The sequence below is a fragment of the Sciurus carolinensis genome, chromosome X (assembly GCF_902686445.1).
Source record: "Sciurus carolinensis chromosome X, mSciCar1.2, whole genome shotgun sequence".
NCBI lineage: Eukaryota > Metazoa > Chordata > Mammalia > Rodentia > Sciuridae > Sciurus > Sciurus carolinensis.
Genome location: NC_062232.1, coordinates 98,901,233 through 99,045,411, shown reverse-complemented (window position 1 = coordinate 99,045,411; position 144,179 = coordinate 98,901,233). Strand labels below are relative to the sequence as shown.

At 39.1% G+C, this 144,179-nt stretch overlaps 2 protein-coding genes across 2 annotated transcripts; both read right to left on the bottom strand.

Annotated features, from left to right (window-relative positions):
- Positions 1–52,953: 52,953 nt before the first annotated feature.
- Positions 52,954–56,089, bottom strand: Zcchc12 (zinc finger CCHC-type containing 12). Its single transcript, XM_047536484.1, has 4 exons — positions 55,889–56,089; positions 55,490–55,545; positions 55,212–55,327; positions 52,954–54,780 (listed from the first exon to the last, which is right to left on the bottom strand). The coding sequence occupies exon 4, from the start codon at positions 54,670–54,672 to the stop codon at positions 53,464–53,466; it is 1,209 nt and encodes a 402-aa protein (XP_047392440.1). The 5' UTR covers positions 54,673–54,780; positions 55,212–55,327; positions 55,490–55,545; positions 55,889–56,089; the 3' UTR covers positions 52,954–53,463.
- Positions 56,090–80,715: 24,626 nt separating this feature from the next.
- On the bottom strand, positions 80,716–142,965 carry Il13ra1 (interleukin 13 receptor subunit alpha 1). Its single transcript, XM_047536605.1, has 11 exons — positions 142,623–142,965; positions 133,536–133,675; positions 128,362–128,500; positions 125,885–126,005; positions 116,897–117,084; positions 114,473–114,624; positions 108,847–108,894; positions 108,442–108,574; positions 105,310–105,406; positions 103,748–103,832; positions 80,716–83,267 (listed from the first exon to the last, which is right to left on the bottom strand). The coding sequence occupies exons 1-11, from the start codon at positions 142,699–142,701 to the stop codon at positions 83,175–83,177; spliced, it is 1,275 nt and encodes a 424-aa protein (XP_047392561.1). The 5' UTR covers positions 142,702–142,965; the 3' UTR covers positions 80,716–83,174.
- Positions 142,966–144,179: the final 1,214 nt, after the last annotated feature.

Genomic DNA, 144,179 nt, shown 5'->3' with positions numbered 1-144,179 from the left:
TAAAATACTATAGTTTAGTTTTACCTTTCTAAAACATTTGAAGTCTCTTTCACTTAGTAACCAATATACTTATAAAAATTACATTGAAAACAATAAAAAATTTCACTGAACTATAATAGCCTACAAATTAAGTAAACAAATGCTCAAAATTGCTCACTTTTTAAAACAATGCTTTATAGATACATGAAAACATTTATTTACATTATTTTCCCCAGGCATAACAGTCAATAAATTATTCTACCTAAAATTTAGCATGTTGGCCGGGTGCAGTGGTACATGTCTGAAATCCCAGTTATTCCAGAAGCTGAGGAAGGAGGAACATAAGCTTGAGGCCAGCTTTAGCAACCCAGTGAGACCCTGACTCAAAAAAAATTTTTTTAAAGGGCTGGGGGGGTATATCTTAGTCATAACGTACTGGGTTTAAGCCCAGTACCACACACACACACACACACACACACACACACACACACATACACACACACAAAACTTAGCATGTCACTTTATTATGGTTATGTATGTTGGGTTCAGTTTTGAAACAATGCCTCCAATATCAGTGTTTTAGTCAGCTTTTTCATTGTTGTGCCCCCAAAACTGACAAGAACAATGTAGAGGAGAAAAGTATATTTGGGGCTCACATTTTCACAGGTCTCAGTCCATAGACAGCCAGCTCCAATGTTCTGGGCCTGAGGTGAGGCAGAACATCATGGGGGAAGGACATGGCAGAGGAAAGCATCTCAGGACATGGCACAAGGAAGAAGAGAGAGGGTTCTGCTCACCAGGGACAAAATATAAAACCATGCCCAAAGGTATGACCCCAGTGACCTATCTCCTCCAGCGACACTCTACCTGCCTAGAGTTGCCAGTTAATCCATATCAGTGGGAAAATCCACTAAAGATTAGGTCATTTTACCTCTGAAAATTCTTCCATTGTCTCACACATGAGCTTTTGGGGAACACCTCATGCACAGTAACCAGCATAATTTTAACACTTGCCATTCAAACTTAAATGTCAGTTATTTTCAGTCTATTGGATAGGGTGGAATTGTTTGTTGCAAACTACAAAATCCACTCTGACTGGTTTAAGCAGAAAGGAAATTTATTTAACACTATTAGACAGTCCACAGATCTCTAGAGACCCATAAGGCCAGGCAAGAGTCCAGAAGCAAGACACAAGCATAATGTGGATGCTGCTCTGGCAGAAAACACCACTACCATTACTCTGGAGATGACATCAACTCCCCATGATCCCTGCCTTCCACTTGGAATTTCTAATATGCTGGTGTCTCCCTTCAAACAGCTTTCCCTAAAGCCCCTGACAGAGCAAATACTGAACTGGACAGATTAAAGCTGCTCCATGTGGTCCTTCTGTTGCTTGCTGGTTTCTGCTGTGCAGAATGTTGACATGTCATGTTGGATATCTGAAATCATAGAAAAGTTTCCTGTGTATTCTAGTTTTATTTCCTATTCAAATCTTCAGTAGAATAACAGTTTATCAATTTTAAGTAATCAAATAAAATTGTTAATTACCCACTTCATCTATCAGCAAATATTTGTTGAATGCCTACTCTGAAGTTGACCTCATACAATGTGCTAGGGATTTCATTGTGAACAAGATAGACAAAGGTCTTTTCTAATGAGTTTATAATCTAGTCAGTGTAGACCTACAACATAAATACAAACAAATAGTCATGATTTCAGATGAAGAGAAGGGCAGGATTACCTTAGACAGGGCAGTCAGAGGTGGTCTCCATGAGGAGCTAACCGTGGAAGTGAAACTTAAAGGAGAAGGATCCAAGCATTTGAAGAGCGAGAGGAAGAACAGTCCTGGAAGAAGGAATATCATGCGAGGAGGAAACACATCTGCGTATTGGGTCTGGGACTGGAGCATGATTAGTAAACAGGAGGATAAAATGCTTCAATTTTATTCCAAGTGCATTGAGAAGCCATGAGAGTGACATAATCTGGTATACATTTTGAAGGTTCACCCTGGGTAGTAGGGAAGACAAACAGAAACATCTAGGAGACAACTGGTCCAAATGAAAGATAATGATGATTAGGACAGTTGAGAAAATGTGAGATGGTCCCATTTGCTATATGCTTCTCCATCAGAATCAATAGAGGGAAAGTGGAAAATCAAGGATAACACCTCAATCTCAGCTTCAGCAACAGAGTAAATGATGCTATTAACTGAGATGGAGAGGATTCAAGTTCAAATTTGGACATGTTGAAGTGTTGATGTCTATGGGGATTGGACATGATAAGTAAACAATGAAATGAGTCTTGAACCCACAGGAGAGGTCAGTCTTGGGTTACTCCATGATAAGCACTCAGAAGGAATATGTGAAATGTTAAACCACGATTTTGAAGAAAGGGTTAACACCAAAAGTCTGGCTACTCAGTCCTTGCACAGACTAGGTTCTTCTGAAATTATGATTTATCCTAGGCCTCCCTTTGAAATACAAAGACTTTTGAATGTTCCATATGTCACCAATTGATATATTGATGATATTTTATATGTCCAGAGCAATGGCATATGCTGTACCAACTTCTGAGAACCTCCCAGGTATTCATGGAATACCTGGTCGAGATTTGGGATCCTGAGTTTCATTCTGCAAAATCCTCAGACTGTGAAACTTGGGTAGACTTTACTGAGAGTGATATTTCAAGGTGTCCCTGTAGTTTACTTAATTGCTCCTATGCTGGATGGGGAAGGACTTCAAGGCCTGTGCTGGAACAATGCATCTATTTTTCCTGCTGCCTTTGCTCTGTAGCCTTTGCTGTAATTAACCTTAGCTGTGAGTAAAATCTGCTATTGCGTCCTGTATTTCTAAATGAATCACTCAACTTGGGGTGGTTGTGGGATTCCCCCAAAACAGTTGTTGCCCTGCAGGAGCTTAACTTAGCTGAAGAGGAGAAAGGAACACACATGAAGCAAGAATGACTCAAGAAGAACAATAAGCAGGGACTAAATCTTTATTCATCTTTGTATCCCCAAAAGAGGTTAGGATAACTAGTGGTCCTCAAAAAAAGTTTTCTAAACTTAACAGTAGAGATGGAGCTTGCTAGAGGGATAGGATTTTGAAAAAGAGGAGAAAAAGAGCATGCCAACTAGAGGAAACAACTTGATGTAGGCCCAAAAGCAAGAACAGGCAGGGATTGTTTGTAGAAAGCTGTCCTCTTAGTCTCCCTGCTCCACAATGCCTGGCTCATTTGCCAAACAGTGGGCTTTTAATAAAGTCTGCCACTCATCTGGTATCCTCGTCCAAGTTTGCCACCACACCCTTTTCAGTATCTTCCCTGCTTTTTCTGGGCAGCGCTACTGATGAGAAGTGATGGGAGAATATATTCCCTCTGCTCTCACCCAAATCATCTGCAAAAGAGTAAACTGAGATGTTTGGTCTTGAATCTCACTGCATTATGCTTGCTTACCTCGGCTGCTCTCCCTGTGATTAAAATTCCAAATGGGACTACAATAACTCTTAATCCTGAGTCCCATATGTCAGTTCCAAAATAAAAATTCCTAGAAGCTATGCACCTCTATCATTACTATCTTTCCCTATTCCCAGGGCAGCTTTCAAAAGAATTCGATGAATAACTATTTCACCAAAGGAAAGGATCAGGTAAAGGGAGACATAGAGGAAAAGAAAATGGACCAAAATATTTCAGTCTGTATGAACAGGAAAGAGAATGAAAAGTTTAGCACTTAGACCTTAGAGATCATCTAGTGCGACCTTGCCCCCCTCCACCTCTCTGGCAGATGAGTGAGAGGTTTCTCCAAGATTACACAGCAAGGGACAGCTGATCCTGGACCTGAACCCAGGTGTTCTGACTCCCAGTCCAGTGCTCCACCACATTTTAGTGCCCTATTTAGTAATTCTATAGCAGTAAGAATCAATCACTGCCATAGAAGGTAGATATAGTAAATTTCCCAATTAGCAGCCATTCCTTGGAGAAGCATGTTAAGGGCCAGAAGAGGGAAGGGCAGAGAAAAGCTGAGCCAAAGCATTACAATCGCAAGGGCTAAGTGAGACGTGTTTCTGACTGCTTTATGAGCTCTGCAGCCTCACTGCTTCTTTGCTTGGAGCCAAGTCAGTCATACTGGGTGTCATGGCATGGGGGTGGGGGGCATCAGTGAGAGAAGTGAATAAAGCAGACCTTCTTTCTGGCAGAGATGCGTGGCCAGACTATTAATTGGCAAGCACAAGAGGAAGGTAATTACAGATGCATGTGACGGCAGCAGAAAGCTCTGGCCCAACCAGCATTGCCCTATGCCCAGCGCCTGCCAGTTCACAGCAGCCGGTCAGAAAGCTCATGACCATGTGAACAGAAAAGTCTGCAAGAATGGAATCTGAACACCAGCCTCTGTGTCCTGCCCAGGCTTCTGACTCAGAGGTGCTGACAAATGGGCTAGGCTAGTTCATCTATCAGCACAGTGAACGTGAACTCAGGCAACAACCTGGCAGGGTCTTGCCTGAGGATTGAAGTCCCTTCCTGCTTGTGGTCCCCAACCCTGAGCTATACTCCCACAGCTTGGGCTTCCATGGAGGATCACAGATGGCTCAGAAGCCAATGGAAGAAATGTGAGGGAAAACCCATAGGTGACTGAGGGAGCCTCTGAGGAAGTCTGACATGTGACAGTTCCAATGGTACCAAATTAGGGAATGAATGACTTCTGCACTCAAATCACATATTTTTGTACCAGGGATTGAACCCAGGGGTGTTTAACCACTGAGCCATATCCCCATCCCTTTTACTGTTTTTTTTTTTTTAATTTTATTTTGAGACAGGGTCTCACTAAGTTGCTGAGGCTGACTTTGAACTCGTGATCGTCCTGCCTCAGCCTCCCCAGTTGTTGGGATTACAGATTATATGCATGCAGCACTGTGTCCAGCTCAAATCACATTCTTACACAATATCTTATCACTCTCACAAAACTAATTCATTCTAATTCTTATAATAAAAAAGCATTATATTGCCATTACAGTAAACAGTCATAATTCTGGTTTAGATGCATAATGATAGAGTTAGAAATACCTGTATTTGGATAGATAAGGAATTCTTATCCTTTAAACACTAAAATTTTAAAATAATATTTTGATGAAATGTGAAATATGCATATTTATATTACTTGCTTCCCAGATTTCCTGACTCAAACCTTTATCCAGCTAACTTAAGCCAATCACAATTATGTCCTTTATTATGTTATACTTTTCTGTTTTTATGCCTCTTCCCTGGATAACAGGCCTTCAATGGCAACTTTTCCTATCAGTTTGACTGAGTTTCTTCCCTCCGACTCCCACTATAGTATCTCTTCCTGTTGCTTCTAATCTGTACAGCTAGAAACTAGATTACAAAACTCTTTAGAGCCTTGTTATAAACAAGACAATAGCAAAGATCTGAAGAAAAAGTTTGTAGCTTTAGCGCTATTTCCGTATATCTGAGGGAGTTTCTGATTGTTTCTTCCTTCCGTGATTGGATAAGTTTTCAGAGAGCAGAAGGTGTCAGAAGCCTAGCCTAGGGATAAGGGATATGGTACTTAGTATCTGCTTGAGATACAGCCATTCCTCCAGCTCCCTTCCCCATTTGACTCCCTGACTCAGATGGCTCTTTGTAACAGAAAATTGGGAAGAACAATTAAGAATAAACATTTGGCCAGGCCAGATACTTCTTTCAGAAAACGAAGCAAGTTCTAACAAAGCAGGGGTGACACTGACTTGGAGAATTTTCTATAACCTTCCACAGATGAGTATCTATGTGCTGCTCCCAGTGGAACTATAAGTGTTGAAGAAAATTTTTAAAAATATTTTAATTGTAGATGGACACAATACCTTTATTTTATTGATTTATTTTTATGTGCTGCTGAGGATGGAATCCAGTGCCTCACACGTGCTAGGCAAGCCCTCTACCACTGAGCCACAACCCCAGCCCAGTGTTGAAGAAATTTAAAAGGAGATTTTTTGAACTTAGGCAGACACTGAGGGAAACCCAATGACATAAAAAATGTACTAAGTAGAAGCTACATTTGGTGAATTTTGAAGCTTCATCATTATAGCAATATTTGAGATCTCTGAGGTCTTCCTTAAAAACCTTTGGGGAGCTGGGCACTGTGGTGCATGCCTGTAATCCCAGCGGCTCGGGAGACAGGAGGATCACGAGTTCAAAGCCAGCCTCAGGAATGGCAAGGCACTAAGCAACTCAGTGAGACCCCGTCTCTAAATAAAATATGAAATAGGGCTGGGGATGTGGCTCAGTGGTGAAGTGCCACTGAGTTCAATCCCCAGTACCCCCACCAAAAAAAAAACCTTTGGGGAAAGCAATGCATAGCAGTGATCACAATGTACTCCATGGTTTTATACTTTAGAAGCCACTTTCAAAGTCACTGCCTCATATTTCATAGACTATAGAGAAGGCCATTCTATGCATCCCCATCCTTAGCCATCAGTTGCTACAGTAAAAAGCAACATTGAGCCAGTATGGGGGCACATGCCTGTAATCCCAGTGACTCTGGAGGCTGAGACAGGAAGATCATGAGTTTGAAGCCAGTCTCAGCAATGGAAGGCGCTAAGCAACTCAGTGAGACCCTGTCTCTAAATAAAATACAAAACAGGGCTGGGGATGTTGCTCAGTGGTTGAGTGCCCCTGAGTTCAATCCCTGGTACTCCCCAGTCAAAAAAGAAGCAACACTTGAGCCCAGGTGCCCATCAACAGATGAATGGATAAAGAAAGTGTGGTATATATATACACAATGAAATATTACTCAGCCATAAAGAATAATGACTATGACATTTGCTGGTAAATGGATAGAATGGGAGAAGATCAGACCAAGCAAAATAAGTCAGATGCAGAAAGTCAAGGGTGAATGTTTTCTCTCATATGTGGAATATACAGAGAGAGGCAGATAAAAGGAATAAAGAGATCTCACAAAAATAGAAGGGAGACCAATAGAGTAGAGGGTGTGGATCCAGAGGGAGGAAGGAAGAGAGGGCATGGGGAAGTACTAGGGAATGAAATCTGCCAAATTATGCTATGTCCATGTACAAATAAACTACAATGAATCCCACCTAGATACATAATTATAATGCACTAATTCAAATAATAATAATAAAATAATAATAGAAGGGAATTCCATAGAACAGAGCAAGAGGATCAGTGAGGAAGGAGGAGGAGAGGGAAAGGAAAGATACTGGGGAATTAGGTTGATGAAATTATATTATGTGCATGTACAAATATGGCATAATGAATCCCTGTACTATGTACAATTAAATGCAACAATAAAATAAATAATAAAAAGAAGCAACACTTGAACATCCCTATGCTTCTATTGTCAGTAACATTCTTGGCAACAAATGCCCACTATGTCCACATCCTCTGTATATTCTACTAGGAGAGCTGAGCCAGACCTCAAATGCCCACCATGTCCACATCCTCTGTAGATTCTACTAGGAGAGCTGAGCCAGACCTCAAATGCCCACCTATGTACAGGATATAAAAGGGGGGTTGCCTGTACTCAAAGGTCCCTGACTTCAAGGGATCACTAATTACAGAGATCTCTGCCTCTGCCAGACCATTCACCCACATACAATACACAACAGTCTGCATCTGCCTGTAAGTTCATTTTTAGCCCAGGAAGGAGGTAATAATGCAGAATTGACAGGTTATCATCTTATTATCTTGGACATCAAAAAAATCAGCAGAATGATGATTATGTAAAAGTTATTTTTTTATCTAAATCTTGATTTATCCTCATTTTCACATGTATTTATTTGACAGATAAAACTGTAGGTATACATTGTGTACAACACAGTGTTTTGAAGTGTATATATATTGTGTCCATTTTTTAAATAGGAAGGGTGAAACTGGTCCCTATCAGATATTTGGAGATGATAAGTGAAAAAGAATGGAATATTTTAGTTTTCAAGGTGAATTGCTAACTGACTCAAAGTTAGCAAAGTTTTGCTAAATAATTAGAGAAATGCAAATTAAAACTACATTGAGATTTCATCTCACTCCAGTCAGAATGGCAATTATCAAGAATACAAGCAACAATAAATGTTGGTGAGGATGTGGGGAAAAAAGTACACTCATACATTGCTGGTGGGGTTGCAAGTTGTTTCAACCACTCTGGAAAGCAGTATGGAGAGTCCTTAGAAAACTTAGAATGGAACCACCATTTGACCCAGTTATCCTACTCCTTGGTATATATATACCCAAAGGATTAAAATCAGCAAACTACAGTGATGCAGCCATATCAATATTTATAACAGCTCAACTCAATAGCTAAGCTATAGAACCAACCTAGTTGCCCTTCAACAATGAATGGATAAAGAAAATGTGGTATATATACCACAATGGAATATCACTCTGCCATAAAGAAGAATGAAACTATGGCATGTGCTGGTAAATGGAAGGAATTGGAGATGATCATGCTAAGTGAAATAAGTCAATCCCAAAACACTAAAAGCTGAATGTTCTCTCTGATATGCAGATGATAACACACAACAAGGGGGAAGGGGAAGTGTAGAAGTTCATTGGATTAGACAAGGAGAATGAAGAGAAGGGAGAGGGATGGGAATGGGAAAGATAGCAGAATAAATCGGACATAACTTTCCTATGCTCATATATGTGTAACTGTACATTATGTACAACCAGATGAATGGGATCCTAATTAGAATAAGTTATGCTCCATGTATGTATAATATGTCTAAATATACTCTACTGTCATGTATATCTAAAAAGAACAAATCAAGTTTGCTAAAAATCATACCCACTATTTCTAATCAAAAACAAGGAAAGGATGTTGAGGAAGGAAAGGAAACTTAGCAAGGAAAGTGGCCATCAATAGTACAGATATGAAACAGGGAGACACAACTAAGTTCATCTCTATCAAAACTAACTCAATTTCTTGTGGGCCCAGGCTCAACCCATTTTATAGTTTAGAATAGTTAGAAGAGGAAATTTCTTCACTCACTGTTCTAAAATGTGTAAAGTTAAGCTTCTGGATCTGTCTCAGTAAGCCAGCAAGCCCAGCATAAGAGAGGAGGTACAACACTTTAAACCCTGAAACAAAAGGGCTGGGGACAACTTTGGCTTGGCACTCTTCCCAGAAGAGGAAAAACTTCTTACCTATTTTTACTATAACCAGTTGAAAGCTCTACCTTTCAGAGTATCTACTTACTGAGATGAGAGAGGCCCCATGACTGCTTGTTGCAAATGACTAAACTATGTCTTTAAAAACATTTCTTTCAAAAGCAGGTCACATTACCAGTGCAGGTTTGAAAACTTATATACACACAGAAATATTTTTCTTGGGATAGGGACTGGATGGAAATTTCAAAGTTTTCAACCCCTGAGGAAACCAGCGTGGAAGCCTGGCTAGTGGTTAGGGGGCCATCTGAGGGCCTTGGCCTGGGCCCTGTATACAAGCTTGCCCCTTACTCCACAGCTGGAAGCCAGTTCTGTGAGGAGGAAAGAGTCAGAGAAGCTCTTACATCTCTGACCCAGAAGGCCTCTTCTGAGCATTGCCCAACGCTCCTGTTATACAACATGCAAAATAAATAATCAACCTTAAAAGTCAGGCAGCCAAAGCTGTACTCAAATAATAAGCCCTTTTACAAGCTGCTTATCATCTGCCAAAATCAGCTACAGAGGAACACCAGGAACTCTAAATTCTATTGTTCTCATTAACTACTTGGGGGAACTATACAAGCTTCAATGGCTTTATTGGTTTTCTGAGAGACAGAAGACATAAAGTTTTTCCTCTGCCCACACCCTGTCCTTGAGCTCAATAATTTAAATATAGCTCTAGTTCCACCATCTCTGAGAGCCCCTATTAAAAGCATGAACTAGAAAAGGGCTCTGGCCTTTTCTTGGAAAACATGCCATTCTCTACTTCCCTCCTGCCTGATTGTTGGGGTAAGGATAGGGAGAATCTAAATGTCAACCTTTTCAAAAAACTTATTGGGAGGAAGGGAGTGGGCAGGCCAGAGACATTTGAAATGGAGTCTTCTGCCTGTGAGGCTTCTCTGGTTAACTACTAAAGGAATGAGGAGCTTTGCCCAAAGAAAACTATTTGAAACCATGTTTGCTACACTTGGGAAGGTCTGATAGTGGGATGTTAGTGGAGAACAGCTTCTCTGGGTTTTAAAACACAGGATGAGGCCTCTTGTTAAGTGGTTTTGTTAAAGAAATCTGATGGGATAAATGTATTATAAAATTTCTCATAAACCACAAAAGGGATTTTTGTATTTCCTCAATATTAATATCCCAGTGATGCCAACCCATAGATGTGAAGCTTAGAAATTCCCTCCTGTATAAAACCTGACTACTCTCTCCAGTAAAATCAGTCCCTTTCTCTTCTAAATGCTATACATACCAACTTATTCACACTTGTTTAGTTCACTAGCATACAGGTTTTCTGAGAACAGAGACTAAGCACATTCATCTCTGCATGCCTATTGCTTTAGCACAGTCCTGGGAACATCATAGGTGTTCATTAAGTCATTTAATTAATGATAAGATGGATAATAATTATTGTTAACATTTGAGGGCTCAGTAACTCTGTGCTGAACTTCCTAAATCTGTCCTAATTTTCCAGGTGAGGAAACTGAGGCACTGAGAAGTTAAATATCATGCCTACTCTCATCCAACTAATAAATTGTAAAACAACTATGCAATGTAGACAATCATTCTTAACCATTAGGGAGTAATATGCATGCATGAATGAATGATCTCATAAAAGGCTATACACATATGAAACTGTTAAACACAGATTTAAGTTGGTTTGGTTTAGAAACCTGGTTTAGTCTCAAAGAAATTGAGTAAGCACCTAGTACTCCATGCCAAGCCCAGTGCTAAGCATTAGTGCTACAAGGTAAAAATATGATCTTATTCCTCAAGAAGAAGATAGACAAATAATTAAAGCTTACTGAGCAAATACTCTGCTGGGCACTATTCTAAATATTTGCATGTATTAATTTCTATCATCTTTACACAACCTCCATTACAAACCCCTTCGATGTTGTTATTATTATTAAACTGAAAAGAGACATGAGAAACCAAGGTACAGGGAGGTTAGGAAACTTGCAAGAGCCACCATTTGAACACAGAAGCTATATTACTTAGCTTTCTATCACTATGACAAAATACCTGAGATGATCAACTTAAAAGGAGGAAAGATTTATTTTGGCTCACAGTTTCAGAGGTTTCAGCCCATTATCAATTGACCCCACTGCCTTGGGCTTGTGGCAGGGCAGTACATCATGGCAGGAAGCACAGGATGGAGAAGGCTGCTCAACTAATGGAGGCAAGCAAAGAAAGAATGGGTCAAGGTCTCAATTTCACCTTCAAGGGCATGTTCTCTTCCTTGAGCTAACTTCCTGCAACCAAGCCCCATCTCCTAAAGTTTCTACCTCCTTCAGCATATGAGCCTTTGGGAGACATTTAAGATCTGAACCATAACAGCAGCCTAACATCAGAACCCATGGTCTTATCCATGATACTGAACTGCCTCTACAGTTCTCATCCACACACAACTCTAACACAATATGATATTTGCTCAAAAAGATATAAAAAGGAAAAACATACTATGGAAATGCAGAGAAGAAATGATTTATTTCATCTGAAAGGGGACTTAAAAGATGTTTCTACAGAGCAGGTGACACATGAGCTGGGCCTTCGAGACATGGGAATAGGAAAAAATTCATACAAAAACACTACATGAAAATCAGGAAAAAGTATGTATTTTCAAAGCCATCACTACTAACATATAAAGCTAAAAAATCTAATCTAGAGCTATGTTCTCTTCTATTGCCGAGGCCACTTCTTACCAAGTAACAGAAACAATTTAGCAGAACTAGGGCCTGAGTTTTTATGCCAGTTTTCCAACTTGCTTCAAACTCTAGCTGGGATTTAATCATCCTCACAGTGTCTGTACAAATTTCTTCTCCATTTTCCACACAACAGATAAAGTTTCTAGAAAGAGTATCTTCTTTAATATAATTGAGGCCAGAGCCTTAAATGTTGGCAAAGGAGTTAGAATCACCTTGTGGATGAAGGTTACAGCTTCACCTCACTACTCCAATTTCTTAGCACATGAAGATACTCTCTCTTGCTAAGTGCAGAGGTTCTGAGTTCAGATTTATTCAAGGGTATCCATGGGTTTCCTTAGGGTCCATTCTACTCAAGCTTGTTGATAATATCTTCTCATGTGTCATCCAGTTTCCAAGTTTTGGTTCTTTGTCCCCTACCCCAAGAACTGTATGCGAATAAGGAAAAGCAAACTCCAACCCCCCCATGAGGACTCCTGGTACAAACTTGTGATTCCCTCTCCCATTCTAAAGGTCCCTCTTCACCCCACATACCTATCACTTAAATTACTGCCTTATTTCTTTGCTTCTATTTACAGCAACATTCTTCAAAAGACTTGTCTATACTCCCTGTCCACAATTTATCTCCTCCCTTTTCCTCTTGAAACATTCCAATCAAACTTTTGCCCAATAAACAGCTTTTACCAAGATAACTGATGACCTCTATGCTGCAAATTTTATCAAAAATTCTTAGCCCTCATATTGTTTGGCTAACCAGAAGTTTGGGAGGATTGCTTTGTTTTGTTTGCAGTGCTGAGGATGGAACCCAAGGCCTCTCACATGATAGACAAGTGCTTTACCAAGGAACTACACTCCCACCGCAGAAGTATTCTTTACAGTTGATCATTTCCTCCTCATTGAAGCACCTTCTTCATTTGGCTTCATTTGGCTTCTCAGTTTCTTTCACTTGTTCTTGTCTTCCTACCTCTAAATGTTGGAGTGTCCCAGGATTTGTTCCTTGGTCTCCCTACTCTTATCTAACTACTGTCATTCCCCTGAGTTCATGCATATAATACTTTAAATACTGTCTAGATACCTATGACTCAGAAAGTTTGATCTCCAGCCCAGGCCACTCCTCTAAATGCCAGGCTTATATATCCCATGACTTATTCAACATCTCCACTTAGATGTCTAAAGATGGCATCATCTTGGACAGAGATACTGTGTTATACAACTTCAAGGGGCACCAGTCACATTTTCATCAATGTGACATGGTGTACAATATAGTGATTTTCTTGATTTTCCTCACATCCCATTTCTGATCTGTTCATACATCCAGTTGACTTATACCTTCAAAACAAATCCCAAAATCCAACAATTTTGTTCAAGTCTGGCCCAAGCCAGTATTTACTTTCTACCAAACAATCCTAAAATACAAGTCAGATCACATCACTCCTTTATTCAAAGTTCCCCAATGCTTTCCATCTCACTCCAAGTAAAATTAAGAAGTTCTTAACTGGCATGCAAGGTCCTGTATTTTTTTCTCTTTTACATTTATCTCTATTTGTTTTGTTCATATATCTTACTTATTGACCATTATCCAAAAATGAATGTCAGCGTCATGATTTCAGGAAGTTATCCTGTTTTATTCACAGATAAAGCCATGGCATCTACAGAAACACCTGTCACAGGGCTGGGGTTGTGACTCAGTGGTAGAGTACTTGCCTAGCATGTGTGAAGCACTGGGTTCAATTCTCAGCACTGCATAAAAATAAGTAAATAAAATAAAGGTTCATCAACAACTAATAAAAATATTTAAAAAAAAACAAAAATACCTGACACGAAGTATGCACTCAATAGATAGATAGAGAGACAGACAGACAGATATAGATATATAGATATATTTGGAGATGAAATGAATGGAGTAGATTGGGAGGGGGGAAATCTTGACACACAGACCAGAAGCATACATAAAACAATATAAATGAAATGGCATTTGAATAGCTAGCTAATGCTGAGACCAAGTCAAGCCACAGGAGATGATCAGTTCCTACTTCCTACTCTTTTGTTTTCCCTTTTCTTTCACATCCTCTCTGAGGAAGTATCCTTTACTTCCTACAGTAATAGATCTATAGGTAGTAAAGAGCTCCCCCTGGTGGAAGCAACTCCACCACAGCAATAGAACACAAAATAGGCAGTTGCTTAAAGTTATAAAGGAGACCACTGGAGACAAAGGAAGTGACCACAGTATTTCATAGGAAAAGTCCCCAGTAAAAAACAAGAAAAGCAAAGATTTTATTTGAAGCACAGAGGGGATTTATAAACTTTTTTTACTGTTGAACCTCTTTGGCATGTGATAACAGAAAAAAAATAAGTCATTGAAAGTTGAACTTGTGTGCCTACCCTCAAAGAATTTAAAATCTGGTAGAAAATATAAGTCATGAATACAAATAAGTTCAAAGCAGTAAGTATGACTGCTAATGAATGAATGTAGGCCAAATAAACTAAGAGGTATAACTTACCCAGGAAGAAGGGATTACTTTAGGATGAGTAAATCCAGGAAGGTGTCTTAGAATGGGGTGGTTCTTGAGCTGAGCCTTAAAAGACAGACCACATTTTGATAAGATACTATTCTAGATAAAGACTTAAATGTACGAAAGGGCATAGCACGTGGAAAACTAAGGAGACCAATGGGTTTTTGTAAAGGTCACAATTTGATTGACAACACAGAACTCAATACCCTCCTTGAAAAGAGCAGAGAGGGATTAGCAAGAGAAGGATCTATGGCAAAAGTAAATTCAGGAGGAAACCAAAGAAAGCCCTTTCCCTTGGATGAGAAAACACTATTAAAAATGTGAGGGGAAAAAAGTTAAAGAAAATAAAAGCCCCGTTATAAACTGTCTAGCTTATATATAATAGAGGATTCTGAACCCACAAGATCTAATGGCAACGATTACAGGCATGTAGGATCTACTCTGTTCCATGTTTTATCAGAAAGTAATGTACAGAGAATCAGCCTTCAAATAATGTTTTCCCTTCCATTCCTTCCTATGCAATGCCCTTCCCATGGAAGTGTCAAAATGCATCCTGAATCCATCTACCCCTCTCCAACTCCACTACCATCATCTGTCTAGGTCAAGCCACCATCATCTACCCCTGGTGCAGTGCAAGTCTCCTGACTAGTCTCCCAGCTTATACTCATATACTTATATTCTATATACAATATTGCACAGAGAAATCAGATCAACTAGTTATGCTTAGTGGAGAGGTAAATAATTTGCATTTTCTTTTTAATTTTTCATTTTTGAAATAATTACAGACTCACCAGAAAAGTTGCAAAAACAGTACAAAACTTCTCATACATGCTTCATCCAGATTCCCCAAATGCTAACATCTTCCATAAGCACAGTATGGCATTGTAAGTCAAGAAATTAACATTCAAGCTATATTATAACCTAGTCACATACTATTTTCTCCAATCACCCCACCAATGTCCTTTTTCTGGCCCAGGATGTCACAGTAGACTCTTTTAATCTAGACTCTTTTAATCAGTTCCTCAGTCTGTCTGTCTTTCTTTTTTCATTGCCATAGCATTTAAAAATATTCTTAGATGCTGATAGACCTTTATTTTATTCACTTATTTATATGTGGTGCTAAGGATTGAACCCAGTGCCTCACACATGCTAGGCAAGCGCTCGATCACTGAGCCACAACCCCAGCCCCATCACTGCCATAACATTTTTGAAAAATATTGACCAATTTGAATTTTGGGTCTATCTGATGGTTCCTCATGACTAAATTCAGATTATGTGTTCTGGTAAGAACACTGTTGATATGTGATGGGGTGTCTGCAGTGCATCTTATCAAAAGACATATGATATCAGTTTGTTCCATTACTAGTGATGTTTACTTTGATCACTTGATTAAGGTGGTATCTGCTAGCTTTCTCCAGAGTTACTATTTTGCCCTTTGTAATTAATATGCATTATGTGGGGGAGATACTCTAACTATATAAATATTTATTTCTTAACATACTTTTGTCCATTAATTTTAGCATCTGTTGATGATTTTCTTTTGGCACTGGGAATTGAACCCAGGGGTGCTTAACCACTGGACAAAATTTTTTTAAATTTTATTTTGAGACAGGATCTCAATAAGTGCTTAGGGCCCACTAAGTTGCTGAGGCTGACTTTGAACTTGTGATCCTACTGCCTTGGCCTCCCAAGCTGCTGGCATCACAGGCATGTACCACCATGCCCAGCCATTGATGATTGGTGCCTGAAACAATTATTGCTATGGTAATTGCCAAATAATAAACTTTTATTTCCATTATTTTTCTACATTAATTGGGATTCTCCCATAGAAACCTGCTTTCCCTTCTTCCTCATTTATTTATTCAGCTATATTTTTATATTAGTATAGACTCATGGATTCTTACTTTATTCTGTGGGTTACAATTCATTACTATTATTTATTTTGTTGTTTAAATTGTTCCATATTTCACCATCAGAAACCCTTTCAAGTTGACTTCTGTCTTTTTGATATGTCTTCGTTATGCCTTGAACACCTTCTTTCCAGCAGAAGAAGATAAATCAAGTTCATATTATATTCGCCCTGCCCCAGTCCTGGAATCAACCATTTCTCCAAGGAGCCCCGGTTCCTTTTATTTAGGAAATATCTAGGGGAGGTAGCTCAGTGGTCAAGTGGTCAGTGCCTAGCAAGCACGAGGTCCAGGGCTCAATCCCAATAATGCAAAAAAAATAATAATGTATCTGGCATACAGTTAGCAGCCATGAGGCCCTGGGTTCAAACACCATCACTATAAATAAAATAAAATTAATTAAAAATTAATTAATGTTTAAACTATTAAAACCAAAGATCTGAGTACTAGGTATGCTCATCAGTATTGGGATATCCTTGCTTCTAGGTTTTCTCCACAGTTAGGAAATATATATGTATATACAGAATGGATATTTCTATTTCTATATCTATTTCCATGGGAATGTGGGAGGGAGTGGTGTATGTGCACACATAAAACAATGCATTCATACTGATAACTCTGATGACACAGATTCATGTCTAGTCTTCTGTCTTTTCTTACTTGTAACTCCTTCCTCTAACAAAGTAAAATCTGGCTCTAATTATTTGAAATATATTTACTTATTCACTAAATATTAGGATATATGCAGATTCAGATTTGCTAACTCATACCCCCATGGGAAACAACCCTGCTAATTATAGTAGATAATTAGTCCAGAGTCTAGAGATATGGAAATACACACCTACATTTGTTTATATACATATATTTACTAACTCTGTCTGCTGAGAAAGCCTGGAAGCAAGATTGTCCCAATACTAATTGCAATAGGTAATTTGTCTTTAATTCTGAAGTGCAGTTCCTAGAACAGCACCATTAGTATTACTTGGGAACATGTTAGAAGTGCAAATTCTGGATCCTCAACCCAGTCCTATGGAATCAGAAATTCTGGGAGCAGGAACCAGAAATCTGAGTTCTAACAAGCCCTCTATGTGACTCTTTTGCATGCCTTGGTTTAAGTATCACTATCTAATAGTTTATAGACAGAACATTGTTTACCAAAATTACTTAGTATATTAGTCTAGTCTTATTAGTATATATAAGTCTATTTGTTATCTGGCTGCCATAACAAAATACCACACATATTGGCTTAATAGCAGAAATTTTCCAGGAGTGATGGAGCACACCTGTAATCCCAGCAGTTAGGGATGCTGAGGCAGGAAGATCACAAGTTCAAAGCCAGCCTCAGAAATTTAGGGAGGGCCTCAGCAACTTAGTGAGACCCTGTCTCAATATAAAAAATAAAAAGTGCTGGGGATGTGGCTCAATGGTTAAGTGTCCCTGGGTTCAATCCCTGGTACCAAAAACAAAACAAAACAAAAACAAACAAAAAAAAAACAAACAAAAAAACAGAAATTTATTTCTCACTGTTAGGACAGGCCCAAAATGGCTGTAGTTGGGCTCCCTCACCAGGGGGCTATGTTATGTTTTATGTTATGCTATTAGTAGGTAGCCAAGGCCATGAATTGGCTCTCTTATGGTTAGCATGTAGTCAAAGTCAGAAACACTCTGATTCTGTGTACATGCTTGAGGTCATAAACGTTTGCTTGTGAGTACGTACCCACTGATATAACCTGTTGGGAGTATGCCTTCTTTGTTTGGCCTGCATATAAAAGGGGCCTATGGAAAAGATTCAGGGATAAATGGGTGCAAGAATAAAACTGACTGGGGGCTAAAGCTGAAACTGGAGGATGGAGGTTGTTGTCACCTCTGAATAAATTATGTATACTATCCTAACTGCATCTTATATCTTCTTCCATCTGCCAAGGCCTAAACTTTGTTTCCTGGTCTGAGTCCCCACACAACAGTTGATGTAGCCAGCAGGATCTTCCACAGGTGAAAGATGTCTCAACCCTAGTGGAAGGGAGAGACCTATGGCCACCAAGCAGCATGTAGCATCGGTGGCCAAGGTCCTATTAACATGGACTCCTGTGTAGAGTTGGGATGTGGCGAATGGGTTCCCTGTGAACATAGAGAAGTCTGATTGTCCTATGGGGAACATGAACCTAGTAGAGCAAACTGTGAATTGAGCCAAAGAGCCCAGGTGTCAGCCTGCAGCCAAGGATAGAGATGAAAATAGCAATGCAGATGAGATGATGAAACTGCCTGAGGAGCTATGTGCACAGCCACTGGGGCCGTGGGATGAATGTTACTTTCAGCTTTGAGCAAAAACTGATGCAGCTTTACCATGAATTGCCAAGATGAGGGAGTTGCAAGATGGGCCTTGAGCATCAGAGTATGGTCGCTAGAGGAGGACTTCCATATCTTAAAAATACACCCCGGCCTCCCCCATAGTGCTGATGGCATCCCAGGAGGAGGAGGAGGAAGACTATCACTTGCAAGCCCTGCCAGTGGTAATGCCAAAAAAAAAAAGAGGAAAAGTAAAAAGAAACAGTAACAGTAACAACTGATGGCTCCAATGGGCAACTGCTGGCAGGGCTGGCCTAGGAAACCAAGTTCACCATGGGCTGCCAGTAATGCAGAGCTGGTGATTTGGGAAAATAATTTGGACAGAAGCCAAGAGAGCCCTGGCTGCTTTGTTGTTATGCCTGTGAGATTTAAGGATGCTGGGAGCCAACAGGAGCAAAATACCCCATGTGCTACGTGTTACTGATCCTCCACAACCATGTGACGTAGATGTGCCAAGAGCCAGAAGGAGCCAAGAGAGCCCAAGTAGGCTAGGAGCTGACAGGGACAAGAGACCTCAGGAGGTGCCAGACACAAGTCCATACCTTGAAGGTAAAGCACCTATACTGTTCAGTGTTTGACACACTGATGACTCCAGCCATGACCAACTATCTGTATGGATGACAGTGGCTGTGGAGTCAGAAACGAACACTGGTTTAGTACCAGTACGAAACAAAATAGCCATTGAGCTGAGTCAAATGGTGATAGCAGATGAAGCATCCCCACAGTCACACACACTGACACTTGTGCTGTGTACTGGGGATGAGTTCTGTGGAAAGAGCTCTGGGAAGCTAGGCCACCAGGAACAAGTGACTATAGGGCATGATTCTGGCCATGGCCCCCTGACTAGCCCAGGGAATGATGAAGCAGATGCTTTGGCTAGGGTGCCTCCCACCAATTTGGCAGATTGGCTGCATCGCTGTCCACAGCATGCAGGTATGAAAACTATGTGAAATGTAGTCAAACAAGGAAGTCTGCCTTTAACATAGAATGCCCTGATAGGGGCCTAAATCAGAAGGGACCAGTTTGCCTTAATGGTGGTGGATGCAACTACAGGCTTGTTTGCCTGGCCCAGTGGTCAAGCAAATCAGTATACTATGATTCACATCCTGACAGTATCAATGACCTTGTAAAGCTGGCCCATCACAATAGGGAGTGACCATGGTACTCATTTTACAGATCAGAATGTGCAGTGATGGGCAACTCTGTTACAGATTCAATGGAAGCTGCACATCGGATACCAACCACAGACTGCAGGCATGAGAGAGGGATATAATGATCTGCTCAAGCAAGGACTTAGGACTGCAGTCAACCCACCTTCCATGAAGTAGTGGGCACAGTGCCTGCAGGTAGTTGTGAGAGCTCTGAATGAACATCCCCAGTGAGGGGGACCAGCTCCTGTGGAAGCTCTGCTGAATCGCACGGCAGCACCAATACAGGTCCAAGTGACAATAAAGGACAGTGTACTTAAACCTGGGTTTGAGAAACAAAGGACTGTTCTTTTACCTGCTCCTACTGGATTAAATAGATGTAATGTGGAGTGGACATGGCCCTAGACAATAAAGGCCCCCCACTTTCTTTGGGAAGCCCTGTTGGTCCCATGAAGAAAAGGTTTGGAGTGTGATCTCGTTGTAACTAGTCAATAGACCCCCTGGGTACATGTAACTTGGCCAGGTCCCACAGATGGAACGCAGATTTTATTTTATTTATTTTTATTTATTTATTTATTTATTTATTTATTTATTTATTTATTATTATTGTAAACAAATGGGATACATGTTGTTTCTCTGTTTGTACATGGAGTAAAGGTGTACCATTTGTGTAATCATAAATTTACATAGGGTAATGTTGTTTGATTCATTCTGTTATTTTTTCCCTTCCCCCCCACCCCTCTCACCCCTCTTTTCCCTCTATACAGTCCTTCCTTCCTCCATTCTTGCCCCCCTCCCTAACCCTAACTCTAACCCTAACACTAACCCCTCCCACCCCCCATTATGTGTCATCATCCACTTATTAGCGATATCATTCGGAACACAGATTTTAAAGAGCACGTTTGTTATTTCCCTTTGGCCAATTTTGGCCCAGTTCTGGTGCACACTAGGCCTGCTGAAGTTCAGGACCAAGCTATACAAGTGTGGTATCATCACCCAGGTGGACACTGTTTACCCAGAACTCAAAGCTGGCATGCATTTTCCCAGAAGGATGTGATTTACTGGTACTAATGCCTGTAACTGCTTTGTGCTTTCATCAGTAGGTGTGTCCTCACCAAAACCATTGTGAACTGGGCACACATCTACACCAGAGTAGCAAATGCTTCTGCCTGCTAGGTACACACTGAAGTGCCTGCCTGTGAGTTCTGCTACTAGACTACCCTGGTGAATCCAGTCTATGTCCCTGGGCAATTGGACATGGCTGGGAAAGACTTCTATCACTACCTCAACATAGGATGACACTGACATGGCTGTTAGTAATCATAAATTATGAGGCTTGTCTTTTGGTTGTATGTTGCAGCTTGTATTGTTATTGTGGTCCATGGATGCAGGGCCCTGCCCTCCTTGCTAAGGGATCATTGTGGAAGATTTCAGATGTGTAGATTTTATGATGAGGAATCCTAAAGGGATGGATCATTGGGACAGGCCCCAAATGGCTGTAGCTGGTCTGCCTCACTGAGACTTCTAGAGGGCTATATTATGTTTTAGGTTATGTTTTAGTATGCAGCCACAGCAATGAATTGGTCCTCTTATGGTCAGTGTGTAGTCAAGCTCAGAAACACTGATTCAGTGTACGTGCTCAAGGTCATAAACATTTGCTCATGAGCATGTGCCCACTGATATAACCTGCTGGGAATGTGCCTTCTTTGTTCAGCCTGCATATAAAAGGGGTCTATGGAAAAGACATAGGGGCTAAATGGGAGCAAAATGGAACTGGCTAGGGGCTGAAACTGGAGGCTGTTGCCCCCTCTGAATAAAATAAATCATGTCTACTACCCTAACAGCGTCTTGCATCTTCTTCTACCTGCCAAACCACAAACTTTGTTTGCTGTGTCTTAGCCCCCTGCATGACACAGTTCTGGAGACTAGAGGTCTAAAGATCAAGATGTGAGCAAAGCTGCTTTCTGGTGAGGCCTCTCTCCTGGGCTTGTAGATGGCTACCTTCTTGCTGTATTCTCACAAGGTCTCTTCTGTGTGTGTGTACTCCTCCTGTCTCCTCCTCTTCTTGTAAACACCCACCCTTATGACCTCATTTAACCTTAATTACCTCCTTAAAGGTGCTCTCTCCAAATACACTCACGCTGGGGATTAAGGCTTCAAGGAATTTTTAGGAAATGCAATTTAGTCCATAACACTCAGTTATTTTCTGCTGCTCTTTCATTGCAGTTGTTATTCTTGTTCATTACAGTTAAGTGACTTTGCTTCTGTTTGTGTTCCCTTGTCCACATTGTTAGTAGATGAAACATAAACATGATTCTAAAAATCAGTAATACATATATATATTTTTTAAAGTCCCTTTTCACACCCTTACTATTTCCCCTGTTACCATCCATCTCAGTACTAATCTCATCGTTTTTTTATTTATCTCTACACATAGTGTTCCTGTAAATAATTATCACAAAGTTAATGGCTTAAAACACTGTAGATGTATTATACTGCAATACTGAAGGTCAGAGGTTTGAAATGGGTCTTGCAGGTCCAAAGTCAAGGTGTCAGCAAGGCTATATTCCCTCTGGAGGCTCTGGGGAAGAATGTTTCCTTACCTCTCCCACCCTCTAAGGGCCACCTATATTCCTTAGTTTATGTTCCCTTCTTCTACCTTCTAGGCATCTTCCATCCAGCATGCATCTCCAAATCTCTCTCTAGCTGTGAACCCTGCTTCCATTATCCCATCCCCTTCCTCTCACTTTGGCTCTTCTGACGCCTCCCTAAGAAACTTTGTAATTATATTGTGCTCACCCAGATAATTCAGGATAATTTCCCTGCCTCAAGATCCTTAACTTAATCACATCTGCAAAATTCATTTTTGTCATATAAGGTAACAGATTAAAAAGTTCTGGGAAATTAGGACATGAACATATCGGGGGGGGTCTCATTCTATCTACCAGATTTTTTATTGAATTGAATTTTTTTAAAAAAAAAGAGGGACAGATAATGTCAGATCATGTCACTTTCCTTAAAACTGTCAAATGCCATCCCTCTGTTACTACAATGAGTCCAACTTGTTTACCCTTCCAGCTTCCCCTGTCACCTTCTGTTCCTTGACATACCAGATCTTTTATAACTTTGGGGCCTTTGCACTTACTACTCTTTGTCTAGAATATTTTTCCTCAGATCTTTTCATGTTTGGCTCATTCCTCTACTCTCACCTTAATTCTCATCTCTTCAAAGAAGCTCACGCACTAGTTATAAAACAGTTTTCCTCAATTAGTCTAATTCAGTCTATTTGTTTTATCATTTATCACAATCTATAACATATTCTTGTATACAAGTTTACCTGTTTATTGACCTCTTTTTTCCACTAGAATAAAAACTCCATGAAGGCAGAGATTGTATATATCCTGCTGTGTCTGTAGCATAGTGTCTGCCATCCAAAAGGTATTTAATGAGTGTTGACAGAAACCAGGCACAGTGTAATCCCAGCAACTCTGGAGGCTGTGGCAAGAGGATCACAAGTTCAAGGTCAGCCTCAGCAATTTAGTAAGACCCTAAGCAACTTAGGAAGACCATGTCTCAAAATAAAATAAAAAAGGACTGGGTATATAGTTCAGTGGTAAAGCACCCCCAGGCTCAATCCCCATACCAGACCAAAACAAAAAAGAAAGGATAGTAACTGTTGACAAAACAAATGAATGAGGAGCTACGGGTGTAGCTCAGTGGTACAGCATGTGCTTAGAATGCACAAGACCCTGGGAGGAAGAGAGATAATGAATGATGCTCTAGTTTGGGTGAGAAACGTAAGAAAAGTGTATTTCCAATATAAAAAGGACAAACAAGGGACTGTGGCTGTGGTTCGATGGTAGAGCACTTGCCTAGCATGTGTGAGGCACTGGGTTCGATTCTCAGCACTATATAAATATAAATAAATATAATAAGGGTATTAAAAAATTTAAAAAGGACAAACAAAACCACTGCACATTACTTTTGGTCCTGCTGAGACAGATTTTCACAATTCCCAACATAATTCAACTTCCTACATATCAGTCATTCACTCAATCGACAATTGTTTACTGAATAGCTAGCTAATATAGTCTTATTTAATTCTTACCAAAACACTATGAGGGGGGCTGGGGTTGTGGCTCAGTGGTAGAGTTCCCACCTGGCATGCATGAGGCCCTGGGTTTGATCCTTAGCACCACATAAAAATAAAATAAAGGTACTGTGTCCACCTACAACTAAAAAATACATAAAAAATGTTGAGATAGTTTAAAAAAACACTATGAGGACTACTATTATTATCATTCCCATTTTATAGATGAGAAAACTGAGGTTCAGAGAAATTACATGGCCAATGATACACAGCTAGTAAGCTACTATATGCTAGGCTTAGGGAGACATACCAAGGAACAAATGGATATGGCCCTTGCTTCTCCAGTGGAAAGAAAGAACAAATCCAAGACTTACCAGGCATCATGTTCAGTGTTATGACAGAGGGTCTGCAAGGGGTGCATACAGTGAAATCAGGATAAGGAATCAGAGGCGGCTTCTGACAGGAGGTGGCACTTGAACTAAATCAGAAGCATAAACACATCTTAGATGAATAGAACATCAACTAGCTAGCTATTGATAAGGCTCACCAGGCAGCATTTACCTTAATGATTTTTTTCTGATTTGTCAGGGTCTGGCCTTCACCTCAGCTTTGCAGGATAACAAATACAATCTGGATTCACCTGAAATTAAGAGTACTGACACGTGCTAATACAGCTCAAGAAAGAATGAGGGTTACAAATCAGAACACTAATTTTTAAAATAGAATCATGAATGGTCATTCTCTCCCCACAGAAATGCCTACTGAGACAATTTTCTGCTGAGCCTAGAACAAGGTTCTGCAAACCTTTTCTTTACGGGACCAGACAGTAAATATTTTAGGCTTTGTGGGTTATATACAGTCTTTGACACAACTATTAAACTCTGCCATTGTAGGGAAAACACAATACTAGACAATACACAAACAAGTAAGTGTGGCTGTGTCCCACTAAAACTCAATTTACAAAATTAGATGGTGGGCCAGATTTGGTCCACAGGCTGTAGTTTGCGGACCCTTGGCCTAGAATAAGAGGAATAGTTACATGATTCAAATGGTTAACTGCACCAGGTTTTGGTGGCCTGATACATTGACGCAACAGATACATTTATCTCCAGCTAAATTAGATCAGTCCGTTCTCAAGAAAGGGCCTCTTTCCGGAACAGTGCTCAGATGGACACTTTCAAGGACTGCCTCTAAGGTCCTTCTACTTAACTGCTGGCCATCCTACAAAATCCCACCCCATTCGAAAGCCTTGGGTACAAGAAAGATCTCCTTAAGTAAAATACCAAGGAACTGCCTGCAGCATCAGTTAACATTCTGCAACTGTTTCAGAGAGCTCCTTGATCTTTATTGGCAGTATAATTATTATATGCATTCCCCAGAAAAATTGAGACTTGACAATATGAATACTTATAAGAGGCAAACATGTAAACTCCCATGAAGACAGATTATTTTTTAAATTACAAATTATCTTTTTTTCTTACAATAAGCAGTACCTGCTCATTGTAGAAAATTAGAAAACAAGAAAGTCAACTGAAATATTGGAGTTTCACCACACAGAAATCACCACCACCCACAGCTTAGTATATACCCTTAAACCCAGGGGCTCTCTACCACCAATCTACATCCTTAGCCCTTCTGATTTTTTTTTTAATTTTGAGACACAATCTAAGTTGCTAAGGCTGCCTCCAACTTGTGAGTTTCCTGCCTTAGCCTCCTGAGTTGCTGGGATTACAGATGTGCACCACCGCACCTGGCCCAGATCTTTTTCTAAGAATATATAATACTCATATGCATTTTCTCCCAAAATGAGATAATATTTTACAACTACCTCCAAGTTAATGACCTTTACTTAAATTTTAAGTAAATTTTCATCTCATCTAATACCCATCCATACTCAAATTTCCCTCATTTTCTCAAAAATGTTCTTTCTATAAAGTTAGCTTTTTCAAATCAGGATCAAATCTTAGACCACATGTTGCATGTAAAGTGTCTTTTCATTTAGACTACTATTCTTTTTCAGGACAGGAATTTTGTTTCCTGCTGTATTCCCAAAGACTGTTAACAGTCATTGGCACATAATAGTACCTCAAGAAATATTTATATAATTACTCAAAAAATTTTAGGCGATAGCATCTAGTGTTTATTTCACTGGCATATCACCCTTTCTCTCCACTTTATAATGAAAATAAAAACCAGAAAACTGAAATGACTTCCCAAGGTCACACAGTAAGAATGTGTCAATTTCTTTCTGTAATTTTGTTCTGTTAAACCAGGAGTTGGCAAACACTTCTGTAAAGACCAGATAGTTAGTATTTTAGGATTTATGGACCAAGAAACAAAATTGAGGACATTACTAGGTGTTTATATAATGATAAAAATAAATGCCACAAATTTTTTTATTAATAGAATTTAAAACAACAATAATTAACGATAAGGTTTTGTAATACAGGTTTATTAATGAAAGGAATGTAACAGAAGAATAATATTTCACTTACTGATGTTGAAAGCTAGTGTTGCCTATTAGCAAAACTATTGTAAATGTTCAATGTTCATCTGAATAAAAAAAATCCATTCTTAGCCCACAGGTCACAGATTGCCAATCCCTGTACTATATTATGCTGCTTGTTTGTGACTTTGCTTTTGTTTTAAGGATTTGAATGAATCCAGGTGTGGTAGCACACACCTGCAATCCTAGTGACTCAGGAGGCCAAGGCAGGAGGATACAAGTTTGAGGCCAGCCTCAGCAGCTTAGTGAGACCCTGTCTTAAAATAAAAATATTTTAAAGGGCTGGGAATATTTAGCAATAGAGCACCCCTGGGTTCAATCCCCAGTACCATCACCCACCTCCCAAAAAAGTATGAATGAAAATAAAAATCATCTTAATTGACAGTTGCATTTGGGTGCTGGTATATTGAAGCTACATATTAAGGTACCAATGAGGAAAACAACTCCTCAGCCACTCCTTTAAAATGTGTATATTGTCTTACTTCAGTTAATGCCTAACTGCCAAGCATACCTGTCTTCTTTTCACTTAGATTGACAGAGGGTAGGTGCATTGTGACAGTGACTTTCATAATTAAACAATTGTTAATATTTATCAACTTAAAAATCAATGCATGTGAGGATGGTGATTGGCCTATTTCAGGGTTGGGTTTTTTTCTCTCAAATAAAAATATGATCTTTAAAGATCTAGAGGTAAATAACCAAAAAAGCTAAAAGAATAGAAAGTGGTTGCTTCTGGGGCACAGAAAATAGGGAGGAAATCAAGAGATTCCTTTAAATAAAAATCTTGTAGAAGTATTTCACTTTTTAAAACTATGTACATGTATAATATTGATAAAAAAATAAATGAAAGAAAAACAGGCCCACTAAAACTCCTTCTAGAATAGGCTTCTTTAATATTTTTCTCCATTCCAGTATCTCCCGCTCAACTCCATCAGAGGACTTAACACACTCCACTCTAATGATCTGTTTCTGTCTCTCTGAAAGAAGCAAAAGCTCCAAATTTTTATATTAAAAAGGCATTCATTACGGTGAAGTGAAATTAGATAAACCAAATACAACCAACAACCCCTCACTCTGGGCAAATTAACATCACAATGATATACAATTTTTAAAAAAGTATTGGTGAGGTTGGGACAATATAGGACCCTTGACACATTTACCAGTGGGAAAACAAAATGGTGCCACCACTTTGGAAAATAATCTGGAAGTTCTTTAAAAAGTTAAACATATGGTTACCCTATGATCCAGTAATTCCACTCCTAGGATATCTTAAAACATATTTTTACACAAAAACTTGTACAGAAATATTCACAGGATTATCCATAATAACTGAAAAATGAAAACAACTCAAACTTCTAACAACTGATTAACAAAAAAACAAAATGTGGTACATCCATTATAATGGAATACTATTCAGCCAGAAAAAGGAATGGAGTACAATGAACCTTGCAAACATCAAGTTGAAAGAACCCAGTCAGAAAAGACCACATATTGTATTATTTCATATGAAATATCCAGAAAAGGCAACTATATAGAAACAAAAGGCAAATTAGTGGTTGTTTAGGGTTAAAAGTGAGAGAAAAGATTAACTGAAAATAGGCCTAAGGAAATGGAGTGGGGGGCAGTAGTAGAAACCCCCTAAAACTGGATTGTGGTTATGGATCACAACTCCAAAGAGTTACTAAAAATAAATAACTGTATGCTTTTATGGTATGTAAAACATAAGGCTGGAAAAAAAGCCCTCAACTTATGACATTATTTTCTTTCTGAATTACCTTTTTCACTCAGAGAGGTGACCCCTACAAAGACTGTGATGAATGAAGTTTGAGGGTTTTTTGTTTGTTTGGTGAGGTTTGTGGTTGTGACCCCAGAATCATCAAACGTTTGCATCTCTGAGACTTTCAGTTGTCTTGAGCTTCCATCTGAGATCTCTGGATACTCCTGGCCTGCCAGTTTAAGTCTTTGAGTGCATAAAGTCCCTTACTCCCAGCAAAAAACTAAATGGCACATCTGGGAAACTTCTGATTGGCTTGGGGGGTAGGGGGGAAACTCGGTCGGTGCCTACTGGGCAAGGATGCCCTGGCAGGTCAGCCAAGACCTACAAAATCCACCTGCCCTGTCACCCCAGCCCCCGGCTCCCGTGGATCCTCCAGGGAAAGCCCATCTCTCCAAGGGCCATGGAAGGCGCCAACGGACGTAAGGGCGCCTCTCTGAGTTAGGGAAAAGGTGTGGCAAAGTCACTCCTTCGTTGTCTCGCGGGAACGGCAAAATACGCCACGCGTCAGGATGAAGTGGCTCCTCCGGGGCCTCCTGGTGCCAGGGAAACTCACACAGTCGCACCGCGACTTGACTCGCTTTCGCCCCTGCAGCCCCAACCCCCGGTCCCCACAGCCACGAGGGCCCACGGAGGAGGAAGGAAAGCAGCCCAAGCAGGCAGGGCCGCGCCTCACCACTTCCATCCTTGCAGTTGTCCGGGTCTTCCCGGGCGGACCCCCGCGCCCCCCACACTGCGCGAGGCCATCGCCCCGCCTTCCACGCGCCATCGCCCCGCCTTCCACGCGCCATCGCCCCGCCTTCCACGCGCCATCGCCCCGCCTTCCACGCGCCATTGCCCCGCCTTCCATGCGCCATTGCTCCGTAGCGCCCCCTGGTGACCGAAAGCGGGCAAAGCTGGCAGCGCAGAAGCGAGCGGAGCGCGAGCAGGGAGCGCCCCTAAGCGGACAGGGAGCGCGACCTATATCTCTGCAACGGAAATGGTCAGAAGGCTGGCAGGATGGCATGGAGGCTGGTACCGCGAGGCCCAGGGAAGCCGCCCCAAGCCTGACCTGGAGGCACAATGCGTCCATCCTTTCCTCCACGATAGATCTCAGCCCACTTATGCAAAAAAACAAACAAACAAACAAAAATAACCCACTATGGTAGAGATTGGGGATGTTTTGTTTAAGGGTTTTGTTATTGTCGATGTTTCTGAAAATGTGTATTTCCAGCTGAGGTAATGTAAGCTAATTATTACTTCTCTGAGCCTCAATCTATAAAATATAGATATTAATAGTGCCTACTTCACAAGGTGATTATGGGGATTAAGTAAAATAACCAAAGGGTTTAACAGGCTGATCAAAGCTAAACGTCTGATTTGTTTCTCAGGGCTCAGCAAGCACTTAAGAATAGGGGTCCTTCTTCCTCAGGATTCAGGAAAATGAAAGTATTTTGACACCATAAAATACATACCTACATCTATGTATATGAGAATTATAACCATCTCTCCCCACATTCAGCCTAGACACTGAGAAACAAAACTACACCTTAGCACAATAGCTAAACTATGGAACCAACCTAGATGCCCTTCAACAGATGAATGGAAAAAGAAAATGTACATATACACAATGGAATATTACTCACCTTAAAGAAGAATGAAATTAGGCATTTGCAGGTAAATGGATGGAACTAGAGAATATCATGCTAAGTGAAATAAGCCAAACTCCAAAAACCAGAGGCCGGATGTTTTCTCTGATACACAAATGCTGATCCACAGTGTGGGGTGAGTAGGGAAGAATGAAGGAGCTTTGGATTGTGCAGAGGGAAGGGAAGGGAGGGGTGGGGCAGGGGGGATGGGAAGGATGGTAAAATGAAACAGACATTACCTTATATACATGTATGATTACACTACTGGTGTGACTCAGCACTACATACAGCCGGAGGAATGAGAAGTTGTGCTCCATTCATATACAATGTGTCAAAATGCATTCTACTGTCATGTATAACCAATTAGAACAAATTTAAGAATAGAAAACAATTTTAAAAACCACACCTTAGGATTCACATATACAGGACTTTGCTAGTCCACTGTCTTCATTTTCATTACTATTTTTCAGGACTTCACTGTGCAGGTAAATAGTTCCTTCATTTACAGGACCCCCCTCCCAAGCACATCAACTTTTCAATGAAAAAGCATCAAGAACTTGTAGCCTAAATTTCTTTGAGTGCCTCTTCTTAAAATCCTCCCCTGGCTCCTTCTACCAATCCAAGACTGTCAATATCATGCCTTAGGAAATCCTTGCTTTAAAAGACCCACCACCTTAAACTAAACTTCCATTTCTCAATAAATTCTTTCCCTTCCTCCCTGAAGCACTCTCAAGACTTTCTGAGGTAGTGTTCTCCCTTACTGAGATCAGCAACAAACTCAGCTGTGTCATAGCAACAGGTGCATTGAAGAGACTCAGGAGCCAGCACCTGACAGTTCTGAAAGCCCCACAGAAATCCAGTAGAGGCGTAGACTTCATTCCCTAGCATGGCTCGAGACCATCAATTTGGAAATGACGTGCTCCTCTCAAACCTCTTGAACCTCCTGCGCGAGGCTCTCTGCCACAATGGTTGGGTACATAGGTTTCACATTGGTGGGAGCTCTGATCTCTTTCCTTGAGTTCCCACTTGCTAAGGATAATAATGGACCTGCAGCCCACACATCATCTATAAGAAGCCATTCATAATTCCCCGGATTATAGGGCTCTCCTCTGTTTCAGTTGTCCCCTGGCTCACCCTTTCCATGTGTCTCACCATACTTGTTTCATTCTCAATGTACTATGGCACCTAACAGCAAGTCTAGTAGGGTAAGGGTCCCCTGTATTGTAACTATGTGGCTGGTGCCCAGGTGATTTTTTTAAATTTATTTTTAATGTAAACAAATGGGATACATGTCGTTTCTGTTTGTACATGGAGTAACAGCATACCATTTGCATAATCATACATTTACATAGAGTAATGATGTTTGATTCATTCTGTTATTTTTTCGTTCCCCCCACCCCTCCCACCTCTCTTTTCCCTCTACACAGTCCCTCCTTCCTCCATTTTTGCTCCCCTCCCACCCCCCACTATGTGTCATCATCCGCTTATCAGTGAGATCATTCGTCTTTTGGTTTTTTGAGATTGGCTTATCTCACTTAGCATGATATTCTCCAATTTCATCCATTTGCCTGCAAATGCCATAATTTTATTATTCTTTATAGCTGAGTAATATTCCATTGTTTCTTTATCCATTCATCAATTGAAGGGCATCTAGGTTGGTTCCACAGTCTGGCTATTGTGAATTGAACAGCTATGAACATTGATGTGGCTGTATCTCTGTAGTATGCTGATTTTAAGTCCTTTGGGTATAGGCCGAGGAGTGGGATAGCTGGGTCAAATGGTGGTTCCATTCCACGCTTTCTAAGGAACCTCCACACTGCTTTCCAGAGTGGCGGCACTAATTTGCAGCCCCACCAGCAATGTATGAGTGTACCTTTTTCCCCACATCCTCTCCAACACCTATTGTTGCTTGCATTCTTGATAATCACCATTCTAATTGGGGTGAGATGGAATCTTAGTGTAGTTTTGATTTGCATTTCTCTTATTACTAAAGATGGTGAACATTTTTTCATATGTTCGTTGATTGCTTGTAGATCTTCTTCTGTGAAGTGTCTGTTCACATCCTTAGCCCATTTGTTGATTGGATCATTTGTATTCTTGGTGTAGAGTTTTTTGAGTTCTTTATATATTCTGGAAATGAGTGCTGTATCTGAAGTATGAATGGCAAAGATATTCTCCCACTCTGTAGGCTCTCTCTTCACATTGCTGAGAGAAATCTATTTAGTTTGAATCTATCCCAGTTATTGAGTCTTGCTTTTATTTCTTGTGCTATGGGAGTCCTGTTAAGGAAGTCTGATCCTAAGCCAACAAGTTGAAGATTTGGACCTACTTTTTCTTCTATAAGATGCAGGGTCTCTGGTCTGATTTCAAGGTCCTTAATCCATTGTGAGTTGATTTTTGTGCAGGGTGAGAGATAGGGGTTTAGTTTCATTCTGTTGCATATGGTTTTCCAGTTTTCCCAGCACCATTTGTTGAAGAGGCTATCTTTTCTCCATTGCATATTTTTGACCCCTTTGTCTAGTATGAGAAAATTGTATTTATTTGGGTTTGTGTCCGTGTCCTCTATTCTGTACCAATGATCTACCTGTCTATTTTGGTGCCAATACCATGCTGTTTTTGTTACTATTGATTTGTAGTATAGTTGAAGTTCTGGTATTGCGATACCCCCTGTTTCATTCTTCCTCCTAAGGATTGCTTTAGCTATTCTGGGTTTCTTATTCTTCCAGATGAATTTCATGATTGCTTGCTCTATTTCTGTAAGGTACATCATTGGGATTTTAATTGGAATTGCATTGAATCTGTATAGCACTTTTGGTACTATGGCCATTTTGACAATATTAATTCTGCCTATCCAAGAACATGGGATATCTTTCCATCTTCTAAGGTCTTCCTCAATTTCTTTCTTCAATGTTTTGTAGTTTTCATTGTAGTGATCTTTTACCTCTTTGGTTAGATTGATTCCCAAGTATTTTATTTTTTTTGAGGCTATTGCAAATGGGGTTGTTTTCCTCATTTCCCTTTCAGCTGTTTCATCACTTGCATATAAAAATGCTTTAGATTTATGCGTGTTGATTTTATAACCTGTTATTTTGCTGAATTCATTGATGAGGTCTAGAAGTTTTCTGGAGGAGGTTTTTGGATCCTCTAAATATATAATCATGTCATCCACAAATAGTGACACCTTAAGTTCCTCTTTTCCTATTCGTATCCCTTTAATTTCTTGGGTCTGCCTAATTGCTCTGGCTAGAGTTTCAAGGACAATGTTGAATAGTAGTGGTGAAAGAGGACATCCCTGTCTCGTTCCTGTTTTTAAAGGGAATGGTTTCAGTTTTTCTCCATTAAGAATGATGTTGGCCATGGGCTTAGCATAAATAGCCTTTACAATGTTCAGGTATATTCCTACTATCCCTATTTTTTCTAGTGTTTTGAGCATGATGGGGTGTTGTATTTTGTAGAACGCTTTTTCTGCATCAATTGAAATAATCATATGATTCTTATCCTTGAGTCTATTTACATGATGGATTATGTTTATTGATTTACGAATGTTGAACCATCCTCGTATTCCAGGGATGAACCTCACTTGATTGTGGTGCACAATTTTCTTAATATGTTTTTGGATATGGTTTGCTAATATTTTGTTAAGGATCTTTGCATCTATATTCATCAAGGATAATGGTCTAAAATTTTCTTTCCTTGATGTGTCTTTTCCTGGTTTGGGTATGAGGGTGATATTAGCTTCATAGAATGAGTTCGGTAGGGTACCCTCCTTTTCTATTTCCTGGAATACTTTGAGAAGTATTGGAATGAGTTCTTCTTTGAAGGTCTTGTAGAACTCGGCTGAGAATCCATCTGATCCTAGGCTTTTCTTGGATGGTAGATTTTTAATGGCTTCTTCTATTTCATTGCTTGATATTGATCTGTTTAAATTGTGTATGAACTCCTGGTTCAGTTTGGGAGGAGCATATGTCTCTAGAAATTTGTCAATGTCTTCAGTAGTTTCTATTTTGTTGGAAAACAGATTTTCAAAGTAGCTTCTCATTATGTTCTGTATCTCAGTGGTGTCTGTCGTGATATTTCCTTTTGCATCATGTATTTTAGTAATTTGAGTCCTCTCTCCTTCTCTTTGTAGTGTGGCTAAGGGTTTGTCTATTTTGTTTACTTTTTCAAAGAAACAACTTTTTGTTTTGTCAATTTTTTGAATAGTTTATTTTGTTTCAATTTCATTGATTTCAGCTCTGATTTTAATTATTTCCTGTCTTCTACTTTTGCTGTTATTCTGTTCTTCTTTTTCTAGGGTTTTGAGCTGTAATGTTAGGTCATTTAATTGTTGACTTTTCATTCTTTTCTGGAATGCACTCCATGCAATGAATTTTCCTCTTAGTACCGCATTCATAGTGTCCCAGATATTTTGATATGTTGTATCGTTGTTCTCATTGACCTCTAAAAATTTTTTTATCTCCTCCCTGATGTTTTTTGTTATCCATGTTTCATTCAATAGCATATTATTTAGTCTCCAGGTGTTGGAGTAATTTCTCTTTTTTATTTTGTCATTGATTTCTACTCTCAATCCATTATGATCTGATAGAACACAAGGCAGTATCTCTATTTTTTTGCATTTCCTAAGGGCTCCTTTGTGGCATAACATATGGTCTATTTTCGAGAAGGTTCCATGTGCTGCTGAGAAGAAAGTGAAACTGTTCATTGATGGATGGAATATTCTATATATGTCTATTAAGTCTAGTTATTTTTTTTAATTTTAAACAAATGGGATACATGTTGTTTCTCTGTTTGTACATGGCGTAAAGGCATACCATTTGTGTAATCATAAATTTACATAGGGTAATGTTGTTTGATTCATTCTGTTATTTTTTCCCTTCCCCCCGACGCCTCCCACCCCTCTTTTCCCTCTATACGGTCCTTCCTTCCTCCATTCTTGCCCCCCTCCCTAACCCTAACTCTAACCCTAACACTAACCCCTCCCACCCCCCATTATGTGTCATCATCCACTTATTAGCGATATCATTTGTCCTTTGGTTATTTGAGATTGGCTTATCTCACTTAGCATGATATTCTCCAATTTCATCCATTTGCCTGCAAATGCCATAATTTTATCATTCTTTATGGCTGAGTAATATTCCATTGTATATATATATACCACAGTTTCTTTATCCATTCATCAATTGAAGGGCATCTAGGTTGGTTCCACAATCTGGCTATTGTGAACTGAGCAGCTATGAACATTGATGTGGCTGTGTCTCTGTAATATGCTGATTTTAAGTCCTTTGGGTATAGGCCAAGGAGTGGGATAGCTGGGTCAAATGATGGTTCCATTCCAAGTTTTCTAAGGAATCTCCACACTGCTTTCCAGAGTGGCTGTACTAATTTGCAGCCCCACCAGCAATATATGAGTGTACATTTCTCCCCACATCCTCGCCAACACCTGTTGTTGCTTGTATTCTTGATAATCGCCATTCTAATTGGGGTGAAATGGAATCTTAGGGTGCTTTTGATTTGCATTTCTCTTATTACTAGAGATGTTGAACATTTTTCCATATGTTTGTTGATTGCTTGTAGATCTTCTTCTGTGAAGTGTCTATTCATTTCTTTAGCCCATTTGTCGATTGGATTATTTGCATTCTTGCTGTAGAGTTTTTTGAGTTCTTTATACATTCTGGAGATTAGTGCTTCATCTGAAGTATGATTGACAAAGATTTTCTCCCACTCTGTAGGCTCTTTCTTTGCATTGCTGATAGTTTCCTTTGCTGAGAGAAAGCTTTTTAGTTTGAATCTATCCCAGTTATTGATTCTTGCTTTTATTTCTTGTGCTATGGGAGTCCTGTTGAGGAAGTCTGGTCCTAAGCTGACATGTTGAAGCTCTGGACCTACTTTTTCTTCTATAAGATGCAAGGTCTCTGGTCTGATTCCGAGGTCCTTAATCCATTTTGAGTTTAGTTTCGTGCATGGTGAGAGATATGGGTTTAGTTTCATTCTGTTGCATATGGATTTCCAATTCTCCCAGCACCATTTGTTGAAGAGGCTATCTTTTCTCCATTGCATATTTTTGGCCCCTTTGTCTAGTATCAGAAAATTGTATTTATTTGGGTTTGTGTCCGTGTCCTCTATTCTGTACCATTGATCCACCTTTCTATTTTGTTACCAATACCATGCCGTTTTTGTTACTATTGCTTTGTAGTAGAGTTGAAGATCTGGTATTGCGATACCCCCAGCTTCACTCTTTCTGCCAAGGATTGCTTTAGCTATTCTGGGATTTTTATTCTTCCAGATGAATTTCATAAGTTCTTCCTCTATTTCTGTTAAAGTACATCATTGGGATTTTAATTGGAATTGCATTGAATCTGTATAGCACTTTTGGTAGTATGGCCATTTTGACAATATTAATTCTTCCTATCCAAGAACATGGGAGATCTTTCCATCTTCTAAGGTTTTCTTTAATTTCTTTCTTTAGTGTTCTGTAGTTCCCATTGTAGAGGTCTTTCACCTCTTGTGTTAGATTGATTCCCAAGTATTTATTTTTTTCAAAGCTATTGTGAATGGGGTAGATTTCCTAATTTCTTTTTCTGAAGATTCATCACTTATGTATAAAATGCCTTAGATTTATGTGCATTGATCTTATATCCCGCTACTTTACTGAATTCACTTATGAGATCTAAAAGTTTTCTGGTGGAATTTCCTGGTTCCTCTAAGTATATAATCATATCATCAGCAAATAGGGATAGTTTGAGTTCTTCTTTTCCTATTCGTATCCCTTTAATTTCTTTGGTCTGTCTAATTGCTCTGGCTAGAGTTGCAAGGACGATATTGAAAAGAAGTGGTGAAAGAGGGCATCCCTGCCTTGTTCCAGTTTTTAGGGGCAATGCTTTCAGTTTTTCACCATTTTGAATGATATTAGCCATGGGCTTAGCATAGATGGCCTTTACAATGTTAAGGAATGTTCCCACTATCCCTATTTTTTCTAGTGTTTTGAGCATGAAGGGATGCTGTATTTTATCAAATGCTTTTTCTGCATCTATTGAAATAATCATGTGATTCTTGACTTTAAGTCTATTGATATGGTGAATGACATTTATTGATTTCCTGATGTTGAACCAACCTTGCATCCCTGGGATGAAACCCACTTGATCATGGTGCACTATCTCTTTAATATGTTTTTGAATGCGATTTGCTAAAATTTTGTTGAGAATTTTTGCATTGATATTCATTAAGGATATTGGTCTGAAATTTTCTTTCCTCGATGTGTCTCTGTCTGGTTTAGGTATCAGGGTAATATTGGCTTCATAGAACGAGTTTGTGAGGGTTCTCTCCTCTTCTATTTTCTGGAATACTTTGAGAAGTATTGGAATGAGCTCTTCTTTAAAGATTTTGTAGTACTCTGCTGAGAACCCATCTGGTCCTGGACTTTTCTTTGTTGGTAGACTTTTGATGACTTCTTCTATTTCATTACTTGAAATTGGTCAATTTAAATTGTATATGTCCTCCTCGTTCAGTTTAGGTAATTCATATGTCTCTAGAAACCTGTTGATGTCTTCGAAATTTTCTATTTTGTTGGAGTATAGATTTTCAAAATAACTTCTAATTATGTTTTGTATTTCAGTCGTGTCTGTTGTGATATTTCCTTGTTCATTCCGAATTTTAGTGATTTGGGTTTTCTCTCGTCTTCTCTTTGTTAGTGTGGCTAAAGGTTTATCAATTTTGTTTATTTTTTCGAAGAACCAATTATTTATTTTGTCAATTTTTTGTATTGTTTCTTTTTTCAATTTCGTTGATTTCAGCTCTGAGTTTAACTATTTCCTGTCTTCTACTTTTGGTGTTGGTCTGTTCTTCTTTTTCTAGGACTTTGAGCTGTAGTGTTAGGTCATTTTTTTGTTGAGTTTTGCTTCTTTTATTGAATGCGCTCCATGAAATAAATTTTCCTCTAAGTACTGCTTTCATAGTGTCCCAGAGATTTTGATATGATGTTTCTTTGTTCTCATTGACCTCTAAGAATTTTTTAATTTCCTTCCTAATATCTTCTGTTATCCATTCATCATATAATAGCATATTGTTTAATCTCCAGGTGTTGGAGTAGTTTCTGTTTTTTACTCTTTCATTTGTTTCTAACTTCAATCCATTATGATCTGATAGAATACAAGGTAGTGTCTCTATCTTCTTGTATTTGCTAACATTAGCTTTGTGGCATAATATATGGTCTATTTTAGAGAAGGATCCATGTGCTACTGAGAAGAAAGTGTATTCGCTCTTGGTTGGATGGTATATTCTATAAATGTCTGTTAAGTCTAAATTATTGATTGTGTTATTGAGATCTATGGTTTCTTTGTTCAATTTTTGTTTGGAAGATCTGTCCAGTGGTGAGAGAGGCGTGTTAAAATCACCTAATATTATTGTGTTATGGTCTATTTGGTTTCTAAAATTGAGAAGGATTTGTTTGACATACATGGATGAGCCACTATTTGGGGCATAGATGTTTATGATTGTTATATCTTGCTGATTTATGCTTCCCTTAAGCAGTATGAAATGTCCTTCTTTATCCCTTCTGACTAACTTTGGCTTGAAGTCCACATTATCTGAAATGAGGATGGATACTCCAGCTTTTTTGCTGAGTCCATGTTCATGGTATGTTTTTCCCCATCCTTTCACCTTTAGTCTATGGGTATCTCTTTCTATGAGGTGAGTCTCCTGCAGGCAACATATTGTTGGATCTTTCTTTTTAATCCAATCTGCCAGTCTATGTCTTTTGATTGATGAGTTCAGACCATAAACATTGAGGGTTATTATTGAGATATGATTTGTATTCCTGGTCATTTGGTTCATTTTTTAAATTTTATTTATTTATTTTTTTGAACACACCTTGGTTCCTCCTTTATTTGACAGTTCCTTTAGGATAATTCCTCCCTTTGCTGATTTGCTTCTTTGGTTTTTATCTCTTCCTCATGGTATATTTTGCTGAGAATGTTCTGTAATGCTGGCTTTCTTTTTGTAAATTCTCTTAGCTTTTGTTTATCATGGAATGATTTTGTTTCATCGTCAAATTTGAAGGTAAGTTTTGCTGGGTATAAGATTCTTGGTTGGCATCCATTTTCTTTCAGAGCTTGAAAAATGTTGTTCCAGGCCCTTCTAGCTTTTAGGGTCTGGATTGAAAAATCTGCTGATATCCGTATTGGTTTCCCCCTGAATGTAATTTGGTTCTTTTCTCTCACAGCCTTTAAAATTCGGTCTTTATTTTGTATGTTTGGTATTTTAATTATAATGTGCCTTGGTGTGGGTCTGTTGTAATTTTGTGTATTTGGAGTCCTATAAGCCTCTTGAACTTGATTTTCCATTTCATTCTTCAGATTTGGGAAATTTTCTGATATTATTTCATTGAATAGATTGTTCATTCCTTTGGTTTGTTTCTCTAAGCCTTCCTAAATCCCAATAATTCTCAAATTTGGCCTTTTCATGATATCCCATAGTTCTTGTAGATTCTGTCCATGATTTTTTACCATCTTCTCTGTTTGTTCAACTTTCTTTTCAAGGTTAAATATTTTGTCTTCAATATCTGAGGTTCTGTCTTCCAGGTGTTCTATCCTATTGGTTATGCTTTCTATGGAGTTCTTAATTTGGTTTATTGTTTCCTTCATTTCAAGGAATTCTGTTTGGTTTTTTTTCAATATCTCTAACTCTTTATTAAAATGATCTTTTGCTTCCTGTATTTGCTCTTTTAACTGTCGATTGGTGCTATCATTCAATGCCTGCATTTGCTCTTTCATCTCATCATTAAATGCCTGCATTTGCTCTTTCATCTCATCATTCAATGCCTGCATTTGCTTTTCATCTCATCGTTTGCTTCCCTGATCATTTTAATTATGTACATTCTGAACTCCCTTTCTGTCATTTCTTCTGCCATGCTGTCGTTGGATTTTATTGATGTAACATCTAGATTTGTTTGGGGCATTTTCTTCCCTTGTTTTCTCATATTGTTCAGGAATCAGTGGGTCATTAAGATATTGCAGATTTCCTCTATTGACTTATAATGTCCCTGAAGATTGCTAGTATATCCCCTCTTAGCCTTCAGTAGCCTGAAGTCTTGGAGGAAGTTGATAATGCGGTGCTCCACAAGGAAGCTGCCTCTCTAGGGTTGGTGACCCTCAGGTGGGGTATATTCCCTGATAGTGGGCAGAGGTGCCTCCACTTGTTGACCAATGGTCATCCAAAGGGGACCTAGGCTGCGGCCTGAGGCAAGGCTTGTTTGAGCCTGTGTCTCTGGTTTTACCATCCTTGTGGGAAAACCTCACCGGGCAGGGAAGACTCACCCGGTGGGGAGGTCTCGCTGGTCAGTTCCCCTCCTAGAGGTTCCCCTCAATCTACAACTACTGCCTGGGCTGGGTTGCCTTCTTCTGCAACATTCCCAGGGGCTGGGACCTACCTCCTGGGCCCGGGAGCCTCGCCTTTCGCAGGTGAGTCTCCCTAGGCTGCCTCTCCTCAGAGAATCTGCCCGCAGTCCTGGAACCTTCGCTCTGCCCCTAGGCGTGTCTCTGTGCGGCTCTTCCAGCAAGAAGCCTCCTAGGTCCTGGGACCCTGCTCTGCACCTAATTGCCTGGCTATGTGGCCCCTCCTCTGAGCTGCCACCTGGAGCCCCATACAATAACTCCGAGACCCAGAGACCCGCCACACACCTCTTCCTCCAGACAGCCGCCCGGTGTTCCGACACAGTCACTAGGAGTCCAAGCAACTCACTTTGCGTCTCCTCCTCCCGCCAACCACCCATAGCCCTAGGCAGTCACTCCAAGTTCAAGTGACCCGCCCTGTTCCTCCTCCTCCTCGGGGTAGCCCCCGGGTGTTCAGGAGCAGTGCTCGGAGACCAAGCGACCCGCCGCACTCCTCCTCCAGACAGGCCACCGGCATTCAGGAGCAGTCGCTTTGAGTCCAAACAACTCACCACTCGCCTCCTCCTCTGGCAACCGCCTGTGGCTCTGATGCAGTCACTCCTAGACCAAGTGACCCGCCATGTTCCTCCTTTTCCTCCGGGCAACCCCCCGGTGTTCAGAAGCGATCGCTCTGAGTCCAAACAGCTCGCTACGCAGCTCCTCCTCAGGCAGCCACCCGGAGCCCCAGTGGGTGCTCTGAGTCCAAGCGCTGTGCTGAGCCGCCTCCTCTATGATGTTCCCAGTGGTCCATGTTTACCGCTCCAGTGGGGGGAGGGGCGTCTCGCTGGGCAACTCTACTTCACAAAGTTCCCTGCGTTCCGGGGCTACCGCCCCGTCTGGGACGCCTCCCCAACGGGAGAGACTCACCCGGCAGCTTTGAGTTGGTCCCAAGTCTCTCACTATCTCCTCTTTTGAATCCTGCGTCCTGGAGCAACATGAAATGCAGCCGCCCTCTAGTCCACCATCTTGAAAACCTCGTCTAGGTTATTGATTGTGTTATTGAGTTCTCTGGTTTCTTTGGTTGGATTTTGTTTGGAAGATCTATGTAGTGGTGACAGCGGTGCGTTAAAGTCACCCAGAATTATTGTGTTGTGGTCTATGTGATTCCTGAAATTGAGAAGGATTTGTTTGATGTACAGGGATGCACCATTGTTTGGGGTATAAATATTTACTGTCATTATGTCTTCCTGATTTATGGTTCCCTTAAGCAGTATGAAATGTCCTTCTTTATCCCTTCTGACTAACTTTAGCTTGAAGTCCACCTTATCTGATATAAGGATGGAAACTCCTGCTTTTTTGCTGAGTCCATGTGCGTGGTAGGTTTTTTTCCCATCCTTTCACCTTTAGTCTATGGATGTCTTTTTCTATGAGATGAGTCTCTTGCAGGCAACATATTGTTGGGTCTTTCTTTTTAATCCATTCTGCCAGTCTATGTCTTTTGATTGATGAGTTTAGGACATTAACGTTCAGGGTTATTATTGAGATATGATTTGTATTCCCAGTCATTTGACTTATTTTTTGGTTTTTAAGTTGGCTTGATTTCTCCTTTGAGTGGTTTTTCTCTAAGGTAGTTCCTCCCTTTGCTGACCTACATTGTTGTTTTCCATTTCCTCCTGATGGAATATTTTGTTGAGAACATTCTGTAGTGCAGGCTATTTGTAAATTCTTTTAACTTTTGTTTATCATGGAAGGATTTTATTTGATCTTCAAATCTGAAGGTTAGTTTTGCTGGGTATAGGATTCTTGGTTGGCAACCATGTTCTTTCAGAGCTTGAAATATGTTGTTCCATGCCCTTCTAGTTTTTCCAGTCTGGGTTGAGAAGTTAGCTGCTATCCGTATTGGTCTCCCCCTATATGTAATCTGATGCTTTTCTCTCGCGGCCTTCAAAATCCTATCTTTATTTTGAATGTTAGGCATTTTCATTATAATGTGCCTTGGTGTGGATCTGTTGTGATTTTGTGCATTTGGTATTCTGTAAGCCTCTTGTATTTGATTTTCCATTTCATTCTTCAGGTTTGGGAAATTTTCTGATATTATTTCATTGAATAGGTTGTTCATTCCTTTGGTTTGTATCTCTGTGCCTTCCTCAATCCCAATAATTCTTAAATTTGGTCTTTTCATGATGTCCCATAGTTCTTGGAGATTCTGTTCATGATTTCTTACCATCTTCTCTATTTGGGCAACTTTATTTTCAAGATTAAATATTTTGTCTTCATTGTCTGAGGTTCTGTCTTCCAAGTGGTCTAGTCTTTTGGTGATGCTTTCCATTGAGTTTTTTGTGTGGTTTATTGTTTCCTTCATTTCAAGGATTTCCGTTTGGTTTTTTTTTTTGAGAATCTCTATTTCTTTGTTGAAATGATGTTTTGCTTCCTGCAGGTGCTCTTTCAGCTTATTTATATTATCCTTCATTGCCTGCATTTGTTCTCTAATCTCATCCTTTGCTTTGCGAATCATCGTAATCATCTATAATCTGAAGTCCTTTTCTGACATTTCTTCTAACATACTGTCATTGGATTCTATTACAATAGACTCTAGATTTGTTTGGATCATTTTCTTCCCTTGTTTTTTCATATTGTTCATGTATCTTCCCCTCTAGCAGTGCAGATCTGGGGTATTGCAGATTTCCCCCTATAGGCTTATAGTGGCCAAAATCCTTTCTTTAAGGGGAGATCAATGTTAGTAGTACCCAAATCAGACACTATGCAATCCCAGACCAAATAGCCCCATGGGGACAATAACAAAATTGTCATAGTAAACAGATTGAGTTCAAATATTATCTTCGGTAAAACAAACAGGTTTGCAATAAGGTCTGCAGTTTCTAATGGAAGACAAAGAGGATGCAGAGGGATGTAGAGTGTGACTATTAATGGGATAAGAAAAGAATATACAGAAGTTCTAGAAAATAGAAAGGGTGACAGAATGTAATAAAAAAATTGGATATTAGCATGCAAAAAAGGGAGAAAGAGACTCTGAGGGAACAGGTAAACAAAAGGAAAAGAGAGCAAGAAAAGTAAAGAAATAAAAACCTAAATTTTTTAAAAAGGAGAAAAAAGAAAATCTATAGTATAACAGTCATATATAAATGAAACCTCCCAGTGTTCAGTAGCCTGATGCATGAGAGGTACCTGACAGTGAGCTTCAAGCCTCCAGCTTGGGTTTTGCCCCACCTAAAGATCAGAGCTCCGGCTTCCAGGATTATCCAAGATGGCCACTCTGGCTTCGAAATGTGTTGGCAAATGGGGAGCTGCAGCTCAGGGGTGGACGTGGTCAGCTGGAGGTCCTGGAGGCGGGATGCAGTTGGTCAGGCAGGGGTCCTGGATGTCTGGTGTGTTTGGTGTGGTTGTGGGATCCTGGATGCCAGGTGCAATCAATCGGTCTGGGGTCCTGGTGATAGGGCGCAGTCAGTTGGTCTGGGGTTCCTGGCGGCAGAGAGCAGTCAATGTGAGGGCCCCAGAGGCAGGGAGTGATGGTCGGGCTGAGGGATGGTGGAGATGGGGCTCAGTCAGTCTGGCCAGGGGTCCTATGGGGCCTGGCTGTTGTCTCAAAATGGCGGCAGCCACGTGTAATCAAACCTGCAGGTACTGTAACAGTGAACCTCCAGGCAACAGCAGGCAGCTGGTGCTCCACTGGTGGTCAGCAATCAGTTTGCTGACTGTTGTCGGACGATCGGGAGGTGAACCTCGTGCGTTGGGTGATGGATAGGTGAAAGGCAGGCGATGAACAGGCGAGAGGCAGGAAAATGGCGGATATTAGATGCCTGACAGTGAGCAATCTGCACTCAAAAAAGGCATCGATATGCTGGCAGATTGTAGGTCATCACAGCAGACAAATGGGGTAAACACCAGGGATCGATAAGCAGCAAAATCTGCCTCACTGAGAAACGGATATCCTCTGCTTAAAACCGGAGTTACGGAGTGACAAGGAATATAGCCTCCCTCTAATCCACCATCTTGGATCTCCCCAGGTGATTTTATGGAGATATCTTCCTCTCTTCCCTGGCCACTGCACTGGCCACCCTCTAGTTAAGCTTGAGTTTTCTCCGTTCATTCAAATCTTTGAATTGTGTACTCAGAAGAGATTTTATTGTTTTCTTCTAAGTCATTCAGATTTTACATTGTCCCTCATTTTATTTTCAGTTGTTGCCATGAATTCTGTTGCTTTTTCTAGGAAAACAATCATACAATTTAAGATGAGTGCTTTTCAACTTAATAACAAAAGTGTTTATTGCTTGCATTTTTATTAGTATGACCCACTCTTTCCTCTTTTTTTGCCAAATAATCTTTATCATTTGCTCTCAAAATGTTTTGTACTTATCACTGGGTGTGATGATACATGCCTGTAATCCCAGGCTGAGGCAGGAGAACAGCAGGTTCAAGGTCAGACTCAGCAACTAAGCAAGACCTTGTGTCAAAATAAAAAATAAAAAGAGGTGGGATGTAGCTCAGTGGTGGAGTGTCCCTGGGTTCTATCGCCAGTACCAGAAAAGAAACAAATTATTACACTTATCGTTAGAAAAAGAACAAAACAATTTTTATGTTTTGTCACATTTGGAATTCTATGAGTACAATCTCAACAAAGTAAATTGTACATGTATCTATACTCACAGTTACAAAAAAGTTTTAAAAGAAATAAAACAAAATGTTCCATGTTCACCTGTGGCTTACTTTTCTCTTTCTGTATACTTTTATGACTATTTAAATATTAACCATATGAAATCTTTTACAAAGTTTTAGATATTGTAAATATTCTATGTTATAACAACCCTACAGTTGTTTAATAAATAACTTAGCAAAATATTCTAGCAGAGCGCTGTGGTGCATGCCTGTAATCCCAGCAGCTTGGGAAACTGAGGCAGGAGAATCAAGAGTTCAAAACCAGCCTCAGCAATTTAGTGAGGCCCTAAGCAGTAGCAACTCAGTGAGACCCTGCCTCGAAATAAAAATACAAAAATGGGCTGGGGATGTGGTTCAGTGGTTAAGAGCTTTATATTTATTTATTTATTTATTGGGGTACTGGGGTTTGAATCCAGGTATATTCTACCACTGAGCTACTTTCCAGCCCTTTTTATTATTGTTTTGTTGTTATTATTATTGTTGTTATTATTTTTTTGAGACAGGAGCTCACTAAGTTGCTGAGGCTAGCCACAAACTTGCAATCCTGTCTCAGTCTCTGGAATTGCTGGGATTAGAGGTGTGGACCACTGCACCCAGCTTTTATCTTATTTTTGAGACAGGTTCTCACAAAGTTGCCCAGGCTGGCCGTGAACTTCTAAACTAAAGGCATCCTCCTACTCAGCCTTCTGATAGCAAGAACTTAAAGGCAGACACCACCTCCCCCAGCTAGAAGGAAAAGGTTCATATATCATTCCATGAGTTTCAGATATTAATGTTATATAACAGTCTGTTTTCAAGTATGTTTCCCTGAACCAAAATTAGGTCTTTGTCCATCCAGAGCATTTAAAATCAACCTCCATTATGTTCCCACTAGTAAAATTTAATTTCCTTTACTTCTAATTTTTGGACAGCTTTATTCTGTGCTTGATGAACAGGAAATTGGTCAAGTATTCACATCTCCCTATTACCCCTGCACCAATAATTATCTTCCACTGTGGTTCAGTTTTTCCCAGCAACATCAATATTTTTACTTGAAATGTGGGATAATTCACAGAATTTGAAGTCCAATTTACCAATTTCTTTCTGGCTATATAACCTTAGTACTGTTAATATATATATATATATATATATATTACTAAGACTCATTTCTCTCCTCTAAAATGAAATTAAGAATTCTTAGTATATTGTTGATATGTTTAATACATACCAAAAGAAAATCATATTACTACTCTTGATTATTCCTTAATAAAAGGAAAATAATAGAGTATCCTAAGCATCCATTTTTTCAGGGCAATTATTTTTATTATTTACTAATGCACATGGGATGATTATGAATTTGAAACACTTACAGTTTGATGATGTGACATAGATGAAACCTATCTCCCACTTCTGTATTGCAGGAATGAATGGTCCAACTAAGTAATGGACTTGGGGAGAGAGATGCAAGCAATTAATCTAGAGAATCTCCCAGGTTTCTGATCTCAACAAGTAGGTGGACAGTGGTTCGGCGGTGGGGACTGTTCTCTCATTGACATCTCCTCGCTAGCAGCAGCTTTTCCAGGTTGAGTGACTACTGTGTGTCAGGTTCTTCATTCATTACAGCCACAAACATATGAACCAGCTATTTTCCAGGCAGTGTTTTAGGAGATGAAGGTGCTTCAGTGAACTAAGCTAACTAGGCTGTCAGGCCTTTGGGGAAAGACAGCAATATACAATATAATAAGTGTGTAAATTATGTAGTACAGTATAGTAGAAGAGGTGCATGAAATGGGAAAACAGAGCAGGGAGAAACAGAAGGAAGGGCAATGGGAGGACCTGTGCCAGATATGCAGGATTTTTGTTTGTGTTTTTGTTTGGAGGTTTTTTGGTTTTTGTTTGTTTTGTTTTGTTTTTGGTACTGGGGATTGAACCCCAGCTACGTCCCCAGTTCTTTTTTCAAATTTTTTTTTTTTTTGAGATAGGGTCTCACTACGTTTCTGAGGATCTCACTAAACTGCTAATCTGGCCTCAAACTTGTGATCCTGCTGCCATCACCTCCTGAGCCACTGGGATTACAGGTATGCACCACCATACCCAGTCAGATATGCAGTTTTAAATGGGCAGTTCAGGGCAAGCCTCACTGAGAAGATGATATTTGAGCAAATTCTGGAACATCAATGAGGAACCAAGTCACAGAGCTATCTGGAGGAGCTGTGAGAACAGCTGGTGCAAACATGTGAGGTGGCTGCCTAAAGTATGTGTTAAGATACCCCGAAAATACTGTGCTGGGCATGGGGAGTATAAATCTAACGGGGAAGTCAGATAATTATATAAGCAATTGTAACAAAATGTTAAATACTAACTGTAGCATAGGGAAGGAGTTTTTAGCAGAGTCAGGGAAAGCTGGCCCACAGGACAACCAGGTGAAATGACAACTGAAGTTTGATAAGAGTTTTGTCAAATGAATGGGAATGTCCAGGTTGATGGAGCAGAACAATGAGGGTCAAAGAGAACACAGAGCAGTGGTCTTGTAAGTCCTTTCCTAGAGAAGCCACGCATCATTTTTCCAACAAAGGCCAATGATCTGAAGACACACCCAGAGTTGTTAATATGTAGCAAGCCATTGCAAACATGGAGCCTAATATATTCAGTCAAATCTTATTTTCTTTTAAGTTGTTTCCAATTTTTCACCATTCCAAAAAAAAAAAAAGCTAGGATAAATATCTTTGTTCATAAAATCTTTTACGTGTGTCCAGCTCTTTTCTCAGCATCAATTTCAGGAAGTCAGACTGCTGGATTCAGGGATTTTCATAATTCAACCTTTGATACATTTCCCAGCTAGCATACCAGTAAGAATGTGTCAATCCTCAGTCTTACCAGCAGTGTAGGAGAGAGACTATTTGCCTACATCTTCATCAACAGTTTGTTATTTTTATTATCTTATCCCATGAATATGAGGAAAAGATGATACCAGACACTGAAAAAGAACTTGACTAAACTGTTTTTCTGTCTTAATAAGAGAAATGAGACTGTACTGACTTGGCAATTAGACATTGGCCCAAGAATGCAGCCAATAGAATGATCAAATATTTGTACCCATTATATTAGGAACTCTTTATAGCACAACACTAATCACTTCTGGCTGTGGGGAGAAGCAGATCTGAAGTTTAAATTACAGCTTCAATCCATAGTAACTATGTAACCTTCAACAAGTGACTATAACTGTATGTACCTTGATGTCCTTCTGTAAAATGGGGATGGTGAACATGGTAGCTATCTGAGGCAGCATTCTGAGAGGCCACACTAAGTTGTCAGCTCCGGTCTACAATGACGAGATGAACTGCTGTAGCTGGGGATCCATATTTCCTGTTAGGATGAGGATGAGAACACAAGAACCAGCCCTGCTCTCTGATTCCCGCCCCCCCCCCACTTTTGATAACACAAAAGTTACAGTTTTATTTCTTCTGTAGCAGTGTAAAACATCACAGAAATTTTTCATCAAAATAGGAAATAAGAACAATAACATACGATAATCATCTTATATACCTTAACTGACACTGATTTTTTTTTTTTTTGAACTGGACACTTTACAACACCAAGCTACATTCCCAGGCCTTTTTATTTTTTATTTTGAGACAGGGTCTTCCTATGTTGCTGAGATTGGCCTCGAACTTGTGATCCTCTTGCCTCAGCCTTTCAAGTCTCTGAGATTACAGGTGTGTGGCACCATCCCCAGCTACAATGATATTTTAATTGGCACTATCTTTCCTAGACAGGGGTTAACCCTAACTTTAGGCATAAGTTAATGAATTCATGTGCTCACATACCTTGCACAATATTTGCCAAACTATTCTCTTACTCTGTTTTATTCCTTCTTTCTTCCTTAGTTAATGCCCAAACACAGAGAGCTCTTTCTTTACCACACCAAGCCATGCGAGTCTCCAAAATATTTTAGTCACATTGTGTCTAGGCTAGCTAGGACACTCTGTGCCTTTTTATCCTGTCCCTGAGATACCTAATTATGACAGGATTACAAGGTTATCTGCATCTTAAAGGATTCCTCAGACCTCAATCATTCCTTTTTCCCACCATGCACAGAGGCCTGTCACACTGAGATCAGCTTCCTACACCCCTGTTGCTGAGAGAAATGGCTTGGCTAATCTTGGGTTATCTGAAAGGATAGGGGTGCCTTTAACATGTAGGGGAAAGACAAATTCTCTGGGGACACACAGACCATGCATAGAGTCTGGAGTTAGGGCTAGGGGCATTTCTGCCCACAGTACATGCCACAACAACATTCAGCATGTATTCCCTTATCAGCTGATCATCAGTATTAAACTCCCAGGCATTTCTGAATCCACTCTTATGCCCATCAGAGGCCAGGCTCAGTGTAGCTTAAGGAGGCAGACTGTCACATCCTCAGATTAATGCTAAATAAGCACTGTGTGCATGGTAGACAGCATTAATTTTTCCTGTCCTTCCTTCTGTAGCATAACATTACATTCTAGCCTAGTGCCTGCCATTTCTTTCTTATTTTTATTTTTTAATTTGTTCTTTTTAGTTATACATGACAGTAGAGTATATTTTGACATATTTATACAAACATGGAGTATATCTTCTTCTAATGAGGACCCCAGTCTTGTGGATGTACATGATGTTGAGATTCACTATGGTGTATTCATATATGTACATAGGAAAATTATGTCAAATTTATTCCACTTTCTTTCCTTTTCCTATCCCCCTCCCTTCCCTTCATTCCCCTTTGTCTAATCCACTGAACTTCTATTCTTCCCCTCTCCGCCTTTTTGTTGGTTAGCACCCACATGTCAGAGAGAACATTTGATCTTTGATTTGGGGGGATTGGTTTATTTCACTTAGCATTATAGCTATGGAGAGATATCCATTTACCAGTGAGTGTCATAAAGTTATTCTTCTTTATGGTTGAGTAACACTCCATTGTGTATGTATACAATTTCTTTATCCATTCATCTGTTGCTGGCCATCTAGGTCAGTTCCATAACAGCTATTGTGGATTGTGCGACTTTATTTTTTTGTTTGTTTGTTTGTTTGTTTTAGGACTAACTTGCTGGGAGGAGCACAAATGGCTGCTGGACATGAAAAGTTTTGTTTTTTTGGATTGTGCGACTTTAAACATTGATGTGAGTACCTACTATTTCTTGAGAGCCTGCAATGGAATTCCCTGTGCTAATCACTCATATGCAGGATACACCTTCACAAGGCAGGCCTGTTCTATATTTACAAACCTCAGTTTCCTTGGATGTCATATGTGAACAGTAGCATTACATGATGGGTTGCCATGAACACATGAGAACTAAGATGTAAAAGGAGTATAAAGGCTCTGGAGTCATTCGCCCTGGAATCTGACCTCTGGTTCCACGGCTAATAAGCAGCATAACCTTACATGAGTCTCTTATTTTCCAGTTCATTTCCTCATCTGAAATATGTCATAATAACAATGCCTATCTTATGTGGCCGATATGAGGATTAAACGTGTTAATGTGTTTAAAGGGCTTGATACAAGGTGCTTGGCTCATAAACTCTTAAGGATAACAGTTGTAATGATTTTTATTTTTATTATGATCATGCAAAGATCAGAAAATCGGAGAAACTACCATAACAGAGAATGAGAAGTGGGAATCAAAAAGATGATGTGGGGGGACCCTGAGAGAAGGGTGTCATGGAAACTGAAGGAAAAGATGCTAGAAAGGAGGAAGATAATGCAAAAAGACACTCAGAGGCCAGTTTCCTCTGACGAATGATTTTCATCCCTTAGTGACCAATGAGAATGGAGGAAGAAGGAAGAAAATAAGCTCTGAGCCTGAAATGAAGGGTATCAGATTTAGAATTCCCTAAAAACTGCCTTTTGGCTAATCCAATTAGTCTGATCTGTATACCTATGTACCAAATTAGAGACAGTACAGATTTCTTCCGTGAAGGAAAAGCCACTGTTACACAAAATGAAGTAAAAAGGAAATGTCAGTTCACAACAGGTTAGTGAAATAAAATTTTTGATAATTTCAAAGGTACACAACACAGAAGAGGAGAGAGAGAGGGGATAGAAGATCCATCAAAAAACAGGTTTTCCAAATAGCAGTCAATACTGATCGACCCAGCTAACCCCAGTGAAAAGGAGGGTGGTAGTGTGAAAAGGATTTATTTATTCTTCCGTTCTCTTTTCTACTCTATCTGGAGTCAGAAAGAAATGATGGCAGCATAATCTATGTATTTGGGTAAATCATTCAACAAGTGTTAATAGAGTAGAAAAAGTGACTTTGAAAGAGAATAATTTTCTAATCTGGGCTAAATGTAGGGGTAGATACCCACGAAGGGTAGATTTGAGGAGGGATGGGGAGGAATTAAGGGTTAGAAGCTATGCAAGCTCAGGGCGGGGGATGTTGGTGGCTCCTGGAACTCCAGGGGCCTGAGTAGAGCTACCTTCTTCCTGGGGTTATGAAATGTGTTGTCTTTGACTTTAAAGAGATGGAGGAGGCCACCAGGGACCAAAACATTCCCTGGAGGAATGCAAAGAGTGGTCCTCTTGAGTCTTTGCGCCTGACCCAGTTCTTGGCTTAAGGGTCAGGGGCAGAGGAGCCTCCCCATTTCCTTCTGGCCATGAGGGTTAAAGAGACTGAGGCTTAAAGTAAACACTGAATGCAGGGGAGGAAGGGAGAGATGGCACAGAGTATAGGAAGCCGAATCTTCACATCTGTCACCCAAAGGTGAGTGTGGCTCCAGGGAATGGGGTGGGGATGGGGATGACTGTAAGATCAGATCATGGGGTCATGCATGGGGTCAGGAGCAAGAAGCCAAGGAAGAGCTGAGGAGGTGTTTCTGTAAAGAAAGACTTCCAAGTTCAAGGCAGGTTCTGGGCGTGAGAGCCCAGGGAAGGCTTCACTTCCAGTAGCCTTTGTCTCCCATTCCTTCCTCAGGGCCTCAGCCTGTGCCCCGTTTGTCCCTACTGAGCAGGTCATCAACTGATAGCATAAATAGAACCCTAATCACCTTCCCTGGGACCCCCAACCTGTTCCACACCTAGTGCAACACAAACTAGGGTCTCTTGATTCCTGCCAGTCTTCTTGTCCCTGTCAATCTCCATGTAAGTCCCCCTGGTTAGAGGGCCCTCACACCTCTTCCCTGACCCATACAGTTCTAGACTTCTCCCCTGACACACCAGCCCCCATGGCTGCACACTGTGTCCTTGCAGATCTGTGGAGCCTGTTTCCTCCATGAAGAATCCCCTCAGGGCCTCTGATGTGCACCTGCATTTTGCTCTCTAACCCTCTGCCTTACACTCAATCATCCACTGCTGGCCCCATCCAGCTTACAAAAATGGGAACTTCTGCACCTACAGGAAACATAGGAACCCTTGGGTCTGAGATCATACATGTCCTCTTTTATCACCCTTCAATTTGAGGCCAGAAGGGAGAGCTCCTGGGAGGCAGGCTTCCAGAGAGCTTCCTTTTTTCTCTTCCCCATGAATGTCCTCCACTCTGCTAAAATGGTGTGTAGGGCTTTGTGGCTTTCTGATTGCCATTTTCTATTGTGTGCCCTGGCAACTAGATTGCTGCTCATCCCTCCCTAAGAAGGGGTGGGAGTGGAGGTGAGCTTGAGTTGGAATGGGGTTAGGGCTACCTGTGCCCTACGACATGTAGCATGAGCTTACAGAGTGAGGCTTGGGTGCATGCAGTCAGAGCTGAGTCTGCATGGTGCTGTGCTCCCCAAAGTAGTTGATCTCTCCTTTTCTTAATCACGGAGCAGGCACAGGGTATTCATCTTACAGAAGAGCGTCCATTATAATCAGAAGTCATCTGGAAGCAGCAGCAGCAATCTAAGGCATCCACCCAGGAAGGAGTACTACCCCTCTCCAAAATGAATAGGGATGGAGCCCCTGGAATCCCCATGTTGGGCTGTAACCTCAGCATATATTAGAGAAGAAAGTATTGTGATGTTGTCAATTAGTACAGGCTATAATTTGGTGCATGGAGGTAGGAGACAGTTCAGTTGTGGTCAAGAGACCCTTTACCTTTGGGCAATATTTCAGCCCATTTCTTCTTCCCTTTTCCTCATCTGCAAAATGAGGTTGATAAAAACTCCACCTCAGGATATGACCCCCCTTTGTACTTTTTCCACTTTTTAAAATTTATCTTTACCTCTTAAAATACCACAGAGATATTAAAGTAGATGCTGATATATTTATTGACATAGAAGCTCACAACATATATTGTTTGGTGAAAAAATACAGCATATAGAACAGCACTTATATTTGGTCACTTTTATCTACACATATATCTATCTGGGTTCATAGGTACAGGAAAATATCTAGAAAGACATTCACTACAAGGGCTGACAATGGTTAAATAAGGGTGGAGAGTTTGGGGGGTAATTTGTACTTTACTTTTTGAACTTTTATTATTTAAAGATTTAGCAATAAACTATACAACTTTCACAAAGAGCATAAAGCCATCAAAGAAACGGACACGCACAGAAAATAGACTCTCAGGCAGTGGGGGAAAGGAGCAGGCCTAAAGGTCAAGACACCCTCTTCCACTGTCCTGGTATATGAGACCCCTTCTCCTCCGTGACAAAAGAAAGCCGCTTTGTTGATTAATTCATGCAATTAGAACTCCCCTTCTAGTTTTCCCATCAGTGAACTCAATGCAGGAAAATGTTAAGGATGGGGCTAGCACCTTACTGTGCCTCAGAGGAATCACTAGATGCACCACGGACCTCTCTCGACCCCTCCTCCTCTGTATGTGTCAACTCCTGCAGGGTGATGATCAGATTCTCAAACACCTGAGTCTTGTTGTTCTCATTGTCACAGGTTTCTTTGGAGTGTCCTTCCTCCCCACAAAAGGAACAGCGCGCTGTGTGTTTTCGCTTTCTGGCTCTGCGCATATCCCTGGGACTATTAATCTTATGTCCAGAACCACTGCTGGTGGAAGGAGACTCGGTTCCAAAATTGTTGGGGGAATCAATGACCAGCACTTGGTCCCGAGATCTAGCCCTGCCCCTGAAGGGAGAGGCACCTGAGGATGAGAGTGGAGGGTCCCCAGACTCCACTAGGATCACATCCTCATCTGAGTCATCAAGAGTATCATCTATCTCTATCACGTTGCAGTCATCACTGCCAATTGCTACAGGCAGGGAGCCCTGAAATGCTACAGGGCTGTCTGCCCCCTCCACCACTGACTCAGACCTCTTGGGCCGCTTCCGTTTAATAAAAGTGTCATCCCAATCCTCTTCCTCCCTTATCATCCTGATTAACTCCAGGAAATTGGGAAGCTGCTCCTGCTCATTTGCATACATCCTGAGAAGACCCTGAAGCCTGAAGCGCAGATCTCTATTCAGCTCAGCTCCTATGAGAAGCTGGTGCAGGCGAGTCTGGTTCGCATCCTTCTCAGCTAAGATGCCTGCCTGAATAGCATTCTGGAGCTGCACCTCCAAACGGATCACGTAAAGGGAGGCTTTCTCCCCTTGGGCCTGCAGAGTGTTAAAAAAATTACCATGTGCGGTCACACTGCTCTCAGATTCCCCAAACACCAGTTTCATTGCCCGCAAAAAATCTGCCACACTTAGGTTGGGGTTGGCAGCCTGGAGCAAACGCATGACCTCCCGAGCAGGGCCCCTAAGGGTTTTCATCAAGCGCTTAAGCTTTTCCTCCTCAGACATATTCCAATCTGGCAGGACCCCATTGACTTGGGTCAGCCAATTTTCAAAGGTTTCTTCCCCCTGTGCTGGCACTGCCCTGCCTGAGAAGAACTTCATATTTCTCTCTGCCATGCTGGCCATCAAAGGCCCAAGACTCCTACCCAGGGACCTCAGCATGGAATGGGCCCAAGGCGGCAAGGTTGCATTCTGGCGACGGCTGTTACCCACGCGTGCAATGATACTAGCCATGCCTAACAATGATAGGGTATCTGAATACACGATGCTCAGGCTTTTTAGAAATAAAAGCCTAATCTGCAGGTGTTAGGGTGCTCTTCCTTCCTCCGATTTCAGTAGGGGCTGTAAAAAAGAAAAAGGGGGATTAAAAAGGGAGCAGGCTACAGCTATAGTCTCTCCCTACCTCAGTAGTGTGCAGTACAGCTTATATCTGTCCACTACCCTAAAAAAATATCCTGCAGGAGAATGGCAATTACACCTTCTCAGAGCTAACTGGTGTCCCTTTGCTACCAGGGTGTTTTCTGCAGCCACATCCCCCCTCCTCCCACCAAGTCCTTCAGGAGGAATTGTAACTTGCTTCAAATTCCAGGTTCAACAGCATAATGCAGCTGACGCTGGGCTCTCAACAGAGCACAGTGCTTACAGATTTGTGGAAATAAAATAAGATCTAATTAACTTCATGATCTGTTCTCAACCACACGCCCTTCTCAAAATCCTCCCCCCTCCCTCGTTTTTTCTTTGATTCTTACAGGAGCTCAGAAAATAATGTTCACCTTTATTCCAGGTTCAAGATCTGCAACCGGTGCCCTCTACGAGAAAGTTCGCCTCCGGGGTCTGGTTGACCTCGGTCCACCAGGGTTCGCAGAACCGTGTGCTCAGGGCGTCAAGACTGCGCCACAGCGGAGGAAAGCGGGGAAGGTAGGGTGACAAGCAGCCTCGGCCTCAACCTCATCCCGCTACTCCCCGCACACCCCCACACACCGCTTCTCCCACCTTCTGAATACACACCAAAACGCACCCCCCATGATCCCCCGGAAGACCACTGACCTACCAGCTCTATCATCAGTCAACTGCACAGAATTCAAGTTTAGGTTCGGCTTTGATGAGCTGCCGTGGAGAAAGAAAACAGGAGTTGGACACACCCACCCCCGTATTCCTCCCCAGGAAGAGATGGGGAGATGCAAAGAGGGTTTGGGCAAACACGGTTGTTTACCCCTCGTCCTGCGCACGGCCTCCTCTCCTCCCCTCCCCTCTCCCCAGTCCAGGCAAATCCTACCCAGTCAGAGGCATCCAGGTTGAACCCCACCTCCTTCCTCCGCGCAGCCGGGCCTTGGGTGCTCCTTCCCCTGCCTCGAAGTTGCCGCTTCTCCAAACTGGGAGCCGCCCAGTACTGGGGAGGATTTCCCCCTCCCCTCTTCGCACGAGGGAATCGTGCCCCCTGGTTTTTTACCTGAGATCCGCCGCTAAAGGTGTGCTCCGGCGTCCGCAGCTATGGATTCCGCCTGCTAGTGTCCGCAGCCCTGGAAAGGAAGAAGACGAGCACCTCTCCCGCAGCCACGCTGCCCGGAGATGCCCGATAGAACTGCCACGCAGGGCCACCCAACGAGGGGGAGCCGAGCCGCGGCAGCGCGGTTCCCAAGACAGCTGCGGCTGCTTTTATCCTCTGCGGGCTGAGACAAAAGAGCGGAGGAGCGAGCCGCTGCGGCCAATCAGGGGAGCGCGGGGGCGGGCGTGGGCGCCGAGTCGGCCAGGCGAACCTGTGCCCGGGGGACAGGGCCGTGGCAGGTGCAGTTCCTCCAGGCCGAAAGAGCCGGTTTGCGTTTTACCCGTGAGTCGGCTTGCTTTCTCCCTCCACGCTTCATTTCCTCTCGCCTGACTCAATTCCATGTCTTGAGGCCAGGTGCATTATAAACATGAGGCGGGACCAAAATCAAAACAATAGAAGCTCGTCACCTTTGTGTTAGGGGAATGGGAGGAAGCGTTAGTGCTCCCTTCGTGGAAACAGTTTTCTTCCGACCTTTCCTCTTTCATTGTGAAGGAGGTGACAGTATGTCCACTTAATAGGAGATTTGGATCACCATAGCTCCCTAACCAATACGCAAGCAGAGGTTCAAAGTGGGCTGCATCAGAATCATTTTGAGGAGCTTGTTAGGAATGCAGATCTCTGGGCCCCAGCTTTAGGGGATCTGATTTACTAGGAGTAGAGGTTTGCCATATGATTTTGTGTTTTTAACCAATAATGCTAGTTGAGTCTGTGGTGTAGAGAGGTTTGTGAATAGGGCCTGACTCTATTGTTATAGGCACTGCATATTGGTGGCGAACTGCAACTCCAGGGTAGCTGTTCCTGCCTGGGGGCCATGATCTTGCTGAAACTATGCAAAGATTTGGGATTCTGCAGAAGGCTGAATAATGGCCACTTCAATAAATCAAACCCCAATCCCTAGAATCTGCAAATGTTACCTTATGAAATAAAAAGATTTTTTGCAGACGTGATTAAGGATATCGATTTGGGGAGATCAGCCAGGTGGGCCCTAAATCCAACTGTAAGGATGCTTATAAGAGAGAGGCAGAGGGAAAGTTGATGCACACGAATGAGGACAAGAAGATGGAAGACAGGGCAGAGAGCAATAGAGTGATGTGGCCACAAGCAGAGGAATGTGAGTAGTCACCAGAAGCTGGAAGAGGCAAGAAATGGAGTGCTGTCTTGCCAACACCTTGAAATCGTGCAGTTCAGCTAATGTTAAACTTCTGGTTTCCAGGACTATAAGAAAATGCCTTTATTTGTTGTAAGCCACAAATTTTGTGGTAATTTGTTATGGCAACATCTTAGTTTGTTCAGGCTGTTCTAACAAAATGCCACAGACCAAGTGGTTTTTGAACAACTGAAATTGATTTATCATAGATCTGGAGGCTGGGAATTACAAGACCAAGGTGCTGGCAGATCCTGTGTTTGTTGAAGACCTGTTTTCTGGTTTATAGATGGCACCTTCTCACTGTCTTCATGTGATGGAAGGGAGAAACTAGCTGTCCAGATTCTCCTTTATTAGTGTATTAATCCTGATCATGAGTGCTTTTCCCTCATGACCAAATCAAAGGTTTCACTTCCTAATGTGAGAAATAAAAGTCCAGTGGTCCATTTTCAGAATATAGTATTTAGCCTTAATTGGATCCAATTGTAGTCATTTTAATTATAGCTCTTCCCTTTGTCTGCCTCAATTTTAAAATTAGCCGATCACATAGATTGCAACACCAAGCTCCTCCAATCAGTGGTGAAGGGCAGTGCTGCATTATGGATATAAGCAGATGGACTGCCCACCCAGGTGTGCTTACTAGCCAGGTTCTGTAGCATGCCCTTCTGGCAGAAGTAAAGTTGGCCTTGCCCACCCACTTTCCCACTAGTGTTTGATTCTTATGGCACCTCAGTATTTCTAACACTAATACCATAACCTTGGGGATTGGAATTTCAACATATGAATGGGGAAGGGGTACATAAACATTCATATTTAGAATATAGCAGACAGCCACAGGAAACTTATACAAACTGTGCATTTTTCTAAAACCACAGCTTTGTATATTTTTAAATGGGTCTGTGGGCCAGTAATGATTAAAATCCACTCCTTGGCCTATACCCAAAGGATTAAAATCAGCATACTACAGAGATGCAGCCACATCAATGTTCATAGCTGTTCAATTCACAATAGCCAGATTGTGGAACCAACCTAGATGCCCTTCAATTGATGAATGGATAAAGAAACTGTGGTATATATACACAATGGAATATTACTCAGCCATAAAGAATAATAAAATGATGACATTTGCAGGCAAATAGATGAAATTGGAGAATATCATGCTAAGTGAGATAAGCCAATCTCAAAAAACCAAAGGATGAATGATCTCTCTGATAAGTGGATGATGACACATAATAGGGGTTGGGAGGGGGGCAATAATGGAGGAAGGAGGGACTGTATAGAGGGAAAAGAGGGGTGGGAGGGGTGGGGGGAAGGAAAAATAACAGAATGAATCAAACACCATTACCCTATGTAAATGTATGATTACACAAATGGTATGCCTTTACTTTATGTACAACCAGAGAAACAACATGTATCCCATTTGTTTACAATAAAAAAAAATCCACTCCCCTTCAATTTTTTTCATCGATATCTTCTCCCCTCTACTCAGTACTTGAGGAAGCACATGAAATGAAACTCAGTTTGACTAAACCTCTTTTATTTTTTTTTCTTTTTTGCGGTGCTGGGGATTGAACCCACAGCCTTGTGCTTGCAAGGCAAGCACTCTATGGACTGAGCTATTTCCCCAGCCCTTGACTAAACCTCTTGATGACACTCTCTGCCACTGATACAGCACTTCCATTTCTTGGCTTGAGGACAGGTTGCTGGGTTGCTCTTCTTTGAGCTCTGGAGGGGACTTCTCTTTTGCTGGATTTGGCATCGCTGGCCCCAGAGAATAAGTTATTCCGTGGTGGAGGTTGGTGGAAGTACAGAGAAAGCAGGTTGCTCACCTTGCAGTCAGTGATGAGGCTGACCCTACCTTGTGGGTTTTCTTCAGACTTTTGATTCTGCTCCCCTAGGATATCTGATCCTAGCCTCTGAACATTTAAATTGACTTCATCACCAATCCCATAATCTGCAGTGGAACCTAATGACATCAAAAAAAGACAAAGACTTAATCCCAGTGACTTGGGCTGAAGCATGAGGATGGTAAGTCAGAGCAGCCTCAGCAACTTAGCAAGACCCCCATCTCAAAAAATTAAAAAGAACTGGGGTTGTAACTCAGTGGTAGAGTGTCCCTGGGTTCAATCCCCAGTACTGGCGGGAAAATATGAAGACTAAATCTCAGAACTCTGACTAAAGTTCAGTTGTGTAAAAATGCCTGGGTTGACTCATCAGAACAAAACCAGGTCTCTTTATGTAGGGCTAAGAAGCATGTTTGCTAAACTGGCTTAAGTTGGATAAAGCGTATGTTATCTCTGGCCTCATGTTGTAGGAAAGTGATTGGGGTGAAGGGTATCCAATTACAAGAATTCCAGCACTGATGACTCTAAGGAAGCCGCATTTTATTTTTCAGTTGCAAAAATTAAACCTGAAAATCCTGAAGGTTAAGAGCTAAAGCTTCCAGTTGAAACATTAACTACCTTTGCCTGCTTTCTTCTTCTATGCTAGTTTTCCATACCTTACTTCATTTAAGGATCTCAGCAGCCCTAGTGACATAGGCATTATTATCCCAACAAAGGAGCCAAATGTAAAGGGGCACTTCCCACTAGGAGTTTGGCTCATCCAAAGTCAAAGCCTAACTGAGGATGCTTATAGTAGTTAATTTGACACATTCGAAAAGAGAGTAAAGCAGAGCATAGTGGCCCTTGCCTATAATCCCAGAGGCTCTGGAGGCTAGGCAGGAGGATCTCAAGTCCAAAGCCAACCTCAGCAACTAAGACAAGCCCCAAGCAACTTAGTAAGACCCTGTTTCAAAATAAAAACTAAAAAGTGCTGGGGATGTGACTCAGTGATAAAGTGCCACTGGGTTCAAGTGCTGGGAAAGAAAGAAAAGAAGGAAGGAAGGAAGGAAGGAAGGAAGGAAGGTAGGTAGGAAGGAAAGAAGGAAAGAAGGAAGAAAAAAAAGAAGTGAAAGATCTTTTTAGACAAACAAAAACTGAGAGAACCATCAAACTGCACTAATGGAATTTTTTTTGAGGTACTGGGCATTGAACCCAGGGCCTCAGACATGTGAAGCAAATGAGCTACCCCCAGCACTTTTTTTGAGACAGGGTCTCACTAAGTTGCCCAGGCTGGACTACAACTTGTGATTCTCTTCCCTTGGCCTCCTGAGTAATTGCACACTAATGTAAATTCTAAAAAATGTACCTCAGGAGGAAAATGATCTCAGAAGAATTAAATGCAGGAAGAAATGAAGAGCATGCAAAGTGGTAGTAAATGGACAAGGTAAGTGAACATCATTGGATGAAGAAATCATGAAAACATTTACTCTGATTTTTAAAAAATAAAGGATCACACAATAAAAGAAATCAAGGGTGCATAAATAGAATTTAACATTTTTGAGGATCTTGTATCATATCAGAAATGATTTAGGTTTTTATTAACTTTACACTTTGATGAAGTAATTCCATATGTAGTAATATATCACTATTAAAATAATAGCAAACATATAAATTTCTAAACTAGTAGAGAGGGAAAAATTGAATAATTAACAAAAAATTCTTCTTGTTATTTATTTAGGTGCTGGGAATTGAACCCAGGGTCTTGCACATGCTAAGTACACACCATACCACTGAACTACCTTCCCAGAACAATTGTTTTAAATCAGGGAAGAAGAGGCAAAATACATATAAGTGGGTTGAATAAAAACACTAAGTGAAATGATAGCTTTAAGCCCCAATGTAACTAATTTATAAAATGTTTTACTAAATGCTCAAGTTAAAAAACAAATATCATCAAATGGGATTAATAAATATAAATACATGCTGTTTCAAAGAGATGAATCCAAACTATAATGGTACAGATAGACTGACAATAAAAAGAGAAAGAAAAATCATGCAAGTAACAGGTAATAGACAGAAAACATGTATAGCTATATTCATATCAGACACCATACACTTAAAAGTGAAAAGCATTATTAGAAATATAAAAGCTTATTTCATAGTGAAAAAAAAGTTCACTTTTCCAGGAAGTTTAACAAATTTGAATGATTATGCACTTATAACAAATTCTTTAAAATATATAAAGGAAAAGTTAATGTAATAAAAGGAGAAATATGCAAATACACAATCAGAGTGGGAGGTCTTATCACACTTCTCTCAATAGTTGATCAAGGAGACAAAAAGTATCTCTATGAATATATAATTTTTGAACAGTTTTACTAGTAACTTTAACTAATTGTTAATGTATAGAACACTGCAATTAATGACTGCAGTATACACATACAGAACAGTTATAAAATTTGACCATACAGTAGGCCCAAAAGGAAGTCTGAGATGTTTCAAAGAATTGAAATCTGATCACATGCAAATAAATTAAAAGTCAATAACAGAGAGGTAACTTGAAAATCTCAGTATGTCTGGAAACTAAGATAGACATTCAGAAATAGCTGATGGGTCAAAGAAGTGGGATAGTGGTATTTAAAATACTTTTAGCTGGACAATTATAAAAATGCTCATATCAGAACTTGTGGGATATATCTAAAGCAGTGCTTAGAAGGAAAGAATGTCTATTAGCAATAATGAAAGGTCAAAAGTTAATGAGTTAAGCTTCCATACCAGGATGTAAGAAAAAATTTTAAAAAAATTTTTTTGGTTACCAGAAATGAATCCAGGGGTACTTAACCACTGAGCAACATCCCCAGTCATTTATTTTAAATCTTTTAAATTTTATTTGTTCTAGCCTTTTTTATTTTTTACTTTGATACAGGGTCTCACTAAGGTGCTGAGTCTGGCTTTGAACTTATGATCCTCCTGCTTCAGTCTCCTGAGCCACTGGGATTACAGGCATGTGCCAGCAAGCCAAACAAATTTTTTTAAAAAATGATATAAAGATAAGAACAAAAATTAATGAAATACAAAAAAATAAACTAGAAAGCAAGCAAATAATAAGTCAAGAATGCCCTCTCTTGCTACTTCTTTTCGATGTTGCACTAGAGGCTCTAGCCAAGATAATTAGGCAAGAAAAAGAAATCGTTGGCATCCAAATTAGAAAGGAAGAAGTAAAAACATCTCCATTAGTAGGTGATATGATTTTTTTTATATAGAAAGTCTTAGGGATATCATTAAAAATCTACCGTAACTGGTAAATGAATTAGCACAATTGTAAGATACAAGATAAATATTCAAAAGTCAATTGTGGGGGCTGGGGAGATAGCTCAGTTGGTAGAGTACTTGCCTCACAAGCACAAGGCCCTGGGTTCAATCCCCAGCACTGCAAAAAAAAAAAGTAATATATGATCAAAACACAAAATCAGGACAATTTCTTTTATAATAGCACCAAAACCCAAAACATTTATGAATAAATTTAGCAAGAGAAGTACAAAGCTCCTAAAATGAAAATCTCAAAGCAGTGTTGAAAGGAATTGAATAAATAAATGGAAAGACATTTCATGTTCATGGGTTAAAGACTTGATATTGCTAAAAGATCAATCTTTGGATTGATATATAGATTCAGTGTAATTTCTACCATAATCTTAGTGGGCTTCTTTATAAAATTTGACCACACGATCTTAAAATTCATATGGAAATGCAGGGGACACAGAATAACCAAACCAATCTTCAAAAGGAAGAATAAAGTTGTAGGACTTATACTTCCCAACATGAAGTCTTACTCCAAAGCTATGGTAATCAAGACTGTGTGGTCCTGGCATAGGGAGAGATACACATATTGGTGGAATAGAATTGAAAGTCCACAAATAAACACATACATTTATGGTTAATTGCTTTTCTTTTTTTATTTTTCTTTCTTTCTTTTTTTTTAACAAATGGACTCAATACCTTTAATACATTTATTTTATTTTATTTTATTTACTTATTTTTATGTGATGCTGAGGATCAAACCAAGTGCTTCACACCTGCCAGGCAAGCACTCTACCACTGAGCCACAACCCCAGCCCCAGTCAATTGATTTTGAGAAGGGTAATGACCATTCAACAGGGACAGACTAATCTATTCAATAAATGGTGAGAAGACAACTGAATGTCCATATACAAAATAATTGATTTGGACTGCTACCCCACACCATGTACAAAAATTAACTCAAAATGAATCGTAGACCCAAATATAAGAGCTAAAATTATAAAATCTTAGAAGAACTAATGTAAATCTTCGTGTCCTTGAATTAGGTAAACCATTCTTAGATATGACACCCAAGTAATAAAGTAAAACATAAATAAATTGGACTTTATCAAAATTTATAGCTTTTCCACATCAAATGACACTATCAGGAAAAGCAAAAGGCAATTTATAGAGCCAGGTTTGGTGACACCCACCTGTAATTCTAGCTACTGAGGAGGCTGAGGCTGGAGGATGGCAAGTTCAAGGCTAGCCCGGGCTACTTAGAGAGACCCTGTCTCAAAGTAAAATTTTATAAAGGTCTGGGGATGTAGCTCAGTGGTAAAAACCCCTGGGTTCAATCCCCAGTACCACAGCAGGGAAAAAGCCCACAATTATTTGCACAAAATATGTGCAAATAAGATATCTGATAAGAGAGACTTTTATCTAGAATACACAAGTGTTTTTACAACTTAATAACAAAAAGACAACCCAATTTTTAAAATGACAAAGGATCGGAATAGACATGTCTCCAGGGACAATATATGAATGACCAATAAAGGATGTTCCACATCATTGGCCATCAGGGAAATGCAAATTAAAACCACAATGCAATACCATTTTATACCTACTAGGATGAGTCTAATAAAGAAAGAAAATAGGGCTGGGGATATAGCTCAGTTGGTAGAGTGCTTGCTGCAAGCACAAGGCCCTGGGTTCAATCCCCAGCACCACAAAAAAAGAAAAAAAAAAGAAAGAAAGAAAATAACGAGTGTTTACAAGGATATGGAAAAATTAGAATCCTCAAATATTGCTGCTGGGAATCAAAAATGGTACAGCCGCTTTGGAAAACAGTCTGAAATATCCTCAAAAGGTTAAATATAGAATTACAATATGATTCAGCAATTGCAGTCCTAGATGGACACCCAAAAGAAATGAAAACAAATGTCCGTACAAAACTCGTATACTGAAATTCATAACAGCATATTATTAAAAATAATAGTCCCCAAATGGAAACAAATGGAATGTCCATCAGTTGACGAATGGACAGAAGGAAATGAGGTACTGATTGATGCTACAACATAGGTAAGCCTTGAAAGCATGCTAAATGAAAGAGGACAGACACAAAAGGCCACATATTGTATGATGTTGTTTACATGGAATGTTCAGGAGAGGCAAATCCACACAGACAAAATAGATTAATGTTGGCCAGGGACTGGGGGAGAAAAGAAAAGGAAAAGAACACCACTGCTAATGTACAGGGTTTCTTTTTGAGGTGAAGAAAATATTTGAAAATTGATTATAATGATACAACTCTGAATATATTTTTAAAACACTGAATAATAAAATTTATAAGGATGAACCTGTGGATATGCACTGTATCAGAATAAAGCTTTTTTTTAAAAAAGAAGACATTTGTATAAAGATTATATTGTTTAGACATGCACATAGAGATGATAAAACTAAAACAAAGCAAGATCTATTACCATAAAAGTCAGGATAGTTGGGAGTAGGGTTGGGAGTATAGCTCAATGATAGATTTGATATGTTAGTCAGCTTTTCATCACTGGGACAAAATACCTGAGCAAAACATTGTAAAGGAGACAAGATTGATTTGAGCTCATAGTTTCAGAGGTTTCAGTCCACTATTGGCTGACTCCATTGCTGTGGGTTAAGCAGAACATCATAACAGAGAAAGCTTGGTGGAGAAGAGCTGCTCACTTCATGGTGGCTGGGAAGTAGAGAGAGAGATGGGGGAAGGAAAAGGCTAGGGAGAGCATGCCCTCAATGACCTACTTCCTCCAACTAAGCTCCACCCCCTACAGTTTTTTTTTTTTTTAATTTTAGTTGTTGATGGACCTTTATTTTTTATTTATTTATATGTGATTCTGAGAATAGAACCCAGTGTCTCACACATGCTAGGCAAGTGCTCTACCACTGAACTCCAACCCCAGCCCCGCTCCTACAGTTTTTATATCCTCCTAATAATTCCATCAAACTACTAATCCATCAATGCATTAATCCACTGATGAGGCCAGAGCCCTCATGATCCAGTAACTTCCCAAGAGCCCCACCTCTGAACACCCTTTGCATTAGAGACAAAGACTTTAAAATATGAGTCTTTGGGGAGATACTTCATATCCAAACCATAACACCTGCTTAGCATGTTTGAGGCCCTGTATCTAAAGCAATATATATATTTTGTGGGGGTGGAGCTGGGGATTGAGCCTAGGGCCTCACACATGCCAGCCAAGCATTCTACCACATCCCCAGTCCCTTATTCCAAATAGTTAAAAAAAAAAGGTTGCTAATTTAAGTGTCTCTTAGATTAAAAGAGGGAATTGAGGTGGGAATGGATTTGAGTAGGGAGGAAGGAAATGTAACTTTCAAAAAAGAAGTGCTTCTTTGGTTCTGAACAAAACAGTAAGGATGGAGTAATAGTGGTAAAGCATGGAGGTTTTGCAGCCAAACCCACCAGGTTTAAATTTTGCATTGACCACTTAGTTTTCAGTCTCATGATCCTTCTGTGCCTCAGTTTCCACATATGTAAATGGAGATTATAATCATACCTAGCTGAAATGTTATTGTGAGGATTGAAGAAAATCATCCTTATAAATCTTTGAGAATGTTTTATGACATATAACTGCTCTCTATCTGGCATCCATTATTTCTTCTTAAAACTGTACATGTGTTAATTCTGAGTCCCCGTTGCAGGACTATTATTATCCTATTTCCACTTATTTTAGATAAATGAAAATATTAAAATTGCATTTTTAAAACATTTACATTTCGTTCTCTTTGTTTTCTTTCTTTTCTGGCGGCCCTGGTGATTGAATGCAGGGCCCTGCACATGCTAAGCACTTATACCACTGACCTAAAACCCAAACCCCACACATTTACATTTCTGTTGATTCTCTCTTCAAGATTAGTTCTGCCTCTTCAGTTACTCCAAAGGAGGTTAAAAGGAATAAATATTTATTGACTATTTTAATGTGGCAGGCATTATGTGAGATGCTTTCTTTACATGTGCAAACTCCCTTATTCCTCAAACTGATCTCATGAATTGGCACACTTAATAGAAACCAACATTCTGAGTGGTTAAATGAGAAGCCTAAAGTCATACAGCTTGTACAAGGTAGAGTCATGTTTTGACAACAGGTTCATCTAATTCCAAAGCCACTGTGCTTTCCACTGCACCACGTTTTCTTAGTTCAACATAACTATTCATGAATGGGAAATTAAGATAATTTTTAAAACAAATACAGTTTTATTATTTTGTGTTAGTCAGCCTTCCATCGTTGTGACAAAGGACATGAGAGAACCAACTTAAAAGGAAGAAAGATTTATTTTGGCTCATGGTTCCAGAAGTTTCTGTCCAAGACAAATTTGTCAATCACCTTGGGCCTGTGGCAAGAATGTACATCATGGTGGGAGCCATGAACAAATCTATTCACCTCATGGCAGCTGGGAAGAGAGAGAAGGGAAGGGGTGGGGGTTCCTCCAAAATCACACCTACAATAATCTAAGATCCTTCCAACTAGGCTCCATCTACTAAAGATTCCACCACCTAGTGGCTTGGGCTGGGGACCAAATTTTCAACACCTGGGACTTTAGGGTACATTAAGATCCAAATTATAGCATATTTTATGAACAATGTAGAGAAATTATGTCCCAATTCTCTGCATAGTGAGAAAGTCTGTACCTAAACCTCTTGTGCTCTGTACCCTTATAAATAGATGTTCCTAGAAACTGCTTATGTTCTAATAATCTGGCAGGTTTTTAAAGTTTGGAAAAACTCCAAGAATATAGTAGTAGGATTTCCAGGTCAGAGGAAGCGTATTACCAACAGGAGAGCACAGGCCACTGAATCTGAGAGAGCTCAATGCCAAATTCCCAATGAAAGACCTGGCATTCAAAACTGTTATTTCACCACTTCCTCTCCTTCTATTCCAGGTCTCTGAACACAGGACAGCGCCACCCAGAGCACCACCAGAGAAGGGCTCAGACAAAAGTACACCAAAATCTGCACAGTTGACATCTCAGAAAATGTAGACCAGCTGGTCTGGATTGACTGAGATAACTAAGGCCTAAGTGGCCCTTTGGGACTTATCTACTGTGCAGTCATGGAGCCAGGCACTCCAAAACCACCCCCTGACAGATTGACTAGACCCCTTGACAGAGATGAGATTTAGAGCAAGCGAGGGAGGAGGGTTGAGCCCAGAGGCAGAAGGCAGGCTGGAAACCCCTGGGTGCCCACTGGCATAATGGAGGCTGGCAAGAAGTAGATTAAGCTGGTGGCCATTCTGAATTAAGCAAAACTGGAATTAACCTGGAGGTCTGGGCTCAAATACTAACTCTACCACTCATGTGCAAATGAATTAATCTCTGGATATGTCAGTTTCCTCATCTAAAAAATGAAGACAACATCAATAGCACCTACCACACTGGTTTGTCATGAGGATCGAATGAAATTTTGGTGATGAAAGCACTATGAAAACTTTCATGGGATATAGAACTATGAGGTTATGTTTACTTGTTTTGTTTGTTTGTGTATCCTTAGCACCTAGGACACTGGCACACAGCAGGCACTCAATAAACATCCATTTAATGAATCAGTTAATGAATGAAAAAGATATATTCTAGATTTTTAGTAATGACTATTTAGAATGCTAGGTGATTTGACAAGCTGAAGTACTAAATAGGCAAAAGTGAGTTCTTGCACTCTTCCACTTACAGCTCTGTCCCCTGTCCCTTGATAGTGCCCTAGAAGTGTATCAAATATTTAGAGTCCTCAGGCTAGCACATTTTTCCAACCCACTTGTTATTAATGAGGACAAGAGCCACTGCCATTCATCAAAAGCTCATTAAGTTCCAGACACTAGGCTTCACAAGCACATCCTCAGCTTGATCTTCTAATCCACCCCACATTTAATGGCTATTTTTCTTGGAAAAAGTACACATTGGTGGGTCTAATGCTTACATTTTCTCACCTAGGTTGTAAAGGCAAGTCCTACTTTTGAAGCTGGCATTGTTCCTATTGGAATTTATGTTTTTAGAACTCCTCTGCTCCCAAATCCTACTCAAATTTGAAATTGTGTAGGAAGGGGTAAACTATTGTATCTATGTCATTAGTATAACTGAGACAGAAGGAGGATAAGGGCAGGAACAGGGTAGATCCGGGGTCCTGGTTTCTGAGGTAGTTCCCCACAATCTGAGGAGTTAGTTGAACTTTTGCCTGTTGATTAGTCACGACTTGCACCACAGCACAAAGGCTATTCTACTTCTTTTTCAGTTACATCACTGGGACACAGCAACTGTCATTCAAATCCAGGTAATCTCTTTTCAACACTATGACATTTAAGAGAGCAGATAGAGCAACTCGTCAAATACTTGTCCAAAGCTACTCACTTAGGCTCACAAATCCTTCCTGGCAGTCAATAGATTTTTCGTAAAGGAATGCTAATCTCTTTGATTCACTGTCCTTTGCATCCCTACAACCTTAGATGCTGGGGTCACTTGGCAGGTTCATAAACTTCTAGTAGGTTCTCTCACACCCCCACTTCCTTCATAGTCTATTACAGAAAGAATAGAACTATTTGTTGAGTAGTTTGATTTCCTTCAGTCACCCACAAGTGCCCTCAAGTTCCATAAAAGCAGGTAGAATTGATTTTCCTCTCTAGTGTATCCATAGTGCCCAACTCTAGACATGCACAAAGTAGATGCTCAATCGATATTTGTTGAAGAATAAAAGAATGAGGAGAAAACAAGTGATTGAGAGACTAGAATAACTATGGTAAATTATTTTCAACCTTTGAAGATCTGTCATATGAAAAATGATTCTTTTTACTATTTTTTATTTTTAAATAATCTCAAAATCATAGAAGAGTTGTAAGAATAAAATAAAGAACTCCTGTAAACCATCTATCCAGATCTCACCAATTTTAAATATTTTTGACTTTTTATCGCTCTCACCATTTAATATGTACTTTTTCTGAACTTTTTGTAGGCAGGTTGCACACATCATATGACTTTGATCCTTAACATTGAGTGCATATTTCCCAAGGATAAGGACATTCTCAGTGATGATCCCAGCACCTTCATGAAATTCAGGAAGTTGAACAGTGACACAACATTGTAGTCTACAGTACTTCCTCCAATTTCACCAATTATGAGGGAGAACACATTCTGTTTGGTTCTCAACTGCAGAAGTAAGATTAATGGACAGATATATGAGGAATATGATTTCTGACTACAGAATGTGATGCTTAATCTAAAAAAAAATCAGACCGTCTAAAATGAATGAAACTGCCTTTCTTCAAAGACACAGAATTCCTTGTTTCTGGAGGTATTTAGGCAGACTACATAACTTCTTGTTAGAAATGTGGGAGAGGGAGCCAGGGATATAGCTCAGTTGGTAGAGTGCCTGCCTCGCAAGCACAAGGTCCTGGGTTCAATCCACAGCTACGCAAAAAAAAAAAAAAAAAAAAAAAAAAAATGTGGGAGGGAAAAATCCCCTATGAACATGAGCTATGGAATAAGTCTGAGTGTGCTTGTACTTCTGAAAAGCAGGTGATTTATATGCAATGTACTAGGCTTGAGTTTTATTTTTACTTACCATTTCTAGTGTCAGGGTTGACCCTTGTGTAGCAGGAGTAGCTAGCCTCTTTGATGACACAGTTGTAGTAACCTCAGTGTTCTACCCGCCTGAAAGCATTTTCCTCTAACACATTCTATAAATATGTCAGTCCAGAAAAAAAAACGACTAACATGCATTATGTGATTATAGACCAGGGCACTAATATAAGTGTTTTCCAAGTGTTAACTCATTAAGTCTCAAAAATTAAAAAACCCTCTAGGTTTTAGCTATTGTTTGTATCCCTGTTTTACTGATAAGAAATCTGAAGCTCAGGCAGGTTATGATATCTCAATTTGGTCCAGGTCTGATATATTAAAAGATTTAAGACATTGTGATCAAGTTGTTCAGATGAGCATAGATTTTTAAAAATTGGTTCAAGTCTTAAAAATAAAAAGGAAAGAAACTAACACAGTTATTTCAAGTACTTGAGAACATTAGCATTTCTTTATTTAGATCTATTCCTTTCCAAACAGGGCAGTCTAATTTGGAGGGCTTTTAGTGGGAGAGGTTTCCTCTATTCCTACATTTCCTAATTTTCAGATTTTTGTTGTTATAATTATTATTTTTATTTTACATATACACTTTTCACTTGAGTAGATGTACCAAATCAGAATTAAAGATTCTCTTAGAATCATGCTAAGTGAAATAAGCCAAACCCCCAAAACCAAAGGCCGAATAGTCTCTCTGGTGTGCGGATGCTAACACACAACAAGGGATGGAAGGAGGAGTGGAGGTTCACTGAATTGAACAGGGGGGAATGGGGAGAAGGGAGGGGAGGGGAATAGGAAAGACAGTAGAATGAATTGGCCATAACTTTCCTATGTTCATATATGAATACATGACCAGTGAAATTCCACATCATGTACCACCACAAGATTGGGAAATTAAACTCCATGTGTGTATGATATGTCAAAATACACTCTGTCATGTATAGCTAAAAAGAACAAATTAAATAAATAAATAAATAAAAATCTACAGACTGTCCTGTGTGAAGCAGTTGATTTTCCCTGCTGCATTATCATCTCTGAAGACAGAGGAACCAAGATGGCCCCTTCTTTTCCCAGTCTTGTGGGTTTCATATTTTTCAAAATGGTTTACTTTTGACTAATTCTTACCAATTCTTCAAATTTCAACTTAAATATCACATTTTCAGAAAAGTTTTTGCCACCCTCCAAGTTAGTCAGATCCCCCTAATACCTGCTCCAACTGCATCATCCACCTTTCCTTCATAGCAATTCCATATTTAAAATTATCATTTTTGCACTGGGCATATAGCTCAGTTGGTAGAGTGCTGGCCTCGCAAGCACAAGGCCCTGGGTTCAATCCCCAGCACCGCAAAATAAATAAATAAATAAACAAACAAATAAATAAATAAATAAAAATAATAATAATCTTTTTTTGTCTTTCCAGGGAGACTGAAATATAGCTTGTTGAAGTGTTCCATCTACTTTTTTATTTTTAATTTTTTTGGTATTGGGAATTGAACCCAGGGGTGCTTAACCACTTAGCCACACTCCCAGTCCTCTTTTAATATTCTATTTAGAGACAGAGTCTTGCTGAATTACTTAGGGCCTCACTAAGTTGCTGATGCTAACTTCGAACTCTCGATCCTCTTGCCTCAGCCTCCCAAGCCACTGGGATTACAGGCGTGCACCACCGCACCTCGCTTCCAACTTCTTTTGCTGCCTAATTTATCCCCAGTACCTGGCACACTAGAGCCATTCCATAAATGCTCATTGAAAAAATGAATGAACACTTCAGAAAATGGTGTTAGCAAAAGGAAGCAAATGAAGCCAAAATTCAGCATTCTAGTAGCAAAGGTCAGAGTCAGGCAGTGACACAGGCAGTCAATGAGAGATTTGGTGGATCCACCAGGGAGTTATGGCCCAGGCATGAACTTTGGTTAATAGTACAGGACAGCATCAGTAGCACAAAGGATCTCCATTCAGTGGTAGGGTGTAGCTAACTGAAATCGCTTTCTGGAGTTAAACCTTTCTGGATAGTAAGAATGCTACAAAACACGTGCTTCCACAGTTTTCTTCATTGTGGACAGAGAAATAAACCTAGGCTGAAAAGCGTTCAAAAAAGAACTATAAAAACCATTTGAAAGGAGAGTTCTCCCTGGCTCCAAAATTATGTTCCTGCTCATGAAGTGGTTTTTACAAAGCTGCCATTACAATTCCTACACATGGCCCCCAGGTGGCAGCAGTGCGTTACTCTTGAGCTGCAAGTGTCAAGTAAGTGCTCTTGGTAACATCTAACTTTCCATCCCATGACTGACTGACCCCATAGCAAACTTTGATTTGGGGTTTTCTCGTCCTGTTCTGAGGGGGCTTGCAAAGTGTTTTCTGTGAGTGACCCCATTGGTCTTTCTCTGGTGGCAGGTTTTCATGACCCTGACTCCTGAAGCTACTCTCCTCTCATTGCTATCCCTCAGTGCCTCCAACACCCACTGGAAACCATGACCTAATGGTCCCTCCACCACTCCACAGTCAACATGTCCAAAATGGAATTCATATTTATCATTCACTCCTACCCCTCCTCACCCAAGCCTGCACTTCTCTATATCATTTTGAACATCTGTCCCATTCATCAAGTCCTGATGAGTCCATCTCTACACCAAATCAGATCGGTGCCTCCTCTCCACTTTTCATGCACAAAGAATATCCTCCCCACATCTTATCTAATTTCCTAGCTCATCTGCTTATCTCCATCATCTTCACTTCACAATCCATCATACCATCATAATCTATGCCTTTTCTCAAACTTATCCCAAGGACAGAAATGCTCTCCTTTCATTAATCTATTTGGATTGTATCCACGTATCAAGGTGCAGATCAACAAGTTCTTCATTTCAAGAACATTTTCTGGGACTTCTCATGGCCCCAACATTCCCATTTCCGCTGCCTGTCCACAGCACTTTACTTGGACCTCATTTTATAACTTTAATTTTTAACATTTTATCTACAGATTATTATTTATATATGTGATGTGAATATCTCCCAAGCCCTTAGCCCAAGATGGTAACTAGGTGGCACAAATACTTCAGCTCACCCCCTACCATCAGTACCCAATGAGAGACATCACTAATAGATCTCAGCTGTCCTCCCACTGAGACCAAATCCAATCTCCAAATCCTTCTCAAAACAGTACTCCAGGCAGAAATCCATCTCAAGATGAAACAAATCTGCCATCTATGCCTCAAACTATAAGCAACAACAGAAAGCATGCTCTATTCTTTTTTAATCCACCACATCATCTTGCACACAATCTCATAAAGGTTTCTTGAATGAATGAATAAAAAAGTAAAGTGGAATAGAGCATCCCCTGACAGCAGGAATTCTACTACCAGACTATGGTTCAATTTCACCAATATTTTTCACTCCAACATATCCATATACCTTGTTGGAGATAGTCACATGTTTTGTATTAATATTTCCCAATAGCATGCAAGGCAGCAACTTACTGAAAACTTCATGATCAAGTATAAACTCAGCCGAATTAAGAAACACACATTTAACCACACACAATCTTTCTCAACCTAACATTCAGACTGTTTTTCTGCCCTCCTTTCAAATATCAAAAAAAAAAAAGAATTGCATCATTTTGGTCCTAATTAATCCATGCTGAAGTGATCTTTTTTAATATCACATTTCCAACATGCTTATATTGGTCCTTATCCTGTGGGGGGAAAATGATATAAGACAGATGCGCTCTGTACTGCTATTTGCAAAACATTCCCTAGACATTTTAGAAGTTGGCATTTATATGTATGTGTGGGTACTCATGGGGGGGTGGGTTGTTTTGTTTGTTTTTGGTTTGGCTCCTGGGGATTGAACCTAGGCCCACACACATGCAAAGCACACACTATACCACTGAGCTACACCCCAGCCCGTTGTTTTTTTTTTTTAAATGGAGACTGTCTTGGTTGCATAAAAATTAACATTTCCAGGCCAGACTTGAATTTTCACTATTTTCACATTCACTTTCACAGATGTCTTTTGTGCTTATAAAGAATTTCTGGAATCCAATGGAATACTAAACAAATGTTTAGTCACATCAATCTAGAAGGGGGAAAAAGGAGCTACTTTGTGGTGACAGGGTCATTCATCAATGGGTGTAGATATAGTATGGTATAGTAATGTCCAAACAAGGTTTATTCCCAAATTCTTGCCCTTGTGTATCACAAAGTATATCATATCAGTATTTTAAAAGCCACCATGAACCTTGTTGGATCCTGATTTAAGCAAATTTTAGAAAAAAAGCATTTATGAGACAGTTGGGAAATGTGAATATTGATTAGATATTTGATAATATTAAGGAACTATTGTTCAGTTTTAAAAGTGTAATAACAGTATTGCATTAATGACTTTTTAGACTGGGTCTTGCTATGTTGCCCAGGCTGGCCTCAAACTCCTGAGTTCAAGAAATCTTCCTGCCTTAGCCACTAAATAGCTGGGACTACAGGTGCTCACCTTGCTGCACCTGGATTTGGTTTGTTTGTTTAATAAAAAATGATTCTTAGTACATTATTAGAACTATTATGTACAACTATAATGCACCAATAAAAATGTGGGAGGAAAAAAGGATTATGTTACACTCCTACCCTGAGAAAATAGTCTGGGCTCCAAACTGCCTATTTTATTATCAAAGAGCAGAACCAGCCTTATTTTTCCAGTTTGAAACTACTCCAGGGATAAGGGAAAAGTTGAAAGAAAGAAATGAAAAAAGAAGCTGGGCACCATGGTGCAAGTCTGTAATTCCAGAGGCTCAGGAGGCAGAGGCAGGAGAATCACAGGTTCAAAGCCAGCCTCAGCAGAAGTGAGGCACTAAGCAACCTAGTGAGACTCTGTCTCTAAATAAAATGTAAAAAGGGCTGGGGATGTGGCTCAGTGGTTAAGTGTCCCTGAGTTCAATCCCTGGTAATAATAGTAATAATAATAATAATAATAAATAATTTAAAAAATAAAACCCTAGGGGCCAAAAGAAAACCATGAAGAGAAAAAATACATATAGAAAATTAGAAATCATTAGAGAATCACTTCCCTAAAGCAACAATGGAGGCCAGAACACACTGAAATAATCTTGTCAACATTCTCAAATTGCTTCCTATGAGGAATTCTTCACATAGTGAAAATTTTAATCATGTGCAAAAATATATTCAGACACAAGGCTTTTATTAAAATCATCTCCAATACAACCTTTCTAAGGAACTTAGTAAAGGGTGTGGTACAGCAAAACTAGAATATAAACTCACAAAAGAAAATGATTTAGGATCTAAGGAACAGAAGCTAACACAGAAGAGAAGCAAAGGGAATTCCCAGGATGACAGTTAGGTGACAAGCCTGGAGAACAACCATTCCAGAATAAATCAGGTCAGCAACAAACTCCAAGGGGCACTCTCCAAGAAAAATAAATGAAACTCACAGATTACCTAATGCATTTGACCATACTGAGTGAAATTTTATGGGTCTGCCAGAGAGCTCATGGCTGAACTCATGCCAGGTACAAAAACAAATTGAACAAAAAAGGAGAAAATTTAGGAAATATAATTAATCACATTCTACACACATAAAATGTGAGCAATATAGGACAAATATTGAATATTTTAAACAAATTTTTTATATTTGTGGAACAGAAGTGTGTGTGTGTGTGTGTGTGTGTGTGTGCTGGAGGGTATGTAAGATATTTAGTGTGAGGCACTGGGTTTGATCCCCAGCACCACCTGCACAAAAAGAAAGCTAATTCCTCATCTCACATAACAGAAATTTAGCAGTGGATCATACCTACACCTAAGTGAGAAATAGCATTAAGTATTAGAATGATATTCAGAAGTAGGTACAATCTAGACCAAAAAGAAATAAACATCATATAAAACATTATAAAATCATTTAAGCCAACACAAACTTATTAGCTCACACATTTGTAGGTCAGAAGTTCAGTACTGAGCGGCTGAAATCACTGCTTAGGATCCCATAAGGCCAAAATCATGACATCAGTGAGTCTTTGCTACTACATGGAGGCTCCAGGGGGAGATTCCGCTTCCAGGCTTATTCAAGTTAATGGTAGTATCCAGTTCCTTCTCAAACTTCCAAATAACCCCTTAAGCCAGCAACTGCACTTTAATTTGAATCTTTCTTCCTCTTCTTTTTCCAGAAAAGAGATTTCTCTGTTTCTAAGGGTTCAAGTTTGGATTAAGCCAGGTGAGGAAGCTATGCCTATAAATCTCAGTGCTCCTGGAGGTTGAGGCCGCAGAATCACATGTTCGAGGTTAGCCTGGGCAACTTGGAATTTGTCTCAAAATTTAAAAATGGCTGGGTATGTAGCTCAGAGGTACAACACCCTTTGTTCAATTCTGAGTACTACAAAAAAATAAAGATAAAATTGGACCTAATCAGATAATCCAGGAAAAATTCCCTATTTTAAGTTCTTTAGCTTTAATCACATCCACAGTGATGATAATTTTCCTGGGTAAAATTACATATTCACCATTTCTAGGAATGAGGGTGTGGGCATCTCTTTTGAAAGCAGGAATGTGGAGTAAGAAGGGATGGAGCAAGAGCCAGCTATTTCTTCGTAAGTCCTGTTAGTCAGCTTTCCATTGCTATAACAAATACCTGAGATAATCAACTTATAAATAGAAAAGACTTGTTTTGGTTCATAGGTTTAGAGGTTTCAGTCCAGGATTGGTTGGCCCCATTGCTTTGGGCCTGTGGAAGCAGATCACGGTGGAAGAGCATGACTAGGAAGCAAGAGAGTAAGGGGCAGGAGTTCTAATCTCCCTTTCGAGGGCATGCCCCCAATAACCAAAAGACCCCTTTCTAGGCCCTGCTCTTAAAAGGCTTCCATCACCTCCTAAGAGTGCCATCCAAGAGACTAAGCCTTTACCACATGTACCTTTTCAGGACACTTAAGATCTACATAAAGCAAGACCTATAATACTTTTTGAAAATTATGTGCATATATTATTTTGATCAAATAAAAATCAAAAAGTCAAATTCAATTACCAAATTTGCCCATAATGGACTCAATTTTAGGCAAGACATCAAATGTAATTATTAAACAAGCAATCTGTCTTATGCATAGTCCATTTTTGTGTTTGTAGGCAAAATTTCCTAGGATCTTCCAAGTATGTTAAGAAATATTTGTTAGTCAGAACCATGGCTGGGCCCTTTTGGAAATCCTGATTTGGGTGGACAACAGGGCTCATCTCCAACGTTCCAATTCCTTTCTTCTTCCTGTGGTATTAAAGGACCTGTGGTTATTGCTGATAGCTAGCTACTTCCTGTAGCAAGAGTAGGAAGTAACTCTTCTTCTTGTATATCAAAATTTACCAAGCTAATATAGCCCAATCTCTTCATTTTACAGATAAGAACACCCAGAAAGGGAAAGGGACCTATCCCTGGTCACAGGCCTAGTGTTCCCACTTGCAAATGAACCCCACAAATTATGGTCACTGTTACGAGACATGGATGATATCACAAAAGGCTAAAACAGACATCATTTTACAAATAGGGAAAGAGACCCAGATAGAGAAAGATACCTGCCCAAGAGCCTTTGAAACTCTTAGTTTTAAAAGTTTTCTTAAGCACTTTTTATTAGTGCACTATAGTTATACATAATATTGGGGTTCATATTGACGTACTTACACAAGCATGAAATATAATTTGCCCCAATTCAATCTCCAATACTTCCCCTTTCCCTTCCCTCCTCCCTCTGCCTGTTCCCTTTCCTCTACTGGTCTTTGTTTATTTATAGTTTTTTAATTTAGTGCATTATAAATATACATAAAGGTGAAATTCACTGTGGTATATTCATATATGTACATAGGATAGTTTGGTCAGATTCTTTCCATTATTCTTCCTTTTTTCTGTCCCTGCCCCCCCCAATCTCCTTCCTCTACTCCACTGATCTCTCTTCTATTTTCATGTGATGCTTGCCCTGGCATTTTTTCCCTTTATTTTGATATAGCTTTTGCATGAGAGAAAACATTCAACCCTTGACTTTATGGTTCTGGCTTATTTCACTTAGCATGATGTTCTCCAGTTCCATTCATTTACCAGCAAATGCCATAATTTCAGTCTTCTTTTTAGCCGAGTAAAATTCCATTATGTATACATACCCCATTTTCTTCATCCATTCATCTGTTGATAGGCACCTGGGCTGGTTCCATAACTTGGCTATTGTGAGATACACCTGCTGTAAACATTGAGGTGGCTGTGTCACTTTAGCATGCTAATTTTAGTGCTTTTGGATATATGCTGAGAAGTGGGATAGCTGGGTCATATGGTGGTTCCATTCCTAGTTTTTTAAGGAACCTCCATACTGCTTTCCAAAGTAGTTGTACTAATTTGCAGATCCAACAATGTATGATTACTTTTCCCACATTTTCACCAGCATTATTATTTTAAAAAATATTTTAGTTGTTGATAGACCTTTATTTATTTTATTTGTGGTGCTGTGAATTGAACCCAGTGCCTCACATATGTTAGGCAAGTGCTCTACCACTGAGCCACAACCCCAACCCAAGCATTTATTATGTTTATATTTCTTATAATTGACATTCTTAGTGGAGTGAGATGATATATCATTGTAGATGTTATTTCCATTTCCTTGATTGCTAGAGATGTTAAACATTGTTTTATATATTTATTGGCCATTTTTTTCCTTCTTATGGAAAGTGTCTCTTTTGTCCTTTGGAACTCCTAAATTTGAATCCAGAATTCTTTCTCCTATACAAAATAGCCTCTACTTGACTAATATAATACATCTTGATACTAAGTCAAACCTTACTCACTTCTATTTTCCTATTACCCAGCATCCTGCATGGCACATAGATGAATGAAGACACAAACAAATCTTAAGACATTGTAAAAAACTCACTTTCAATTAAATGATTTAAATTCTCAGTCTTCCAGTTGATAAACCATTTAGCAAGAATGTGATATAAGGTGTTTCTTTTTTGAGCAGCTGCTGCATTGAGACAAAGCACTACCATGCTTTAAAGTTAGGCTGACTTGTTTCTCAATATTTTCTCAGTTACTTAAACTGTGTGATTTTGCAACATAACACAATCATTTTATATCTCAGTTTCTTAATCCATAAATGAAGATAATGCAATTTATTTCATGACACTGACATTGGGAATAATTGAAATAACACACATAACTTGGCACATGGTAACCCCACAATAACCACTGATTTTTCTCTTTGCATATAATATTCTACATAGTGCATTTTGAAAACTGAAATGAAATATTTTCTTGTTGCTAATGGTAAACTAAAAATGTGATCATTGGGAAAGGCATTTAAAGGCTAAAGAAACTTCAGGAAGAAAGCATCTTGGGGATTGATGTCAAAAACATCTACCATGTCCAAATGTCTGTACAACTTCTCCCTTGCTTAAAGTAAAAGCGTACCAAGATTTACAGTATTTACAAAAAAAAAATCAATGCTTGGCCAAATCATTAGGGTTTGGAAGAAAGTAGAGTTCTGAAATCAATGTTTTTGTTCCCATGCTTTTTTTTTTTTTCAGTGCTGGGGATTGAACTCAGGACCTTATTCATGCTAGGCAAATGCTCTACCATTGAGCTACATTCGAAGTTCCCCACCCTTTGCTCTCTTCTAAAACTACCAACATACAGCCAGGCATCATGGTGGCAGAGGCATGTTATCCCTGCTACTCAGGAGCCTAGGGCAGGAGGATTGCAAGTGTGAGGCCAGCCTCAGCAACTTAGCGAGACTATCTCAAAATAAAATTTAAAAAGGGCTGGGAATGTACCTCTGTAGTAGAGCATCCCTGGGTTCAATCTCTAGTACTGCAAAAAGAGACAAACAGATAGATAGATGGATAGATAGAAAAAAACTACAATATCCTCATAGCATAATGTGCTATTTGTGTGAGCATAAAGTAGCATTTTTAAAGGAGCAGGAGTTTATGGTAATGCCAAAATGGTAAATTACTCTGGAAAGCAAATTTGCTTAGGTTATTCTGACTCCTCTGAGACAAGGTCAACATGTTTGTAGCTACAAGAATTAGTTTTCCATAGATCCCATACAGATTTTTGACTTTAAGTGTTCCCAGTTAAATGCTTTGTATCATAAAACTGAATGTTGATGTGTTAAGAATTAGAGACTTCTTATTTAAGACATAACTATACTTACCTGGAAATAGATTTCCAGAATCTTCCTAGATAATTCTAGACAGTTATAGAAATAACCTTACCAGGATCAGCACCACTCCCCCCTTATCCTAGAATTTGGATTCTGTAGGGATTCAGAGTAATTAACAAACATGCTCTGGCTAGAGACATTTTTTTTTTTTTTTGCGTTGCTGGGGATTGAACTCCAGGCCTTGTGCTTGACAGACAAACACTCTACCAACTGAGCTATATCCCCAGCCCAAGACATACTCTTAAAATTTAACACAAGGGAGAAAAAACTCTCTTTGAAATCATGTTGTAGTTATGGAAAATACAAAACTGTATCACCAACCCTTAAGAGGACAGCTATTAAAAACTGATTTTCTCGGTCTCAAATATAGCCTGCTAATTTGATTATGTTAACTAGAAGTGTTCCATCACATACACCATGACAGTCATATATGTTGTGTATGCCATGGATACCAAGATAGTAAGCATACTGCAATCTAATTTAAGTTGAACATTAGAAATAACTAACTTGTCACTTCCATTAATTATCATAACTACAATTTATCAAATATGTAAGTCCTTATAGGTGTTATGTGCAAAGACTACTAACGTTAAACTAAGTATGTGCATGTCCTCATATCAGAAAACAGGCACAGCAGAACAGCAGGGAAGCTTAAAATAAATGATTATAAATATCTTCCTTGGAATTTTTTATAGTGTTTATTCTTTTATCTCCAATTTTTTCCACCAGCAAATACTCACAACACTTTCCCCAAAATAAAACCAAAGGAAAACATTTATTTAATATACAAAAAGACAATTAATATTTATTTTACTCAAATTTCCTATAAGAAGTTAAACAAAAATGACTTCTAATTGAAGATATTACTCAAAATGTTAACAATGGTTCATGTATCCCTTTAGTGCCCAGATGCAGAAGAAAACTTATCTCAATGAAAGAATAAGAATGACCATCCTTACAGTGAGTGTACTTAGGTATATAGGGAAAAAAATCCATATAGGTTAGACAAAATAGTAAATGAACCTACTAGTTTCCTGCTGGTGACATACCGATGCCTCCAAGAGCTCCTAAGACCTAGGGATCACTTTTTAGCAACTGTAAAACTCTAGGTGTTCCCATAATTTACTGCCTCCTGCCTCAACCATTTTACTGTTAACAGAGAAGGATGGAAACAAAATACAATTTCCCCACTCCCAGGCTGTATGACTGTCAGCACCAGTAGTTTCTTGGTTATTTCAAAGCATCCTCCTCATTGCCATCAAAATAGGCTACCAGTAAAGATGGCTTTGGGTGAGGTGTTTAAGTGTTTTGATTCCCAGAATTATAAATACCTAGCTAGGAAGTAATCTCATTTGTACATGGGAATACCAAGTATTCTTTCTAGTGAATGGTAGGAGAAAGTGAATCATCTACCATGCCAGTGTCCCAGCCTCAATCTGAATTTCAAAACGAAATCATAGGGAGGAAACACCTTTACATCTACCAGTGATATGCACCCCAATTTCCTCAGAGGTGCCCAGGCACACTTCTCCTCCATTACCATGGAGGCAGGTTGTCACTTTTGCCCACACCTGTGGACAGCAGGGGTCTTTTATGTCCCCTGCCCTAAGAGCAGGAATTCCAAGAAGCTTAATCTTATTAATATGAAATGGTAAATGTTTGAAGAACTTGTGATATAAAGTTCTGAAGTTCCTACCAATGATCTGAGTCTGTGTTAAGAGAAAAGAGAGGAATATCTATCATTTACCAAACTTCTTCAAATTTGGAGGAAGTAGGAAGAGTACATATGCATATGTTGTGGAAATGGGGGAAAACGGAACCCTAACATATGAGTATATACATTGAAGACTTGGATGGCTGGCTATCAATACAGCACACAAATGCTACTTAATTATTTCTGTGAGGGAAAAGAAATCCTAGGGTCCATCTTATAGAGAAACAGAAACAGATAAAACTACATTTTTCTCAAGCCAACAGCTAAGTTCTAAGTGAAAATACGACCTCATCTCTGTTTAGAAGATGCATAAACATCAAGTGCTGAAAACCCTCAAACAACTGAAGACTTGCATAAAAAGTTACAAAATATATAAGAATTACTCATTACTTCTCAGTTTACTCACACTGTACCTGAGATGCAAATTGTTCCCTGCTCCTCTAGGTGTTCTGAACAGACGTGTATCCAAATTTCCAAAGAACATCAAAAGGCTACAAGAAAGGGAATGAGGGAGAAGGCAAAAGGGAAAATTGGCCTTGGAGCTGGGGAGTTGACACGTCTCAGAAATGACTGGTGGGAGATCAAGAAAGTGGCAAGAACTGAGGAGTCCCAACTGGACTGTAAACTCATTGGGGGGTACATCCCTCATAGCTGGGGGCTTGGTATAAGCCAGATGCATAGTTAATACTTGATTTGGGTAGCAGAGGTAAAGAAAAAAATACATCATAAGGGACTTTTTGGTTCAAACTCTAATACGCAATGAGTCATTCTGCCTCTACTGCCCTTAAAAGCCTGAATGATCTTGGTAAAGAAGCTGTGCCTGCTTTTGCTGTCATTGTCATCATCATGGCCAATACCCATTTCTGAGGCTTTCAAAGTACAGGGAAATGCTGTTGAAGTAGATGATAATTCCAAACTGTTAGCAGTTTTAATAGTCATAAACATTACTCAATGGGATCTCCGAAAAATAGATACCAGATTGTATCGATTTTGTTTGTTAGATGTTCTCTGTGAGTCAAGTTCAACATTAGCACTTATACCCAAAATGAGTTCCCTCACAAATAAAATTTCTTGGGTTTATCTGACACAAAAAATAAAAGGCAAGCATAGATCCTTAGGAAGCTGTCACAACTCCTGATAAGGTTAATTCTACTGCTATCATGACTTTTTGCTTTGTCCCCTAGTATAAAGAATTTGCAAAGAATGTCTGCTTTTATAATTCAATGACTCCACTCTTTTTTCCAAAGGGCCCATTATTTTTAGTTTTTCGGTACATGACACACAAAAAGGCCTGTGGCTCTTATGAGCTGCCTGTTTTTAAAGGATCCAGTAGTTTCACTTTCCATTTAGCAAGTCCCCAGATAACAAAGGGAGAATGTGATGAATCTTCACAAGGTCACATTGAAGGTAAAAATAAATTATCCCCATCACTGAGAAGCTTTCTTCAGGTTTTCAATCAGCACTACAGAGTCAGTTTCTTCTTTGGACTGCTTCTCATAGATGTCATACTTCTTCCAATGCTGCAAGCAAGGAAAAAAAAACATATTGGATGACTTTTCTAAACAATGTCCTTACTCTGAGTAGTCATAGCCAATGCCTATTTTTAGGTTTGCGTGCATGGAACCATAAGTGTAATGTTTTCCTGGTTTTTGTTTTTGTTTGTCAACCTAAGAATATTCATCTATTTAAACAATTAGTGAAAAAAATCAAGAACTAACATTAAAGATGGAAAAAGCATGAGACTGTTACATGATATTTGATGGCTATCTCGAGAGACAAAGAAATGTAGACCTATCCAAATTGGAAACAGTCTTTTGAGGATGAATAAAAGGATGGAATGCTTCTCTTACTTTAACTGTTTAACTTGGACCTTTATCACTTTATTTTCTTACAACTCAAATTTGACCACTGCTCCAGAGAGATAACAGGCTCAAAAAGTTAACATCTCAGTGAATGGCAATATGACAAGCTGCCTGGAAAGTGTTAGCTCAGTTAAAACTTTAGAAAGCTTCTGTGGTTAATGGCTTCACCTAACATCATTTGCTGGACCAGAGCATTATGCAAAAGGTAAGCTCATCCTGAACCCAATTCAAGCATGTCTCTAATGGTGAAAGTCAATATCCTGGTCCTTGCCTCTTTATTTGTTAATATGAGGAAAGGGGGAAATTTGAGCTCAGTTCCCTCATCTATAAAATACAGTTGTTAAGACTAAACCAGGGGTGAGCAAACTATGGTCCAGGCCAATCTGGCTAGCTGCCTGTTTTTGTAAGTAAAGTTTTATTTGGAAAATGCCCATTTTCTTCTGTATTGGCTGTGACTTCTTTCATGTTGTATTGGTAGAGTTGATTTGTAAGAAAGACTGAGAGGCTTAATGGCTTGCGAAGCCACAAATATTTACTATCTGGCACTTTACAGAAAAAGCTTGCCAGCCCCTGTACCAAATTATATCTAAGCTCCTTTTCTACTTTGATATGCTATACTTTTTATGTTTCGGGGAAGAAATGGAAACAAGAAAAAACCAGAAATGAGCAACTATGATTATTAGGCAGCCTCAGGTTAGGCAATAAGAGATGGACCAAACAATTCAGGAGTATACAGTCTTAGAGAATATATGGGGAGATGAGTCGGGAAATACTACTTAAAATATCCAAATTATTGTCAATAAACTATTTAACCCTGCATACTTGGTAGAATGGCTAAAGTTAAAACACTGACAATTACAAGTGCTGATAAGGATACAGAGTAACTGGATTTTTGACATGTTGTTGGTTGAAGTGCAGAAGCATCCAATCACTATGGAAAACAGGCTGAAAATTTCTTAAAAACTAAACATATACTTACCACGTGACCCTGAAATCCTACTCCTAGGTATTCATCCAGAAGACATGAAAACATGTCCACACAATGGTTCCAAAATGAAAAAACCCTGATGTCCGTGGACAAGTCAATAGTTAAACAAACAATGGTAGACCATATCATGGATACTGCTTAGCAATAAAAATGAATGAACTATTGATATATACAACACTGTTGCTATCTCTTAAATGTATTATGTTAAGTGAAAGACACCAGACTCAAAAAACTATGTATAATATGATTCTATTTATATGATATTCTGGAAAAGGTAGAACGTTAGGGATAGAAAACAGATCAACCGTTGTAGGAATCTAGGGTCAGGAGGGTTAGCTGCAAAGAGGTGTAAGAAAACTTCTGGGAGATGATGGAACTATTCCATATGTTTTGCTAAGAATCTTCAAACTGAACACTTAAAAAGAGTAAATTTTACTGTTTGTGAATTACATATCAAAAAACATGATGTTTAAAAAATTTTAAATGTGCAGACTTCTCATAAAAACAATCTGAAGATTATATAACCTTGAAATAATGACTTATTCAATAGATGGTACAAAGACAACGGCATAACATTTGAAAAACAAAGTTAAAGTCTTCCTCATAGACCACACAAATAAATCCCTGATGGATTAGAGAACTAAAAGTAAAACACAAAAACAAGTAAGTACTACAAAAATATATAGGGGAACAACTAGACAAATCTGAAGTGGGAAGGGCTTTCTATACATCAACATCATCATCATCATCATCAGGGAAAAGGAAGATTTTACTGCAGGAAAAAAATATTTTTTTTTTGGCATTGAGGATTTAACCCATGGATACTCTTAACACTGAGCTACATTCCTAGCTCTTTTTATTTTTTAATTTTGAGACAGAGTGTTGCGAAGTTGCTAAGGCTGGCCTCCAACTTATAATCCTCCTGCTTCAGCCTCCTGAGTCGTTGGGATTACTAAGAAAAACAAAATAATCTTTGTACATCATTAATCACTCTACATGAAATGAAGAGGCACAAATGGATGACAAGCCAAAGGATTACTATCTAATATATTAAGAATTTTTTAAACCATCAAGGAAAAGAAATATCACACATGGGAAAAGGACAAGGAAAAAAATTCACAAAAGAATTAATTCAAGGCAAACAACTTATGCAAAAATGTAAAGTCTATTAGGTAATATTAAGATAAGATGGCTTTTTCTCCACTACCAACTTGACAATAATTTTTTTTAATCAGATAACACAATGTTGGCAAGAGTATTGTCAAACAATCATTTGGATATACTACTGGTAGGTATATAAATTAGTACATCTTAGTTGTAAGCTATGCTTCTTGTGAAAAATTTAATTTTGTATATTCTAATGCTTCTGTTTCCTTAACATGAAGAAATTCTACTCTACACTAGAAACCTGAATGTTTCGTTTAACAGCATATGTCATATATTTGTATATATCAGTAAAATAGATCAACCTCATTTTCTTTATCTCTGTATAATATTTCCTTGCATAAATGCACCATAACTTACCTAACTGGTATACTTACTGGATATTTAACTTGTATACCTCTCAGGATGATAATCTGTCAATACCAAAAAATTTAAAGTAGGGCTTGTGGGCTAGGAGTGTAGCTAACTAGTAAAGTGCTTTTGCCTAGTACATGTGAGGCCGTGGGTTTGATCCCCAATATGATACATACACACAAAAGACAAAAAAAAAACACTGCAAAAACCATGTTAGGTCAAAAGCTATATAAAAACAAGTAGCAGGTGACAGGATTGGGCCCATGGTCTGTAGTTTGCAAAGAAATTCTTGGGGGAAGGTGGTGGTGGCAGAGTAGTTTTTGAATCTTTCCAAATGTGGCCATGAAAAAAACAAAACAGAGCTGGCATGGTGGTGCACACCTGTAATCCCATCAGCTCAGGAGGCTGAGGCAGGAGGATTGCAAGTTTGAAGCCAGTCTCAGCAACTCAGCAAGGCTGTAAGTAACCTAAAAAGACCTTGTCTCAAAAAATAAAAAGGAAGTCTGGTCCTAAGTCGACATGATGAAGATTTGGACCTACTTTTTCTTCTATTAGGTGCAGGATCTCTGGTCTGATTCCTAGGTCCTTGATCCATTTTGAGTTGAGTTTTGCACAAGAAATAAAATCAGGAATCGATCATTGGGATAGACTCAAACTAAAAAGCTTTTTCTCAGCAAAGGAAACAATCAACAATGTGAAGAGAGTGTACAGAGTGGGAGAAAATCTTTGCCACACATACTTAACATAAAGCACTAATCTCCAGAGAACTCAAAAAACTTTACCCCAAGAATACAAATAACCCAGTCAATAAATGGGCTAAGGAAATGAACAGACACTTTACAGAAGATCTACAAGCAATCAACAGATATATGAAAAAATGTTCAACATCTCTAGTAATAAGAGAAATGCAAATCAAAACCACCCTAAGATTCCATCTCACCCCAATTAGAATGGCGATTATCAAGAATACAAGCAACAATAGGTGTTGGCGAGGATGCGGGAGAAAGGAACACTCATACATTGCTGGTGGGGCTGCAAATTAGTGCAGCTACTCTGGAAAGCAGTGTGGAGGTTCCTTAGAAAACTTGGAATGGAAACACCATTTGACCCAGCTATCCCACTCCTTGGCCTATACCCAAAGGACTTAAAATCAGCATACTACAGAGATACAGCCACATCAATGTTCATTGCTGCTCAATTCACCATAGCCAGATTGTGGAACCAACCTAGATGCCCTTCAATTGATGAATGGATAAAGAAACTGTGGTATATATATACAATGGAATATTACTCAGCTATAAAGAATAATAAAATTATGGCATTTGCAGGCAAATGGATGAAATTGGAGAATATCATGCTAAGTGAGATAAGCCAATCTCAAAAAAATGAAGGTTGAATGATCTCTCTAATAAGCGGATGATGACACATAATGGGGGGTGGGAGGGGTTAGTGTTAGGGTTAGGGTTAGGGAGAGGGGCAAGAATGGAGGAAGGAAGGCCTGTATAGAGGGAAAAGAGGGGTTGGAGGGGTGGGGGGGAAGGGAAAAATAACAGAATGAATCAAACAACATTCCCCTATGTGAATTTATGATTACACAAATGTTTTGCCTTTACTCCACGTACAGAGAAACGTGTATCCCATTTGTTTACAATAATAAAAAAAAACTAAAAAAAAAAAGAAACTGTGGTATATATATATATATACAATGGAATATTATTTAGCCATAAAGAAGAATAAAATTATGGCATTTGCAGGTAAATGGATGGAGTTTGAGAATACCATGCTTGGTGAGATAAGCCAACCACTAAAAACCAAAGGCTGAATGATTGTTCTGATAAGTGGATGATGATACATATCAGGGGGTGGAGGGAGGCAAGAATGGAAGAAGGATGGATTGTATGGAGGAAAATGAGGGATGTGGAGTGGGTGGGAGGAAGGAAAAATAATAGAATGAGACAAACATCATTACCCTATGTACATGTATGATTAAACAAATGGTGTGACTCTACTTCGTGTACAACCAGAGGAACAATAGTTGTATCCCATTTGTGTACAATGAATCAAAATTTAAAAATTAAAAAATTTAAAAAATAAAAAGGGTTAGGGATGTGGCTCAGTGGTTAAGCACCTTTGGGCTTCATCTCCCGTACCAAAAACAAAAACAAAAAGACAAATACAAAAGATAAGTAAGGCAAGTATGAAAGCAAAACCAGAATCCACTGACACAATCTACAGCCAAACTACATGAAAATAACTTCTACTTGTATTCCAAATAAGAGAGGGTGGGGACAAACCAGACCAAATGATATCAACTATGGAAGAGTACACAGAGAGAATCAACATGGCATCTGAGAGATCTGAGAACTCTAAAGTAATTTACATAAACATTAGTGAACTAATTTATGAATAAGAGCTAAGAATGGAAGGAAGGGGTCTGCCCCTCCAAATAGTGGTTGAGTGGAAGGAGTCCATGGTCTAGACTGGGAACAGCCTGAGCCCCCAAGAACTCTTAAAACTAATCATCCAATGCTCCCTTGAAAGACAAAGCTGCACTCTGATGAGAAAATAGAGGGAACAAACTCCAAACTGGAGAGGACTGAGATAAGAGAAATGAAAAAGAACGAACAAATAATTGTAATTGAGACAAGAAAGGCAGCAGGCTTAGGGAGTGAGGAAGGGCAAATGGATGAAGAGGAGAAGAAATAATTAAAAGTTAAAAAAAAAGAAAGAAAAAAATGTACAGGAGTCAGACTGCAGGGCGAGGAGATTTCAGAAGTAATTCACCATCTCAGAAGGAACTGCCACAACAATTCTCAAAAGCAATAAAATATAGAGTTCTATAGTCATGAAATTTAAAAAAATTAACTGAAATTGAGCCTCCATACAAAAATTCAGAAACTAATTTCATGTAAAAATGAGCATAAGAATAATATCCTTAGATAATTAAAACATACCAGAAAGATAACCCACAAAAATTAATGAAAACTACAATATAACACTTCAAAACTAGCTCAAATTGTTAAGAAAAAATTACATGATATGAAAAACAATGTAAATGACATGGAATCATATATAAAATGTCACAATAAGAACAACTCAGAACCTGGATGTGGTGATGCACACCTGTAATCCCAGTGGCTCAAGACGCTGAGGTAGGAGGATTCCAAGTTCAAAGTCAGCAAATTAGTAAGGCCCTGTCTCAAAATATAATAAACAAAAAAGGGCTGAGGACATGGTTCAGTGGTCAAGTGCCCCTGTGTTCAATCCTGGTTCCAAAAAACAATGACAAAACTCAGGAAAGAACTAGAAGTAAGATCCAAGATGGTGGACTAGAGGGTGACTGCATCTCCTGTCGCTCCAGAACCCAGGATTCGAGAGGGGGAGGCATTGAGAGACTTGGACTAACATAGAGCCACGGGGTGAGTCTCCCCACCGGGTGAAGCTCGGCCCAGGCGGCAGGCTCGGATAGGTGCGGCTTCTCAGAGCAGGGCAGGGCAGCTGGAGACTTCCTCAGGCAGCCCTGCTCCCTCCGGCAGCGGGCGCTTTCCACGGCCAGCTTCTCGGAGCAGGCCGCCCAGTGGGGGCCTTTCTGCACAGAGTCAGCTTCAAGTCCAGAGCCAGCAGCGAGCTCTGGCCCGCAGGCAGCCTCTAGGACCAGGGCAGGGCAGCCAGAGACTTCTCCAAGCAGCCCTGCTCCCTCCGGCGGCAGGCTCAATCCACGGGGCGATCCAGGATGGCGGACTAGAGGGTGACTACATCTCCTGTTGCTCCAGAACCCAGGATTCAAGAAGAGGAGGCATTGAGAGACTCGGACTAACATAGAGCTACGGGGTGAGTTTCCCCCACTGGGTGAAGCTCGGCCCAGGCGGCAGGCACGGTTAGGGGTGGCTTATCAGAGCAGGGCAGCGCAGCCCTCCAGTGGCGGGTGCCTTCCATGGCCAGCTTCTCGGAGCAGGCCACCCAGTGGGGGCCTTTCTGCACAGAGCCAGCTCTGGGTCCTGGAGCCAGCGGTGAGCTCTGGCCCGCAGGCAGCCTCTGGGACCAGGGCAGGGCAGCCAGAGACTTCTCCAGGCAGCCCTGCTCCCTCCAGCAGCAGGCTCCTTCCACAGCCAGCTTCTCGGAGCAAACAACCCAGTGAGAGCCTTTCCGCACAGAGCCAGCTCCAAGCCCTGGAACCAATAGCGGGCTAGAGGCAACTTTCTCTGGAAGCACTGCATTATCAAGTTCCTCCAAGACTTCAGGCTACTGAAGACTGGGAGGTGATATACTGGAAATCTACAGGGACACTATAAGCCAATAGAGGAAATCTGCAATATCTCAGGGTCCCACTGACATCTGACCAATATGAGAAAACAAGGGAAGAAAATGTCCCAAACAAACCTAGATACTATATCAATAAAACCCAATGACAGCACAGCAGAAGAAATGTCAGAAAGGAGTTCAGAACGTACATAATTAAAACAATCAGGGAAGCAAATGAGGAGATGAAAGAGCAAATGCAGGCATTGAAGGAGGAGATGAAGGAGCAAATGCAGGCATTAAATGATCGCACCAATCAACAGTTAAAAGACCAAATACGGGAAGCAAAAGATCATTTCAATAAAGAGTTAGAGATAAGGAAAAAAAAAAACCAGAAATCCTTGAAATGAAGGAAACAATAAACCAAGTTAAAAACTCCATAGAAAGCATAACCAATAGGATAGAACACCTGGAAGACAGAACCTCAGACACTGAAGACAAAATATTTAACCTTGAAACAAAGTTGACCAAACCGAGAAGATGGTAAGAAACCATGAACACAATCTACAAGAATTATGGGATATCATGAAAAGGCCAAATTTAAGAATTATTGGGATTGAGGAAGGCTTAGAGAAACAAACCAAAGGAATGAACAATCAATTCAATGAAATAATATCAGAAAATTTCCCAAATCTGAAGAATGAAATGGAAAACCAAGTACAAGAGGCTTATAGAACTCCAAACATACAAAATTACAACAGACCCACACCAAGGCACATTATTATGAAATACCTAACATACAAAATAAAGACAGAATTTTAAAGGCCGCGAGAGAAAAGAATCAAATTACATTCAGGGGGAAACCAATAAGAATATCAGCAGATTTTTCAATCCAGACCCTAAAAGCTAGAAGGGCCTGGAACAACATTTACCAAGCCCTGAAAGAAAACGAATGCTAACCAAGAATCTTATACCCAGGAAAACTTACTTTCAGATTTGACAATGAAATAAGATCCCTCCATGAAAAACAAAAGCTAAAGGAATTTACAAAAAGAAAGCCGGCATTACAGAACATTCTCAGCAAAATATTCCATGAGGAAGAGATGAAAAACAACGATGCAAATCAGCAAAGGGAGGAACTAGCCTAAAGGAATAGCCAAATAAAGGAGAACTGAAATCATGTCAAAAAACAAAAATGAGTCAAATGACTGGGAATACAAATCATAACACAATAATAACCCTGAAAGTTAATGGTCTGAATTTATCAATCAAAAGACATAGACTGGCAGATTGGATTAAAAAGAAAAATCCAACAATATGCTGCCTGCAAGAGACTCATCTCATAGAAAGAGATACCAATAGACTAAAGGTGAAAGGATGGGAGAAAACATACCATGCACATGGACACAGCAAAAAAGCTGGAGTATCCATCCTCATTTCAGATAATGTGGACTTCAAGCCAAAACTAGTCAGAAGGGATAAAGAAGGACATTACATACTGCTTATGGGAAGCATAAATCAGCAAGACGTTACAATCATAAATATCTATGCCCCGAACATTGGCTCATCCATGTATGTCAAACAAATCCTTCTCAATTCCAGAAATCAAATAGACCACAACACAATAATACTAGGCGATTTTAACACACCACTCTCACCACTGGATAGATCTTCCAAACAAAAATTGAATAAAGAAACCATAGATCTCAATAACACAATCAACAATTTAGACTTAACAGACATATATAGAATATACCATCCAACAAAGAACGAATACACTTTCTTCTCAGCAGCACATGGATCCTTCTCTAAAATAGACCATATTTTATGCCACAAAGCTACTGTCAGCAAATACAAGAAGATAGAGATACTACCTTGTATTCTATCAGATCATAATGGATTGAAATTAGAAATAAATGACAAAATAAAAATCAGAAACTTCTCTAATACCTGGAGATTAAATAATACACTATTATATGATGAAGGGATAACAGAAGACATCAGGAGGGAAATAAAAAATATTCTTAGAAGTAAACAAAGAGAACAAAGACACGTCATATCAAAATCTCTGGGACACTATGAAAGCAGTACTTAGAGGAAGATTTATTTCATGGCGCACATTCAACAAAAGAAGTAGAAATCAACAAATAAACGACTTAACACTACAGCTCAAAGCCCTAGAAAAAGAAGAGCAGACTAACACCAAAAGTAGTAGAAGACAGGAAATAGTTAAAATCAGAGCCGAAATCAACAAAATTGAAACAAAAGAAACAATCAGAAAAATTAACAAAATAAATAGTTGGTTCTTTGAAAAAATAAACGAAATTGATAACCCCTTAGCCACGCTAACAAAGAGAAAGAGGGAGAAAACTCAAATTACTAAAATTCGGAATGAACAAGGAAATATCACAACAGACATGAGTGAAATACAAAACATAATTAGAAGCTATTTTGAAAATCTATACTCCAACAAACCAGAAAACCTCAAAGACATCGACAAGTTTCTAGAGACATATGAATTACCTAAACTGAATGAGGAGGACATACACAACTTAAATAAATCAATTTCAAGCAATGAAATAGAAGAGGTCATCAAAAGTGTACCAACAAAGAAAAGTCCAGGACCAGATGGGTTCTCAGCTGAGTTCTACAAAACCTTTAAAGAAGAGCTCATTCCAATACTCCTCAAAGTATTCCATGAAATAGAAGAGGAGGGAACCCTCCCAAACTCATTCTATGAAGCCAATATTACCCTGATACTTAAACCAGACAGAGACACATCGAGGAAAGAAAATTTCAGACCAATATCCTTAATGAATATCAATGCAAAAATTCTCAACAAAATTTTAGCAAATCGCATACAAAAACATATTAAAAATATAGTGCACCATGATCAAGTGGGTTTCATCCCAGGGATGCAAGGTTGGTTCAACATCAGGAAATCAATAAATGTAACTCACCATATCAATAGACTTAAAGTCAAGAATCACATGATTATTTCAATAGATGCAGAAAAAAAGCATTTGATAAAATACAGCACCCCTTCATGCTCAAAACACTAGAAAAAATAGGGATAGTGGGAACATTCCTTAACATTGTAAAAGCCATCTATGCTAAGCCCACGGCTAATATCATTCTAAATGGTGAAATACTGAAAGCATTCCCCCTAAAAACTGGAACAAGGCAGGGATGCCCTCTTTCACCACTTCTATTCAACATCGTCCTTGAAACTCTAGCCAGAGCAATTAGAAAAACCAAAGAAATTAAAAGGATACGAATTGGAAAAGAAGAACTCAAACTATCCCTGTTTGCTGATGACATGATTATATATTTAGAGGAACCTGGAAATTCCACCAGAAAACGTTTAGAACTCATAAGTGAATTCAGTAAAGTAGCAGGTTACAAGATCAATGCTCATAAATCCAATGCATTTTTATACATAAGTGATGAATCTTCAGAAAGAGAATTTAGGAAAACTACCCCATTCACAATAGCATCGAAAAAAATAAAATACTTGGGAATCAATCTCACAAAAGAGGTGAAAGACCTCTACAATGAGAACTACAGAACACTAAAGAAAGAAATTAAAGAAAACCTTAGAAGATGGAAAGATCTCCCATGTTCTTGGATAGGCAGAATTAATATTGTCAAAATGGCCATACTACCAAAAGTGCTATACAGATTCAATGCAATTCCAATTAAAATCCCAATGATGTACCTTACAGAAATAGAGCAAGCAATTATGAAATTCATCTGGAAGAATAAGAAATCCCAGAATAGCTAAAGCAATCCTCAGTAGAAAGAGCGAAGCAGGGGGTATCGCAATACCAGATCTTCAACTCTACTACAAAGCAATAGTAAAAAAACGGCATGGTATTGGTACCAAAATAGACAGGTAGATCAATGGTACAGAATAGAGGACACGGACATAAACCCAAATAAATACAATTTTCTCATACTAGACAAAGGTGCCAAAAATATGCAATGGAGAAAAGATAGCCTCTTCAACAAATGGTGCTGGGAAAACTGGAAGACCATATGCAACAGAATGAAATTAAACCCCTATCTCTCACCTTACACAAAACTCAACTCAAAATGGATCAAGGACCTCGGAATCAGACCAGAGACCCTGCATCTTACAGAAGAAAAAGTAGGTCCAAATCTTCAACTTGTCAACTTAGGATCAGACTTCCTTAATAGGACTCCCATAGCACAAGAAATAAAAGCAAGAATCAACAACTGGGATAGATTCAAACTAAAAAGCTTTCTCTCAGCAAAGGAAACTATCAGTAATGTGAAGAGAGAGCCTACAGAGTGGGAGAATATCTTTGCCACTCATACTTCAGATAGAGCGCTAATTTCCAGAATATATAACGAACCCAAAAAACTCTACACCAAGAATACAAATAATCCAATCAACACAAATGGGCTAAGGAAATGAACAGACACTTCACAGAAGAAGATGTACAAGCAATCAACAGATATATGAAAAAATGTTCAACATCTCTAGTAATAAGAGAAATGCAAATCAAAACCACCCTAAGATTCCATCTCACCCCAATTAGAATGGCGATTATCAAGAATGCAAGCAACAATAGGTGTTGGAGAGGATGTGTGGAAAAAGGTACACTCATACATTGCTGGTGGGGTTGCAAATTAGTGCAGCTACTCTGGAAAGCAGTATGGAGATTCCTCAGAAAGCTTGGAATGGAACCACCATTTGACCCAGCTATCCCACTCCTTGGCCTATACCCAAAGGACTTAAAATCAGCATACTACAGAGATACAGCCACATCAATGTTCATTGCTGCTCAATTCACCATAGCCAGATTGTGGAACCAACCTAGATGCCCTTCAATTGATGAATGGATAAAGAAACTGTGGCATATATACACAATGGAATATTACTCCACCATAAAGAATGATAAAATTATGGCATTTGCAGGCAAATGGATGAAATTGGAGAATATCATGCTAAGTGAGATAAGCCAATCTCAAAAAACCAAAGGACGAATGATCTCGCTGATAAGCAGATGATGACATATAATGGGGGGTGGGAGGGGTTAGCGTTAGGGTTAGGGTTAGGTTTAGGGTTAGGGTTAAGGAGGGGGGCAAGAATGGAGGAAGGAAGGACTGTATAGAGGGAAAAGAGGGGTTGGAGGGGTAGCGGGGAAGGAAAATAAATAACAATGAATCAAACAACATTACTCTGTGTAAATCTGTGATTACACAAATGGTATGCCTTGGCTCCATGTACAGAGAAACAACATATATCCCATTTGTTTACAATAAAAAAAACTTTTTGATACAAAAAAAGAACTAGAAGTAAAAAGAAATAATTATAAGCAAGAGAGAAAATGAGGCAAACACAATAGAAAATTAGATAAAACCTAAAGAAAAACAGAAAACAAAAGTAGGATATTTTTAAATAAAAAAGGTGTGAAAATTATTCAAGAGGATGTGAGAAATATAAAATATAGGCAAAGGGAACAAGGAACAGAATAGGTTGAATACCCTTTATTGAAATGCTTGAAGCAGGAAAGACAGTAGAATGAATCAGACATAACTTTCCTATCTTCATATATGAATACAACCAGTGAAACTCCACATCATGTACAACCACAAGAATGGGCTCCTAATTAGAATAAGTTATACTCCACATATGTATAATATGGCAAAACACATTCTACTGTCATGTATACCCAAAAAGAACAAATAATCTTTTTTAATTTAAATTTCAAGAAAAAATGCTTGAATTCAGAAGTATTTTGAATCGGGAGGTTTTTGCAAATTTGCATGCATATAATGAGATATCTTAGGGATGGGACCCAAGTCTAAACACAAAATTCATTTACGTTACTTATGCACAGAACCTGAATGGTAAAAATTACCCTTCATATGGAAAATATATGGCATATTTAGTAATTGTATGAGTAAAACAAAGATTCACAGTGTAGAATTTTGTACTTGTGGAATCATGTTAGGGCTCAAAACACTTCAGATGTTGGAGCATTCTGGATTTTGTTTTCAGATTAGAGGTCCTCAACCTGTATCTCAGAAAGTCAACCCAGAATAATCAACAACACTAAGATATCTTCTGGTAAAATTACTGGATTTTGAAGGAAAAAAAATCTCTAAAACCATGCAAAATTGCCAAGTGTTTTCATACAGAAAGGAAAATGGTATTGTCAGTTTTCTTCAACAACATTTTACATCAGAAGAAAATGGATGACACATTTAAGATGAAAGGCAGGACATGTGACTATATCTTGCCAAAATGACTTTCAGATATACATGCAGTGAACTCTATCAATGTGTAAATTATTCAGGACATGCTGGTCCCATGAAACCTTCCTGAGAAAATGTTAAGAGCTTCAAATATCCAAAATGACAGGGGAGATATTAGAACAAAGACCTGAAGTGAGCATGAAATACGTATTCATGAAAGAAGTAATACTAAATGAGGGATCTATGTGAGGTCACTTATACAAGTTTGGATCCCAGTTCTGTTGGATACTAGCAGTGTAACCTTGAGCAGTTACACATATCATTCTGGTATGTCATTTTCTTCAGTTGTATAATGAAGATAATACATATCTACCTCAGGATGGGAACAGATTAATAAGGGGTATGTTTAGAAAAGTATATGACACATTGTAAAGGTTCAGTAAGTATGAACTATTATTGTTGTTGTTGCTATTATTCCATTTATCAGTAGGTCTATTTCGTCTCTTTGTGCTATTCATGCATTAAGTTAGTTATGTCTAGGTGACAGGATTAAGAGTGATTTTATTTTTCTTTTGATTATCTGCAGTTCTCATTTTCTACAATAAATAATTCTTTTAGAAGAAAATATTTTAATTAAAAATATACCCTGAAAATAACAGTTTCATTGGTTTCTGATCAGTAGACACAATGCTTGACTGTGCTGGACAAGAAAAAAGTAGTTTGTTTTAATAAGGTGAACACTGAAGCAGAATGGCCTCTAGGAATACATTAATCTTCTCAACTGCCTTTCTTCATTCCTAAAACTTAGATTACTCTCACTTTTACCCTTTATCATTACTTTTCCTGAGCATTGCATGGAATATGTCTATGGGAGGGAACAGGAATACATATAAGGGCTCTAACCTAGCATCTGATTTTATGCATTATATGCCATTCTAATTTGAAGATCACTTGTAGAAAAAAAATAAAGTCATCCATAAAATTACTAGTCCATAATTCAATCCTTATCCTGTCATTTATTTATTTATTCATTTGGTAATAGGAATTGAACCCAGGGGTGCTTAACCATGAGCCACATCCCCAGCCCTTTTTATATTTTATTGTGGACATGGTCTCACTGAGTTGCTTAGGGCCTTGCTAAGTTGCTGAGGCTGGCTTTGAACCTGTGATCCTCCTGCCTCACCCTCCCAAGTTGTTAGGATTATAGACATGCACCACCATACGTATTCATTTTTTGAAAAAAATAAGGTCATCAGCAACAGAATAATGGCCACATAGGTAAAATATCATATGTCAAAAAATCAATGTTTATGGTATTTAGTTGTTAGTCATCTAAGTCTAGAAAAATAGTATATGGGTTTGTATATTATAAAGAAATAAATTCAGCAGTATAATAGGATGTCATGTTTGAATTTAACATTATTTTCAAGATTTGGTTAAGATATTTTTCACAGTTTATTGTCTATAGAAGTGAAGTGGGTTTTATGTACCAAAGTACCACTCAAAATCACTGGTATTCTGTATATGAATCAACCTATTTCATGCCCCAGTCTTCTTCAGATCAACAGTCAAAATATAAAGTTGTTCAATAAAAATTACAGATCCCTACATGTTAAGAGTACTGCAGCTCAAAAGAGAACAAGTTGAATATGGCATGGATGGGTCTAATTTGGTACCACTTAAAGTGGTTATTAATTCAACTCCTCACTTTAAAAATTTGTAAATAAGGGAAAGAACTAAACTTGCATTCTGCCTTTTTAGCAGAAACTGAATTTCTGACCAACCAGAGTCAGCTGATGACTGAAAGCAGTGCTTTACAGGAAAGTGTCAGCTTGTAAGTGTAACTGAAATGACAGAATGAGAAAATCATCACTTTATAGCCCTTAAAGAAATTACTGATTCAGGCAAGGATATTCACTGACTTAAAAAGCATTAGCTGAAGGGTTGACAGGATGCTAGCATAACACTACATGAATACTCCAGGTGGCAAGGGAGGGAAAGAAATGCAGACAGCAGAAGGAACCTGCAGTCATCACCTCAAATAGAGTGGTCAATCTTAGTAGTGGAACAACTGGATGACATCTGTCCCCAGACAATTGGAAGAGGTGTAAAAATCCGAATATGAACTGAGTATTAGATGATATTAAGGAATTAATAATTTTTAAATTGCAGTGTTGTTATTTTGGCTATGGAGGGAAGCATTCTTAGTTTTAAAGGATAAATACTGAAGTAAAAAATATTTGGAAGTTAAAAAGCTGCTTTCTCATCAGGAATGTAAAATTGGCACAGCATTGAAATTATAATTGGTTTCCAAGAAGTAGGGGAAGAACATTTTTTTTGTGGATGAAAGAAGTGAAGATACAGAGGAGAAGCAATTCCCTCTGCAGTCCCCCTCCCCCACCCCAAATATGGCTAGCAGCCCAATTAGTCATAAGGAAAAGGCAAACAGCAAAGCAAAAGGAAGAAATGCTGTTGGCCAAAACGTTACTACAGTGATGAAAAAACATCATCAAAACACTAGAAAACTTAAGAAAAACTATAATGATGATTTAATTTGTGGCTACATCTAAATAACTTTTTTTGAAGAAGTACTATTGAGCCACACTCAGTGTCACATGCCTGTAATCCCAACAACTCTGGAGGCTGAAGCAGGAGGATCACAAGTTCAAAGCCAGCCTCAGCAACTAAGCAAGACTCTAAGTAACTTAGTGAGATTGTGACTCAAAATAAAAATAAAACGGGTTGGGGATGTTGCTCAGTGGTTAAGCACCCCTGGGTTAAATCCCTGGTACCAAAACCAAACAAACAGAAAAGAAGCACTACTGGTAATGTGGTATAGAAGTAAAGAATGTTTTAAAAGGACATGGATTATTTCTGTAGATTAGAAGTTGGTAACTTTAGGCTACCTGGTTCTAATCCAAGTTCTATAATTACATCTCTATATGACAGTTCTTGAGAAACTTCTCTATGGTCCAAAAAAATCCTAAAGTGAGGAAGTTGAATAAGAACCTAGAGTTTTGAAAACTTGTAATTAAAGGGAAATAACAAAACGTGTAAACATCTATTTCATTAGATGACCTCTAGGGTCTTGTTTATTCTGTTACTTGATGATTATAGAAATAAAAGGTTAGTCCTTGTGCTGTATGTGCACAACAATTTGAGAGAATTGCTGCCATGTGAAGAAAGCAGATTATTCATTTGTTTAAAAGCAGACAGAAATATCTATTCCTTTACCCTTTCCCATGTCTGGATTTTTATTATACTTTTAGTTTTAAAGAACTGATTCTGTTTAATGGTCTACAACCACCATGAACAAAAACATCTCATGCTTTTAGTGGTCCATCTTGTTGGTATATCTGCCTCACTAAATTACAGAATTATCTGACTCATCGGGACAAAAACAACATATTATCCTCTAGACAGAAAATTGAAAAAAAGCAATTTTCTCATCTCTGAGAAAGATAATTGATCTGATTTTGCTGTCAATGTTACCATCATTCACTCTATTGCCCAGACTTGAAAACTTGAAATTATTTTTTATTCTCTGCACCTTTTATCATCCACACAGTCACCAAGTCACAATGAGTTTGCTTTAATAATGTCTCTTACATCAATCTCCTCTGCTACCATCTAAGTTCAAGTCCCTATTATCTCTCAGACTAGATGACTACAATATTCTTTCTCTTCACTAATGACTTATACAGGGATTCTTTTATTACAAAACTAATACATGTTCATTATAGGCAATTTGGAAATTTCATAAACGTAAACAAAATACTATTAGTTACCCACAATCCCTTTGCCTAGAGGTAATCATTCATTCTGGCCCATTTCCTTCCACTCATTCCTTGTTCTTTGTATATATTAATACTTGTCTAATAAAATTAGGATTGTAATATACTCAGGATTATAATCTTGTATTTTGTTAAGACATTAAATGCATTGAAAACCTAAATTATAAAACTAATTCTAGATTTTTGATGTCTCATTGGTTTCTAATTTTTCATATTAGAAAACAAATGATGCCCCAGGGTTGGTGGACACACAACTGTAATCCCAACTTATGCCTCTGGCAGAAGGATCACAAGTTTGAGGCCAGACTCAGCAATTAACAAAACCCTGCTCAAAATAAACTAAAAAGGGCTGGAAATGTAGCTCAGCGGTAAAGCATTTGTGCAGCATGTGTGAGACCTTGGGTTCAATTCACAATACTTAAAAAAGAAAAAAGAGAGAGAAAGAGAGAGAAAAAATGATGCATTGATCATCCTTATGCCATGGATTGATTTTTCCCCTTAAAATCTATTCCTAGGGATGGGGATATTGCTCAGTTGGTAGAGCATTTATGTGGCATGTATGATGCCCTAGGTTTGAAACCCAAGGTTTGATCCCCAGCACCACAAAACATCTATTTCTAAAAGCATAATTACAGGACCAAAGACTCTTGTTACAGTTTGCCAAGTTGTCCTCCAAAAGAGATATATATGAACATATAGATTAAGCATCCCTAATCTAAAACTCCCAAATCTAAAATGCTCTGAAATCTGAAACTTTTTGAGTGCTCACATGATGCTTGAAAAGTTTTAAATTTTGGAGCAGTTTGGATTTTAAATTTTTCGACTGGGGGTACTCAACCAGTAACGTCTATGAAAATATTACAAAATCTGAAATCTGGAAATACTTCTGGTCCCAAGCATTTCTGATAAGAGATATTCAGCCTGATCATCTTATTTTATAGGTCCACCAGTAATGCATGAAAACTACCACTTCCCCACTACTTGTTAAAACTAGATATTAAGCTGAAAATAGATGTCTTATCAATGCTTTAGTTGGAATGCCCTAGACATATTGGTAAATCCAAACATGTTTGCACAGATACTGGGCATTTGTGTCATTGTATTTTATCTAGGCCTAGGTTTTCAGTTTGCTATCATGCTAGTGCCTCCTCTTGCTAATCTACTCCTTCCAGACTGTTGTCAGAATGATATTTGTAATACTTTCCCATTGCAAGTTATTCATAATGTAAGCCCAAATATTTTTCTTAGAATTCCCCATCCTAACTTTCTACTCCTGTCATATAGACCTTTTAGGAGACTGTAAGGTCCTTGAGGGGAAGTGTTATACCTTACAAAAGGCAATGGAGCATCAGCAAAAAAAGCAAAAGAACTCTGGAATCAGACAGTCCTGGGTCAATATTACCTTACAACCAACTAGCTGTGTAATCACAGCTAAGTCATTTAATCTCATGGATGTTCTACTTCCTTATCTATAAAATGATACTAACAATACATACTCCATAGGGTAGTTGATTCAAAAAGATAATATAAGCAAAGCATGTATTATATTCTCTGGCACACAGCAGACTTTCAATAACTGCTTAGAGTTGTTATAGTACTTGCACAATTTCCAACTTCTAGCATCTATCACAGTAGCTATTGAAATGAAAAAAGAGAGCATGGTAATTCTAAGGAAAATATCTATAACTGTGATTTTTGAAGTGTAATCCACAGACCATCTTACCAGGATCAGAACCATCTGTGAGCTCCTGTTTGACATGCATATTCCTGGGGCTCACCCCTGACTTGCCAAATCAGAATTTCTGGAGACAGGATCCAGGAATCTATATTTCTTATAAGTACTCCAGCTGACTGTAACTCAACTAAAGTTGAAGAACCACTGGTTGTCATAGTCACCCCACTTATGTTGTGTAATCAATTTCCTCACCAGTTACCAAACTTCTGGACCTGCCTGCTTATTGGCACCCTATCCTCCAGGGTCTGGCAATTACCCACCATGTGTGAAGTTGACTTGGTGAAAAAGTGATCCAGAGGGATCCTCCTTGGATGGCTTGCCAGTTTCCCTTCCTTCCCTAGTCAAATGTCATTCAAAATGCCACTGTGAATTATTTGGGTGTTAAAGATAAATGGAAATTATTACCAATAGTAAAACTTATCACTAACACTTAATAAGCAGTCACAATGTACCAGGCATGCTAACTAGTTGCTATTGAATTAACTCTTTCTACTAAGTTAATTGAATCCATGTAACAGCATTATAAGACAGGTGCTATTGTTACTTCCAACTTGACAAATGGGAAGACCAAGGCTAAGGAAGTTACCTAAGGTCAAAAAGACAGTAAATGACATAGCAGAGATTTAAATCCAGACAATCTGACTCCAGAGCCTAGGCTATTATCTAGTATGTTGTGCTACTTCTACAAATATTGCCCTATACCCCTTATTACTAATTTAAGATATAAACAGTGATGATATTTATTTCATTTAGTGTCTCTATTATTTCATTAGAGTGAATGTGTTTATCACAGAAACCTCAACCTCTTTTGTTTCCGTACTGTCTTAGGTTTCTAGCCACAAATTCTAGCATGAGAATCTGCTGGAGACTGACAATAACAGTTGGGATGGGTTTGTCCTACTTCCCTGTGTTTGCAGTTCAGTTTTCCATGCAATTGCATGAACAAAGTGCATTTCCATCACTTACATCATCTTTATATTTCCCTGCATCAAGTTTTAAAAATTACCCAAGATTCAGGCAGAGTATTAGATTAACTTCATATAAGAGGCTCCTCCTTGTACGTATGTCAATAAAATATATCCTTTATCCCAGAAAGAACATGAAGCCCAGTGTTCAGAGATGGGCAAAGTATCCTGGGGCCTTCTTAGCTGGTATGCTTGACCTTAGACCCAATATCTTAAATCTGTTCTTCTTTAATCTTTTAGATAAACTGTAGTTTAAATGACCAATTTCAAAATGAAATTCTGACACAATAAACCTTGAAAGCATGAGGCTAAGTGAAATGAGTCAGATACAAAAAGGCAAATATTGTATGATTCCACATATATGTGGTACCTAGACCAGGCAAATTCCCAAAGACAGAAAATAGACTAATGGTTACCAGAGGCAGGGAGATGGGGAAATGGGAAGTTATTGTTTAATGAATACAGTTTCTGTTTGGTGAGATGAACAAGTTTTGGATATAAACAGTGGTGATTATTGCATAACATAATAAATGTACTTAATGACTCTGAACTGCATGCTTAAAATTGCTGAAATGGTAAATTTTATGTTATGCATATTTTACTATAATTATTAAAAAATCTGATAGCTGACCTCAAAAAAATTTTCAAACCCCCATGGAGTCAGTGCTTACCAGGGTATCATCATTCTGATCTCCAAACATTTCTTTAAAAATCTTTCCAGGATCAGGAATTGGAGGGAATATAATGATCTTGAGCCTTTAAGAAAACAGAGATAATCTACATCAAATCTTCTAGCATATAGGAGCTTCCACTTAAATATAGCCGTATTAAAAGAAAGTGTGGGTAAAAGTCATAGTACACATCCATTTTTTGAAGAGACAATTGTGAAAATATTCTTTAAAACAGTTATGGGAAATTAGCATCCTAAGAGCATTATGTATGGGTGAAGCAAATGAACCAACAGAATAAGCAATTTACTTATATTCTATCATTCAAATAATAAGGTGCTATACTTTGAATAGATCAGATGAGAGCTTGCTTTTTATAATTTTGAAAACAAAATCCTGATAACAGTGTGTGTGTGTGTGTGTGTGTGTCCCCAACAAGAACATAGAGACAGACTTCAATCTGTTCACTGCTATAATCCCAACACAGTATAGTGCCTGGCAAAGAAGTAGGCATTCAATATATAATAGTATGCATATCAAAAAAATGTTGAAATATTGGTTCTGAGCTGGGTGCAGTGGCACATGGCTATAATTTCAGCAACTCAGGCTAAGGTAGAAGGATTACAAGTTCAAGGCCAGCCTCAGCAACTTGGCAAATCCCTGTCTCAAAATAAACAATAAAAAGGGCTGTAGCTCAGTGGTGGAGCACCCCTAGCTTCAATCCCCAGTACTGCAAAGAAAAAGTAGGTTCTGAACCCAGCTTAACAACCTTATTCCAATCTTAGGTATTTACTGCAGGAGCAAATAACAATCCATATAGTGAGCTAGAGAAAATAAAACATTCTTGGGTGTTTTTTTTTTCAGTACTGGGGATTGAACCACTGCCTCATGTATGCTATGCAAGTGCTCTACCACTGATCTATATCCCCAGTCCAAGAAAATAAAATATTCTTAAGAAGTAAGTGCCAGATATTAGTCACAATCTGGTGAAGTTCTCATTCCTAGCATTAGCAGCAGCCTGCTTTGTATTAAAACTACACAAGTAATTTCTGTAGCAATAATCTTCACTTCTTTTTGGTGCTGGGAATGAATCCGGGGTCTCACCCTTACTAAGCACATGCTATATCACTGAGCAAAATCCCTAGCTTTTCTTTCTTTCTTTTTTCAGCATTGGGGATTGAATCCAGGGCCTTTCACATGCTAGGCAAGTGTTCTACCACTGAGCTTTATCCCCAGTCCTTACTTCTAAACTTCCACTCCAAGAGTTAACAACTAAATGTTGATACATTATACATTTAACAGAATAAATTAGTAGAAGACCTATCTAATGATGCTAAATACATGCAAAAGGAGCAGTGCTTCAACACACCCTAAGAAACTAAACCAATGCTTTCCTTATCAGAAAACAGGCACAATCATACTTTTTTTGCCATGTCATACCACCAAAAATATCTATAGGCAAAATGCTTCTAATATGTGGGCAAACATAAAATAACAGGACAGATAGTAGTAACCATAGCAACCAGAATAGCAGAAACTAAAACCTGCCCAGGCAGGTACCTTACCTTTTCAGGTAAAGCAGAAGTATTATGATGGCACCTGCAACAATGACTGGAATGATGAGTAACATAGCTATGTAAAATATGGAACTGGGCTTCTTACCTAGAGAACAGAAAGCAAATAAAGACATGAGAATGAAAACCCTTTAAGAGATGAGGCAACAGTTCTGTTAGCCTGTGAGACTACAGATATTTCTGTCCCCTACCCCAACCTATTGTCCCAAACTGTTCAATTATCTTGTCTTCTGTTACCTTAATACTTACAAAAGCCAGGCACAGTGGTGCACACCTGTAATCCCAGCAGCTCAAGAGGCTGAGGCAGGAAGATTGCAAGTTCAAAGCCAGCCTCAGCAACTTAGCTGAGGCCCTGAAAGAACTTAACAAGACCCTGTCTCTAAATAAAATATTAAAAGGGATGGGGATGTTTCTCAGTGGTTAAGCACCCTGGGTAACTCTCTGGTACCAAAAACAAAAAAGTTACAAAAATGTCCAGTTTTGGTGCCTGAAATTTCCTGGACAAGTAAACACCCTAAAGATTATCTGCAATCAGGATATCTTAACTAGTTCCAGACACTGTTAACAAAGATGTCATATCTATTAAATATGTCATCTAATTAACAGTGACTATCTTTTCTTACTGCTTACTTATAGTATTAGAAAACCTACAATAGTCCTAACAGCAACTACTATTCTTAAATGAGCAACCTACTATACATCTGGTACATGAGATGCTTTGACAGGCTTATCTCCTATCCCTGTTATATAGTATTATCTCTCATTTATACAGACAAGAGGAATAAGAAGTTTAGTAACTCATCAGAAGGGCTTAGTAAATGATGGCATCATGTCTCAAATCTAACACTGTACAATACAAAGCCTGCCTTGCTGCACCTAACACATGGAATGCCATTTGCCTATTTATATGTTCATCTTTCCCAGAATGGCATAAATATCTAGAAAGCATCCTAAGGGTCTAGCAGCATTGCTTTGGGCAGCCTTTATGAGGACCACACAAGATTCCTGCCTCTTGGTAATTATACTCTTGTGTAATCCCCTGCCCTTAAGCATGGGCTGCACTACTTGACTTGCTTCTAAACAGCAGAAGAACAGCAGTAATAAGATGTCACTTCCAATATTAGGTGATAACAGATGATGGTTTCCACACTGGGTGTTCCCTCACACATCCTTTCTTGTTTGGCTCACTCATTTGGGGAAGCCAGCTTCCATGTCAGGAGGTAATCCTGTGGGAGGGTCCAAATAGCAAGAAACTAAGGGAAACTTCTCTATTAGTTTATTAAAGTTGTTGCAACAAATTACTACAAACTAGGGGGTTTAAAACAGAAATTTATTCTTTCATAGTTTTGGAGGCTAGAAGTTCAAAATCAAGGCATTGGCAAGGGCATTCTCTCTCTGAAGGCTCTTGAGAAGACTCACTCCTCAACTCTTCCAGGTGGTCCTGAGAGTACTTGGTGTTCCATCACTTCACTTGCTGCCTCCTTCTTCCATGACCTTTGCCCCTGTGTGTCTGTGTGTCTATCTGTAGTTCTGTATGCCCTCTCCTCTTCTTATAAGGATCCTAGTCATTAGATTTAGGACCCACTCTAATCCAGTATGATCTCATCTTGATTACATCTGTTGAAACCCAATTCCCAAATAAGGTCATGTTCATAGGTACAGGGGTTGAGAACTGAACATATCTTTTGGGGGGTACATGATTTAACCTGCCACAGCTTCCATCCAGCAATCAGTTGGTAACTTGAGTTTTTTCAACAATCACATGAGAAAGATTGTGGTCCTAATTGCAGTCTGACAGCCACATGAGGCCTCTAGCTAACCCATGCTCACATTTCTGAATCAAAGAAACTGTAAGATGGTAAATGTGTGTTGTTTTCAGCTACTAAACTTTGGGGGTAGTTTGTTATACAATAGACACCTAGTACAATCATACCTGGCACATAGCTTGTTCAGTATCTCAATAAATAGGGAACTGACTTCCACCACAACCACCTGTCTCTCTGACTCAGCTGTTTCAAAGTTCTCAAATTGGTTCTATATTGCCCCATGGAGCTGCAAAAAAGGAAAGCCTATTCCTTCTTCTATCTGATGATTCCTCAAATATTAAAATTCAGCAATTATGATTTATCAAGTCTACTTCATCAAATGTTCCTCACCAAGTTTCAAGGTCCTTCAACATCCTGATTACCCTTTTAAGGACATGGTGTCCAGTCTGCCAAAGCATCTCCTACAACATATTACTTGGAATAGGATATTGCACACTCATGATGTGGCTGGACCACCATGTCCTACCCTGCATCATTCCCGTGTTCTGGGAGATGCACTAGTATTGCTGCCCAATACCACACATGCCTCTTAGAGGACTATTTAAGGTTCCACTGTTGAGTTGCATTGAGCTTATAGTAAGTAAAACCCTGTATGCCACTCTACAACATAGAGACATAAAGCCTAGGTCTTTCTAATCCTGTATTTGAGCCTGGCTCATTCAGAATCTCCACTAATAAATTATTTTTTCAATCTAGATACAGGTTTATCTCTATTAAATTCCATCAGATCACATCGCCCCTCCTAATTCTATCAACTAGCATATAGGACAGTCCTCTACCATGGTACATCATGAAGATTTGATCATCCCTGCCTTCTATGTGTTTACTCAGGTTATGAATAAAAACTGGAAATGGGACAGAGATAAGAATAACACCATTTGGGGTCTGGTTTTACAGAGTTTTTAAATTGTCAATTAACTCTTGGTTATTTGATAGTAATTACAGAGAAGATAAATGTCAATTGTAAGTACACTTTGGCTGATATCAAGAAAACATGACAGCTGGGCGCAGTGGCACACACCTATAATCCCAGTAGCTTGGGAGGCTAACGCAGGAGGATCACGAGTTCAAAGTCAGCCTCAGCAACTTAGAAAGACCCTAAGCAACTTAGTGAGACTCTGTTTCAATTAAAAAAGTAAAAAGGGCTGGGGATGGGGCTCTATGATTAAGCACCTCTGAGTTCAATCTCTAGTACCCCCCAAAAAAGGAAGCATGACAGTCCCTTTCCCCAATACTTTTTCTGCTACACCTTAGTTCCCACAAATTATCAAATTATCATTAAATTCTCTTCTCTTACCTATACTCATCGCTTGACTCCAATTACTCCAGAGTTTATCATCATCATAGCATAACTTATTTGTTTTGACTCTTATTCTGACTGTGTAAAATGTATCAGGAAGAACACCAGGAACCATGAAACAAATTGTATCCTTAGATATAAAATAAAAATACACAAAGAATATTACCAGTTTATTCTGCCTCTGCTATTGAATCATAATATAATTATTTGCCAAATTCTGTATATGATTAAGACTTGGATTGCAATTCAAATTATCTAACTGTCTCCTGAAAAAAAAAAAACTGGCAATAACCCACAGAACAAATTAGTTTGTTTTTCCCAAATCAGTTCAAATTTATGCTCTGCCCCACCCCTGATAACATGGGAGTATAAGCCCAAATAATTCAAGTTGAATCTACTGACCTCCATGTTTCTCTGAAATTCTAAATTCTGACATTTGTCCTCTTCAACCTTGAAAATAAAAACATGAGTTTCCAATATTTAATAACACATTTTTCTATCTTTTAGTCATTTCTTACAAACCTCCCTTATATTCCATTAAAAGAGGATCAGGTACATTGAAAAAAGTTTGGTCTTTTAAATATGTAGTGCTAGGTCAATTACATATCCATGCAGGAATAAAAGAATTTTGATCCCTAACTCACACTATTTGCAAGATTAATTACAAACATTTTTGCAGATCATCAGGCACAGTGGCATGTGCCTGTAATCACAGTGACTCAGAAGACTGAGATAGAAGTATCACAAGTTCAAGGCCAGCCTCAGTAACTTAGAGAGAACTTAAGCAACTTAGCAAGATCCTTTCTTAAAATAAAAAATAAAATCAATATGCACAACTGAATATACCAATAAAAAATGAAAAGAAAAGGGCTGAGGATATAGCTCACTGGTAAAGCACCCTTGGTTCAATCTCCAGTACATCCCCTAAAAAGCTAAATAGCAAATATATTGCATATATAATATGCAAAGTAATATAAATGAAACACATAAATATAATAAGCTTTTAAATGAGCAACAGAACATTTTCATAACCTTAAAAAAAGGAAAGATTTCTTAAACAGTACTAAAAACCCCCACATTAATCATGAGTAGAAAATTCCTATAAAGAGATCTATATTAAAACTAAAAACTACCATTCATCAAATGATAGCCTATTTGGGAAATAAACAGGCAATGCATAGAAGGGGAAAACATACTTGTAATTTCTGACAGAGAACTTGCATAAAGTTTCTCTCCACAAATTAATAAGAAAAAAAATGCAACTCGATAGAAAAATTGGCAAAAGTCTTGAATAAGCACTTCACAAGAGGATATATAAACTACCAATAAACATATGAAAAACTTATCAACATAACTGGTGATCAGGGAAATGCAAACTGAATCCACAGATAACAATACACAACACCTACTAGATGATATCAAGTACTAGTTAAGGCCTAAGCATCTAGGAGTCTCAATGTCTGCTTAATAGTGTAAATTGGCACAATGATTTGGCAAAACTATTATTATCTACTACAGACAATAATATGTAACCTTATAACCCATATATGCCTGTACATAAAAGAAATGTATACATACGTGCACCAAGAGACAAGTATGCAAATGCTCATGAAACACTATTCATCATAACCTAAATGGGAAACTATCCAAGTCAATGAGAGAACAGATAAATAAAATGTGGTATATTCATAAAATGGAATGCGTAGAATGGGAATGACTCATCCACAATTATGGGAAACAATACTGGAGAATTTCATAAACATAATGCTGAGTGAAAGAAGGCAGACACGCAAAAAAGTACATTCAGTATGATTCCATTTATAAAAAGTATTAAAAGTAACAACAAATCAAATCTATGGAATTAGAAGTCCAGATAGTAGTTGCTGTTTGGGAGAGTAGCAACCAAGAGGGGTCATGAGGAGGTTCTGGGGGACTGGTTACATGGGTGAAAAATCATTTGTGAAAATCATGTATGAAAAATCATTGAACTCTATGTTTTAGTTTGTAAAATTTTTCTATAGTGTATTATACATCAATAAAAAGTTGGAGGTTTTTGCATGTGTGTGGTGCTGGGGATGGAACTCAGGGTCTTACACATGCTAGGCAAGCTCTATACCACTGAGCTATACCCCCAGACAGATAAAAAATTTTGAGAGACACTAGTCCCCCTTGTTGAGAATATAAGGTACAAAAACTGACTAGGTAGAATAAAAGAAAGTTTAATGCACAATTCTTCTCCACATAATGTAAGTCACTTACTATCTGATATAAAGAGAATAGTTAGTTCATTCAATGTAAGTTTTTCAAAAGTGGACTGAAAACTCAATGCATGAAAATCTGTTACATAGTTTAGCCAACTTCTATCAAAGAGATGTTTAAACATGGAACAGTCATTAATTTGGGCATTCAGCGTCATTCACTAAGTATTTCTTGCCAGCATGTATGAAGAGATGAAAGGTCAATGGAATGATGAAGGACCATCTTTTCAAACTTTCATACAAGGGCATAAAAGAAAAGTTCAGGGGCTACTGTGTCCCATTACTGGCCATTTGGACCCACAGGTCTGCTAGGAATCACAAGTGTCAACTACCACTTGAGGCATCAGGTTGTAGACTAATGTCCTTCTTCCCCCAACCATCTCACAAATATGTAAATTCTAAAGTCAGCAAATCATTCTGTGAGTTTAAGTCTCTAGCTCTTGTTCAAATGTAAATTCCCTTGCATAGTTTATCAGTTAATTAGATACCTTTCAGAGGAGGATATCAAGGGCACAGAGTACCAAGTAGATGATTTGCAGGGGTGCAGGGAGGGGTAGTTAAAAAAAAGTTGTTCCGGGCTGGGAAGTTAGCTCAGCTGGTAGAGTGCTTGCCTTGCAAGCACAAGGCCCTGAGTTGTTCTTTATTTTATGATTGTGTCATGAGCTACCTCTAACTGCACAGTACTCTTGTGATGGTACCAGTACATGTTCCAGCTCACATCCCTTCTTAATATAACACCAGGCAAAAAAATAGTTCCTGAGTGTTACAAAAAGAAAAAAATATATAACCAAAACAGTTCAAAATCAGTGAGCACACAAATAAATGATAACATTCTAGAGAGGAAGCAGCTGGTGAACATCTGCTAGGAGAGAGAATATCAAGCTCAAGTGTATAAACAGAGAGAATTCCAGAGACACTATAGTTCTGACAATAGGTAGATAACTTCCATAATCTGTGTGTTTTCTTTAGTTTGTAAGTTAGTAAAAAAAATAATTTAAATCAATAAGATTTCATTAAATGATTATTATGTACATGGTGTTACACTAAGTATTCTCAGGCAAAGTTTAATACATGGAGACCAATCAATCTTTGAGTACATACTGACTTATTAGCCATGTAGACTAGCAAGTTACTAAACCTCTCTGAATCTTAGTTTCTCAAAATTATGTAGGTTACAATAGTACCTATTTCACAAATTTTTATAAGCTACTATATAAAAAACACGTAGAGGGTTGAGGATGTGGCCTTCAGTAGTAAAGCACTTGATGAGCATGCATGAGGCTTTGGGTTCAATCCCCAGTACTACCAAAAAAAATGCACACAGAAGAGTATCTTTGTGGCATATTCTAAACACCTAATAAGTGATGTCTATTACTATTACAAGTAAGTATTGAGGTGGTTTCCAGTGGTTAAGAATATAAGCTTGCAATCCCAAAGAACCAAAGGCTGAATGTTTTCTCTGATATGTGGATGCTAATTCGCAATAAGTGGAAGAGTCGGGGTACAATAGTGGTATTTTGGACTAGCGAGAAGGGAGTGAAGGGAGGGGAGGGGGAATGGGGGTAGGAACGATAATAGATTGAACTGGACATTATTACCCTATGTGCATATATGATCACACAATCTGTGTAACTATACCATGTATGACCAGACAAATGAGAAATTATATTCCATTTATGTGTGATGTGTCAAAAGGCATTCTACTGTCATGTATAACTAATTAGAACAAATTACAAAAAGAATACAAGAACACACCTTTGCTTAAATCTTGATTCTACCACTTACTAGAAATATGATCTTAGGAATGATTAAGTTTCCTCACTTATAAAACAGAGACCCAATAACAGGACCTAGATCCTCAGAGTTATTGTGAACTCTAAACTACATGATTCAGATACAGTACTTACAAATATACCTAGTACACAGTGATCATTCAGTACACGTTAGCTACTATTAGAAGCAAGAACGGCACAAAGCAGACACCATCTGACTCCTACAGTATTTATATTTTTAGTAAAAAGGAATACATGTGATCAGGTTTTAAATATCAGGACATAACTGGGGGACAAATGAGTTAATACAAGTAGCATGTGTCTCAGGATTTTACACAGTAAAAGACTGGAGTAATCAAGACTATTTCAGCCTTCTGATAAACTGCTTTGTTGTTAAATCTATGCATCACACTCCTCCCCACATGCAAGTCCTTTGCTTTTTGCCTTTTGGGGTATTTCACGAGGACACCGTGGATTCTGGTAGTAATAATGACTATATTTCAGCAGGCAGATTTCATTTGCAAATTCCCAGAATTCTATTCTGCTGTGGACCTGGTTGCTCCCTGTGGAGTTACAGCCTGTCAACACTGGCTTATTTTAGTAAGCATTTTGAAAGATCCATGATGAGCTTAAACAACTGCACCAAGGAATTTACCCACGTGCAAGATACTGGGCTCCTTTAAAAACCAGTATGAAACATTTTGCATCTAACTTCTAGAACCCAAATACACAAAGGACCCAGGCAGGTAGCAAACAAGTGAGTGGTGTAGTCCCTGTGGTCTTGAGGTGCCACCTTATGGAAATACATTCATAGGGTAGCCTGATTTTAAATCTGGGCCAAAAGTTGCAATTTAGTAAACAAAGAAACAAACCAGTCCCTACTTTGTGATCCAATCAGAAATGTATAAGGACCTACTTTGTGACCTATTCTTTTTTATTTGGGGGGTATCCGGGATTGAACTCAGGGGCACTTGATCACTGAATCACATCCCCAGCCCTATTTTGTATTTTATTTAGAGATAGGGTCTCACTGAGTTGCTTAGCATCTGGCCATTACTGAGGCTGGATTTGAACTCATGATCCTCCTGCCTTAGCCTCCTGAGCCACTAAGATTAAAGGTGTGTGCACCAGCTACTTTGTGACTTCTATATAAATATAATAATGGTGCTAATGCCCTGAGGTTATACTACATTCTGATCAAGGTCCCACAGAGATCTCAAATTAGTATGTACTACGTTTGATTCTGAACAACACAACCATACATAATCCAACAAATATTGACTAGTCAAATTTGACTATTTTCCTTGCACAAATGCCAAGAAAATGGAATGGCATTATCAGAGCCTCCAAATATCTAGGCTACCTAATTTTTACCTACTTCTATGATACCTTTTCCTACTTTATTTTGGCCACACCAGTCTCCTTTTTGTTTTCTTATACATGTCAAGCTCATTCTTGCCTCTGACTTTGTATTTGCTACCCCCTCTAACCCTAGATCTTCATATAGTTAGTTCCTGCTCAGCATTTTGGTTTCATCTCAAAGGTGATTACTTGGGATAATTTCCCTATCTAATATACCCTCAGTTATAACTGCTCACTACACTCCATCACCCCACTTTATTATTTTCTTCATAGCACTCATGGTCTGAAATTAGCCTGCTCATTTACATACTTATTCTCTAAAATGTAAGGTTCGTGAAGATAAAAAACTTGTTTGTCAGGTTTGCTGCCTTATTGCTAGTACATAAAAGTGCCTGACACATGGTAAACACTTAATAAAAATTTGTCAAACAAATCAATGAATGGCTTGAACCTCGTAGCCAATACTACCATAAACCCTCCAACCTTCCATGATGCCTGTTTCAGACAAAAAGTCTATCACCATCATCATCATCTGGTGACAAATTTAAGACCTACATTTCATTGATATTTCAATGTAAGACATTCAAATGAAAGAAAAATATCTAAAGAAAAATAACCATCTAAAGAAAAACTTACATAGAAAGTATCATGTGTCTCGGCTTGGCTGTTATTGACTTCTACTTCATAAGATAAGCATGGGCTAATAAAATTCTGTGGATTCTCCCACTGCACATATAAGGCACCATTTTGAAAGAAGAGATTTTTAATATGTGGAGGATCAGGTTTCACTGAAAGAGAGAAGAAAGCAAATTAGCTTCCAAAGTTGATTTGATTATATACATATATTTATGGACAATATATGGATAATGAAGATTCACAAAGTTAAATCAAAATAGGGGTGATGCTTTTAATGACTTTACATGATCAAATATATAGTTTCACAATTTCCGATTAGCCACTTAATTGAAGAAGTTTATTTAAAACTGCCTAATAAAACGGAATTAAGGAAAATCTTTGGGTGTGTCTGGTAGATGTCACAAACTCTGACCTGCATCTGGTTTGAACATGATCAGGTTTTAATCAGGACATATATATGGCTTCAACATAGAGAATAAGTAAAAATGCTTGGATCCAAATGTGCTCCCACCTCATAGGCAACAAAGTTTTAGGTACAAGAGTCTTCCCTAGCCAATCAAGGACCACAGTTAAATCCACTAGTCTCCATAACAAGCCAAAATATGGATGAATCTTGAGGACATTAAGTTAAGTGAAATAAAGTAAACACAAAAGATGTATACTGTATAATTCCATTCATATGAGGTATCTAAAGTAGTCAAATTCAAAGAAACAGAAAAAATTTATTGTTAAGGTTTTGGGGGAGAGGAACCAATGTTTAGTAGGCATAATTTCAGTTTTGCAGGATGAAAAAGTTCTAGAGAGCTGTTTCACAACAATGTGAATATAGTTAACACTAACTAAACACTTAAAATGATTACAACAGTAAATTTAATGTTATCTGATTACATTATAAAATAAAGTTCTTTTTTAAAAAGGCCTTAGCCTGGGCTGGACACCATGGTATATGCCTGTAATCCCAGAACTTGGGAGGCTGAGGCAGGAGGATCACAAGTTCAAAGTCAACCTCAGCAACTTAGCAAGGCTCTATCTCTAAGTAAAATATAAAAAAGGGCTAAGGATGTGGCTCAGTGGTTAATCGCACCTGGGTTCAATCCCCAGTACCAAAAAATAAAAATAAAAAATAAAGCATTAGCCAAGTCACTTTACTTTTGCAGAAGTCAGGTATTTGTTAAGACCATGTCATAGAATATAATGGATAAATAACAGAAAAAAACTTGTAGATGTCATATTCTGACTGAAAGGATTATTCTTTATGTCACCATTACTTCCAGGAAGAACAGCAAAATAAGTCTTAGAAATTCCATTCAGGATAATCCACCAAATGAGGGGGGAAAAAGAGGAGGACTTTGCTTTAGGCTACTCCACTTGGCAAACTACCCCAGCCTCACTCCCATTGCCTACTGACCAGGTTGTCTTTGGTCCCCTACTAGAATTTATTCTCGTGACTATCTGTAGGGGTGGGAAGCAGTGTTCTGCTCACAGACTTGGGAGCCTTTGTCAAATGATGGCTTCTTACCTATGAATCATCCATACACCATTTAGTCAGACTTGGAGCTCCCTGCTAGGGTACTAGGAACAAATTAACCAGTATGTGGATGCTATTTTGCTGTAGAGAGTCACAAAACACTTGTTATATACCTTATATCATTGGAACCTTATAACAATTCTTTGAGGTCAAAAAGAACTAAATACAGCATGTCATAGATAAGAAAATACTTATAAAAGGTGTATATGCCTATCTAGGGTAGAGGAGTTAGGACCTCAACCAGATATTTTCAAACAGATATTTTGTGTTCAAATCTTTCTGATAGGCAAACACTCAGCTAGTATACCCACACACTGCTATCCTGGTTGTTCTGATTGATTAGTGCCTGTGTCATAGAAAGTGTTAAATATTTTTGCAAGTTCAATGCCAGCCTTGGACTGGGGATATAGTTCAGTGGTAGAACATTTCCCTAGTATGCATGAAGTCCTGGGTTTCCCCAGCATCAAAAAAAAAATTTTTGTATATTAATCCTAATATTACCACCCTCAATCTAAACTTTTTCTAACCAAGAGATAGATTATTCTGAAACTATCTGATCATATGAGCACCATCTTCTCAAATATCACTAGTGAAAAGAGAAAAGGTCCTAGAGTCAAACGGACCTGGGTTCCAATATTGGTTCTACAACTATTGCTCTAAGTTTCCGTGTACTCCTAAGTAAACAAAAATAATGGATCTGGCACATGAGCTCTTAATAAATAGAATTTCCAAGCTTGCTTCATCAAAGAATATCAAAGAAAGGTCTACATAAGTGTATTCTCTTGTTTCAAGAAGATCTTAAAACCAAAATTATCGTTATTTTTATTGTTTTTATTGATTGTTCAAAGGATATAGCACACTTTTACCCATAGTCATTGAGGATTTTTAAAACTTACCACGGGAAGTTAGAGGCACTATATTGAAGGATGGCCTAATTTTTCCTGCATTATCTTTGACCATTATTTGGACACTGTGTTGTTCAGAACTGGAATCCTTCACTATAGTCAGATCAAAGGAACAACCAATGTGTTCACCTTCTCTATAGATGTTTTCACACTGAAGAATTTTCCCCAGGCTGCTGTGCCTACAAGACAAGAGACAACCTTCTGCATTATTTTGAACAAAGTATTCAAGAAACAAAGGTAGAATTTTTAATGATTGAAGATGTCCATGAAAAGCAATATTTGCAATAAGGCGAGATAGTGTTCTTTCAACTCTATTTTATAATATGGCTCATTTCATGCTCTAAGAAAAAAGGCTGTTCTTTGATACATGTTTGTATAGAAAATAGCTGTGGAAGCTATGGGAGTCCTGACATTCCTCTTCTGCATGAATGAAGATATTCTGAAGCCAGGATGAGAAGTAGTTTTATGCCTCTCGAAAATGCGGATATGCTGAAACCCATCGTTCCCCTCGAGTCCCTTCTGCCTGCTCCTTCCTTTATTTTCTGGCTTGTTCATACTCACATTCTTCTCTATTTCTGACTCCCTCTTCCATTCAACTCCAGTTTATCACTACCATCCTTCCACTATAATTTCTATTATGGGGATTCCTATTCCTGACCTCTCACCCGGAGGTAGTCCCAGATTCTAACTGCCCCATCTGAGTGTTCTACTCTTGCCTTACAGTCTCTGGTCAGTGCAGCATGTACTCTCTTCCCTGTCAAACTGCCTTTTCCAACTTTCCCATTTCCATCATTCTGAGCTCATTTTCTCTAGGTTCCTTATATACTTTGAAATCACCCTTTTTTTTCTCATTTCCCTATATTCTATCGCCAAATTTTGCTTGCAAAGCTTCTTGGATTCTTGTCTTCTGTGACACTCTCATTGCCCACACCCTGATTCATGATCTCACTGCCTCAGGCTTCATGACTTCTCCAGATTGACCTCCCTGACCTTCATCATTAGTGTCCTTCCATTGCTGCCAGATCAACATTCCAGAACACAATGGCTTTTTAAGTGCCCTACTCCACAATGTGGCTTTAAGTGCCTTCAATAAATAGTACTGCTGGTATCTTATTTCCCACTTCACCTCTACGCATACCTTCCCTAATGATCATTAGCACCTAGCATAGTGCAGGGAGAAAAGATGCACTCATTACGCATTTTAGTGTAGGAACTATTTTTGTTTTAGTAATTAGCAGAAGACACAGAATCAGGCTTTCTATCTTTAGCCACAATAGAAGCTGTGCCAACATTCTGCAGAAAAGGAAGACAATATTTTAAAAATGAATGAAGAGTAAAGAGTCCCAAGCCCTTGGTCTGTTACCTCAAAATCATCCGTAGTTATTTAGTTATTTAGCTAGTTTTGATCCTGGGGATAGAACCCAGGGCCTCCAGCATGCTAGACAAGTGCTCTACCATTGAGCTACATCCCTGGCCCATGTAGTTATTTAAAATGCTGATTCCTCAAACCCTCTCTCAGAGAATCTGACTTAGAAGGGGATCACCTGGGCCTAAGAATCAGGCATTCCAACAAAAATTCTCCAGGGAGTTCTCCTGCAAATCCTTTTGTAAAATTCAGATCTCATATATTTACTCCTACAAAGACTGTGTAAAGCCTTCAACATAGAGAATGTTCTTATCCTTCAAGAGATAGTACAAGACTTTTTCTCCAAGTCGTAGGTCCCTACAGTTTATGAAAGAAAACAATGTTTTAAAAATTAAGTTATTGTCATGGCTAGTTCTTGGATCAGACCATCCTGGAATGTTTCCCACCCACAACCAGAAACAGAAACTAAAGACATTTTTCTTACATAACTAGAGAAAATTATGTACAAAATTATTTTTAATAATGAAAGGAACTCCTCTAATAAGCAATCTTTTAAATCCTTTTTTCATTTTTGTACCCTGAGTATTTGGACCCCAGATGTAAAATTTTAAAACAATTTTGTTGTAACTTAGAAAAATAATAAAAGGGAAAATACTGGTTTTGATTAAAACCATGAAAGACTAGATGGTAAACTAAGATAGCAATTGCTTTCTGTGGAAATAAACACACAGAATTCCTCTGCAGAATCACACTGCAGACATGAGGGATAAATGGATAAACTAGAGATTATTTTCCAACTCTGAGGATGATTAATGTGGTAAGAAATTCCCTAAAATTTATTGCCCTGGTTAGTCTGTAGCTATTCAGGTCCTTTGAATGCCAGACTATCTCTGTAAGGACATAAGTCATTACCCTAGAGTTTCAAAGATCTATTTTGAATTTTTAAAAAATGACTCCACATCTTCTAATTGAAGATTAGGGAAAATAGTCTTTGGCAGTATATGTGATGTGATTTACACAGGTACCTACACCATTTGTGGGTGCTTGTTAATGAGCACTATCTTGACTCCCTTGCTTTTGTGATCTTGTTTGGGAAAGAATCTATCTAGGGAAGACCAGGGGAAGAAGAAGTAAAGGATTGGTACCAAATTTCCAAGATCAGAGAAGGGACCAGCACTGTGCAATGACTCAATCTGTAAGGAACTGAATAAATAACACACACCAATAATGACAGCTATTGGGGCTCAGTGCTTAATCTATACTGACCAGCAGTCAGTCATGGCTCTGAACACTTTTCATACAATAACATCCCTCAACAACCTTAAGAAGTTGGAACTATTATCACTACCTCCATTTTACAGATTATAAAACTCAGGCTCAGAAAGAAGGGGCTTGCCCCAAATCATCTTGATAGTAAGGAAGTGAGCCATGATTTGAATCCAAGCAGTTTGGCTCCAGAAAGAAAAAGTTAAGGGTAGTGGGGTCAGAGGATAAAGAACCTTTACCAACAATGTTCTAAAGAACTTTGTGAGATCATGGAAATGTTCCATATCTGTGCTGCCCAATACAAGAACCACTGTGAAACTGGCTAGTGAGATTGGGCAACTGAAGTTTTAACTTAATTTTAATTCATTTAAATTTTCATGTAAATAGCCACAAGTAGCTAACAGTTCCTGTGTTGAATAGCACACAATGTATACTATGGAAAAAAAAAAAACCCTACAGATGAACAGGTCTGGGAATGTATGTGATAGGAAGTAGGATCTTTCATACCTACCCCACTTGGGTGTCAATGAACTATCACTCTCTTGAGCAACCTTCTATTGTTGTATATATAGATTGTACCCTGCAAAAAGGCATCAACTGAGGGCTGAAAGTCAGCCCAAGTCCTGTCTACTACCAGGTTTGGCAAAGAACCCACATAATCATAGAGGAAGGAGAATGCTTTTTCAAATTGGTGAGTCCAGTTTTTTCTAATTCATTCATTCAGAGAAGACACTCAGCACAATTTGAGACTTAGTTTGTGCTAGTATATTCTCAAGACACTTCCCTATTTTTGTCTTATCAGAACCCCCAAGAATTAAGCCATCCACCTGTAGTGCTACCCAATTCTACTAGCTATGTTACTTTTCCACAGTCTGTCATAGAATGAGACAGGATTTTAAGACTTCTTTCCTTCCCCTTATATAGATACAGACTATTTAAAGGTTTCCCTGTGGTTTTATCTATAATTCCTCCAGGGACTGCAAGAGGGGTTAAATAGCATAATAAACACAGGATGCTACCAACTCCTAGGACATTGTTAAAAATCTGTAGTAGGGCTAGGGTTGTGGCTCAGTGGTAGAGCAGTTGCCTGGCATGTATGAGGCACTGAGTTTGATTCTCAGCACCACATATAAATAAATAAAAAATAAAGGTCCATCAACTTAAATAAATAACACATAATTTTAAAAGTCTGTAGTAACAAGCTTCTCCCTATACTTCACTGCAATGTCAAAAGAACCAGGCCAGTGCTTCTTTTTTATTGTTGTTCTTTTTAGATATATATGATGGTAGAGCACATTTGGACATATTATACATAAATGGAGTATAACATTCTAATTAGGATCCCATTTTTGTGGTGTACATGATGTGGAGATGCACTGTGGTGTTTTTATATGTGAACACAGGAAGGTTATGTCCAATTCATTCTGCTGACTTTCCTATTCCCATCCCACTCCCTTCCCGTCATTGCCCTTTTGCCTAATCCAATGAACTTCTATTCTTTCCTCCCCCACCCTTTCTGTGTATCAGCATCCGCATATCAGTGAGTACATTCACAGGCCAGTACTTCTTAGGCTTAGTTCTTTGGCCTCTTTACCAGCAAGTCTTCAGGTCTATCTACTCCATCCTTTTCTCTTTTGATTCCCATACTATAATACTTCTGAGTCACTTACACTTTCTAAGTTCTCCCCCCAACCCTGAATGTTCTTTAGCTCTGGATCCTACCAAACATTCACAAGTGATTTATAGAATACCTACAATGTGTCAGGCACTGGGGGAAGCAAGACACAACCTCTGTTTTCAAAGGAGATTGCAGCCTGGGGCAGGCTATCACCAAGAAAACAGGAAATGACAATACAATGTGCTGAGCGCTATGACATACAAAAGTACAAGGTGCCGTGGGACATGAGGAAAGGGCATGTATCTAGACTTAAGAGGTCAAGGAAAGCTTTCTGGAGAGGAAATGGTATCTGAGCTGAGATGAGGAAAAATGAGAGGCATTATGGGAAAGGGCAAAATACGGGTGACAAAAGAACAGAATGTTTTCACTAGTCTGTGTGAATAATCTGTTTGAATTCCACTCTTCTGAGTGCTTCAAGAGTCAGTCTGAGGAAACGAAAGATGTTCAGTGTGAGCTGGATGGTAGGCTGCAAGAGGACAGGGGATGAGACCTGGGCTAGGTTGGTTGACAGGGGCCAGGTCATAAACACCATTGTCTGTCCTGTTCAAGAATTTGGATTTTATCCCAAAGACACCAAGGAGCCATAAAGGGTTTTAAGGAAAGGAGGAACGAGCAGCTCAGGAGGCTGAGGCAGGATGATCACAAGTTCAAAGCCAACCCTCAGCAACTTGGTAAGACCTTGTCTCTGAATAAAAATAAAAAAGGGCCAGGGATGACACTTAGTGGCAAAGCACCCCTGGGTTAAACCTCTGGAAAGAACCACACAATCCCAGTGCCATCTGGTTTCACCTGCAATGCTTCTCAATTTTGCTGGGAGGACCCTTCTATATGACATGTCAGTAAATTTGACTTTGGAGGTTTTCATTCTAAAAGTCATGAGGTTTGAAGAGGTAGAAATGTTTAACATGATTTAAACATTACACACTCTGTCCAGGTACTGAAGTGTCACATGAATATGTATAATTTTTATGTATCAGTTAAAATAAATTTAAACAAAAATTTTGGGGGTTTTTTGCATTCTATAGCCATGAGTATTTTAATATACCAAAAATACTTTTTGTCAGGTCATAAAGCAAAGTGGACACACCAGGATGGTTTTCTTTTTCTTTTTCTTTCTTTTCTATGGTGCTGGGGATCAAACTCAGGGCTTCATGCAAGTGCTCTGTCACTTAACCCCACCCCCAGCTCAACACTCCAGGATGAAAGTGCTTATTTGGTAGCTTCAGATCTCCTTGACACAGTCCTCTACAACCTGTTCTTTCAGAAACGCTTTAACAAATAATAGTGAGAGGAACAAGTTCATATACAAGGTAGAGTGTCAAGGATGGATCCTCCCTTCTCTGCCTGCTATCAGACTAACTCAATATTCCCATTTCTGAAGGGAGAAAGGGATAGTGGGAGGGTAGATAATAGGTATCAAGATACAGGGGACAGGAAAGTAGTTCTAATATTCTAGAGTGCAACAGGGCCACAATAGTTCACAATTACTTGTACATTTCAAAATAAATAGAGAAGGGTTTAAAGGTTCCCAAAACGTAGAAATGATAATATCTGAGATGAAAATGTTAATCACCCTGATTGGATTATTACACATTGTATACATGTATCAAATTACAATATTTGATCCCATATATATGTACAAATATTATATGTTGATTAAAAAATAATCGAAGCATCCATGATATTTTCAGGGCCTTTAGAAAGAGTAAATAAATCTGCTTTAAAAAAAATTCTCCATCCCTCAGAACACTCTTCCCCATGGGCCAAGCTCTAACAAACTCTCCCATCTGTCTGGTCTATCTCCCATTTGAAGCCTCCCAGCCCCTGCCATCACCCTCCCACTCCACCCTAGCTTCCTACAAGAATCCTTGGGCTGGGGAGATAGCTCAGTCAGTAGAGTGCTTGCCTTGGGTTCGATCCCCAGCACCGCAAAAAAAAAAAAAAATCCTTCAGTGCCTCAGCAACAGATTCTGTCATACACTGCCTTAGAGTGATAAAGGTAACTGTGCTGGACACTATCTCCTCCTATTTTAGGCTTTTGGAGCCAAGGGACAAGTTTCTTGTCTGCTACCCATTCAATGCTCTCCCCACAATGTGGGCTAAATAAAGGTTTACTGAATTGAGTTAGATTGCTGGCAGCAATGTAATATGGTCCACCTGCTCTAGATAATATTTTGGCGGTTGTTAAATAAAACTCAACATGCAATTACCATATGACTCTGTAATTTACACTCAGGTATTTATTTAAGAGAAATAAAAAGTCATGCACACATAAAAACCTATATGTAAATATTTATAGAAGCTTAATTTGTAATAGCAACAAACTGGAAACAACTGAAATGCCCTTCAGTGAATATAAATAAACAGGTGCATCCAGTCAGGCATGGTGGTGCACAACTGTGACTCCCTAGCAACTCCGGACGCTGAGGCAGAGGATCACAACTTTGAGGCCAGCTTCGGCAACTTAGCGAGATCCTCAGTAACTTAGTGAAATTTTCTCAAAATAAAAACTAAAAAGGAGGTCTGGGGATATAGCTCAGTTGGAAGGGTGCTTGCCTCACATGCACAAGGCCCTGGGTTCCATCCCCAGCACCAAAAAAAACAAAAACAAAAACAAAAACAAAACTAAAAAGGGCTAGGGATTTTACCTCAGTGGTAAAGTGCCCCTGGGTTCAATACAAAAAATTAAGTACATCCATATTATGAAATACCACTTAGCAATGAAAAGGAATAAACTCTTGATATATATAACAACTTGCATGAAGTTTAAAGGCATTTTGTGTGTATAAAAAAAGGCCATTTTTAACCGGTATGCACTGTAGGATTCCCTTCCAGTAACATTGTTGAACAAACTATATATATAACAACTTGCATGAGGTTTAAGGGCATTTGTGTGTAAAAAAAAGATGGCCAGTTTTAAGTGGTATGCACTATAGGACTCCATTCCAGAAATATTATTGAAATGACAAAATTATAGAGATGGAAAATAGATTATTAGATGCCAGTGGTGAGAGAGAGATATTTGGGGAGAGAAATGCAGAGGAGAGGGGGTGCAGAAGGCAAGTATGGCTATAAAAGGGCAACTCAAGGCATCTGGTAGCAATGGAACCATTCTACATTTCCAATGTAATAAAATTGCATGTGAGCACACATAAGCACATGTAAAACTGGTGAACTGTGAATAAGGGTGTGGATTATATCAATGCCAATTTTCTAGTTTTGATATTGCATTATAGTTACCCAAGAGGTTATTAATGAGAAAAATTGGGTGAAAAGTACATGAGCTCTCTGTCTCTCTCATTCATTCATACACACACACACACACACACACACACACACACACACACACGGCAACACCCTGTGGATCTATAGTTAAAAATAGAAAGGTCTTTTTTTACTTTTCACTTTTTAAAATTTTTTTATTTTTTAAATTTTTACGACTGCAATTTGATTCACTGTACACAAATGGGGTACAACTTTTCATTTCTATGGCTGTGCATGATGTAGATTCATACCATTTGTGTAATCATACATGTACATAGGGTAATGATGTCTCATTCCACCAGCTTTCATACCCCCGCCCCCTCCTCCCTCTCATTTCCCTCTACATAATCTAAAGTTCCTCCATTCTTCTCTTATCCCCCATCCCCCACCTCTATTATGTATCATCATTCACTTAACAGGGAAAACACATGTTTTTAATAATGTCAAGAAAAATAGAGCCTTCATTAAACAGTTAAACATAGTTAGCATATAGTTCAGCAATTCTACTCATAGGTACTCCTAAAGTGAAAACATATGTCCACATAAATAATTGTGCATGAATTTTTATAGCAACATTATTCACAACAGTCAACAGCAAAAATCGACCAAATGTCCATCAACTGATGAACAGATAAAGAAAATGTAGTGTATCCCTACAATGGCACATTACTTAGCAATACAATGTGATGATACTCTGATACATCCTACAACACAAATGAACCTCGTAAACATCGTGCTTTTTTTTTTTTTTGCAGTGCTGGGGATCGAACCCAGGGTCTTGTGCTTGCAAGGCAAGCGCTCTACTGACTGAGCTATCTCCCCAGTCCCCTAAACATTGTGCTTAGTGAAAGAAGCCAGTCTCAAAGGTCCCCACACTATATGATTCCATTTGTATTAAATGTACAGAATAGACAAATCTATGGAGACAGAAAATAGCTGGGTAGTTGCCAGGGGCTAGGAGGGATAAGAAGAAAGGGAGTTGAGCACTGATAGAATAGGTTTCTTTGAAGTAATGAAAGTGTTTTAAAATTGATTATGGTGATGAATATACAGCTATGTGAACATACAAGAAAGTTTTTTTTAAGAAGATGCCCCTGGACTGGGGTTGTGGCTCAGTGGTAGAGCACTCATGTAACACGTGTGAGGCCCTGGGTTCGATCCTCAGCACCACATAAAAATAAAATAAAGGAATTGTGTCTACCTACAACTAAAAATATATATAAAAAACCTAAAGACTAAAGTAGACACCCAAAGCAGACGCATTTTCCACCGAAACAAAGTGCCCTCCCTCTTGCCTTTGTAGAAAATAATAGAATATTCCTCTTTTTAAACTAGGTTAAATCCAAAGGCTCCCTACACAATCCCAATCATTCCTCCAATAACTTTACTACACATACATACTCACCAATAGTAAAGAGTATAGTTAGTGTCAGGACTTGTCTTTCTTCCAGGAAGCCATGAGCACTTCATGTAGCTCAGGTTGTGCCAAACACATTGGAGCTCAGTTACAGCAGACTCAGGATCACCTAGAATAACCAGGTAAGAGTTTAGGACCCTTATTGCCAATGGTTCCATGGTATGGTGGATGGTGGAGGGTGTTTCAGTCTACTTTATCAGAAAGCTAATCCCTAATCTCTCATTCCATTTTACCTAGAAGTCACCAAGATGGCAAAAACACAAATCTAATTTGCTTGTAACCTTCTTTATCACCTCCTGACATAATATAATTTTGTTATGTCTGGGGACCCTAACTCTTCTACCTTTACTGGAGAGAGAGGCTTAAAGGTCAAATAATATTTCAATCATAGGAAATGAATATTCACAAATGAATACAGACATACAAACAACCTTTATTTATTTATTTATTTATTTATTTTGGTGCTGAGGATGGAACCCAGGGTCTTATGCATGCTAAGCACATGCTCTACCACTGAGTTACATCCCCAGTTCCAGTCCCTGTATTGATAAACACTTTACTGAGGTACAGTATACCTTCCTGTCTTTTGATCAATACTATTTTAAAAAGTAAACAATATTCCTCCTGAAATAGTTGTAAGTAGATAAACATAAACTTTAATAGTAACTTATTTTGTGTTATGCCTTTAGGAGCCCCAAAATCTTTCTGAACTGAAATTCCTATCTTTAATAAGTTATTTTAGTTAAGGTGGCATTTCTCTGAATTCAATGCCTCTTTTTAAAGTATAAACCTGTAGGCAAGCATGGTGGTACATGCCTGTAATCTCAGCAACTCAGGATGTTAAGGCAGGAGGATCACGAGTTCAAGGCCAGCCTCAGCAACTTAGCAAGACCCTGTCTCTAAATAAAATACAAAAAAGACCTGGGGATAAGTCTCAGTGGTTAAGCAACCCTGAGTTCAATTGCCAGTACTGAAAATAAGTAAATAAACCTGTATCCCTCAATGATCCTTGAAGGGGCACTGCACCAAGCTCTCATCAACCATATTATGTCATAATAAAACTTCTCAGATTATTAAACTCCTAAAGAAATGAGAACAGAGCAGGTAAGTTATCTTAAGCCATGCTCCCAATCTCTTGGCAGTCCTGAATTTTATCATTTTATGAACAGTATTTCATAGGTTTTAATCAGTGCAAGGCAGGTAGGGCATGTGGCGCTAAGGTATGGAGGTGGAAAATAGGTCCCTGCCCTACCTAACCAAGGGACAACATAATATTAAGAAATAACATGTGGCGGGGCATGGTGGTGCATACATGTAATCCCAGTTGCTTAGGAGGCTTAGGTAGGAGGATCACAAGTTCAAGGCCAGAGACTGTCTGGAAATAAAAAAATAAAAAGGGCTGGAGATGTGGCTCAGTGGTTAAGTGCCCCTGAGTTCAATCCCAGGGAAGAAAGGAAGAGGGGAAAGAAAGAGAAGAAAAATGGGAAGGGAAGGGAAGGGAAGGGAGATAAGATGGAGGGAGACTGGGAAGAAAGAAAAGGAAGGAAGGAAGGAAGGAAGGAAGGAAGGAAGGAAGGAAGGAAAGAAGGAAGGAAGGATGAACATGTATATAGCATTTTCTCTTGCCAGGGATCATTCTAAGTATCTCACATATATTGACTTAGATAATTCTCTCAATAATCTCAAGAGGTAGTTACCACCATCATGCCCATTTTATAGATGAGAAAACTGAGGTGTACAGGGGCTAAGGAATCTGCCTAAGATCATACTTTTTCTGTGATTAGTGACAGTTAGGATTTAAACCTAAGACAGCTAGTATCTCATAACCCTGCTCTTATCAGTATACACTATACTCTGTATGCAACATATGAGCTAGAAGGACGTTGGGTGATGTGAGATTGGGGGACAAGGATCAACCTCATTACTTGTCAGTTTTTCCCAGCGCTAGTCATGTACTGAAGCTAGGCCAACATGCTTATTTCCCTTTTTTAACATTCTTCCCCAAATACATCTTGTATACCTATTTTCCATATATCATGAATAAGATAGTATTTTGGTTTTAACAAAAGCACTGGACCTGAAATCTGAAGATCTAGAGCAAGTCACTCAGTTGTCTTCTTCCTTATAAAACAGATCAGGATAATAATACATGGTATACTCACTTCACAAGATAAGCTAATGAGGCTCAATTTAAGGAAGTGGGTGCGTGTGTGTGTGTTCATTTTTTCAATTTATAAAGCACTAGAACTAATAGACATTATTATTCCAGCTGTCTTGAGCACACTGAAGGCAAAGACAAACTTGGATTTACCATTGTGTTGTCAGCACCTAGTACACTGTCTGGCCCTTATTAGATGCAGTAAAAGTTTGAAAATTGAATGAATCAATGACCAATAAACACAAGTACATATAGCATTTGGATTTAATCCCTAAACACCAAGACAGAGTGTTTTTCCAGTTGTTACCTTCAGGGGGGGAAATGCACTTTTCCACCAAAACACTGGGCTTCTCACTTTCATTGGTGCTACACTGGGACCCCACTTGCAGACAAATCCTCTCATTTAGGGGCACTTCCTTTGAACGATGAGTTTCTGGAGCAATTATCTGAGGTTAGAAAGTTTAAAAAGGTATTGCTTGAGCAAACACACAAAAATGCACTTAAAAACTTTAACATTAGTATGCCCAAATTTTTTTTTAAATGGTAAGTCGTCGTCAAACACTGTGGATGAATGATCCTCAATTGAGAGTAGTTTTGTTCTCTTTCCATCCCTGAGGACATTCAGTAATGTCTGGGGACATCCATAACTTGGAAGGTGGGGGACTTACTAGCAGCTAGAGGATAGAGGTTAAGGAAGATGCTAAATATCCTGCAAAAAACAGGATAGCCTTCCCTCCTACAACAAATAATCCTGCACCAAATGTAAGCTGTGCCACCACTGACAAACACTGGTGTGGATTAAAGAAAATTTCCCACGTTTTAAAACTGTCAACATCATGAAATGTATCTACAAACATACCATGCTAACGCATCAGCTGTCAAAAACCACTTTATAGGAAACACAATATGATTATCAAAATTCAATTTCAAGCAGATGTACTATACCATCAAGATCAAGGTAAAAAAGGATTGCTTTAAGAATGGTAATTGTGGTTATCTCTGGGGACTGAAAGTCAAATAAACACTCCTCATTAAACACTTTTCTGTATTGTTTGATTATTCTGACTATCCTCCATATGCATATAAATTTCAAGAGTCACTATGTGCACTGAGTACATACACTCTTATTCTAAAAAGTGGATGAGATTTGTGGAGCCACAAAAGTCAACTTATAGACATCTTAAAGACACAAATCACCAATTCAGTTATTATGATTTAGAAAAATGAAATTAAAGGGCTCTCTGGAAAATTAACAATTCCAAAGGTGACAGAGTTGGAATAATTAAGAATGGAGCTGCTTTCAATCAGAGCTTCAAGGAGAGTACTTCCTGTTTTGTAACAGTGTCTGACTCAAGTTTCAGATAATATTTCCTTTTAAAATGTGCTGATGATCATGAAGGGGAAAACTGGTCACAGTTAGCTCTATCTACTACCCCAAACAGCTATTCTGACATTTCACATGCTTGATGCCAGCTAAGCATGAGGGCAACTGTGAGATACCTCCAAAACCTGGATGTAACAATACCTGCTAAGAAGTATTCAACAACGAATAAACCATAGCAAAGACATGAAAAAAATCCCTTTACAGAAACAGAATAGTTCTTAGGCCCAGTCAAGACAGCACTATGAACAGGGAAGTTGGTCCACCTGGAAAAAGAAATATCTTTGAGCAAAATTCTGGCTGGGAGAAAAGAGGGGGTGACTTAGCTACATGGACATTGAGTATCCAGCAAAGCTCTGCTTACCCTCAGTGGGGCCTCAAGCTATTCTTAGCAAAGTACATTTTCACAACAAATTCCTGATTCCTTGCCAAGAAACCTACTTATCATTTGGCTTCCCATATAGGCTCTGCCCACTAGGATGGAACACACCAGTTATGCTGACAGGAGTCTTTCTAGAATGCATCATCATTTTACTTTTCACAGCAAAGTAAGGAAATGCCCCTTAAGAGATCAATGTGTGCTAAGGAAATGAGGTTTCTGGGCCTGTGAAGCTGAAGACCACCTCCCAGCATCACGTTAAGGCAGCAGGAAGGCTTTGCATGAAAATTTCACTAAACTCACAATTGTACTGAACACAAGTCCTATCTACCCCTAAATGAGTCACACTGGCCTAAGGATCCTTGATAATTCTTGTTTGGAATCTGTATTTGCCTTTTGAGGACACCAGGGGAAAAATGTACCATCAGCTATCATAAATTAGAACTGGGGTGAGCTCAGTGGTAGAGTACTTGCCTAGCATGTGTGAAGCCCTGGGTTCCAGCTACAGACCACAAAAAAAATAATTTTTCCACAAATTTAAAAACACCGATAAACTAGAATCATCATGAAAAAATTTCAGTTCTCTTATCATATTAGATATGGTTTCAGTTAGAAGGATGAGGAGCTTTATTACACAGAGATTTTTATTATAATGGAATTTAAAAATTTTTAAATGCTTTAGTACCTAAATCTGAATCTTATCTTTTAGGCACATGAATAATAAGATAATTTAGAAATGGGACACTGGGAGGAAATATTTTTTAAATAATATTTTTTAAAGTGTTTGAGAGTTCAAGGTAAATAATGTTAAATTGGTTCAAACAATGTAGGAACTGTGGCTGGGCGCTGTGGTGCACACCTGTAATCTCAGCCACTCAGGAGGCTGAGGCATGAGGATGGCAAGTTCAAGGCCAGTCTGGGCAACTCAGCAAGAACCTGTCTCAAAATAAAAATAAAAATAAAAAGGCCTGGAGGTGTAGTTCAGTGGTAAAGCACCCCTGAGTTCAATCCCTAGTACTGCCAAAAGAAAATAGGAACTCTGATTATTAATGATTGCCAAGTCAGGCATATCTCTATCACACGAAGGACTAGATTCCTCCCATCAGATCTTGATGAGATATGTGTGATGGCTCCCATGTGACTTTCGGCTTTGGTGAATCATTCTACTGGTAGCTCCTATATTATTCTCCACCCCTCAGGGAATCTGGCATCCTTTGAAAATGTATCAACAGTCCTGAGTTTATTTATCTGGACCAATGTTCACTTGGTTGGATTGTACCTTCCCAACTCCAAAATTCCTTTCCCAGAAGGAAAAGGAGTCAGCTTCAGCTTCTGCCTCTCTAGATGCCTGGACAGAAGGGACTTTTGATTAATTCACCCAGTGGGACTTGCCTATCTCTTGGTGATGAAAGATAACTAAAATCTGATACTAGATCCTTCTACTTTTCAGATTGGGGAATTAATAGACATTGACTGATGAGCCTACCATCTGAAGATTGAAAATGATCTCCAGAGTTTATCTCATTTAGCAACTTGGGACCACTGGACACTGCATAAGTCCACTAACATGTACAAACCATCATAATGACACTGTTTCAATGTTTCAAAGGTATACACATCCCACTTTTACCTATGATATTAATGGTGTATCCGAAGGACAGAAAGAAGGGAGGAAAATTACTCCTGCCACTTATTTTCAGCTTTAGCATAGTAAACTCCAACAGGTCAAGACAGGAAATTCACCATCACTAATTGGAAAGAATAATCTACATTTATCAGAACTGCAGGATTGATAAATATTAACCCTTAAATGGCTAAAATAACAAGAAGGCCTCAGGCAGAGGTTACCCTTTATGGTCTCCATCTGGTCTCTTCAGGGGCAAAATAGAGGGAACAAAAAAATTAAATGATAATCTTAGGCTGAATTATATCATACTGACAACATTCAAACATTTTTATGCTATACTAGTGGCAATTTTGTGCATTTCAACCTAACAACATTAATAATAATAGCTAACAATTACTTGAGCACAAACTGTCAGGTACATGACAAATCTCTTTTCCTTTAATGCACATGAAATCCTCGGTCCCACCCCAGATTTTAAAAACAAAGAAATGGAGACTCAGAGAGGTAAAGTGACTTATCCAAGGTCACAGAGCTTGAGAGGGGAAGAGACAAATTTTCAAACCCAATTCTATTTAATTGCACTGTGTCTTAAGGTTTAGACTTTCAAGTCTAAATTTCTCTAAGTACACTGAAGACTTAGCTTAATTTCTGGGCTATAATATCAGCATATTTACCCGACTGATCCTTGACAAGTTAATGAAAAGGGACCTGACTCTCCTCAGAGTTTCACTTAGATACTTATGTGACCATGGGATTCACATGCAAAGGCACTTAAAATCCTTTTCTACCAAAAATAAGCACTAAGACTTCAAATACCTAAGACTCTTCCTTAGGAAGAGGAAGAAGCCAATAGTATGTAAAGGGGAACTTGAGTTTCACTCCTGGAACTTCTATTAGAGGACCTCTTCTAAAATGCAAATACTGCCAGGCATGGTGGCCCACACCATGAAATCCCAAAGGCACTGGAGGCTGAGACGGGGATCACAATTTCAAGACCAGCCTCAGCAACTTAGCAAGGCTCTAAGCAACTTAGTGAAGCTCTAAGCAATTTAGCAAGACCTTGATTCAAACTGGGGGCTGGGGGCGGGGAGCAGTGGCTGGGGATAAGTCTCAGTAGTAAAGTACCTCTGGGTTCAATATCCAGTACAAAAAATAAATAAAACAAACAGAAAGCAATTTCTAATCAGGTGAGATGACTGCATGTATCTCAAAATAAAATAAAAAGGGCTGGGGAAAGTACTCCTGGGTTCAATCCAATCAATCAATCAATCACAACTACTTCTGACAAGCCTCAATTAACACTTAAGCCATAATTAATACCTCAGCAGAGAAGGGAGAGGAAAGCAAATTTTCCTCTGGAAATTTCCCTGTTCCAACATCACTATTCAACTTTCATATACATTATTTCCTACATGCCAGCAAGCCAGGGAAGTGAGTAAAGTCCCATTTAACACACCAGGATACTAAGGCTTAGAGAGGTTAAGTCACTTACCAGCTAAGTCAGTTAAGAGTAGTGTGCCAACTAAATCTAGTTTGACTTTTCCCACCACCAAAATTTTCCCACCATATATATGCATACTGAAAGAAGGTATAAAGATATTACAGTTGAAAAGATTATCATAAAGACCCTGAAATTATCCAATCCTGTTAATACTCATTTACTTAAATTAGTTGAATACATTTGACTAAAAAGTTTCCTTCATTTTTCCTCAGGCATCAGGAAACGTTCTCCTCAAACCCAACTACTACTGACATCTTAGTTTTTCACTTTCTTTATGGCCACTTACTTTAGACCACAAAGTTCTTGCATATCTATCTGTACAAGATGTTAAATGTGAAAGTTCCTTGAAAACTGAAAGTGTTACATAGATGCAAGTTGACACAGCTACAGGTAAGAACAAACTTTAATAATAACATAAATATTTTTTAAATGTTCAATTCTGTCAATAGCTGGTTCAACTCCTATTGAAATTTGGATACAACCCAAAATAGAATTCCCATTTTGAAGTAAGATTAGAATTCTGACTTATTCTTGGTTCCCAAAATATAGCGTTCACTTTACCTCAACAATGCAGTATGTTCCAGAAAACTTACCTTGTCCTGTTTGTCACCAAAATGACTAAAATACCTTAGACTACAATTTGGACTGGCTCCCTCAGGAGGATTCCATGTCCATATTACTGTGCAGAGGTTTTCAACAGAGACACTCAAATTCGTCACAGGTGGCTGAGTTGCTGTTCAAAACAAGCACACAAAAGAAATTTATCAATACCAGCCAGTATTTTTAATGGTTCATTTAGTCCATTCTCTCACTTCCTAAAAGTCAAGAATAATAATAGTTGAGTTAACAATATCTAGCATTTACTGACCCAGGCACTGTTGCGAATACTCTACACATGTTAATACATTTAATTCTCACAACAACCTTTGAGATAGGAACTGCTATCAGCCTCATGTTAAAGATGACGTGACTGAGGTACAGGGAGGTTAAGTCACACTTGCCCCATAGCAGATGGTTAGTAAATGGCAGAGCTGGAACCACAACCTGGAAAATGTGGTTCTGTCATGTTTTTAACTACAGGCCTCCCTCAGTATACATGGAAATTTGTTTCCACCTGTGGAAACCAAAAATCTATGGATGCTCAAGTCCCTTACACAAAATGGAGTAGTATATGCCTATAACCTAACACAAATCCTTCCTTATGCCTTAAATGGTCTCTGAATTATTTATAATACCTAATACAATGTAACTGATGCACAGTTGTTATACTCTATTGTTTAGGGAATAATGACAAGAAAAAGAGTCTGTACATGTTCAGTAGAGACGCAATTTTTTTCAAATATTTTCAATTTGTGGTTGCTTGACCCACAGATATGGGACCCTTTGACAAAAGAGGGCCAATTGTATTTGATATGCTGTGAACACAAAGAAGAATATATTTTTAAATACTAGCATTTCTGAGTTGTGCTCATGCAGGAATTTGGGGTTCCCTGCACTTGGGATTTAAATCTCAATTTGTAATAGCCAATTTAATCTCGGCATTTCTGCAAGTAGATTTAAGAAGTTTGTCTTTAATTGTGCTCTCTAACATGATCTGGTTATTATTTTTGTTGTTTTGAGAGCTTTTCCAAAGAAGTACTGAGAAAGAGATTTAGCAGCCCAGTTGTTCCCCTGAGGTCTGACACTAAGCAGCTGGAACTGAAGCTTTGACTAATCTGAAGAGGGAAAGAGGAGAAGCCATGAAACAACATTTCAAACATTCCTGAGAACTCCTAAAACCAGGACTATCAATGTCATTCCCCAATAACTGGGTGGAACTTTCTATCCAATCTTTCCAACCCTTCTGTAAATCAAAAATTATTCCAAAATATGGCTGGGGGTGCAGTTCAATGGTAGAACACTTGCCTAGCATGAGAAAGAGCCCCAGAACCAACAAGAAAAATCCAAAATAAAATGTATTAAATTCATTAAAAAAATAATCCCCCCAAATTTTCTAAAGTGGCAAATTGAATTATAATTAATTAAGGACTATAGTTACAGTAATTTATCAAATGGAATCCAGACTTATGAAGAGGAAGGAACTGATGAAGATTATAACAGAGACAAATGAAAGAAGGAGAAGAAAAATAAGAAAAAGCCAAGCATGGTGGTGCACGCCTGTAATCCCAGTGGCTCAGGAGGCTGAGGAAGGAGGACTGTGAGCTTAAAGCCAGCCTCAGCATCTCAGTGAGGCCCTAAGTAACTCATTGAGACCCTGATCAAAATAAAAAATAAAAAGGGTTGCAGATGTGGCTCAGCAGTTGAACACACCTGAATTCAATCCCTGGTACAAAAAAAAAAAAAAAAAAAAAAAACCTTTCATGATAAAAATACTCAACGAACTAGGACTATAAGGAAAGTACTTCACAATAATAAATCCTATATATGAAATATCCACAACAAACATCACATTCGGTGGTGAAAGACTGAAAGTTTTTTCTAAGACCAGGAAGAAGACAATGATGCCACTTTTGCCACTTTTACTCAACATATTCCTGGAATTTCTAACCAGAGTACTTAGACACAAAAAATAAAAGGCATCCAGTTGGAAAGGAAGAAGTAAAATTATGCATTTGAAGATGGCATGATCTTATATGTGGACAATCTTAAAGATATCACAAGAAACTGTTAGAACTAATAAATGAATTCCACTATGTATCAGGATACAAAGTCACCACACAAAAATTAGTCATATTTCTATAAACTAAAAATAACCACAGGAAAAGGAAATTACAAAAACAATTCCATTTCACAGTAGCCTCAGAATGAATAAAACACTTTGGAATTAATTTAACAAATTAGTCAAAGGTTTGTATAATAAAAACTACAAGGCTGGGGTTGTAGTTCAGTGGTAGAGCACTTGACTCGAATGTGTGAGGCACTAGGTTTGATTCTCAGCACTGCATATAAAAAAAAAGGTCCACTGACAACTAAAAAAGATATATATATGTGTGTGTATATATATATATATAAAACATTTATATATTTATAAAGATATATATAGCATTTATGAAAGAAATTAAAGAAGACATAAATAAATGGAAACACATCTCATGTTCATGTATTACAAAACTTAATATTATTAAGATGTCAATTCTAGCCGGGCATGGTGACTCACGCTTGAAATCCCAGCAAACCGGGAGGCTGAGGCAGGAGGATCGTGAATTCAAAGCCAGCCTCAGCAATTTAGTGAGGTCCCTAAACAACTTAGTGATATCTTGTCTCTAAATAAAATATAAAAAGGGCTAGGGAAGTGACTTAGTGGGTAAGCACCCTTGGGTTCAATTCAGGGTAACAAAACAAAACAAAACAAAACAGATGTCAATTCTATCTAAAGTGACCTCAAGATTCAATACAATCCTTATCAAAATTCCAATGACATTGGGATGGGAAGGTGATGCAGTGATAGAGCTCTTGTTTAGCAAGGCCCTGAGTTTGATCCCCAGCACTGCTAAAAACAAAACAAAACAAAACAAAATTCCAATGACGTTTTTTGCAGCAATAGAAAAACCCATTCTAAAATTCATATAGGACCTCAAAAGAATCTGAATAGCCAGAACAATCTTGAAAAATTAGAATGAAGCTGGAGGACTCATACTTCTGATTTCAAAACTTACTAAAAAGCTATAATAATCAATAATCAGCATGGTCCTTTCACAAAGACATACAGAACAAGGGAATAAAATAGAGAACATGAGAATAACATCACATATATGGCCTAATGATTTTTGACAAGGATGTCAAATGAACACTCATTGGAAAGGACAGTCTTAACAAATGACGCTGGGAATACAGGATATCCACATGTGAAAGAAAGAAGGAAGACCTTACAAAACACTGTGTGCAAAAATGAACTCACAGTGGAACAAAGACCTAAATGTGATATCTAAAACTCTTAGAAGAAAATGTGAGACAAAAGCTTCATGTCACTGGATTTGGCATTGATTTCTTTGATATGACACTAAGGACACAGGTAACAAAAATAATTGACAAGTTGGAGTTTGTGCAAATTTTTAAAAATTTGTATATCAGATGGCAATATCAACATAGTATAAAGGCAACCCACAGAATGGGAGAAAATAGTTATTGATCATATCTGATAAGGAATTCATATCCACAATATAGAGAGAATTCTTAAAACCCAATAACAAAGAAAAAACCCAAGTCAAAAAGAGGCAAAGGACTTGAATAGACATGTCACCAAACAAGATGTACAAATGGTCAAAAGCACATGAAAATGTTCACAATATCTAACATTTAGGGAAATATCATTCAAAAATACAATGAGATACCACTTTGTACCCATTAGGATGGCTACTATCAAAACAAGACAAGAACAGAAAACAAGCTGGGTACTTGCGTCTGTACTCCTAGTCACTTGGGAGGCTGAGGCAGGAATATCACTCGAACCCAAGAGTTCAAATTCAGCCTGCGCAAAATAGCAAAACCTGACTCTTACTTTAAAAAAAAAGAAAGAAAATGTCTTTAAATACACCTAATCTACTAAACATCATAGCTTAGAATAGCTTACCTTAAATGGGCTCAGAAAACTTACATTAGCCTATAGTGAGGGCAAAATCATCTAAGTCTATTTTATGATAAAATATTGAATGTCATGTTTATTAAAAAGATCAAAATTTGAAATAGTTTCTTTTTAATATGTAGTGTAACCTCACACTACTGTAAGATTGAAAATCGTAGGCGAGATCATTATTAAATAGAGGACCATTTGTATTTTATCACAATAAAAAATTGAGCTGGGTTCAGTGGTGCACATCTACAATCTCAGCAATTCAGGAGGCTTAGGCTACAGGATCATAAGTTCAAGGCCAGCCTCAGCAACTTAGCGAGTTCCTAAGCAACTTAGTACAACTCTGTCTCAAAATAAAAAATAAAAAGGGCTGGGGGGACTGGGGTTGTAGCTCAGAAGTAGAGCACTTGCCTAGCACATGTGAGGCACTGGGTTCAATCCTCAGCACCACATGAAAATAAATAAATAAAATAAAGGTGTTATGTCTATCTATGACTAAAAAAACCTTTTCGAATAAATAAAAATAAAAAAGGGTTGGGGCTGTCACTCGGTGGTAAAGCACCCTGGGCTAAATCCCCAGCATAAATAAATACATCTCAAAATATAATCACCAAATATTTAAACATATGAATACATGAGAACTGTGTGTGTGTATGTGTATAATACACTCAAACATATACATAAAGAAGTGGTGATGATACTTCTTGTAAAGATCTCTAACTGCTCTTTCACTATAGTGTAGTAATTAGAAGGAAAAGCTATAGAGCCCGACTGCCCAAATTCATACCCCATTAATAAATGGGAAGTTACTTAACCTCTCTATCCACATGTTTCTTACCTATAACATGAGAAAGAGAACAATAACCTATTGCAAAGGGCTACTGTAAGGATTAAATAAGTTAATATAGGTAAAGCATTGAGAATAGTTTTTGCACAGAGCAAGTACTATGTGTTAGCTATCCATTTTCTTTTTCTTTTCCTTTATTTTTATTTATTTATTTATTTATTTATTTATTTATTTATTTATTGGTACCAGTAATTGAATCCAGTGGCACTTAACTACTGAGCTGCATCCTCAGCCTTTTAAAATATTTTATTTTGAGACAGGGTCTCGCTAAGTTGCTGAGGCTGGCCTTGAACTCATGATCTTCCTGCCTCAGCCTCCAGAGCCACTGGGATTACAGGTGAGTGCCACGTGCCCAGTGCTGCTTTCTCTTTGACTAGACAAAATGGTTCTAAATAGTTGCTTCAGCTTTCTGTGAAATTGTTATGTATCCATGGCCTTTGAGACTTAAAAGGTATCCCTTGTACCTTCCTTAGACATCTACTTTCCAATATTTCTTGGGGGTTAATCATTGACTTCAGAAAGGGAAGAGGGAAGGAAGAAATGACCCATGTATCTCCTCCAGCTAAAATGAAAACCCCAAGTGAGCGTACTGTCATCTAGCACCACATACTACGTGAAGTAAGAGTTAACACAATCAATATTTTTTAAATTTTAAAGCATTTTGCTTATTTTATAGTTTTTTCTTCTGTCCAGTCACAGGAGCTGGCACATTCTGGGAAAAATTAAGGAAATCACAAGAATCATATATGAGTCATCCATCTCCTTTCCTCACATCCACTCAGTCATCAACTCCTGTCCATTTTTTTTTCTTGCAACATCTTTCTTAATCACTCCAACCACAACAACATGCTCTGTTGAACCTCACCAGGTGAAGGAGACACCAGTAAATCATGGTCCTGCAGTGGAGGTGTACAGAGCACATCTTTCCAACAGAGACCTGTAATCCCCAATTGCCACAGAGCTTCACACTCCAGTGGCTTTCCTAACTAGTCAAGTCTTCCCGCTTGCTTCTCCTCATTTCCCTCAGACCATGTCCAGTTCAGGGTCTATAGGAGCAAACAAAGCAGGGTGCAATGGCACACAACTGTAATCCCAGTGGCTCAGGAGGCTGAGGCAGGAGAATTACAAGTTCAGAGACAGCCTCAGCAACTTCGTGAGGCCCTAAGCAACTTGGTGAGACCATGACTCAAAATAAAAAGGGCTGGGGATGTGGCTCAGTGGTTAAGCCCCTGGGTTCAATCTCAGGTACCAAAAAAAAAAAAAAAGCAAATAAATCTCTTCTGCCTCAATTGACCTTGCCAATGGCCTCTCCTACCAGTTCAGGCTCCTTACCACAGAAGAGCACTCTTACCTTCACTTCTGGGTCTGCTCCTGCCAACCATCTCCCACTGGGAATCAGTTCTCTACCTACTCAAATTCCACCCATCTTGGAGGTCTTGCTCAAATCTTACCTCTTCCATGAAACTATCAATCCCTGCAGTTTCCTCTCTTCAGAATGCCTATAGTATTTATTATTTGGATTACACAGTTCAGCCATCATAAAGTCAGTCTCCAATATATATCATTTGCTTCTGTAGTCTGCATATACTTTCATGGGTCCCAACCAGTACTGCCCTGCTGCCTGGGAGGCAAACAGTTCCCTGCCAGCTAAGGACTACCCTCACATCTACTGAGAGGGACACTGAGTATAGTGGTTAAGGGCATAGCCTCTGGAATCAGGCTGCTGGGGTTTGAAGCCTCACTCCTCCCCTTTATTTGGGCAAGGGTCATACCCTCACTGTGCCTCAGCTTCCTCATACATAAAATGGAACTAGTAACAGCACCTATGGCTTAGGTTGTAAAGATTAAATGAAATAGAAGTAAAGCACTTAGAAATTTGCTGGGCACAGAGTAAACACTATATAAATGCTAGCCGTTATTAGGACCTGCCACAATGTGGGCTATTGAGCTGAACAGACTAAACTAAGCTGGTAACCTAATCATGTTTAAAACTAATGGGTCAAAGGTGGAAGAGCTCTTAGAACTTAAGGAATTCAACCTCGTCATTTCACTGATGATAAAACTGTGGTCCAAGGGAGGGGTAAATGACTAGCTCAGAGTCTCACAGCTGTAAATGTCAAAAGTACCAAAACTTAAAGTCTCATGACTGGGGATAACTAATGTTTTTGTCATCATACCTCAGTGGAAAGTCTACTGATATTTTCTTTCTTTCTTTTTCTTTTCTTTTTTTTTTTTTTTTTTTTTTGGTACTAGCACTTGATCCCTGAGCCACATCCCCAGCCCTATTTTGTATTTTAGAGACAGGGGCTCACTAAGTTGCTTAGTGCCTTGCTTTTGCTGAGGCTGGTTTTGAGCTCAAGATCCTCTTGCATAGGGGCTGGGGAGATAGCTCAGTCGGTAGATTGCTTGCCTTGCAAGCACAAGGCCCTGGGTTCAATCCCCAGCACCCAAAAAAAAAAAAAATCCTCTTGCCTCAGTCTCCCCAGCTGCTGCTGGGATTACAGGCATGTGCCACCATGCCTGGCTCTACTGATATTTCTAATGGGGAGCAAAAGTTTTTGTATTCTAAGTAAACAAGTTACCAACAAATCACTGTGACAAAATTCAGGGGTTGCCAGTATTGTCTAGAAGGCCAGCTGTTGTTTCAGGTGCGTGTGGGAGGGACTCTGTGGGAGGGAGGGTGCTGCAGTGGCACAGGGAGTATCAGGAGACTAATAATATGGGTGACCTTAGACAAGTCCCTTCCCTTCTCTGACCTAAAATTTCCTCACGTACTTGTGGAAATCAGGTGTTCCCAGTTGAACCAGAAACATTTTGGGGGCAAAGATCATGCTGTATCCTCTAAGATTCTAAGTTGACTTTCAGAGCCTGGCTCAGCAGACAGGCAGGCAGTTCAATAATTTTTAAAGGCTAAGGATGCACCTTGGTGATAGAGCACTGGCTTGGCATGCACATGTATGAGGCCCTGGGTTCTACCCCTAGCAACACACACACACACACACACACACACACACTCACATACAGTCAAACTTCAAGCGTCCCTCAGGTCTCTAGTCAAATGCTGCTTTTTCAGTAAGTTCTGAAAAATTTACAATGGCATACCTCTGCCCTGTCTTTTTTTTTTTTTCTCCACAGCACTTAGTGTCATCTGACATACCATATATTTTACACCCTCCCGCTGCACCCTTGACTCTGCCAATAGTACATTAGCTCCACAGGGCAAAAATTTGATCTATTTTGTTCACTGTAGCATCTTTAGCCCCTTAGAACACTGCCTGGCACAAAGCAGACTCTGTATACATTATGTTCACTGACTAGATGGCATCAAGGTTTCCTAGCTGACGTTTTAACTTGAGTTTCAAAGCAGAGCACATTGGTAAAAATGCAATAAGCAAATTGTTGGTTTTTATATCAATATAATAATAAAATCTATAAAATTTGGAGCTACCATTGCCGCCCAAAATGTCCTAAAGACCACTCATAGCAGGAACAGAAGAAATCATTAAGCTTTAATTTTCATAGCAACTTTGCAGTGTTGATTAATCAAAGTTTCTGTAAAGGGTTGAGGAGGATAGGGGAACTTTCTGAACAATCTTTGCAACTTTTCCAAATATCTAAGATTAACTCAGAACATAAATTTATTAAAGGGGGAAGATCCGCCCAGATGGTGCTCCAGGTTTCTCAACGGATTTCTCAGATGCCAGAGAAGGCTGTGACTCTCACGTCCTTTTCTTCAGGGACCGGGATCTTAAGTGCTTCCCGTCAACTTCCACCCCCCAAAAGCCACGTTCCCATAGTAAGGATCTGCGCCGCCCTGGGCAGATCCCGGGAAGTTCCGGGCTCGCCCGGACTTGGGTCGCCTTCCCAGCCATCTCCGGCTCCCTCAACCCCTCCTGGGCTCACAGGCAAAGCCACAGGCAGGTTTCGGTACCGCCCCCGGGCGCCAGCCTACTGGGCTCTTCCCGACGGCGCTAGGGAAGCGAGACTGCCTGCCGTCGCCCCCTGCTCCGCTGTCGCCACCACCGCGCCTGGGAAAACCCCGACACTCCTGGGTCTCTCACCTCGAACCCAGTGCGAACGCAGGACCCCAGACAGTCATCGCGGGAAGGTGCGGTCGCCGAACGCGGGGCGACGCGAGGGCAGCTCCCAGCGCCTGCCCTCGACGCACCCCTGGGCCCCGCGATGCCCTCGCCGGCCTTTCGGCCGCGACCTCTACCATCCCCAGCTCTCCGGCAGCCATCCCGGACCAGGGGCCCCACTCACCTGTGGGCGCGGCGCTCCTGCCGCCACCGGCGCAGAGCAGCAGCGCCCACAGCCCGTAGAGCCGCGCCGGCCGCTCCATGCAGCCCCTTGCCTAGGAGCCCAGCCGGGCTGGAGCCTCGGCAGTCTCCGCCTACTCGCTCCCTCTCCCACTTCCCGGCTCCGCCGCCCTGGAGGCTGGGGGCCGGCGCAGACGGGAAGGGCCGCCCCGCCCACGGCCGCAGGTAACCCTAGCCAGCGAGCGCGGGCGGAGGGGGCGGGGCGCCGGCGGCTCCCGAGGCTCCCACGGCGCGCAAGAGACGTGGCCTCGTCGCTCGGCCTCCACCCGCCGCTCCAAGGTCCGGTCTCTGACCAAATACAACTTCCTCGACCACGTCGCGGCCCAGCTCAAGAGCCCGCGGGCCCCCGCCCTCGGCGCCGTGGAGTCAGCGGCCGCTGGAGTTGCGGCTGGGTGCGCACTTGAGGGGCCTCGGAGGTGCCAAGGGCTGTGCCCTGCTGGACACTAGGGCACTGTCATCTGTGGAAAGAACCTTGGCCTGGGAGTCGGAAAACCTGGCTGCCAGCCCTTGGCCTCTGAGCCCTTGTTTCCTAAACTCTGACTCCAGGGTTACTAACACCAGCCCTACTTCACTGGGTGGACTCGAAAGTCCAAACAGATTTGGTGGCACCTGTGCTTTATGAGAAGGACAAACAGTATATCTGAAAGCTGGTGATGCAGTATATTGAGTTGGATTATTTTTTAAATCAACATTCCAAATACGAAGGACAGTACCATACAATGTACTTGTATTTTTGAATGCACCAACCAACTTCCTGTATATTTATTTTCAAGGATATATATTCAGAGCATGGAATGAGTTGGAAGACTGCACATTGAATACAAGAAAGTAGGTGCCTGTGAAAGGTCGAGGAAGGAGAAAAGTGAGAACCCTTCTGAGTTTCCCACTGCTGCGATAACAAATCTCCACAAATTTAGTCACTTCTGGAGGTCAGAAGTTTCACTAACCTAACATCAAAGTGCATTTCTTTTCAACATTCTAGAAGAGAATCTGTCTTCTTGACTTTTCCAGTTTCTAGGCTGCCCACATTCTTTGCTTTGTTGCGGTACCACTCAGACCTCTGTTTGCTTCCCATCTCTTTCTGACTGAACTTCCTACCTTCATTTTCCCCTTGGATTAGACAGGGCCTTCCAGATAATGCACAATAATCTTCCCAACATAAAAGCCTTGATTAAATTACATCTGCAGTCATTTTTACTATGTAAGACAATACGTCCTCAGGTAGTAGGGATCAGGGCATGTTGTAGGAAGCATTATTTTGTCATCATCCCCTCCAGGAAAGAGTCATGTCTGAATGGATTATGAGACCCATTAAGTGAGGTGTATTGGGGGCAAATTAAATCAATGTATATACCTGAAAAGCAGTTGCAAAAAATAAAGCAGTAAATTGACTGATAACGTACCCAGTATCAACCTCACCCAAAGGGCATTAGGATGTTTAACCCAATCAAAACAAATGCTCCACTCTTGGAATGAAGGCCCTCAGGTTCAATAAATATTT

Excerpts from the sequence above, each read along its gene's own strand:
- Zcchc12 (XM_047536484.1), bottom strand. The coding sequence starts at position 54,672 with ATGGCTAGTATCATTGCACGCGTGGGTAACAGCCGTCGCCAGAATGCA.
- Il13ra1 (XM_047536605.1), bottom strand. The coding sequence starts at position 142,701 with ATGGAGCGGCCGGCGCGGCTCTACGGGCTGTGGGCGCTGCTGCTCTGC. Across the intron at positions 117,085-125,884 it reads AACTATACTCTTTACTATTG|GCACAGCAGCCTGGGGAAAA; the intron begins GTGAGTATGTAT and ends CTTGTCTTGTAG. Across the intron at positions 103,833-105,309 it reads CTTCTGCTTTACCTGAAAAG|GCTCAAGATCATTATATTCC; the intron begins GTAAGGTACCTG and ends GTTTTCTTAAAG.